We start from the raw sequence: 130,451 nt of genomic DNA on the forward strand, positions 1-130,451 counted from the left end.
GGGGAGCTGCACCGGTTGCATTGCTGCCTGTCGCAGCGGAACGAGCAAATGGCTGAGAAGGAGTGGGGCGGAAACGAAGGACCCAGTGGCATCCCTTGGGGAATTGTTTGCAACGGGATTTGGGGGGGGGGGTTCCACGCGCTCCCCCGGGGCTACGCCGGTCGCATTTCTGCCTGTGAGGCAGTGGTAAAAAGGAATGAGATTTGTCAAGAAAGGGGTGGGGGGGTGAAAGTCAAAGTGGCATCCAGTGGGGAATTATTTGCAGGAGAGGGAGGGAGGGAGGTTGCATGCCGGCGGGAGCTACCCCGGCTGTATTTCTGCCTGCCAATGCAGCTGTTAAAGGAACGGAAGCTCGGCCTCGGAGGACAAAAGTGGCGTCCGGCAGAAATGCGTTTGTAGCGACGGGGGAGGGGAAATTGGACGTCCGGTGGAGCTGCACCAGTTGCATTTCTGCCTGTTAACGCAGATGTTAAGGTATTGAGAAATCTGGGCGGGGAGGGGAAATGATTGCAACCCAAGTCCTGTTGGAAAATCCATAAGGGGAGTGGGTGAAGAGGGCTGGATGCCAGGAGAGGTGCACCAGTTGCTTTTCTGCCTGTGAGCACAGCTGATAAAAGGAAAAGAGACTCACTGGGGGAGAGGCAAAGTAAAGAAATGCCGGGATGAACAGTGGGAAACAGGGAAGTGGGTGGCACTGGCACGGGGGGGGGGGCGGGGTTACGTGCAGGGTGAGCTTTGCCAGTTGCATTTCTGCCTGCTGGTGCAATTGCTAAAGGAACAAACGATAGGGAAGCAGGGCGAGTGGCATCTGTTGGAAGATTCTTGGTGGAGATGGGTTTTGTAAGCCTAGGAGCTGCACCTGTTGTACTACTGCCCATCAATGCAAGTATTAAAGGATCTGGAATCCTACCAGTCTCCCTGCAGGAAGGAGCTCGGGCAGTGGGGTCCCCAAAGCATGGATTCGAAAGTACTTGGGGGAGGGGGTTGCATGGTCAGAGATACACCAGTTGTTATTCTGCCTGTTAGGCCGTTTTTAAAATCACACCCTGCCAGGAGGATTGATTAATCGATAAAAAGGCAGCAACTCTAGTAACTAGTTAGAAAACCGGGGGGGGGGGGGTGATGCTGGAGAAACCCCACCAGTTGACTTTGTCTGTCATGCAATCATTAAATGAAAGAGAAATGGGACAGTGGCAACTTTGGGGAGGGTCCCTGCATATTTTTTTTTCAACAAAATGCTTCTAATCCAAGACTTTGCCACCCACCCACCCAAAAGAGTATCAGTTGCAAAACAAAACAAAAATTTAAATGCATAAATAGAGTTGCTCTCTTAAAACAAGATGTGACGTCAACATACCTAATGAAAAGTCCTGACCGCATTGTGCAAGTGTGAAAGACACAGAAGCAGGCCTGGCTGGGGGTTTTCCTAATCAGTTGGCAGTCTTTATTGGTTGCATGGGAAAAAAGAGGAAATTAAGATCAGGCTTTTTGCTATGACTCCAGGTGCAAAAGATGACCACCCCTTCTTTACTCCTCCCTGTCATCATCATCATTATTATTATTATTATTATTATTATCATCATCAGGCCTTTCAAGCAGGCATTTGACATGTAAGGGGGCCTGTTGGATGGGTGCAGTGTTTATTCTGTTATTGTTATGTTTTTAATTGTGTTTTAATATATTTGTTTTATTGTTTTAAACAAGTTTTATTTATCTATCGTTGTAAGCAGCCTGGAGTGCCATTTTCTTGATAGGCAGTCAGCATACAAATAAATCATTACATTTCCAAAAAAAAAATGACATTTCTTGGACTTCTTAAATAAGCCCCAAGGTGACTCACAACAAAATTGAAACGTACGAAATGTAAAACAGCTCAGAACGATTACCCACCGAAATACCACCACCCTATAAAATAACCACGACTAAAATTTGACACTATATCCCATCCTTCGGTGTGCCTGTTTGCTCAGACAGCCTTTTCATACTTGTACAGTGGGCGTCAGAGCAAAGGCTTCTGTCTAGTCCAGCACTCTGTTCCCACAGTAGCCAACCAGATGCCCCGATGGGAAACTCACGAGTAGGACATGAGTGCAACAGCACCCTCCTGCCCATGTTCCCCAGCAACTGCTACACAGAGGCATACTATCTCTGATACTGGAGGTAATACAGAGCCATGGATAGCCTTCTCCTCCATGAATCTGTCTGATCCCCTTTATAAGCCACCCAAATTGAAGGCCCTCACGACATCTTGTGGCAGTGAGTTCCATAGTTCAACTCTGTGCAGTGTGAAGTCCTTCCTTTGATCTGTCCTGAATCTCCCACCATTCAGCTTCATGGGATGATCCCTTTGGGTTCTAGTATTATGAGAGAGGGAGGAAAATGCCTCCCTTTCCACTTTCTCCCCACCAGGCATAATTTTGTACACCTCCCTTCCTCACCATTTTTCTAAGCTAACCAGCCCCAGCAGTATCCTTCCCCCATAGTTGCTCCAACCCCTTGATCATTTCAGTTGCCCTTTTCTGCCGTTTTTCCAGCTCTACAATAACCTTTTTGAGATGGGGTGACCAGAAGGCTGGTCACACCATAGATTTGTATCAGGGCAGTATGATATTGGCAGAAATCTGCCCGGTGAAGCTTTTCCCCGTCTCTCCACTTGCATGGTGTTCTAAAGCTTCACCTGTTGAATTTCTGCTCTGGCTGTAGCTGCTATAGATACAGGGAAGCAATAATTAGCCAGCCTGTTTTCACAGGAGCAGGGACAGGGGTGGCTTAGATACCTGCACAGCTTTTTTCTACAGGGGCATGCACTGGAGCAAAGCTTCACCTGTTTAATTACTGTCTGTGGAGCTATTGCGAGGCATAGGAAACGTTCTAGAAGAGTTTAAAAGGTTAAGGGACAGGCAGAGCCACCAGGAGGGGCAGGCCACGTGTGTGCCTGAAAGTCGGTATCCAACTGGCAATGTTTTTCCAGGCGGGGAGCATGGAAACACTTCACCTGTTTAAGTAATACCTGTGCGCAGCTCTTAAAGGACATCAAGGCCTCTTCTGGGCTGGGGTTAAAATGGTCTTCTGCAGAACGGAGGAGCACAGGCAAGGCAAGTGCTGCATGACAGGCGGAAATACAACCGGTCATGTTTCCCCCCAGTCAAGGTGATGCACTGATTGCAGGAAAGCTTCACCTGTTTAATTACTGCCTGCTGTGCTGTTCTTCGTCATAGAAGCCTTTCGGGGGATCAGCGCTCTGACATGATGTAGCTGGGAGGGGGGCGAGGCAGGGCAAATGCTTGCATGCCAGGCAGAAATACGACTGGTGATGTTTTCCAAGCAGGGTGACGCCCTGATGTGTGAAAGCTTCACCTGTTTAATTGCGGCCCGGCAAGCACCGTGTCACAGGTAGACATGTAGCAGGCCAGGTGATGCTTTTTCCGACCTAGGGAGGATGGTTTGGGGAAAAGTCCCAGCTGTTTGAAGGCAACCCGTTTCGGAGCTGTCACGCATAGGATCCGCAGCGCTCAGGGCAGGGGCACAGGTTGGGCGACAGGCCGAAACCCCAAGGGTGATGCGCATTTTCCAGCCAGGGAGCTGCATGTCCTGGGGAGCTTTGCCCGTTTAATTACAGCCTGTTGTACACTTGTTAAATGCGCGGAAGCGGGGGGGGGGTTCTTTGGAGGCCACGAAGCAGCGTCACGTAACAGACAGGAATGCGGCTGGTAAGCCCCGCCGCAAGAAGGGGACGCGGTGGCTGGAGAGGGGGAAGCTCCGCCGGTGTGACGGCGCGGGGGTCGGCAGGCATCACGAGCCTCCTGCTTGGGCGTGGGCGGGCGTGCCAGGCCGCAACCCAACAGGTGACGCGTATTTTCCAGCCGGGGCGGGGGCCGCTCCCCCGGTGTCACTCCTGCCTGTTGCGCGGGCAGGCAGGGCGCGGAGGAGGGAGGGAGGGGCCGGGGCAGGGCCGCGTCGGGGCGCCCCTGCCGGCCGCGCGGGGCCTGCGCGAGCGCCGCCGCCTCGGAGCGCCACTGCTCTCCCCTGCTCCGCCGGAGCCGCGTCCTCAGCCAGCCGCCGGCCCAGCGGGTGCTGCCGGAGCGCCGCCGGCTGCCCGGAGTTCCCCCGGAGCCCGCTGCAGCGGCGGAGGGTGGCGCGATCCCCCCCCATGGAGCCCGGCGCCAGCCCCGGAGCGGCCAAGCGCGGCAGGGACGGCGCGGCCGCCGGCGCCCGAGGTAAGCGAGCGCAGCGGGGCAACTCCGCGGTTGGCCTCCCCGCGACGCGCGCGCGCCGGGCCGGCCGCCCGCGGGAGACGGGGCCCGGGAAGGGCGGCGGGGGGCTTGCGGGGTAGCTTCCGAGGTAAGGAGGCTGGCTGGCTGGCTGGCTGGCTGCTCGCTCCCCGGCGCGGAGAAAGGGCGAGCTTCGGGCAGCCGGGGTGGCCGCATCGGCGCGCGCCCGGGGAGGCGTGGTGGGTGCGGGGTGTGTTGAAGGGCGATCGAGGTTAGAAAAGGGGGGGTAAGGAGAGCAAAGGGGGTAAGGAGAGCAAAGGGGGGTAAGGAGAGCAAAGGGGGGTGGCGCGGGGCACGTGAGGGAAGAGGGCAGCTTGGGAACGGAGTTGGGGGTGGGCGGATAGAGAGGGGCAAGTCGGGGAGCGGGGTGCTGGCACGGGAAGGGCTGGGGGCAGAAGGAGAGGGGGTGGCATTAGAAAGGGGGGCAGGTGAGCCCTGGGGTGGATTTGGGGGCGAGGCGGAGGGAAGTTGCAAGCGGGGGGGACAGGAGGGCAGTGGCGCAGGCTCTCGCTGGGCAGAAGCGTTGGCGCAGTATCAGGCGTGATGCCCCGAGCTGCCCCGAGCTGTCCCGAGCGGGTAGCACGACCCCCTGAAGACACAAGGCGGGGGGGGGGGGCTGTGTGTGGGTCTCAAGCCAGGTGTGTTTCTCCGCAGCCCCCTAAGTGCCCACTGTAAGCCATCCTTCGCTTTCGAGCAAATCCACCGTCCGGTTTTCGGCTCCCTGCCCAGCCTTTACAATGTATACCTCTGTGGTCGTTATATCCATCCTGCCTTGCGCAGTAACTTTGCTCCTGTCTGTTTTTCCGCTGCAGCGTATTGTTGTTGTTATATGGGGGGTGGTGGTTAGGAGCGCAATAGTGACAGCCCGTGTTGCCCTTGCCCTGGTTATACGTGTTCTGTGTGACTCGCTCTTGCCCTCCCCTGGAGAGGCCCAGAAGTGCGTGCCCAAGGGGGCAATTCCTAGACCGGTTGGGTTGAGGAGGGAGAGGTTAAACCCCCTCTTCTCACCCCGCTGGGTAATTCTTCGTTGCATCGCTGAAAGAAAAGAAACGCGCCTTGCTTCCCCTTCTGTGCCCCCCAACTCCCGCCTGTCTTCTGTGGGATTACCAAATGATCTCCCCTCCAAAGAAAAAAACGGCGGGTGGGGGAGAATCCTATTCCAACTGAGAATTTCTGTCTCAGTTGGCTTTGTAGCAAGCGCGGGGGGCATGCTGCCCTCCAGATGGTGTTGGACTACAGCTCCCATCAGCCTTGCTAGTTATTCTGCAGTAAAGAGAAGCAAGATGAACCTGCTGTGGCTGGTTATGGCTTCCATCCAGTGGCTGTGGGGACTGTGGGTTAAGCGCATGGTCCCAAGGTTAAGCAGAGCTTATATACTGCGGTGGTGACCTCCTGGTTGCTTCTATGTGGGACTTGCCTGGATGACATTCCTGGTGGACGGTACACTGGGATCCAACTCCATCTGCCACCTTTTAATTTAATTTAATTTATTACATTTATATCCTGCCTTTTTTCTTCTTGCAAGGAGCTCAAGGAGCTTTACACCGTCTTCCTCCTCCCCATTTTATCCTCGCGACAACCCTGTGAGGGCGGTGAGGCTGAGAGTCCCAGAGTCAGGGCCAAGTGGGCCTGTTGGAGTCCCAGTCCAACACTCTAACCATTACACCACCCTGGCTGTCCTTGAATGACACCCTGAGGCTCCCCCCCACCCGAAGCGGCCGTCTCGTCTTGCCACAGGCCCATCTCTGCATGGGCCCCTGGCCGCAATACACCCTCCCTGCCGCATCTTTCCCTGTGGCCTTTTCCCCAGGTGTTTGCTGCCTCCTGGGATGTCCACAGTGGGAGGCATGAGTGAGCAAGGTACCAATGAGCCCAGCCTGAAGGAACCCTTAAGTCCCCTGTTAGAGAGGGAGGCCGTCGCTCAGGGGAAGAGCACCCTCTTTGCGTGTAGAACTCAAAACCCAGCATCTTACTGATGGACCAATCGTCTCATCAGAGATGTGAAGCCTTGGAGAGGAGGGACTGGGAAGCAGGGGAGTGGGGAGAGAGAAAATGAGGGGGGGGGAGAGAGAGAGAGAGAGAGAGAGGATACAAACAAATTCGCACGGGACCATTTTTTTTCCAAAAACCCTTGGAGGAAAAAAGTGGGGGGTTCCTTATTTATTGGGGGAGGTTCCAGGCCTTCGCCTCTCTCGGATTTGGTAAAAAGGCTTCCCATGGTCGTATAGTGTTGAGATTGCCTTTGCAAGCTCCTTGGGGCAGAGACCTGGCTGCTGATGCTGTTCCTTTGTCAAGTGTCCCTGTACAATTTTGATGGTGATCGTGGTGGCAAAACTGCGGGGCGGGGCGGGAGGCTTCTCTTGTACTCCCTATTACAAGAAAGGGATCTATGTCGCCCCAGCTGATCGCTTGTGGGGCAGGCACTAGAAAGAGTGGCCTAATCTTCCCATCTCCCCTTACTGGTGGGCCCAGATGAAACGACTTTCTATGGGTCTCCCCACACAACAGTGGCATCGCAACCCCTCCTTTGCTTTTGCCCCCCCCCCTCTTGCTGCTATATTTTAAAAAAAAAAAAATTGCCCCCTTTGGGGTTGTTGACAAAACCATCTCCATCTGCCGAAAGCCCCAATTAAGTCATTTGCATGGTGGTTACAGCAGAGCGGCAATTTCGAGTCCTTTGCTCTCTGTGGAGAGAGAGAGATTGTATCTCTCTCTCTCTCTCTCAGTCTCTCCCTCTCTCAGGCGAAGAGGCAGTGAACGCTGCCCGGCCAGTTTCTGACTGCGGGTTTCGCTGCTGGCGTCTCTGCTTCATTCTTCTAATGAGCACCTTTGCCCGTGTCAGGATCGCGAGCCACAGAAGAATAGCCATCCCTCTCGGAGTGGCTTGACGGATGCTTAGCGCCTCTGAAATCCCAAGCAAAGTGGGGGCACATTACCGCTTTCCCCCTCTCCACCTTCCTCCGCGAAACATCACCCATTTTCTTGAGATCCTTTTAACCTTCCTCAGAATACCTGCACAGCTCTCACCCGAACGCAGAGCCTCGTAAACCTGCTTCCGTTTTCACTTTAGGCTGACAGAAGTTTGCCTTCTGGCATCATGATTGGCCCTGACTTTTTATATATTATTATTTATTTTTCTCTGGCTGCCTCCTCTCGAATAGTCGCCTCCTTTCTTCCCCCGTGGCCACCAGCTCCTTAACCAAAGTGTTCTCTGGCAAAATATGCTCCGTCCCTTGGCTCTGCGTATAGTAAATCCCAAATATTTCCCATCACATCTTTAGTCTCTTGAGCCCTGCAGTTTTCTGTCTCCCCGCAGTTTTCTGTCAAATGTTTCTTTCCCAGGTAACTTCGGCAAGGTGTTTATCTCCTGCGCTCTTGAATCGTGGCTTCTCTGCCCCAGTTTCTCAGTAATCCCTGGTTTCTTATCCCAGGTAACTTCTGCCAGATGGTTATTTTTTGATAGCCTGTTTTCTTGAAGAGTAGCCCCCACAATGTATGTATTTATATTTCTATACCGCCCGATAGCCGAAACCCTCTGGGCGGTTCACAAAATTTCTCAGCAGTCACTGATTTCTTGTCCTGAGTCACTTCTAATAGTTCAGTGCCACTGCCCCCCCCCCCCCGGTTGAATTTTAGGCTCCATGTAGAGCGAGAAGATGCAGGGAGGACAGGCTTTGGTTAGCTGTTGGTTTTGTGGCCTGTAGCAGATGCTACCGCTGTTTTCAGTCCCCAATTTACACCCACAAGGCCTAGGAACACAGAGAGAGTTTTGTATGCCCATGCAAAGGAGCTGAGCTTTTTCTCTCTGGTTTTTTTCCCCCTAGTCAGAGATGTGATGGCTAAGAGTTAGAGCAGAGGCAGCACTTCTAGGAAGTCTATTTTCTACTGGTTTCAAAGGAGTAGATCCCTTGGTGTGCTGGGGGCGGCCCAGGGGGAGAACCCAATGATATTATCACCCATCCCTAGTCAGGACATCCCAGTGTCTGAAAGAAGCATGTTCTGAAAAATGATCTCTTCATGTGGGGTTGTTGTTTTTTTTAACCCTTTGGGGTGGTGGGTTTGCTTCGTGGGTTTTCCCTTAAAAATTCTATTTGTTAGGATTGTTAATACAAGTATCGGCAAATCATCATCACCAACTTACTGTGTTGTCACACCATGAGCTCATCCTTTAAACTGGAATCCTCCTCCCTCTCTTGCCCTGGATGAAAAGGCAAGCTTCACTCTGCATGTGCTCAGAGGCACTGTTTCCATTATTATTAGTTTAGATGTTCAAGATGCGGAGTGTTTGGACTCAAAGCAAATTCTGTGGGCCCTAGTTCTAATTTAGCATTACATTGGAGCCCCCCGCTCCCCAATTCCCCTCCTGTATGTTTGTTAAAAAAAATCTGGCCCTACTGGAGTTGGCTCCAGAGTATGTGCAAAGTGCCTCTGACCATGCATGGAACACCCACCTTTCACCACTGAATCGCTCCTGCAAACCTTTTACCCTTGCCTTTTCCAACCGGAGATGACCTCCGGATGTGTTTGATTACATGACCAGTGGGCATGCTGGCTGAAAGTGGTGGGAGTTGTAGTCCAAGGGTACCAGCCTAGGGAAGACTGTTCTACCCATTCTGTCCATATTCAGTTAACAAGACCGAGGTACTTTTGGCGGGAGACAAGAGGAGGCTGGGGGATGTTGACCTGGTGTTGAATGGGGTACGGCTACCCTTGAAAGACCAGGTCCGCAGCCTGGGGGTCATCTTAGACTCCCAGCTGTCCATGGAGGCTCAGGTGTCAGCTGTGAGCCGGTCAGCGCTGTATCAACTCCATCTGATACGGCGGCTGCACCCCTTCCTTCCCGACCATCTGCTCCCATCGGTAGTACATGCCCTGGTCTCCTCTCGTTTAGACTACTGTAATGCGCTCTACGTGGGGTTACCCTTGAAGACGGTTCGGAAGCTGCAGCTGGTACAGAACGCGGCGGCTCGCCTGATTAAAGGCAGCGAGATCACATCACTCCAGTGCTGAAGGAGTTGCACTGGTTACCAGTGGTTTTCCGGGCCAAATTCAAGGTGTTGGTTTTGACCTTTAAAACCCTATATGGTTCCGGCCCAGCCTATCTTGAGGAGCGCCTCCAGCAGCACCAGACAGGCCGCTTAACAAGATCAGCCTCGGATGGCCTTCTGTCTGTCCCATCAGCCAGGACAGCTAGACTGGTGGGGACGAGGGAGAGGGCCTTTTCTGTGGTGGCCCCCACTCTGTGGAACTCCCTCCCTAGGGAACTCCGTCATGCCCCCTCTTTAATGAGCTTCCGTCGTGCATTAAAAACGTGGTTGTTCAGGCGGGCATTTGGGGTGGGTTCGGGTATTTTAGAAAATGTTTTTATTGTAGAATTTTATTGTTTTAAACTGTTTTATTGTATGTTGTACATCGCCCAGAGCGGCTGGGTGACCAGCCAGATGGGCGATTAATAAATTTAATAATCATCATCATCATCATCATCATCATCATCATCTATCCATCCATCTGAGGTTCCAGACTGCAAGAACAGATTAGAGAAGTGTGTTCCACCCTTCTAAAATTCCCTAACATCGTTCCAGTGTCCTGGGTCAGATTCCCAATGTTACTCCACCATTTCCGCCGCCCCCTCTGTCCTCTCCTCCTCCTCTTACTTACCTACAGTAAGCCAGGCGGCTGCCCCAGAAATCCCAAATGTTCACTTCTGAGGTAAACTGCTCTTCTTTGGCGCTGTTGTGCAAACGAACAAAAACTTTTGGCTTCTCTGCACAATGTTGCATACCTCTGATCTCACCACCACCACGAGTGATATTCAGTGGCTAAATGTACTGAACTCTGTTAAGGGGCAGGGCTGATACGTCCTGGCAGCGCCCTGCCTGGTGAGCTGCCCTTTGTAAGCCTCGGAGCAGGCTGTCTCTGTCGCCGACGAACTTGAAAACAAACCTGAATGGTTCCGTGCTGGAAAGAAACCATTACCTCCTTCGACATCTGGGATTCCTTGAGGCCAGTTTTGCTCCAGATATTACCCAGGACAGTTATCCGCTTTCACCTATCGTCCCATCCTAGTTGTGCTCTTCATCCCTTTCCGCAGACCGAATCAACTGTCTGGGGCGGGGGGGCCCTTCCCCGGGCGACAAATGCTGTATTTTGAACCGCTTAGGATTGGAGCTAATGTATTAATGACGCGGCCTGGACTCTGCACAGCCAGTTGATCTCACTCATGCATACGACGCCGTGCTGCTGCTTAAGCGTCCAGTAATCTCTCCCCACCCACCCCACCCCGCAACCTCTTTCTCCTATGTTGGCAGTGCCCCCTTAGCAAAAGCCAGTGGGTGGGTTTGTGGCACCCAGGGCTGGCAGGAAGCCACTAGACAAGAGCTATGGGGCTTTGCAGGAAAATTACAGTAGAGTTCCTGCTTTTTGTGCAGAAGGTCCCAGATTCGATCCCCGGCATCTCCAGGTAGGGCAGGAAAAGTTCCTGCTGAAACCCTGGAGAGCCGCTGCTGCCAGCCAGTGTCGACAATACTGGGGTAGCTGTGATTCCGCGTGGGACAGCTTCCAATGTTCCTGTTTAAATTGACTCTTTATTCAGAGCCATGAGGACTAGAACCTTTATTTTGAAGGATAAAAACTCAGTGCTGGAGCATCGGGTTACGTGTAGAAGGACCCAGTTTCAATCCCCAGGTAGGGATCACCAGGTAGGACTGGGAAAGAATCTTTCCTGAAACTCTGGAGAACCGCTGCTGCCAGTCAGTGTCGACAATACTGGGTTAGATGGACCGAGGGCCTGACCCAGTGTAAGGCGCTGCCTATGTTCCTAAACCCTTGAGTGTAAAGGAGCCTTGTGTTTTCGCCAGGAACAGCAGGTGGTCAGAGATTTTGGGCCTCGGTGCTAGGGAAGAGTGGGTCTTTCCAAACATTTCTTCTCCCCCGGCCCCTTTCCCCATCTTCTTGATGCATTTTCACTTTATTTAAAATAGTTCTTGGCCGCCTTTCAGGGCAGGAGCGCTTTTGGACACGCTGCTGTATTGCAAACACGCTAGTCCGAAAAGGTGCCCGTACGACACTGCGGTGTCCTTTTTCCACTTGTTCTTTTTAAATTATTCCCTGATTGAAATGCTCTCCCATCTCTCCTCTTCTGAAGAGTTCGAGGTGGACTACACAGGTATCTTTGCCCCTCTCCCTGCTCGCTTTATCCTCACAGCAGCCCTGCGAAGTAGGATAGGTGGAGAGATGGCCTGGGGTCACACAGTCAGCTTGGTGGCCTATTAGGGATTTAAACCTGGGTTTCCCTTGTCCTCGTCCGGTGCTGTAACCACTGTGCTTTATTGTGTCTCTGCTGTCCCATTTATTGGAGGAACCTCTTCCATCAGTCAATAGGCTTTTGTCCAGTTAACCCGAACCCTGTCAATGGACCGAATATTGCAGCCCCACATAGCCCAGGTGAACAGTCCAAACACTTCCCCAACCTGATGCCCTACTGGGACACCTGGCTCCCTTTTTTAAAACGTTACTCATTTATTTATTTACTACATTTCTATACCGCCCAATAGCCGAAGGCCTCTGGATGGTCCGCAACCATTTAAACCATAAGATGCAGCACAGTAAGAGAGCCAGTGTGCTGCATGTATGTATTTATTTCATTTCTATACCGCCCAATAGCCGAAGGCCTCTGGATGGTCCGCAACCATTTAAACCATAAGATGCAGCACAGTAAGAGAGCCAGTGTGCTGTATGTATGTATTTATTTCATTTCTATACCGCCCAATAGCCGAAGGCCTCTGGATGGTCCGCAACCATTTAAACCATAAGATGCAGCACAGTAAGAGAGCCAGTGTGCTGTATGTATGTATGTATTTATTTCATTTCTATACCGCCCAATAGCCGAAGGCCTCTGGATGGTCCGCAACCATTTAAACCATAAGATGCAGCACAGTAAGAGAGCCAGTGTGCTGTATGTATGTATGTATGTATTTATTTCATTTCTATACCGCCCAATAGCCGAAGCTGTCTGGGCGGTTCACAAAAATTAAATCCAAGCAACACACAATAAAACAATTTAAAATATACAGAACATTAAAACCACTCTCTGTAGTGGCGAGAGTGTTGGACTGGGAGCCTGGAGATCTGGGTTCTGGTCCCCACTCGGCCACGGAAGCTCACTGGGTGACTTTGGGCCACTCACAGACTCTCAGCCCAACCCACCTCGCAGGGTTGTTGTTGTGAAGATAAAATGGAGAGGAGGAAGATAATGTAAGCAGCCTTGGGTTCCTTGCAAGAGGAAAAAAAAGGCAGGATATAAATTCAATAAATAAATAAAACATAATATGACACTTCAAAAAGTGTAAAACAACAGTAGAAAACCACAGTAAAAAAAAATGCAGCACTGTAAAGATTTTAAAAAATACAGTTGCAGGTTTGAAAACAACAGAAACTGAAAAACTAAAATGCCTGGGAAAATAAGAGGGTCTTGGTCTGGTGCCAAAAAGATCACAATGTAGGCACCAGGTGAGCCCCTCTGGGGGACTCATTCCCTAACCGGGGTGCCACAGCAGAAAAGGCCCTCTGCTTAGTAGCCACCCCCCTCACCGCATTTGGGGCGGGGGCCCTCTGGAGAAGAGCCTCTGAAGATGATCTTGGGGGCTGGGCAGGTAAATATAGGAGGAGCTGATCCTTCAGGTCACCTAGCCCCAAACCATTTAGCGTTTTGAAAGTTAATATCAGCACTTCGAATTGGGTCTGGAAGTGAAATGGCAGATCAGAAAACACTGGTGTAATAATATCATACTGGCCAGTCCCCGTTAACAAACTTGCAGCCCTATTTTGGACCAGCTGACGTTTCCAGACCGTTTTCAAAGACAGCCCCACATATAATGCATTGCAGTAATCCAGACGAGAGGTTGTCAGAGCATGGATAACTTTAGCTAGGCAACATCTCCAGGCAGCTTTTCTTCTGGTGCTTCTTAAATCTTTGCCATATCGAGGACTGTTGTTCCAGTTTGCAGTTGTTTGCTGACCACGCTTCTCATCTTAAGCTTCGTAAAGGCTTCCTGCTCCAACAGCTGGATTTTATTTATTGGTTCATTTGTGAAATGTCTATAAGCGTCCCCCACACACACTTAAAGGATACAGAAGCAGGCTGATTAAAAAAAATCAAATAATCACTACTAAAATAACAGTTGTTAAGAAACACCCACAAAATAATCAAGAGTAGCAGAATGCTAGAAGAATGCCATCAACTGTTTGTCAGTTATATTCCCCCCCCCCCACTGTTCCTCCAAAGAGCCAAGGTAGTGGTATACGTCATACGTCCCCACTTCATCTTCACACTAACCCTTTGAGGTAGGCTAGGCTGAGCCATAGGTATTGTCTCGAAGTCACCTAGTTGAGCTTTGTGCCTGATTGGGGGGTTGAACCCAGGTCTCCAGGAGCTAAGGGTGAGAGCTTAATGAAAAGATGTTCTGAAGTCCTGGGATAGCAAGCCACCAAAAATGCCGCCCCCCCCCCCCCCCGAGAAAATTGGCTTTTTGAATAAGTTAGGATTTGCCACAGGGCCTCAATATAGCTGATCTTAAACTCTGAGGAGGTATATGTTTGGGGGTCTATAATTTTAAGGAGGTGCGCCTTAAAATCTGACAAAGCTATATTCTGACAGAGAAACAACTCCGTGTGCTGAAGAGGGAAAGCACTTTTTAGTTTAAAATTGTAAGGCTTCTGATGAGGCAAGCCACTTTTTCATGAACAGTTTTAAGGCTTGACCTGAAAGCTACGCTTGGCTTTTCTGCATGGAGTTCAAACACCGAGGGGGAAACCTCGGGCTCTTTTTATTTTCTTGGGGGACTGCCTTCAAGGCCTGGTTCACACAACACAGCAAGCCAAAGTCCGGATTGAGTGTGGGTTGTCACTGAACCATGGGTTGTTGTTGCATCGCCATGGGTGGTTGTGTTGTGTGAACCCAGCCGCCCTAACAAACCATAGTTCATTTATCATGAACAAGGCACAGTTCTCAAACCAGCAACAGCCCATGACCTGGTTCCCACAACACCCCATCATGGGTTAATTCACCCTCGAGGAGCCCCAGTGCCTGCTGGCCCCCGTTATGAATAAGCAGCCCCCAGCCAGGGGTTGCTGTGGCTTCTCGTGTCTTGCAAACCTGACCAGCGGGGGTTATTTAAGGGTTAAACAGCCCTCGCATAACCCATGGTTCAACAACAACCTACACTCAGTCCATACTCAGCCTGTACACTGACTTGTCGTGTTGTGTGACCCCAGCTCCGTTACTTTTGGATTGGAAATTGTCCCGCAAAAGTGTGGGATTTTGTCGAACTAATTTTCCCTGTGAGGCAGAAATAGTTTCCAGTGGTCCCTGCTTAATAGGGACCATCCTGATTTTCTGGTCCCCTTTCTCTAGTATATGCCCGTCTCTCCCCACCCCACCACCACCACCACCTCTTTACCTTGCTGTTTCTCCCCACTCTTAGCCTGCCTCACTAGGACATTTGTACCAAATGCGGAAGAGGCAAGTCTGGCTTTTATTTCACAAACTCAAAGTGGCTTGCCTCTTCAGCTGAGCTGCAGTGGAAACTTCAAAGGAAAGGGGAGCTCCTGGGCTCCAATAAGCCTTCAGATGGATTTAATTGTTGCAAGGACGTGTGAGAAATGTAGCATTCTGAAGGGGTTGGGTGTTACGAAAGAAGGGAGGACTATAGTCGCGGAGCTGGGAAACTGGAGGGCTGAATTCCAGAAAAGGGAATGATTTCCAGAAATCAAAACTGATGGGAGTAGAACAGGGACAGGTTGCACCAGCGATGGATCTGGAGGGCTGTGGGTCAGATCCTGGTTAGATCTGGAATAGACCCAATGGGATAACAACCTCCAGCATACACCTCAGGGCAGCAGCCTGGTTCAGGGGGCGCAGGTCAAATTTGTGGTGTACACAACTGCCCTTCAACAGAGGGGGGTGGCTAAGAGCTCAGGAGGAACTGTCAGGATCTCCTGCCACTGCCTTCCCCTACAACTGCGGCATGAGGTGGGTGCCTCACTCTGCCTTATGGTAGGGCCGGCCCTGGCTGTATGCTTCCTCGAGGATTAATGGCAGTGTGGCTCTAGACATCATCCACTGGGGGAAAACAGCAGCAGAGGGCTGTTTTCCTGATGTCTTGGGTATAGGTAAGGACAGCCAGTGTGGTGTAGTGGTTAGAGTGTTGGACTGGGACTCAGGAGATCTGGGTTCTAGTCCCCACTCGGCCATGAAGCTCACTGAGCGACTTCGGGCCAGTTACTGACCTTCAGCCTCACCTACCTTACAGGGTTGTTCTGAGGACTTTACAAAATGGAAAGTAGGAGGACCACGTACGCCGCCTTGGGTTCCTTGCAAGAGGGGAAGCGGCGAGATGTAAATGTAATCGTTTTGAAAGGGAAAGAGAGAACGTTGCCTTGTGGGAAAGGAACACCAGGACAAAAAATGAAGGGCTGCATCAGGAGCTGAAGCTGGGAGAGGACAAGGGCACAGCAGTCACCCCGTGGTTCCAGCTTGGGGATAGCTGAAAGTTTCACACCAATTAAGCAGGGTGTGAAAGGCTGGAGAGAGAGAGAGAGAGAGAGAGAGAGAGAGAGAGAGAGAGAGAGAACAGGCTGCGAATGAGGTCAGCAGCCAAGAGGAGACCAAGGAGATCAAACGGTCCTCACGGAAGCATGCAGAGGTTAGCGATTCTCACCTGGTTAGGGGCGACACCTAGCCGACATGGACCTCCGCCCCAACCTCTTTGTGCAGCCCAACTGTTGTGTGTAGGAACTATGTGATCTGACAGAAAGAACACCGGATTAGGGGCTGGTTCGATACCTGGCCGGCCGGCCCCGGATAGGTGCATGCTCTCCGCCTCCGTTTCTGCATCTGTGAAATGGGAAGTTTAGTTGGCTTTCTGGAGCCAGCGGGGCTTTGTGTGGGAAGTGATTGATGACGTTAAGGGCCTTGGAATCCCACTTGGTGTAGGGGCAGTAAGTCACAGTGTCTTAGAAATGAAAGTTTCCTTCTCCTGCCCAATCGCTTTTCCTCTCCTGCCGTGTCTTTTAGATTATAAGCCTGAAGGCCGGGACTGTCTTATTATCAGTCCTCCTAAGCCATTCTGGGAGCCCATTTTTGGCTGAAGAGCAGAGTAAAAATACTACAGTTAAATAAATAAAACAGGGGCACCGGTGTACTTCTGACACCCCTCTTGTTTCTTGCTGCTGGTGTCCCCGTTATGGGGCGCAGGAGGTCTCCCCCTACTCCCGTTCCTGTATTTTCTCCTGCCCTGCTTTAACAGCAAGGAGGATGTTTATTCTTGTGGTTAAAGATATATTAGAGATAACCCCCCTATCCTATAAACTATTATCCACAGTTATCCACAGCTAGGAGGGGGGAGAAACAGCAAGGTAAAGAAGTGAGGGGAGAGAAATAGCGTGGCTTGGAGGGGAGAGAAACAGCAAGGTAAAGAGGTGAGGGGAGAGAAATAGCGTGGCTTGGAGGGGAGAGAAACAGCAAGGTAAAGAGGTGAGGGGAGAGAAATAGCACAGTTAGGAGGAGAGAGAAACAGCAAGGTAAAGAACTGAGGGGAGAGAAATAGTGTGGCTAGGAGGGGGGAGAAACAGCAAGGTAAAGAGGTGAGGGGAGAGAAATAGCGTGGCTTGGAGGGGAGAGAAACAGCAAGGTAAAGAGGTGAGGGGAGAGAAATAGCGTGGCTTGGAGGGGAGAGAAACAGCAAGGTAAAGAGGTGAGGGGAGAGAAATAGCGTGGCTTGGAGGGGAGAGAAACAGCAAGGTAAAGAGGTGAGGGGAGAGAAATAGCGTGGCTTGGAGGGGAGAGAAACAGCAAGGTAAAGAGGTGAGGGGAGGGAAATAGCACAGTTAGGAGGAGAGAGAAACAGCAAGGTAAAGAACTGAGGGGAGAGAAATAGTGTGGCTAGGAGGGGGGAGAAACAGCAAGGTAAAGAGGTGGGGGAAAGAAAGAGCATGGCAAGGGGTGGAGAGAAATAGCAAGATGAAGTGGTGAGTGGAAGAGAAGGAGCAAGGGAGAGAAAGAAGGCTAGGGAGAAGGAAAGGAGAGAAATAGCAAGGCTAGAGGCTGGGAGTCGGGACCTTTGTGGGCACCATTGGAGGTCCCCACAGATGCCGTGTTGGGGACCCCAGATTTCATCTTTCATGCCTACATATTTTTATATACATGCCCAATAGGGATAAGCCAAGTGAAGCTGGCAACAAGATGTTGCAGCATGGAGTGCTCCCTGTCCAGAATTCCAGCCACTCCATTCCCCCATCTGTTTTCTCTCCCCTCCCCACAACAGTCGCTCCATGGCCCTTGAACATACTGTCCTCAATGTTTTGGGGTTGTCTCCCCCCTCATCCTACCCCATACGGTTTTTTCCCCCAAAAGCTTGTGCAGGGGTAGTTCTGCAAACCTTGGGGTTCCGCCCAGCCTGGTGATACCTCCCTCGTGTGTGTGGGTGGTGCCATCTTGGCTACAAAATGATCAGCACTGATGGCATGAACATCAGAAATAGAGGGAATGATACATAAGAGGGTGTTCCCCAGGCCACAGTTCAAGTGTGTTAGGTGGAGGGCACATTTCCAGCGGATTAGAAGCCCTCAGTAATGTACTCGGTAATGAAGCCCTGTTTAATTGGGGGTAATCCTGACTCTTTTGGTCCATGCATCCTGGCCAGTCACTCTCCCAAAGACCTTCTGTCTTTTGCAGGAGGTTCTAGGGAATTTAAAAAAAAAACATTGTTTGTGTTGAGTTGCTAAAGGTTTGCCACTCTTCAAATATGAGCCACTTTCCCCCGGGGCTCTGTGGTGGCTATCTGTCTTTCATGCTGTGAACCTTTAGTTCATTAAACAGATTGGTCAATTACAAATATTTCGATGGATTAGAAAAACAAACGTTCCTGAGTACATCTATTAAAAAATAGATTTTTTTAAAAACATTAACACAAATACTTCCAAAAACCTGAGCGGCAGGCATCGTCTTAGAAAAGGTGTTCTCTTCTTTTCTCTCACAGATGGAAGGGAATGCCTCTTCTAATTACGACTGTGAAGAGGTGTTCCCTCCCCTTTTCTATCACAGATGGGAAGGAATGCCTCTTCTGATTCCGGCTGTGGATAGGTGTTCCCCCTTTTCTGTCATGGACGGGTGGGAATGCCTCTTCTGATTGCAGCTGTGGAGAGGCCTTCCCCATTTTCCGTCATGGACAGGAGGGATGCCTCTTCTGATTCCAGCTGTGGAGAGGTGTTCCCTCTTTTCTCACGTGGATGGGAGGGAATGCTTCCTCCAGTGCCACCTGGGGAGATCCATTCCCCCTTTTCCCTCATGGAAGAGGAAGGCACGCATCTGTTAATGCCCTCTCTCTGTCTCGCAAGATCGAATGCCTCCTCTGTGACAACACCTGGCACATATTTTCATCACCTAAAAATGACGACAAAATGCTGCGTATTTCAGAGTCTTTGCTTTTAACTTATACGTGTAGTTAAAAGACTAAAATTCAGACAGTCATCCAAGATCTCTTTTACCGGGTGACTCCCCCATTCCTGGGTGTAATGGCTTCCCATCAGACCTGGGGGGGGGGGTTCACACCCCTGACATTTGGTCCTGGTCCATACTGGTCCATACTGTGGACATTTGGTCCTGGTCCATACTGTGGACATTTGGTCCTGGTCCATTTGGTCCATACTGTGTGTTTTCTCGAACAGGAGGGGTGGAACCTCCTGGAGGGTGGGCATGAGGTACCAGCCAAAGGGAGCATACTTTTGGCATGTCTGTATCAGTAACGGGCTTATAAACAGCCAGGATCTGGGGGTAGCCTGAAACGTGCATGCATGCACACCCTCCGTGCCTGCCGCAAAATCAGTTTGCCAAATCTCGTTTGTAAGAATTCATTGTGTGCCAAGTGCCTCAAAGCGGATGTTGCGTTCCTTTCTCTCAAGGGGAAGGATTCCCCACCCACACACCCCGAAAAGCAACAAGGGTTTCAAGGGATATCTCTGATTTTCAGGAGCGACAACTATTTCAGGAGCGACAACTACGTCTCAAGAGTAGCAGTTCGGTCTCCCAAATACGGCAGCCATATTCCAGGCTGCTACTGCAGATCTGCAGGAAATAGAAGAGAAAGGGAAGCAATAACCGGCTGGAGGCAGTGCACGGTCTGGCCAATGTGATGGAATGGTGCATTGTAAGCCTGGCACTTTGTGCAATTTTGTGGGACAGAGATGCGCAATAGCCTTGCACTGAGTGCAATAGAAAGTCGGTCACAGAATCATAGAATCCTAGAATAGTAGGGTTGGAAGGGGCCTACAATGCTATCCAGTCCAATCCCCTGCTCAATGCAGGAATCCAAGTCAGAGCATCCCCGACAGGTGGCTGTCCAGCCTCGCCTTGAACGCCTCCAGCGTGGGAGAGCCCCCCCACCTCCCTAGGTCTCCCATACGTTTTCTAAGAACTGTTATGGGATGTGCAGGGTGTCAGGGGGCAGAGGGATACACTCACACCCCTCAGTTTTCTTCAGACCTTGTGTGATTATTGTTCAAGATCTCTGGTTACTACAAAATATTTGAAGCAACAATGGCAAATATGACAAGGGCTTTTAACGTTCATTTAAAATCACCATCATCTTCTTGATTATATCCAAAAGCAGGACTTGAAGCTTGCCTTCCCCATGAAATCTTGGCTTCTCCCCTACCAAAACCTAAAATGACACCATGAGGGGCAAACCAAGTCGGCTGTTTGACAGGCCTGGTTCGCATGTAACGACAACCTAGAGTTGAATATGGGTTGTCATTGGATCATGGGTTGTTGTTGAACTGTGCATTGCCATTACTTGCGAACCCTGCACTGTGGTTTAACTATGGGTTGCTAACCACAAACAATCCAGGAAGAGAACCCATGGTTTGTTGTTGGGTTGTGACCTCTGGGTTGTTCATGATCAACAACCCATAGTTAAACCATAGTGCAGGATTTGCACATAACAACAACCCACGATCCAACAACAACCCATGCTCAACTCATACGCTGGGTTGTTGTTACATGCAAGCCAGGTTGAACTCTCTCAAACAATGGCAAGCCTCTTGCATATTTACTCAGTACTCCACCCCACAAAGCTACACCCCTATTTTGGCTACTTCACCTATGTTAATGTGTTTAATACTTAATAGATTGAACAACCCGCCCTGCAGGGTGGGAGCTAGAAACGCTCAGTGCTCTCAGATTCCAGCAGCAAATCTTACTCCTCCTCCACACCCCCTTGGCCAATGTTTTCCTCCTTCCCTAAGCTCTGCTGGGTATTGCATCCTGGAAAGCAGAGAGAGGTTCCCAGCAATCAGGGGAACATCTCTGTGTTGTTATCTCTCATTGGCGAAATATCAGCTGATTTAGTTTCTGGCTGGTATCCCAAACAATGATACATTGGCTATAGGGTTTTTTTTTTGGGGGGGGGGATCCTGCCTCCCCACTGACAGAAGCCCAGTGTGAACAAAGGATAGATGATAGAAATGTATGTTTTGTATGTAAGGTGGTGGAGGTTACATTCCCCTCTTGGTCATTCTTTCTCCCTGCCTGGGGCAAAATAAATATCTTCAGTTGTTCAGGGCTGTGGCTGGTCATGGCCAAATCCAGACGTGGAGTAGGTGCTGAAGCACTGAACCTCTTCTTCTTGCATGGAAAGCTGTCTTTAGTTACAATTTGCAAGCATGGGTCCGTTATCTAGCTCCTCTTCTTCTTTTCCTGTGACTGTGGGCAACTCAGAGCCAGTGTGGTGTAGTGGCAAGAGTGTTGGACTAGGAGCTGGGAGATCCGGGTTCTAGTCCCCACTCGGCCATGGAAGCTCACTGGGTGACTTTGGGCCAGTCACACACTCTCAGCCCAACCCACCTCACAGGGTTGTTGTTGTGAGGATAAAATGGAGAGGAGGAGGATAATGTAAGCCGCCTTGGGTTCCTTGCAAGAGGAAAAAAGGCGGGGTATAAATAAATGCAATAAATAATTCAATTCCAGCTCTTTCCATCACTGTCCCCCCTGGTCTCTGGAGAAACAAACGAAGTCAGAGAGCATGTCCATTTCTCTGGCATTTCCCCCACCCATCTTTAGAAGGGCATGTATGCCCTGGTGTATATAGTAATTAATTCAGTTTGTTTGTTGGTTGGTTGGTTGAAGCCCAAACAAGCTGAGTCACTGGTGAAACTGATCAGGGTTTCACCTGACCTGGTCGGTTTCACCGGTGTCCTGAGAGCTCAGGGAAACAACACTTGGTGAAATTAACAAAGACTTCCTTTCGTCTTGTCGGTTTCTCTGGGGAGAAGGATTCATGTAGAAAAAATTGCCAAGCCTTTCCATAGGCCAGGGTAGATGCATTGCTAGGCCTGGACACGTGGGGCACTGATCTATTTCTAAGAGTCTCCACTGATGCCAATGGAAGGGGATTTTCCCCCTAAGTTTAATTTGCAGGAGTGTGGGAGGAAAGCAGTTTTCAAGGGGGATCATAGGTGAGGAGGAATGTGTTGGCAAAAATCCCGTATCAACCCCACCCCACCCGAACATGGCAATGAAGCTTAAACATTTCAATTGGGGGTATTGGAAGGTTTTCTTCTAAGCTTAATTGCCATCCATGTCAGGGATCTCCAGGTTAACCCTGGAATGAGAGCTGGTGTGGTGTGATGGACTCGGGACTAGAGAAACCCAGGTTCTAGTCTCCACTTGGTCATGAAGTTCTCTGGATGGCTTTGGGCCAGCCACTGACTTTCAGCCTAACCTTCCTCACAGGGTTGTTGTGAGACAAAAACACAGGGGGATCGTGTAAGCCGCTTGGGTTCCTTGTAAGAGAGAAAAAAGGTGGGATATAAATGTAATAAATAAAAATCCTCCCCTCCCTGTCCACTATGAAGCCCCCACCCACCCTCATGTGGCAAATAAACATAGGAAAAACTTCCATTGGTGCCGAAGAAAGCTTTTATTGGGGGTGATCTGGTTGGGGAATAAATTGGCCAGCTTTGCCTTCTGTGTACCTTAAATAAATCCTAGTTATTTCTAAATGTACATTGTTGTTGTTCAGTCGTTCAGTCGTGTCCGACTCTTCGTGACCCCATGGACCATAGCACGCCAGGCCTTCCTGTCCTGCGTTCTCTCCCGGAGCGTGCTCAAGTTCATATTCATTGCATCCATGATGCTATCTAGCCATCTCATCCTCTGCCGTCCCCTTCTCCTTTTGCCTTCAGTCTTTCCCAGCATCAGGGTCTTTTCCAGGGAGTTTTCTCTTCGCATTAGGTGGCCAAAATATTGGAGCTTCAGCTTCATTATCTGTCCTTCCAATGAGCACTCAGGGTTGATTTCCTTTAGGATGGACTGATTTGACCTCCTTGCAGTCCAGGGGACTCGTAAGAGTCTTCTCCAGCACCACAGTTCGAAAGCATCAATTCTTCGGCGCTCAGCCTTCCTTATAGTCCAGCTCTCACAGCCATACATTACTACTGGGAAAACCATAGCTTTGATTAGACGGACCTTTGTCGGCAAGGTGATGTCTCTGCTTCTTACTATGCTGTCTAGGTTGGCCATAGCTTTCCTCCCAAGGAGCAAGCGTCTTTTAATTTCATGGCTACAGTCACCGTCTGCGGTGATCTTGGAGCCCAAGAAAGTAAAATCTGTCACTGCTTCCATTTCTTCCCCTTCTATATGCCAGGAAGTGATGGGGCCAGATGCCATGATCTTCATTGTTTTAATGTTGAGTTTCAAACCAGCTTTTGCACTCTCCTCTTTCACCCTCAACAAGAGGCTCTTGAGATCCTCTTCGCTTTCTGCCGTTAGGGTGGTATCGTCTGCATATCGGAGGTTGTTGATAATTCTCCCGGCAATCTTAATTCCGACCTCTGATTCATCCAACCCGGCATTTCTCATGGTGTACTCTGCATATAAGTTAAATAAGCAGGGTGACAATATGCAGCCTTGTCGTACTCCTTTCCCAATTTTGAACCAATCGGTTGTTCCATCTCTGGTTCTTACTGTTGCTTCTTGGCCCTCGTACAGGTTTCTCAGGAGACAGGTAAGGTGGTCTGGTACTCCCATCACTTTAAGAATTTGCCACAGTTTGTTGTGATCCACACAATCAAAGGCTTTAGCATAGTCAATGAAGCAGAAATAGATGTTTTTCTGGAATTCTCTTGCTTTCTCCATGATGCAGCGAATGTTGGCGATTTGATCTCTAGTTCCTCTGCCTCTTCTAAACCCAGCTTGTACTTCCGGTAGTTCTCGGTTCGCATACTGCTGAAGCCTAGCTTGTAGGATTTTGAGCATCACCTTGCTGGCATGTGAAATGAGCCCAATTGTGCGGTAGTTTGAACACTCTTTGGCGTTGCCCTTCTTTGGAATTGGAATGTAAACTGACCTTTTCCAGTCTTGTGGCCACTGTTGAGTGTTCCAGATTTGTTGGCATATTGAATGCAGCACTTTAACAGCATCATCTTTTAGGATTTTAAATAGCTCGGCTGGAATACTGTCATCTCCGCTAGCTTTGTTGTTACTAATGCTTCCTAAGGCCCACTTGACTTCACTCTCTAGGATGTCCGGCTCAAGTTCAGTGACCGCACTATCATGGCTATCAGGGACATTCAGATCTTTCCTGTATAGTTCTTCTGTGTATTCTTGCCACCTCTTCTTAATCTCATCTGCTTCTGTTAGGTCCCTGCCTTCTTTGTCCTTTATCATGCCCGTCTTTGCACAAAACGTTCCCTTGAGATCTCCCATTTTCTTGAAGAGATCTCTAGTCTTTCCCATTCTGTTGTTTTCCTCGATTTCTTTGCATTGTTCATTTAAGAAGGCCTTCTTGTCTCTCCTTGCTATTCTCTGGAACTCTGCATTCAGTTGGATATATCTTCCCCTTTCTCCCTTGCTTTTCGCTTCCCTTCTTTCGTGAGCTACTTGTAAAGCCTCATCAGACAGCCACTTGGCTTTCTTGCATTTCTTTTTCTTTGGGACGGATTTCGTTGCTGCCTCCTGAACAATGTTATGGACCTCCGTCCATAGTTCCTCAGGCACTCTGTCTATCAGGTCTAATCCCTGAAATCTATTCCTCACCTCCACTGTATATTCATCAGGGATATGATTTAGGTCATACCTGAACGGTTTAGTGGTTTTCCCGACGTTCTTCAATTTAAGACGAAATTTTGCAAGAAGCAGCTCATGATCTGAGCCACAGTCAGCTCCAGGTCTTGTTTTTACTGACTGTATGGAGCTTCTCCATCTTTGGCTGCAAAGGACATAATCAATCTGATTTCGATATTGACCATCTGGTGATGTCCATGTGTAGAGTCGCCTCTTGTGCTGTTGGAAAAGAGTGTTTGCTATGATCAGCATGTTCTCTTGGCAAAACTCTATTAGCTTTTGTCCTGCTTCATTTTGTACACCAAGGCCATGCCTGCCTGTTATCCCGGTGATTTCTTGACTTCCTACTTTAGCATTCCAATCCCCTATGATAAAGAGGACATCTTTTTTTGGTGTTAGTTGTAGAAGGTGTTGTAGGTCTTCATAGAACCGATCAACCTCAGCTTCTTCGGCCTCAGTGGTTGGGGCATAGACTTGAATTACTGTGATGTTGAATGGTTTGCCTTGGATTCGTACTGAGATCATTCTATCGTTTTTGAGATTGTACCCCAGTACTGCTTTTCCCACCCTTTTGTTGACTATGAGTGCTACTCCATTTCTTCTAAGGGATTCTTGCCCACAATAGTAGATATGATGGTCACCTGAATTAAATTCGCCCATGCCTGTCCATTTTAGTTCGCTGATTCCCAAGATGTCGATGTTCAATCTTGCCATCTCATGTTTGACCACCTCCAGCTTACCTTGATTCATTGATCTGACATTCCAGGTTCCTAAACAATATTGTTCTTTACAGCATCGGATTTTCTTTTCACCGCCAGACACATCCACAGCTGTGTCCTTTCGGGTTTGGCCCAGCCGCTTCACTCTTTCTGGCGCTACTTGGAAATACCCTCTGCTCTTCCCCAGTAGCATATTGGACACCTTCCGACCTGAGGGGCTCATCTTCCGGCGTCATATCTTTTAGCCTTGTGATACGTTCCATGGGGTTTTCTTGGCAAGAATACTGGAGTGGGTTGCCATTTCCTTCTCCAGTGGACCACATTTTGTCAGAACTCTCTGCCATGACCTGTCCGTCTTGGGTGGCCCTGCACGGCATAGCTTATGGCTTCACTGAGTTACGCAAGCCCCTTCGCCACAACAAGGCAGTGATCCATGAAGGGGAAATGTACATACCTAGATATAAATTAGCACGGGCAAGTTTTATACAGATTCGTGTCCTATGGGGCCTGAATGTTTTGAGTGCCTGGGCCAGAGTGGAGTGGGACTTCTGGGGAAGGAAATTGTATTTCTGGCAGGTGGAAAGCAGGTAATGCACAAAGCGGGGAGTGCGAATCCCACACTGTTAGCCAGTTGAACAGTATGGCACCTTTTGCCCCGCTTCTGGTGGTACAGAGACAGAACTCCAGGGAATTAGGGGGTTGGACTCGATGGTCTTATAGGCCCCTTCCAACCCTACTATTCTATGATTCTAGGGTCAGTACCTAAGGTCAGTAGGAAGTCCAAAGTCCAAAGAAAGGGAGTTCCAGAGAAGAGCCGTATTATCAGGGAAATGCAAGGCTGGAGTCTGGGGGCCCAAATGATGTTCCAGTGCTGTGCCTAGAATAGAAAGTCTGAGTCTTCAGAGCCCCCTGGTTGCCTCTCTACTCACGAGAACAGCCTTTATCCCGGGTATACCCTTACTCACGAGAAGCCCTTCTCTGAGCCTGAACCTTTAGACGTCTGTGCTCCTTGGAGACTAGGTGGCCGCTCAGCATCTGAGTCTGAGAGGGGGCTATTGATGTCAGGAGGGGCCCCTCAACACCAGCAGCTCCCCCACGATTCTTGGCTATGGGGGCTCCAAATTATCCTCCAAGGAGGAGTCTTCCAGAGGGTGCGTGATGCTTCTGAATTGGTTAGGGGGTGGCTTTCCGTCAGTGCCAGGTGGTGGAGACCCTGGGTGTCATGCCCTCCGGGGTCACCGCCTCCAGGGAAGCTCCTCTTCCTCTTTGCTGTTGCTGCCCCCCACTCCCTTGCCCTGTCTCTCTGGGCCCGATCTGCACCACCGCCCTGAGGGAGAAGGCAAGGCAAGTCGGGCACGGTTGCTCCTTTGCCATCTGCCTGTCCCGAACCACTCTCTTCGAGATTGCAGGTGGACCGGCAGCGACAGCCAAGGATTTTGTACCTGGATTATTTTCATCTTGCTCTTCTCTGTCTTGCAGACACAAAATCTGCAGAACTGTGAATTAAGCACCATTTTTTTAAAAAAGAAAATCAAAATGGTTAGGGAAGTCTGTTCTACTCCCAACTAGCAACTGCTCAACAGGGTCTTGGCAGAGAGAGATCTATCACCAGTACCTGGTCCCTTTTTACCTGGAGCTGCCATGAGATGAACCTGGGACCTTTTGCAGGCAGAACCTGGGACCTTTTGCTCTACCATAGCTTCTCCCCCTCCCCAGAAAATGTTGGGGGATCAGGGTTAAGGAGGGGCTAAGCTGGGGGGTTTTGAGGGGGATCAGAAGGGAAATGGGGGCATCATGTCACTATTTGGGCAGCGAGTTCCTAGCCGTGGGGGAAGAAGCAACAGTCAGTTGCCCTCAAACATCCTGATATCTCCACCCACAGAATGCAGCTACTTCTGCATCGCTTTGTACTTGATCAGGATGGGTGGACGTGTTTTTTACAGAGGACCATCCTCTCTTTTGAAGATGTCCTCTGTTTGACGGGCTGTCTCCTCCGAGTCTGGTACAAAGACACAGAACCATCTGAGGAAAGAGCCAAAGGGCTTCGAAGTTGCCCATCAACCGACTGATCAAGGCACGTAGCTCACCTGGTTGCAGTCTTGCCCGCCGTGGTGAGATGTACTGTATTTCTCTTTAAATTAGAGAAATGATTTCCAAATTTGCATCGATGCATATAAATTAGCTCATGCAAGCTGTATGCCTTTCGGTGTCGTCTCTTCTGTGGGGGTGATGCAAGCCTCTTTTTTGGCCATTCACAAGTAACCACCTTAAGGGAGAAGAAGCTGGGGTGGTGGTGGGGGTGTCCTTTGGGCTACGGCTTTGGGAGGGAAGTGGCAAAAACAGGCCGTGTGTGCATGAGAGAGAGTGAGAGAGCTGAGAGCTCAGCTCAGCACTGTGGAATTCCGGGGAAGATTGCCATGGAAATCTTGGCTGTTGAATGCTCCTCATTTCAAGAGGCCTGGGCGAAAAGCTGTGGCAATATTTTATTTTATTTTTTATGCTTTTGTTGAAAGCTCAGATCCCAGAATTGCAGCAGCTGGAAAGGCCGGTTGGGGCGGGGGGGGGGGAGATTTAGGAACATAGGAAGCTGCCTTCTACCGAGACAGATGCTTGGTCCATCTAGCCCAGTTTTGTCAACACTGAGTGGCAGCAGTGGCTCTCCAGGGTTTCAGGCAGGATTCCTTCCCTGCCCTACCAGGAGATGCTGGGAATCGAACCTGGGACCTTCTGCCTGCAAAACAATTGGCTTTACCACTGAGCTATGGTCCCCGGGACTTCTAATGCGAGAGGAGCTGGGCTTTGACCCTGCCTTGTCCCTGTGCTCCTCTCAACCTCAGACACCTTTTTCCCCTGACACCAGCTCAGGGAGAGGCAAAATGTGCTTTGCAGACTCTCAGAGGTACCCTTGTCATTACACTCGGTGGGGGGGGAGGGGATCAGGAGTTGTAACCCAGCCCTGAAAATAGGCCCCAAGACTAAACTGGGATAAGTCGGTCTTGGCACAAAGGGAAACCAGAGACGGTGCGTGCATGAGGGGGGGCTCAGATTTCAGGCTTAAGTGCAGTGGTGTCCGATTTCCCTTTTTGAACCTCATGGCCACAGCTGCGTGCTCCCTCCGCAGGTGGGGAATGGAGGTTCAGCCACAGAGGGGTGCATTCCCAGGGCTGGCGTCACAGGGCGGCATGGTCAGGCACCTGCCAAGGCCCCCCCCCAGCAGGGGCCACTGACCAGAGGCCCCTGGAATTGCTCCTCCTCTCCCCCATTGCAACCCGCTTGTTCCCCTGCCTCTCGCTCCGGCCCAGGCAACGGAGCAGGCGAGAAAGGGGAGCAGGAGATGCCCTGGCCTGCGCACTCCCTGGCTCTCTGCCTGCCAAGCAAGCAAGAGTTGGCACTGCTGAGAAAGAGGGGCAAGCTGGCGACCATGGCGGTGAGCAGGCAGATTCGCTGAAGGACGGGGCCAGTGAGGATGGCTTACCCAAGGGCCCTCCAAAACCTGGGGCCCTGGACTGCACATACCCCCCGCATTTCTCCCAACCCAACTCACCCACCGGCTCAAAATGGCAAGTGAAAAAGTGGGTCCCTGGCTCCCAATGTCCTCACGGGCTCTAATATGAAGTTCCAACCTTGCAGAATTGAAAACAAGCCCAGGAAGCCAGGATCCCTCGTCTCTCATGAGCACGGACTACTGGGGCCATTTTCCATATTTATCTTTTCCACTTCAGTAGTCTTACTTTATTCATTTCTTTTTTTCTCATCTAAGGGCTGTGACTTATTTAGGTGTCAAGCTTTTGGATCAATTAAAGAAGGGTTGCAGGGCCTCCAGCCTGGGGACCAAATCCAAGGTTCTCCAGATGGCCACACCCCTTTCCTCTGGCCACACCCCTTTCCTCTGGCCACACCCCCTCCCCTCTGGCCACTTACCTTTTCCGGGTTTCCCAGCTTTCCTGCAGTTTCTTCCCCATTCCAAATGGCTAAAATGCCTCTCCTGAGGCTTCGTTCCTGGCAGGAAGAGCTTTAAGCTAAAATAGGCTGTTTTGGCCCGCCCCTTTTTCCTTTGGCCCCGCCCACCACGGGAAGGTGGCCCCCGAGAGCTTCTCTGACATGGAATTTGGCCCTCTGGCTGAAAGAGGTTCAACACCCCTGGATAAAAGAATCTAAACAAAGGGAAATGAACATATGAAACCTGACCGAGAGGCTGATTGAATGTGCCTCTTGGCATGTGCAGAGTGCACACCCTCCCCACGGCGTAATCCAACCAGATCAAGTCTAGGCAGATTTACCAATGAATGTGGAAGTACGATATTCATGTGGAAGCGAAGGATCTGGTATCTCTGGCAGAATTCTTGAGAATCTCAGCTTTCCTTGTGAAAAGCCAAGGTGGTAGTCCTTATGGATGCAAAGAAAACAGAGCGCCTTCCCTTGGCAGTAACTTCTGTTGCCTCTACTGCACTCATCTAGGAGGAGCTGTGGGCAAACTTTGCTAAGATCTCAGAAAGCAGAGGATATGCTGAATAAAAGGTTTCCGGTAGTTTGCATAATTTTTATACCAGTTGCAGAACCGAGTTTTTCTTGATGCATTAAAAAAAAAAGGTGCATAATTCAAACAGATAAAGTGTCCTGCCCAAGGCCAAAATGCAAAGTCGGTGGCACAGCGCCAGGGGGGTTAGAAATTATAAGGGCTACTCCCTCCCCTTCCTCCACGTCCACTCCCCTTATCTGGCCTTATGGAGGCCGTGGAGAAAGCATGGCTATTTATAAAGGGGGGATTATGAGCCCAGAGCCGATTTGCTGCATCTTACAAAGACCCTCTTCCTGTTTTTGGCCCTCTCGCTTTTGCGGGGAGAAATTAGCCCAGGGAAAGGAGTTTACTCGGATTTGAGGGAGGGGGGTGAGAAAAGAGATAAACATACTCCCCAGAAATGTTCCCTCAGGTGAGAGGTTTAGATTTCTGTTGACGTAATTCAGGCCAGGAGTTTTAATGCAGGCTAAGCCACCTTACTAGCTTTGCTCCTGGTGGTTTCCTCAACTCGGGTTTACGCGCCGGCTAAGGATCTGCCGCAGGAGTCCTCCTCGAGGGCCCACCATGAAGATCAGTGGGGATGGCTTGCACAAGAGAAAGGGCCTTCTTTGTGGTTGGTCCCTAATCTAAGAGTTAACATTTACATGCTAGTTTACACATTAATCGTCCCTCTTTGGGGCAGCTAGAAGGAAAGCTGTTTTGCATTAATTAAACCCAAACTCTTTGCTCTGCCCATGTCCCCGAGAAGACCCTCACCCACAGAAACTGAAGCCACGCCCCCTTTTAGCAAAAGTCCTGCCTCTCAGAAGAGGGAGGGGCTTGTCTACAAGCTCCTTGAAGGGAAAAGCCTGGGCAAAAGTTCCCAACACCCTGCCACTCTCTAGCGTGGCCAATAAATGGAACGCAGGGCGGAGCTATGCAGATAAAGGGATGGAGCTATGCTGATGGGAACAGGACAGGGTCTTAGTGGTTGGAGGTCACCATAGAGCAGGTTCTTTTAGCCCCTGGTCATGCTAAGTGGCAATAGGAATGTAGGTAGAGCTTTAGGCTGGATGGCACCGAAGGCCTGTTGAACCCAGCATCCTGTTTCCAACGTGAGGCAGCTTTTCAAAAGTCCGCCAGCCTTGTAGGAAGGCATCCTTGCTGGTTTCTCCGGAGCGTCTGTCCTGAAGAGGTATACTGCTCCTCCGTGTGGAGGTTGAATTTCACGATCATGGCCATTAGCTGGAAATAGAGGGATTTTTGGAAACCTCTGTTGGACGCCAAGCGTGGTCATGTACTCCTCCAAATGAAGACCTTGTACTGAAGCATTTTAGGTGTGTGTGCGGGGGGGGGGAACCTGCCCCCATCCCCAACCCTGGGCAACAAGGGTCCTGTCGGCACGGGTGAGGTGCCCCTTTCGACGTTGAGACACCTCGCACTGGCAGCCACGGGGCCAGCGAAGCACGTTTGGCTAGCAAATACATCGCAGGGGGCTGTCCGTGCGAGACAGTGGCCACCCCTGCGAGCGACCCCGGCCCCCCCCGGCATGAAACACTGCTGCATTTGGAGCACTTGCCACTAGCTGGCACCTCTTGCACCAGCTACCCCTCTTGCACAAGAGCAGACTTTACGCTGCGTCTTTGGCAGCCGGAATCCCGCAAGGGCCGCGTGCCTCTGGCCAGCGGAGGGCTGGAAATCCAGGGCTGCTTGTCTAATTACCGCCCTGCCGCGCGGAAGAGGCCCCCTCCCTTGGCACGCGGGCAAAACCTCTGCCGATGAAGCAACCTGCTCTGACAGGGCGTGGGGGGGTGTACATGAGTGGTTATATAATCTTCTTGCACAGGTGAGGGCGTGTCGGTTGCCGTCAGCCAACCTGGGTGTGTCTTTGCGTAAGCCCAAAGCATCTCTGCTGAAGGGGGGGGTGCCTGTGTTATACACACCTCTGAGCATGGAAGGAAGCAAATTCAAGACCTTTCCCGCATCAGTGCATATCTGCTTTTGCCTGTCACCACCACGCATGCACGCGCGCACGCGCACCCATCTAGGATTCTGTGAAATGGTTTCCAGGTCAAAGGGGATAGGGAACTCCCGTTGAAACATAGGCCATTATTAATGTTTTGTTGTATTTTCAACTGGCCCTTCCTTCAAAGGGTGGATCTGGCCCACCTCGGGTCCCGATCTGGCTCTCACGGGTGCCCCAGTTTTCCGTATACCTTCCCCCAACCGCCAATGGGCGGTTTCTTGGCTTTTGTGCCATTTTTCCCATTCCAAAAAGCTCGAAATGCCTCTCCTAAGGCTGAGTTCCTGGCAGAATAAGAGCTTTAAACTAAAAGAAAGAAAGAAAGAAAGAAAGAAAGAAAGAAAGAAATGCTGGCACTTTTTTTGGTGTGTTCTTGGCCTTTGCAAGCAGCCTGCAGTCATTGGCTTGGCTGCTATGATGTCACAGGAGCTTTGGGTTCTGAGCTGTCTTGAACGCCGCCTCTGCCTCTTGCACAATCCGCTTGGGACCAAGTGCTCTGAAGGAACGGCTTCACCCGTGCAATCCTGCCCGTACGCTAAGACTGCGATGGGACTGCAATGGGGGAGCCTTTGCCCCAATGGACCTCCCCCCCCCCGACAAGGAGAGCAGATGGGGGGCAGCTCTGGAGTGAAGAATGGCGGGCGCTCAAGAAGGACCCCGAGGTAGATCTCAGCAGCTAAGAATCAGCTTCAGGGTTCCTCCTCGAAGGCCCAGTGAGCTTGGCGTGCACAAGAGAAAAGATCGGCGAGGCTGCCGTGCACAAGAGAAAGAGCTTCTTTGTGGCTGGTCCCCTAATCGCTGAATTCTAGCAATTATTTCCACTGGTTCGTCTGTGCATATCAATTAGCAGGTGCAAACGTTACGCAGGTCTGCGTCCTGTTTGGTCCACGTTGGGGGTGCTGCGTAAATGGTCACCCCAGTAATGGGAGGGGTTGTTGTTGCTGCTGCTATTATTATTTACGTTTTTATACCGTCCCATAGCTGGAGTTCTCTGGGCGGGTTACAAATATTAAAAACCATTAAAGATGCAGCCTACAAAGTTTAAAAACCATTTACATAAAAACCCACAAACAGACAGTACACGCGGTGACAACATATATCTAAAAACCACTTCAAGCACTCTGCCAGAGACATAAGACGAATCTGGGAGCTGATTAAAACTCATCATATGCTGCCAAATGCCTGTGAAAAGACGGTCTTAACCTGGCGCCGAAAAGATGACAATGTTGGCACCAGGCAGGCCTCAGTGGGGAGATCATTCCAGAACTGGGGGGCCACCACCAAGAAGGCCCTCGTGTCCGGCTTGTGGGCTTCCCGTTGGGGCACCTGGGTGGCCGCTGTGGGGAAACAGACTGTTGGACTAGAAGGACCTTCAATCTGATCCAGCAGAACTCTGCTGATGGTTCTTATTTAGACAAGCGTGCCGGTCAGGGCTGCCACATGGGAGAGGGGTCTCCTGTGCATACTGCCGTGGGCTCTCTGCAGCCATGTTGCTTACCAGAACCCCCAAACACATGGGTCCTTGTATGGGGCCATGGCAGGTGCCCCCACCACGCACAGTGCCCCAGGTACCTCAAACCAGGCATGCTGAACGTCTTTCACCTATTGGCTGAATTCAGAGAAGCTCTCAGGGGCCACATTTGAGTGGTGTGGGCAAGAAACAAAGGGGACGGGGGCTAAAGACCAGCATGTTTCCCCTTAAAGCTCATACTGCCTGTACCAGCCTTAGGAGAGGCATTCCAGACTTTTACAATGAGTAAAAAAAACACACCAAAGCTGGGAAACCAGACAATTGGAGGTCAGGGGAAAGGGGGTGTGGTCATCTGGAGAACCTTAGAGGGCCCAATTTGGCCCGCAGGCCTAAGGTTCACCACCCCTGCCATAAACCCTCTGGGTGGGCCTGGTGCCAGTTTGGCCCTGATAGTCTGTCTGTCTGTCTGTCTATTACATTTATATCCCACCTTTTTCCTCCTTAAGGAACCCAAGGCGGCATACGTAATCCTCTCCATTTTAGCCTCACAACAACCCTGTGAGGTAGGTTGGGCTAAGAGTCTGTGACCGGCCCAAAGTCACCCAGTGAGCTTCCATGGCTGAGTGGGGACTAGAACCCGGATCTCCCGGCTCCCAGTCCAAAACTCTCACCACTATACCACACTGGCTCTCATTAATATCGGCAGTGTTTTCTATTTCCCATACACACCCACCCACCCCAAATGTTTTGAGGTCTGTTCCTACCCAACAAGCCAGGTGCGTTTTAGGTCTTTCGTATTGTCAGGTATTCTGTGTTGTTGCACACGTCACCCAATGAAAACAGGGGCCAGGCGGGGGTGTAAAAATGGAATCGGTCGCCATTCGTGGAGCCCCCAAAATGGAGCCAGCAGGGTCCCTCCTAACTGTCCAGGGTGGAGAGTTGCAAAGCTGTTTGGAGTATTAGGGAGTGTGGCATGTAAACCTTATGGGGCAGATGATGCATCGTGTGGACATCGTGTATAACTGACCCTCCCCTCTCCCCTCCCCGGGCTACTTGCAAGAAAAAGCCCTCTTTGGGGAGGTGGGCAGTTATTTGCAGTGGCGAAGCAGCAAGAAAAGGTCTGCTTAACCCTCTCCCCATCTCCCGCTTTTCTGCCACAACTCTCCCCTGGGCTGCTTTCTCTCTCCGCTCCAACCCTTGTTCAAACCCCATCAGGAAGAAAAGGGCATAAGGAATTCCAGCTGAAGATCATCTGGAATGCGTAAGGAGCCCAGTGGCTTTTCCACTGGAACTCCCCAAACCTCTTCCCTTCTTGAAAGGTTCCAGACAAGAGCGGAGGTGGTGGGTGAAGCAAGAGAAGAAAAAAAGAGAAAAGAGAAAAGCAACCAGCAGGAGAATAGCTTAAGCATCCTTCCTTTCTCCCTTCCCTCCTGCTGCTCTGGCCCTACAAATCTCCCCCCTCCCCGAAACCGCCCCCCGCTTCCCTTTAGAAGGGGGCCGCCCAGGTTTTGGGCGTGGTGTTCAGCTGCCACGACGACTTCCCCCAGTTTGTGCTGTTGCGGGGAGATTCGGCAAAGTCAACACGATGGCGTACCGCACCCCCGGCCGTGCTGCGTTCCGCTTGGGGCGGGGAGGCGCCCTGCACGTGGCTCAGGCCACCCGGTCTGGGGCGCCGGGATTTTTTGCGAGCCCCAAGATTTGAGCCCCAGGCAACGCTTTTATGGCTGTCTTTCTCCCCCTCTCCCCTTTCCCCTGCTTGGTATATAAACGGAAACCAGCTGGGATCCTCCACCCCAACACCAGCCTCATCCTTGTGCCAAGCCATCGATTCCAGTTTGGAACAGCAGCCCTACCCTCCTGAAGGGAGGCCGCTGCCGCTGAGTCAGTGGCGTCTATCGCTCCCCGAGCGCAGAGGGAGAACTGGCGTTTCAGGGCCCTTCAAGAGGGGAGGGGGGGAAGCAAGGAGAGACGGAGAACTGGCAGGGAGGGGATTACCATTTCCCCCCTAGCCGTCTCGTACCCCTTCCCTCCAGCCTCCCCCTTCCTCTTCTCCCGTTTGGATCGGGAGAAGGGAAAACCACTCCCCAGCTGGTGTTGGCTCAGTTCAGCTTGCTTGAGCGCCTTCCTCCCGCTGAGGACTGGAATGCTGCCAAGGCCTGGTAGCTGAGTTATGTAACCATGGAGTTCAGGCGAGGACAGGCGTTGTTGGATCTGGCCGTGACTCCCCTAGCGACAGCACACTTCCTTATTTAAACCTCTTCCACACACAGGGGGAGAGAGAGAGAGGCGAGTAGAAGGGGGGATTTGAAGGGGAGAGAGGGCTTGTTTAGAGGAAGTGGGGCCGGTTTCAGCCCTAAATCAGCACTGTCTTTTCACTCACCCCCTCTCTGGTTTGTTCTAAGCTTTTTTTTTTTTTTTGCTGATAGGTTTCTCGTAAGAAATGGATTTCTCATCAGAAATTCGGCCAGCAAGAACGAAGTGGAAAGAGAGGATTTGTTTCTCCCTCTTTCTCTCTCTCTTTCTCTTTCTGGGTGACTTTGGGCTAGTCGCTGAGTCTCAGCCTAACCTTCTTCACAGGGTTGCTGTGAGGATAAAATGGAGGAGGAGGAGTTCAAAGGAAGCTGCTTCAGGTTCCTTGCAAAAGGGAAAAAGGCAGGCGGTAAATAATAATTTTTCAAAATGTTGGAATGCAGCATCCCGTGAAAATGAGGGGCAACCAATTTAGGATGCAAATGATCGGAAATGGACGGACATCGACCGCAGTTTGCGTTTGAGTCCGTGTTCGGTCTGGAAGGTGCAAACTAGGTGAATCCTGATCAGAAACGAACTGAAACGAATTTCTCATACATCCGTACTTCCAATGTTCCTGCTGTTGGGGAGAGGGGGAGAAAGACAGCCATATAAGTGTTGCCTGGGATGCTAGACTAGGCAGACGCAAAAAGAGATTCAGTGCTTATAACTGAACTAACCTTCTGCTCTTTCCCGGTTTTCTCCCTGCCTCCATTTCCCTCCCTCTGTAGTCTCCCTTGGGTCAGTTTCTAGATTGTGATGCCTTTGGGGCTGAGATCTGTCCCCTCGTGCTTTCTAAAGTGACACACATGTGGATGGTGCTATATAAAAAATATAATGAGAGGGAACACATCCTTTATTTAAGAATCCCTTTAGGACAAAGCCATTAGCGATGAACCCATTCACAGTCATCAGAGAGCAAATCCATAACACTGCTGTGTGACTTAATTTCCGGACCGTCTTCCTGTACCAAAATGGAATTAATGTGCGTGTACCTGTGTTTGCTCAGAAATGTTTTCTCTTGGCCATCTCTTTCTCTCTCTCCTCCTCCTCCTCCTTTTTCTCTTTCTGTTGACATCTAGATTGGAAGTTCCTAGAGGGCAGAGACCTCTCTCTTTTTTCTCTCTCTCCCGCTTTTGAATCTCTGCACTCTGACGAAGCTGTAGAAATAACCACTACGATGATGATTCGGAGGCCAAATTAGCCCCTAAACATACAGTCATCCTACAAGGAGCTGGTAATAGAAAAACACATAGGAGTGGGACAGTTTGGTTGCCATGTTTAGAACTCTCTTAATAAGTATGTACAAATCTGAATTTAGGTGGAAGCAGCAGCAAGATGATCAGCCTCTATTCCCCCCACCCTCCCAAAAAAAACATGGTGTGATTCAAACGTGCCTGGGATGACCATCTCTTTCCTTCAGAGTAGAACCTGAATTACAGGGCCGGGGGGGAGGAGTTACTGTCTTTAGAAGGTTATAAGGGAGGGTGGCATGATTTGGGTAAAATTGGGGTGTTGGGATGGAACTTGCAGAATTCATTCACTACTTGTGTTCAAGGTCTGAGCATCAGATTCTTTGGCTCAGCTCCAGTTTCAATGAAGCCCTCTGTACCCTTCCAGCTAAAGCCCCTTTTCTTGCTAAAGGACCCTTCTCTGATACTGAAGGGGATATATTGCCAGCATGACTAGTTGTCATGGGTCTCCTGAAACTCCATGAATTTATCTAATCTCAATTTAACGCCGTCCAGGTTGGCGGCCCTCACTCCATCTTGTGGTGGTGAGTTCCACAGTTTAACTGTGGCCCGTGCGTCTTCCTTTTGTCTGTCCTGAATCTCCCACCATTCAGCTTCACTGGATGTGACCCCACTGGGTGCTAGTTAGAAAAGGAAGAAGAAAGGAAGAAAAGTGTCTCCTTATCCCCGGCCCTCATCGAACACCCTGAGCACTGCAAAACACGAACCCTTGCTTATGTTGCTTGCAAGCACACTGCAACAAAATGTTGCAGTACACAGAAGGCCATGCTCTTCTCCACAATACTCCATTATGTCCCTGCTCCCACCATGTTTTCTCTCCTCCCCCACCCCCACCCCACCCCCAGTGGCCACTGAACATGCTCAGCTCTCATAGGGACTGTTCAGGGGGATGGCAGTTCCCCCAGCCCTTCAAGGTTTCTTCCTAAAACTTTTGTTTTTGTTACTTCTGCTAACATGGGGTTCACCTCCCTCTCCTGTGTGACTGGTGGTGTTGGCTACATAAGGAATGACACTCACTGCCTGATCATTGGAAATAGAGGGAGTCATGGTGGTGCTACAGCACCGAGAGGAAAAGTAGCTTCTCTTTAAATATCCAGATGCTGGGTGGAAAACAATTTTTTCAGCAAGCCTTTGGGTCTGCGTGGGGGTGTTTTTTTGGCATTTGCTGTGCTTGGCTTTCATCCTACAGTTTTGGATTTGGTTTTAAGTGCTGCTGTCTTAAAATGATTTGGGTATTAGGATGAGTGTGTATTATTCATATTTTTAGTTTTGTAAGCTGCTGTATGTTTTGCTGGACAGAAAAGCAAGATAAATAAATACATGAAATGGTCACTCTGAAGAACTCATACAACGCATTCCTCCCCATCTCTACTGGGGGGGGGGGGAGAGAGAGAGAGAGAGAGATCTTTTATTATTTAAACCAATGGTTACAACAAGCATACAAAAAATATAAATACACAAAACAGACAAAACTTATATTACATTTTGATTCATTCTGCAAAGTCAACAAATTTACTCTATAACTATAGTTTACTCTGCTGACAGCCCTGCCTGCATCGTCCTCCCCCTTCCCAAACCTCTGAGCTTTCAGTAGATACTCTTTTGCAAAGTCCCTGTGACCATGAGGACCAGAAGCTTGTGTGTGTTTCAGATTTGTTGTTTTTATAAAAGGCAACAATTGCGGTTCTCGGGAGGCCAAGTTCCGCGTTGGATCACGGATGTGCAATTTTGACAGCTCATTTGCGAAGTCTGTCCATGTCCTTCAGGACTAGCAGCTTCATTTTTTAAAAAAATGGGAACAACTGGGGTTCTTGGGCTACTGTGCTCTGTGCCATGTGTTTGCGGATGTGCGGAGAGCATCCAGCCGTGGTTATAAATAGCCCTGGAGATAAAGGGGTGAAGACAAAGAGCAGAAATAGTTAATCGGCTTTGTCCCGACTTAGCCACCATGGTGGATCTTTCGATTAGCTCACAAAGGCAAAATCCTCGCTCGGGTACGGCCTACAAGGTTTTTCTCTCTCGTTGCGTCTCAGTGGCTTTCTACGCTGTTTATCTGTGACGGTTGGATCCAGGGAAGTGATTAGTTCAGCCTTCTCCAACCTGGTGCGCTCCCGACATTTTGGGCCGCAACTCCCAAGATTCCATGTTGTCTGAGGCTGATGGGATTTGGAGTCCACGACACCTGGAGAGCACCCAGCTGGGGAGGCTAGAAGGAGCTGGATTTAACCAGCCTTGCCCTTTGTTCATTTAAATGTAAGTTAATAGTTTGCACATAGAATGTTGCGAACTTCTCGAATTAAAAATATAAATGCAAACGCAGAAAGGGACTCTGCTGAGGGAAAACTGGGACTAGGCAGATGGCCTCTTTTAAAACTTAGTTTTAATGTTTCGCTCTGTTCTTATTTATGATTTTTCTTTTCTGAATGCTTGTAAACTGCTTTGGTTGGTTCCAGAAGGGCGGTGTAGAAACACAATAAATATATATTTTTTTATTTTTTTTACTGCAGATGAGAGGATGTGTTGCAACTGAACTCTTTCGCTTTTTAGCAAAGGATGATTGATGGGTTAGAGCCTCTTGATCAGAAATGTAAGGCTGGCTATTTTGTCCCGTTTCTCTCCCTCCACCATGAAACTAAAACAAGACAAAACTCAGATTTCTGGGGGATTTTTGGCTCCCTCTTGTGGCCAAAAGATTAGGCTGCAACACTTCAACTTCCTGTGCTCTTTGCCCTGTAAAACAATTGTCTCATCTTCCCCCCGCCGCCACTCCCCCAAGTAATTTTGCCTAGGGATGTATGGATTCTGTTAAATCCGTTCCGTCTGTCTTTTGTAGATTCTCAGGCATCTTTCTTTCTGTCATCCGCTCATCGACAGAGTCGGATTTTTAAAACCAGAATTTTGTTGTGCTTCTGCTAATTCACATTAGCGCAAGTGCATATTAGCGCTACTGCGCACTTGCGCTAATGCGCTAATGCAGATTAGCGCAAATTCCACACACGCACACACACACACCCCCCAAAGTGACAGATTGGTGGGCAGAATCCGGGTGACTCGGAAAAAGTGGTTGGATACGCAGGTTGGATTTGTAGAAATGTGAACTCCTTTCTCTGACATGGGGTTTGCCATGTCAAACCCCAACTCTTGACTCCATTCTGCCACAGCAGACCTCTGCTTCTTCACTGAGTTGTTCTCACCTTTCTTTTTTCTCTGTCCCTCGGCCATCTAGCCTCACACCTCCCATCCCTTAGCCTCTTCTACCTCTTGAATCTCGCTGACCACACAGCACCTTCCTTTCCATTTAACCACCATCCTGTCTCACGTCCTTGTAACCCTGTGCAAATTTCTTTCCAACCAAACTGTCCTTTCCCCATCCCTTGGAGGAGCTGGGCCACTCACTCATATTCCATGACTGAGCCTTACCTTTCACCGTTTGCCGGCGTTCATTCTGTGACATCACAGCAGCTTGGCCAATAAAAGGCCAGGGATGTGGTCTGAGAGTTTCACAGTAGCATCTATGAAAAATAGTGTGTGGGGGGATATCCATCCAATGGTTAATGTTTGCTTTTGCTCATTTATTCCACAAAGAAAAGAATTTATTTTAACTCTCCATCTCCCTTGATTTCAGGCTCTGCAGCAATGAAGAAGACGCATACGTGTGAGTACAATGTCTTGATTTTTTTGGTTTCGTTTGGAGGAGGATGGCTTTTATTTTCAGTGGAATGAGTCCATGAAGTTACGAGATCTCTCTCCCACCCCTCACTTACACCCCCATCTCTGAGGGGGTGCAGGCAACTGTTTTACCCAATAGCAACTTAGCCTGGTGGTGTGTGTAACCGCTTGGCAAGCTGGTCTTCTGTGGCCCCAGAGTTCAGATCAGGTGCAGGAGATTGGGGGCTTTTGCTCAGGGGTAAGGCTTGCATCTTGCATGGAGAAGTCCGGTTGTCTTCTGTCTCCAGTTGCAGAGGTTTGGGATAGCGTAGCTGGCAAAGGATATCTGGCTCGGGGTCTGGAAAGCTCTTGGCAACCTGGAGCGAGTGGTGCCCAGCCTGGCGGCCCCCTGTGCTAAGTGCAGCTTATTTGGCTTGTGTGACTCCCGCCACTTTGCAACGCTGGCTCTCACCTCCTTTGCAGTCAGCGGCTTTCAAGCATGAACAGGTGGCACAGATGCACAGGAGAGCTGCAGTCATCCAGGCACACCTGGGCACACGCCAGCAAGCGGGGCACGAAATCGCCTTCCCAGTGAGGCTAGAGCTATGGACTGGGACTGGGGGAAACCCAGGCTCCAGGCCTCACTCGGCCATGCAGCTCACTGGGTGGCTTTGGGCCACCCACTGACTCTCAGCCTGGCCTACCTCACAGGGTTGTTGTGAGGATAAAATAGAAAGAGGGAGGAAGATCATGTATGCCACCTCGGGCTCCTGGGAGGAAGGGTTGGGTATCAATGTAAGGAATAAATAAATGTTTGACAACAGCATATCTGGTATTTGGAGGTGCGCTCCTTCCGACCATACAGAACCCGTCTTGGCCAATCGACCCTCCATGTATTTTCCCAATGTGTGAGTGGCCACCATGGCCTCTTGTCTTTGCAAGTTCTGCCGTCACGCACTGAATCAAGTTACTTCCTTTCATCAGTCATGCACCTACTTTTTTTCCACATTCAGTGCCTCTGTGGGTGAGGAAGGGGGCACGCCTGAGGCCGGGGTGGGGGGAGAGGTAATTTCCCCTCTATTTGGTGCCTGGAACACTTCTGTGTGTGGTACAACCCCATCCTGCTGCGTGCAGCACACCGATGAGCAGAACGTTTTTCTCTACCCGTCGCTTGACGTGCCGCGGTTGGAATTGCCGGCCCCTCAGCGAGGGGCCATACGTGGAAACGCAGCGTCTTCTCCATGCGTCATGGCTTGCGGTGGCGGAACGACCCCGATAAAGCAGGCAGGGAGAGTTGAGTCTTGCCCATGTATAGCCAAGATCTTTCGGAAAGGAAGGGAAAAACCACCATGGCCCCAGATGGACATCTCCCAAATTCTCCCGAATGCTGTTTGTGGATTATAGAATTGGATGAATCCATCATCGGCCTTAGAACCGATAAGCTGACTTTTTTTAAAATTACATTTAAATGAGCGTATTTAACGGAGGACAACGGATGTCTTGAGTTACTGAAAGCAATGTAGGAGAACATGCCATTTAGTCACGTAGAAGTACTGGCCGTTGTTACCACCATCGTTAAACACACCAGGGCTGAAAAAGAAAACGTCTCTTGGCGGAAGTGGTTTCAAAGGATAGACACGCATTCCCTGAAGCAGCGGTGGGCTACGCGCAGGATACAAAATTCACAGCGGGGAAAATATCAGCAATAGGGATGTCCATCACTTGGAAATCTGGCCTTTTGGGGGCTTGACAGAGTTCCACAGGGTACCCACCTCAACTTGGATTTGCGAGCTGAGCCACAGGGTTTCCTCAACTCCGGGGACTTCTTGCAGATTTTTTTGGTATCGGACGCAATTTGCACAAATAGAGATTTGCGCAAATTGCAGCTGTTGTTGGTGTAAATTATAGACGTACTTCATGCGCTCTGCGCAAATTTGCGCAAAATTCGGCCATAATTTGCGCAAATAAAGAAACACGGAAAATCCACTAACTGGCCCGACTCGGTCTGCAGTGAGCCGGACCAGTTAGCAGAAAATGGACCAAAGTCCGGGGGGGGGGGGTGTCGAACTGACGAAAACATGTCAAGCTCCACCCCCGCAAATGGATTCCTCCAACATCCCTAATTGGCTGTCTGCCAACCGCTACAGAAAGGTAAAATGGACAAATTTAGCTTGAAAACAAGCAAAATGTGTTCATTTTACCCCTCCATAATGGTTTGTTACTGAAATTTGGTGGCAAACTCAAAAAGAAATTGCCACTGGTGCCGAATTCGGGGATGCAGCAGCAGGAGTGCAGCCTGCTGGGGCGATCCAAGGGTCAAAAGTCTCTTGCTGCAACCGTTCGAAATACCCCTCACCAATTAAAAATGTGTTCTTTTATTATTGAATTGTTTGTTCACTATTTAATTGCCATTCATTCTGAGCAGCTTAGGTTGCATAGAATTTTTTTTAAAAACAACAACAACACTGAGCGGTAGTGTAATTCCATTGACTAGTCAGCTGCAGTTTCAGTTGATTAATCTAGGCAGTTTCAGTTGATTAAATCTATCTTTAAAAAAAAGCTCACAGCTCCGCTTCTCTGGGTCTTGGTAGTGACTGTGTCTGGGTATGCACCGGGAATTGGTGGGAATCATCAGACCAAGCTGATGATTGGTCCAACCCTACTATTCTATGATTCTATGATAAGCAAGACCAAAAGTCAACTAGTCTATGCACTCCATGAGACATGGTCCCCAGCTATTCACTCCCAAGCCCCAACACAGCTCAATTCGTGCAGTTGGTGCCTAGAAGCAGAACGTCTTCAGATTGCTCAAAGCAGCGAGCCAGTCTGCATTCTACAGCTGAAAGCTGTTCTTGCTGGAATCTCCCAAACTCCGTGGGAAGCGGGGAGCTCAAGCTGGCTGGAGCCAGGATTCCCGGCTTCCGTTCCCACTACATGTTTAGGGGTGTGCCTTTTGGGAGCGTTTGGGTTTGGGAGTCTTCTCTTGGTGGCTGCCTCCAGAGTGGGACCTGAGTGGGACTTCTCCTTGAACTTGAGCATTTCCAGCCTGCAACACCAATATTGCTTGTGAGCTCTTTGTCAGATTTAGACCCTCTCACCCCTTCCCCATTATGCAAGTGGAAACTTTTATTTTCTCTCTCTCTTTCATTCTTTCTTGTGGCCGCTTTGTTCTTTTTCTCTTTTTCGTTTTTTGTGGGTTTGGAACTTTCCACCTCACTGTTGTCAGTTTCTCTCGTCTTCTCTCCCCCCCACACACACACACACTCCACCTTCCCCCACCCCAAAAAACAACCACTGGAGTTTCTGATTGGCCGACGGCAGTGCCATTCTTCGGATGCCCTGTGTCAGCTGGATGTGCCCTTACTGACGCTGGGTATTTTAAAAAAGGAAATTGGACCCCTCCGCCCCACCCCAAAGCCACTTCAGCTTGTTCATTGCAGCTGGTACCCAGAGCAGAGCAGGTGTTGCTGGATCAAACCACTGGGAGCCCCCTCCCCGCAGGCCGGTGCCATCATGCGAGGTACGTGGGGGGGGAGATGTGGGGGATATGGAGGGCGCTCCTTGGGACCACCAGTGCACGGGCCCAGTCCAGCGTTCAACAGGGCCCCAAGAAATGCAGAGGAACCCTGTTCCTGCTTTCCACAGAATGCCCAAGAAGAACGAGGTTGGATGTTCCGGGTTAAGGGGTGCGTCGCACAAGGCCCCCCGCCCAAAAAACCCTGGAGCTGATACTGTGCGCGTAGCTGAGCTTCTTGCCTTGGAGAACCTAGTGGGGAAACGGCGCATTTCGATACATTAGTAATGTTTTAGTTCCAGGCTTGCCGAGGCCGGCCTTAACGTGAGCCAGGGTGAGGCGACCACCTTGGGTGGCAGATGCTAGGGGTGGCAACAGCCATCTTCTGGGGCTGTTCCTCCCTGTTCCTCCCGTTCCGTTGGAGGACAGACTTTTGTTTGCCACGCCACCTGTCCGAAGCCCCTGAAACTACCCCGCTGCCTCAGGTGTGGTGGCAAATACAATCCCCTTGTCCGTGTTGAAGCCAGCCCAGGCAGCTTCTGTTCATGGGAGGAAGAGGGGGCACCATTTTGTTCTGAGCCTCAGGCAGCAAAATGCCTTGGTGGTGTCCTAGGCACTGTTCACATTTCCAAAGCGGCATGGCCCCAAGTGGTTGTTGTTGTTGTTAAAAAAGACCAGGAGTAACAGGAATGGATAGAGGAGGGTAGAGCGATGGGACATGGAGTAGGAGGGAGTCATAATTGGTAGCCGTGAAAAGCAGCGCAATGTTGTCGGAAGGGGGTGTTTGCACACGCGATTCTTTCTTAGAAGCCCCACATCTTTCGTGCTGCTGTTTCTCGTAAGTCAACGCAGCCGTTGTTAAACCGATGGGCACAAGATTCGAGACAGACAGAAGAAAGTATACGATGATGCCCAGCATGGAGAGAGTGGAAAGAGAGAGTTATCTCTTCCCCCGCCCCCTTGCCCTCTCTTGTCATATCAGAAGTCAGGGGTTGCCCAGTGAAACCGATGGACTCGGGTTCCATACAGACAAAAGGAAGCCATTCTTCATGCGGTGCGCTGTTAACTTATGGAACTCAGGGCCACAGGATGTGGTGTTGGCCGCTAACTTTTAAATGGCTTTCAAAGGGGATAAGACAAATTAACGGAGGAGAGGAGTGGTCTGTGAAAAGGCCATGGTAGCTAAATGGAATCACCAGTTCCAGAGACAGTGTACGTCAAAAGAGTTGTTATTGTCTCCATTTCTTCTCTTTTCTTTGCAAATTAAGCTTCAATATATTCAAGCGTTATATGTATTTTACTGTTACTGCGGATTTTCCCTCACACACTGCGAAATCTGTCTGTGCCTTTCCCTCGGATTGAAACCCCAAAGGTCACCTCTCGAGAAAAGATGAAGCTATGCCTGCTCTCAAGTCGCTCATGACCTCTACACATTTGAATCTGTTTAATTAATAGCTTAACCACCGTAAGCTTTCAAGGCCTCATTTTATATATATATTTATTTGTTATTTTATTCATTAATAATACTTCTGTACCACTTAATATAATAAAACCTCTAACCAGTACATGTATCAATATTAAAACTCACATTTAAAGGACACTATTAAAAACAAGTACAGTAGAAATACAAGGAACGGTTTATGATTGATTGCGAAGCCAGAGAAAGCCTGGGTGAACAAGTGCGTGTTCAGGAGGCATTGAAAACATACCACATTTTCTGCCTCCCAAACTGCACAGCGGAGGGTTTTCCAGAGGTTAGGTGCCACCACGGAGAAGGCCCACCTTCGAGATCTTACATGGTGGCATTCTGTTGTTTGCGGAACAAACAGCAAGGGAGAGATGCATGGATTTTAATTGGAAGGTTGAGATTCTTCTTCGATGTATCTTTTTCTAAAACCATTTTGAATACCCAAAGGACCATCACCTGGAAGATGGCAGAGATTTCTTCTTTGCTGCTCCAGAGGGAAGGATTTAATTAGCTTGAGTTACAGGAAGGTAGATTTTGGTTGAACATTAGGAGAAAGTTTTTGCTGGTGCGAGCTGTTTGACAGTGGAACCAGTTACCTAGAGGGATGGTTATAGGTTTATAGGTAGACTTGGCCGAATCTCTGTTTCAGTTTCCCCCTACATTCAGGTTTGGGGTTTTTTTTAAGCCTCATGTTCTTTCCTACCCATTAATGAAGGGATTTGTGAATTCTGGTATATTTTTATCCAGAACTGAACCAAACAACATTCTCATCCATCTCTTTCAGACAAATTAAATAGGCACAGCTATTCACAGCATGGGGAGAACCATGCTGTACTCCCTGCCTGATAGCTTTTAAAGGCGAGAGCTCATCAGAAAAGCAAGAGAGAGAGAAACGGGAACCCTGATGCAGCACCGCAAATGTGGTTGAGTACACAGGGATTCAAACCCAGACTTTTTAGAGCTCAGCATCCAAACCCCTTTGCCTGGATGGATGAATCTGTCCATTTTGGTTTCTCCCACGTTCAAACTTCTTGAATCTCGAGTTCGTTCATCCCCACTCCTGAAGAAATGTGTGAATTTTGGCACATTCTTATTTTAAAGAACAAAATTCTCGGCCATTCCTGGTTACGGCCTCTTCCTCTGTGTAGGTCTTCAAGCAAAGAGTGGACAGCTATCTGTTTAAACAGCTATTTGTTTAATATTGTGAACCGCCAAGAGAGGTTTTTGTTATATTCAGCGGTATATAAATGCCACAAATAAATAAATCTCTTTGGGATGCACTAGATTTGCATTTCCCTCATCGAGCAGGGCTTTGGACCAGTTTGGAAGAGGTCTTGTAGGATGTGTCTGTGCTTTGCTGGTATTCCCGTACAAGCAGAACTGTGGGGGAAGGAAACTATTAATAATGCTTAGCTAGCACTTTTTGAGTCTTTAAAAAAAAAAAAGTATCTCATCACTTTAAGAAGGATGCGGACAAGCTGGAGAGGGTTCAGAGGAGGGCAACGAGGATGACCAGGGGACTGGAAACAAAGCCCTGTGAGGAGAGATGGGAAGAACTGGGCATGTTGAGCCTTGAGAAGAGGAGACTGAGGGGAGATAAGATAGCACTCTTCAAGTCCTTGAAAGGTTGTCCCAGAGAGGAAGGCCAGCATCTCTTCTCCTCCATCATCCCAGAGTGCAGGACGTGGAATAATGGGCTCAAGTGACAGGAAGCCAGATTCTGTCTGAACATCAGGAAAAACTTCCTGACTGTTAGAGCAATACGACAGTGGAACCAATGACCTAGGGAGGTGGGGGGCTCTCCCACACTGGAGGCCTTCAAGACGAGGCTGGACAGCCACCTGTCAGGGATGCTCTGACTTGGATTCCTGCATTGAGCAGGGGGTTGGACTCGATGGCCTTGTGGGCCCCTTCCAACCCTGTGATTGTGTTCTGTGATTCCAACTTCATAAGGTGGTTTGATGATCTACACCATGGTAGACAGCTGGTGTCCCTCCAGATGTTCTAGGCCAGCAACTCCCATCAGCATTCCCAGTTGTGAGGCAGGCATGATGAGAGTTGTAATCCAAGAACATCTGGAGGATCACCCCTGATTAGGGATGGGCAAATGAGCAGTGTTCAAGATGGTTAGGATTCTCCGAACATCTCCGCGCAGCTTGTCTCATGCCCGATCCGTGTTCGGGTTTGCGAACAGTGCTTTCTCCACGCAAACAGGAAAATCGCACAAATTGAGCAGCACTCAAATGTGAAATTTGCACACATTTCCCCAAATTGGCCCAGATTCCCTAATTTGCGAACTTTCCTCCACTGACTCAAGCAGGGCTTTCCATTTGCTGGGGATAATTTGCTGAAATTAGGAAATTTGTGTAAAACCAAACCGGATTGGGCAAATTGAACGCGAGCATATGTAAGGCAATTTGTGGACATTTTCAGTGGACGCATGAAAATGAGAGGAAAAATTAAAATGATTTTCTTCCAGCAATGGATAATGGAAATGTTTTCTGTTATTCAGTTAGAATCATAGAACCATAGACGACTAGGGTTGGAAGGGGCCTATAAGGCCATAGAGTCCAACCCCCTGCTCAGTGCAGGAATCCAAGTCAGAGCATCCCCGACAGATGGTTGGCTGTCCAGCATCGTCTTGAATGCCTCCAGCGTGAGAGAGCCCACCACCTCCCTTGGTAATGGGCTCCATTGTCGTATTGCTCTAACAGTCAGGAAGTTTTTCCTGATGTTCAGCCAGAATCTGGCTTCCTGCAACTTGAGCCCATTATTCCATGTCCTGCACTCTGGGATGATGGAGAAGAGATCCTGGCCTTCCTCTGTGACAACCTTTCAAGGACTTGAAGAGCGCTATCCCATCTCCCCTCAGTGTTCCCTTCTGCACACTAAACATGCCCAGTTCTTTCTTATAGGGCTTTGTTTCCAGTCCCCTGATCATCTCTGTTGCCCTCCTGTGAACCCTCTCCAGCTTGTCTGCATCCTTCTTAAAGTGTGGTGCCCAGAACTGGACACAGTACTCCAGATGAGGCCTAACCAGTGCTGAGTAGAGGCGAACTAGGACTTCCCGGGATTTGGAAGCTATGCTTCTCTTCATGCAGCCCAAAAGAGCATTTGCCTTTTTTGCAGCCACATCACATTGTTGGCTCATCTTCAGCTTGTGATCAACAACAATTCCAAGATCCTTCTCGCTCGTAGTGTTGTTGAGCCAAGTGTCCCTTAGAGTTCTTTTTCTCTTTTCCCCCACACCCCCATCCATGAACTTTTGCTGGGGTTGTTCTTGGCAAATCCTGCCCCAGGATAATTAGAGGGGTGTGGGCACCTGACCCCCCGCCTGGGTACCAAGATGCCCATCGGGTCTGAATACCTGAGTTTGGAGGGTTATATGGAGGTATAGACGGCTGGGTAAGACACTCTCATTGGTAGCGCCATGTCTTTACGATCTCTGAACCACCATCAACATGGGCGGGTCCTGACACATTTGTGAGATGACATATCCCTGACACGAGGAGCTCACAGTCTAAAAATTTGGTGCAGGGGAAGCAACAGATAGGATCTCAAGGGAAGCAGAAGCAGAAAGTGAGTTCAGCACAGTTACTTGTATCTAGGCTTAGAGTCCTTAGGAGAATGACAATATTTTATGTTTTAACAGAGCGTCTCTGATAACATTGGCCTGCCTTACAAGGCTGTTGTAAGGACAGCGGAGCAAATGGATATGCAGTGCTTGGAACACTCTAAAAATATAAACGCTAATTCCCCCCCGCCCCATTCCCAGATTGCTGGGGACGAGACCAGCAAGGTGGGAGCACAATCCTATGTGCGTTTAGCTGGGAGCAAACCGAGACAATGGGCCTTACTTCTGAGCAAACATGTGTCGACGTGGAGCTCAAACTCTGAGGAAGATCTTAGCCAAAGTGTGTGGGGCTCTGACTGTCTCTGATCCTGCGAGTATAAAATTTCAAACATCTATGCAAAGAATTCCTCTGCCCTTGCAAGCTTAATTCCTCTGCCCTTGCAAGCTTAATTCCTCTGCCCTTGCAAGCTTAAAGCACCTGGGGCTTCCCCTTTTTCTCCCCCACCCCACCGTGCAGGCTTTTGATCTCGCAGCAGAGGCGAGATTTGACGAGCGAGCCACTTCCCGGCTTTGGGCCTCGGCCGTGAGTGACACTGCGTAAACCAGCAATGTGAAATGATTAAAAGAACAGCACCTCCAGTGATTGGCCAGAGGCTCTGGAGTGAACGTAAGAGTCCAGCATCCTGTTCCCCCAGCGCTCAACCAGATTCCCCGACAGGAAGCCCACAAGCAGGTCACAAGCACAATAGGGCCCTCCTGCTTATGTTCCCCAGCACGCTGCCTCTGACACTGGAGGCAGCACATAGCCATCAGGACTAGCAGCCATTGATAGCTTTCTCCTCCAGGCATTTGTCCAACCCCCTTTGAAAGCCATCCAAAGCGGTGGCCATCACTAGATCTTGTGGAAGCGTGTCCCATAGTTCAGCTATGCGCTGCGTGAAGAGGTCCTTTGTTCCCGCTGATGCTTGAGACGAGGCGTTTGCAGAATACCTTGGATCCTTTTCCTGGTCATTAGGTAGTTAGTTACTGGTTATAGTGTTGGACTGGGGGCCCAGGAGATCCGGGTTCTAGTCCCCGCTTGGCCACGGAAGCTCACTGGGTGGCTTTGGGCCAGTCACTGACTCTCAGCCTAGCCTACCTCGCAGGGTTGTTGTTGTGAGGGTAAAATGGAGAGGAGGAGGATCGTGTAAGCCACCTTGAGTTCCCTGCCAGAGGAAAACAGGCAGGATACAAATGTAATTATTAAATAAAGAGCTAAAAATTAAGTCCTATCTGCTAATAGAAGAATTCATTCTCTTGAGTTTGGATGCTTTATGTAGCAAAAACTGTGTGCCTTCCATGTACAAGAGGGGAGGTGTCAGCAGGCTGTTGGGGGGGAGTGGGGGCGAGAACCTCAAGATGTGCAGAAATGCACAAAAAATGTACAGAGAGGAGCCCCAAAACAGCCCAGTGTGGACTGAGCATGCTCAGTTTCCACGGAAAGCTGAGTGCTTGGGGGGATGATGGAAAACCATGAAGGAAGGGGGACGGAATGGAGTATCTTGGAAGAGGGTGCGTCTGCCTGACTGGAACCTTGAAACTGTTTGTTTATCGTTTCTTCGAGTCACGTATTTTTGTATTGTTGCTCTTGTATTTGGGCCACACAAAGTTGGCTTTCTCTGGCACATGGGCGTTGTTAGGAATGGGCCCATAGGGGCCTGGCTCCGAAACTATTCCCCAGAGCCCTGAATGTCCATGAATGCCACTGGAAGATTTCTTTCTTAGCTTAATTGTGGGGCAATTTTCAAGAAGAATTGCAGCTGGGAAGGGTTAACCCTTCCTCACATGCTGGGACAGCCCCCCTCCCCAAAATCCCCCCCCCCCCGCCTGCCCAGCAGTTAAACTTAGGGGTGGGGAATTTCCATTGATGTTAATGGAAGTTTTTCTTCAATGCTCAATTGCATGGGGTGGGGGCAGTTTTCCCCCAGGAGGGAAAGCGGGGGACGAGAAGTGGTGGAAAAGACGGTGAAAGATTACAAATCAATTGTAATTGAAGATGATCTGGGTGGGATGCAGATTAACTGAAGAATTTATTCGAGGTGAATTGCACAGAAAATTAATTGGCTGTCTGTGAAATTTGAGTAAATCCTAGTAATTATTTCTAAATTTGCATATATACGTATATATACATATAAATTAGCATATGCAAAATTTATGCATGTTTGTCTGTTATGGGCCTGGGCCTCGAACCTTTTCAGTGCCTAGTTTATGACATTCTTCAACTCATTCTACATATTTCTCTGGCCTCTGCAGGTAATTTTTTAATTATTTTATTACTGCTGACTTCTTCAAAAGTTTTGTTCTTAGGAGTTCTTTTTTATCTTCAAACTATCCGGTGCTAGGCTTCAGAGTGGGCGGTGCAGTAGGATGGGGGGATTGACTCAAATTCCAAGGAAAGTTGTGTTTAGAAAATGCAACCCAGGCAGTTTTACACCTACAGGAGGTGAAAGCTGAATCTTTAACCTGTGTGCTTGTAACACATCACATCATGGTGATGTGGAAGCGGGGGAGGGCTGAAACACAAAACTGAAGCATTTTGTGTCGCGTTATGTTTGTGCTCAGTAAATGTATATTTAGTAAGTGCTTCCGAACTTTCATTCCCAGTAGGCAAAACGGGAAGCAACTGTGGAACAGGAGGAGGGAAGTCGCAATCCAAATCAAAGGAAGAAAATGGTGTGTGGGGGGTTGAGGTTCTTTGTGATGTTTTTGGTTCTGTTTGGGGAACTGAAAATGTGAAGTGGGGGGTCACCGCGACCACAAGAATTCACCCTGGCAAACGACCACTCTTTATTTCCATATGTGCCATCGCTTCAAAGGGCTTTTGTTTTAAAAATTCTTGTTTGGCCATAAGCGCACGTGTGTTTCTTAGCCCACCCGTCCAGCGCATGGCAACCTTGGACCCCAAGTTGTGTGAATACCGCAATCACAATGGTAAACTCGGTTTGGAGAGAGAGCTGGATTTCTGCATTACATCACATGGTTATGTCTGGTAGCCCCTTGTGCATCCTGAGGGGACAAAAAAAGGACCCACTTTTGTGCAAAGTTGGCATCTACTAATTTATCAGCATATGTGCAAATTTGGAAATGATGACTATAATTTAAATAGAAACCTAGTTCATCTTACCAGGGTAGGGGAGAGACTATGTCCAGGTACATAACTGCTGATGGGCATCTACCTGCTCTGTATTCCCTTCTCTGAGTCATTTATTTTTAAACCATTCTTGGACTGGGCAGTCCTTCAGATCGAGGACCGCTTCCAAATAGAGGACAGCCCTCTGGAAAATAGGAAACATACTCAGTTAAAGAAACCTTTGTTGATCAATGGTCTGATTTTTGTGGTGCAGTCCCAGACATGTGTACTCAAAACTGGGCGCCACTGAGCTCAGCAGGGTTTATGCCCAGGTAGGTGTGTGTATAGGATCACAGCCTTAATCTCTCTAATCAAGTCTGCACGCACGTTGCAGGTGAATAAAGCAATCCTCCTGGCGCAAGCCACATTGCTTCTCCGTTCTCGGATGCGGCACGCGTTTGGCGAAGCAACGGCATCTTGGAAGAGGTGCTCGGCCGCGCGCATGCGTGCGGGAAACGGGATGCCTCTTCTAAGATGAACTTGGGCAGGGGTGTTTCCCCCTGTGCATGATGGGAGGGAGGTGAAACACCACCTCGGAGATGGCACAAATACTGGTAAAAACGTGCATTGAAATTGCTTCCTTTTTTATCCGCCCAGTTTTAATTGGTGGGATCTCTTGAATCAAGCAAAAGGCTTTGAACTGATTAATCAAACTAGGTAAGGCTTGTAGCCCTAAAACCTAAGTCCTCCTGCCAAACAGACATTAGGGCATTGTGTCCTTATTTATTTATTTATTTATTTATTTATTATACCACGGGATAGAAGTATTACATATTGAGCATATATAAGTTTATAATACTTATAAACACTATTAAACAATTTCAATCACTGTAACGTTACAAATGCATTTAAAATACACTATTAAAACACTATTACACAATTTCAATCACTGTAACATTACAAATACATTTAAAATACACTATTAAAACACTATTAAACAATTTCAATGGCTGTAACGTTACAAATACGTTTAAAATACACTATTAAAACACTATTAAACAATTTCAATGGCTGTAACATTACAAATACGTTTAAAATACACTATTAAAACACTATTAAACAATTTCAATGGCTGTAACGTTACAAATACATTTAAAATACACTATTAAAAACACTATTAAACCATTTCAATTGCTGTAACTTTACAAATACATTTAAAATACACTATTAAAAACACTATTAAACCATTTCAATGGCTGTAACGTTACAAATACATTTAAAATACACTATTAAAAACACTATTAAACAATTTCAATTGCTGTAACATTACAAATGCATTTAAAATACACTATTAAAAATTGTTGTTGTTCAGTCGTTCAGTCGTGTCCGACTCTTCGTGACCCCAAAAATACTATTAAACAATTTCAATAGCTGTAACGTTACAAATACATTTAAAATACACTATTAAAAACCATTTCAAACTACAATAAAAATACAAAACAACACGAGGAACAGTAAAGTGGAACAGCATATAATTAATTACTATTATTTACATGGATTCAGTGAAGACTCCAGGCAGATCTTTCTGGGAAGGGCATTCCACAGATGAGGGGGCCACTACAGAGAAGTCCTTTAACCAGTTAGCCACCCATCACACAACTGCAGGTAGCAGCACCCAGAGAAAAGCATCTGAAGGTGTTTTTAGGAGCCAGGCGGGAACTGTATCGCAAAATTCCAAGAAGTGCAAAAACAGAAAGAGAAATGCATTCTGATCCGTATATTAGCCGAGGAAGCTTGAATCAGGTCAGGCTCCTGGCCAAGTTCCCCACACACAGACAGGCCCTGCCTGTGTCTGTAGCTGCCTGTGTCTGTTATCTTTGGAAAGCACCAGGTACGCTCATGAGTCTGTAGATAAGATAATCTACCCATCGATCTATCAGTCTATCTATTTGAAGTATTTTTTCTCGCTCCTCAGCCAAAAAAAAGCAGCTTACAGTCAGTAGGAAAAAAAAAAAAGACAGTCCCTGCCCCCATAGGCTTACAATCTTAAAAATAGACACACACAACACACAAGGAAACACACAAGGAAAAACACACAAGAAAAAACACACAAGGAAAAAGGCATGGGAAGAGAAGAGGAAAAAATGAAGCGAACTGTCAGCAGGGCTGGTGGAAGGGCTGTGTCTCATCTCCTGGGGCAGGGATGTATGATGATGAACATTTTATAATGGGCGTGATCTCAGGAAAGTCAAACGTTTTTAAACCCATTGCGGTCCGCACAAAAGCTAAACCCCATGTTTGCCTTTCTGCCAGTTGAATCCAGTTGGGACTTCAAAATGCTTCATTTTGATTAAACCATACTCTGTCCAAAATCTAGCCCTGTAATGCCAGTGCCTTTTACCCAGTAACATAACCAAAGGAGAAAGGTAGATCCCTGCCCTGTGGCATTCACAGAATTCTCATCCAAACTCTTCTCAGGATGAGTGTTCAGGGAAATATTTATCCACTCAGTGTACCCAGGTGGTTAATTCTTCCTTCCTTCCTTCCTTCCTTCCTTCCTTCCTTCCTTCCTTCCTTCCTTCCCACAGTTTAAGTTCTAAGCAAAGACATCCCTGAACTAGTAAATAATTATCTGGTAATCCGTTTTGACTGCTCCTATAGATAGTAGTCACTGCAAGGTTGTTCTATTTGCAAGTTTCTCTCTGGGGTTTAGAAAGGATGTTACCTTAAAATTAGTTAGAGCACCCTTCTCTTTCGTGAAATGGGGGGGGGGGATTGAAGATCTTCCCCATTATTCTCTTCCTCTGCCTCTTTCTCAGCTCTGAGAAATATATTGCTTTTGTTTGTGTTAGATAGAATCTCCTAATCTGTTGTAATCTGCTCAGACAAGGTGACGATCCCAAGTCTGCAAAGGTCGTGGCAAATCTCACGTCGGTGGCTTTAAATTTATACTGATGGCTGGTTTTTGTTTTTCTTTTCCTTGTAGCTTTGGCTGTACTCTGTTATATTCCTGTGGCTGGCACAACTGAGAATAAATTGAACACACAGTACACACCACATCTGTGGAGTCATCTGTCAGTATAAACTCACGCATCTGCAATTTCTAATGATGCATTTAAAAAAAAAAAAGCTGGCTTCCCTATTTCTAAGTGGCTCTAAGCCAGAGATTTTCTGTGGTGGATGTACAGCTCCCCCTTGGATTCAACATCTTGGGGAAGGTATAACTTCAGGGTTCTGCTTCCTGTGTGGAGAATCACCCATGACATTCAGCTCATGGTAGGTGAAGAAAAAAGCATGGGGAGACCGACAGAGCGATTTGCTGCTCCTTTTCACATGCCCAGGACGAGGCGCATGCAGAAACGGGCACAATAGTGGCACAGTTTGCATGGATGGACTGTCTTCCTGTACTGTCTAGTGACACATTAATCCAGGGGCAATGCATTCCTCTTAAAATTTTCCAAACCAACTTAAAGAACTGAGGTCTTAACGGTCCTGATAAGTCTCTTACTGTGTTTTACCTTCTTTTTTTTTTAATGCATCATTAGAAATCACAGATGCGTGAGTTTATACTGACAGATGACTCCACAGATGTGGTGTGTATGTGTTAAAGAACTGAGCTCTTAACGGTCCTGATAAGTCTCTTACTGTGTTTTACCTCTAATGCTAATGCTTAAAATATCGGGGCGAGGGGGGGGGAGGAGGATGTAGGGCACGTTTGGTGGATTTTCTTGTTTTCACAGTCGCCAAATACTGGTGTGTGCTGTTTTTTAATTGTGAGCTTTAAATCGGGAGATCTTTTTTAATCCTCAATGGCAGAGTGATTGATTGAAATTAACCCACTCATTGAAAAGGTTGAGTTGACAGCAGTAATGAACAAAGTTTGGGGTCTGCACCGTCTGTCTCTCCAGGACTGACTGAGTTCGTCCAGCAGCCTGCAGCTTTTGGGGAATGCTTTTCCATCGCTTGCCCCTTTCTCTGCAGTTAGTTTCTGCTGTTGAAAGGAAGGGAGGGGGCACAGTGAACGGGTTGATGAAACGAGGACTTTGCGGGGCTGGGGTCCAGAAGGATGTGGCCTCGTGTGCGATGCGTTAGCGGATGGAGAAGTTGAAGCGACAGGAGGAAATTGCTGATTTTAGGTTCGTTTTTATTGGTTAAGACGCTGAATTGCAGACCGGAAGGTCAGCAGGACATCAGTTCGAGACCCGAGTGCCGCGTGACGGAGTGAGCTCCCGTCTTCAGTCCCAGCTCCTGCCAACCTAGCAGTTCGAAAGCAAGAAATTGCAAGTAGATAAATAGGTACCGCCTCAGCGGGAAAGGTAACAGTGTTCCGTGCACCTCGGTGTTCGGTCATGCCGGCCATATGACCACGGAAGCGTCTTCGGACAGCGCTGGCTCTTCGGCTTAGAAATGGAGATGAGCACCACACCCTAGAGTCGGACACGACTGGTTGGGGACACCTTTACCTTTTTACCTTTTCTCTTGGTGGCCTGAGGAGAACCTACATACACCTCCTTGGAGGGTCATTGCTGTGGCTTTTCTTTCACATGCAACCCTGATTCATTTCTCACTGCTGTCATTTTTTCCCATATGCACCTCCCCTCCGTAACTCAGCCAAGAGTGCCTATCAAAACACCTTTTGTACACACACACACACACACACACACACACACACAGACCTGATTCCCACATAACAATAACCCATAGCCAGGAATTGCGCTGGCTGCCGATACGCTTCCGGTCGGAATTCGAGATTTTGGTGATGACATTTAAAGCCCTAAGCAGCTTGGGACCTCGATATTTGAGGGAGCACCTCTCCCTCTATATGCCTGCCCGAGGACTGAGATCTGTTGGAGGGGCCCTCGGCTGCATCCCACCAGTGCAAAACATACACTATGGTGGGACATGGGAGAGGGCCTTCTCTGCTGTGGCACCCCGGTTGTGGAATGCCCTCCCCCCGAAGGCCCAATTGGCGCAGACACTGGCCTCGTTTCAGCGCCAAGTAAAAACGTGGCTTTTTATCAAAGCCGTTGAAGGCGAAATGCATTCCCCAAAGTAGGACATTGTTTTAACCTTTTTATTGTTTTAGATTTTAAATTGGTATTAACTTGCTTAATGGTCTGACATATTTTTAGCTGTTTAAATTATTTATTGTTTTATACTGTCTAAATTGATTTCATCTGTACACCACCCTGAGACCCTAATAATATAGGGTGAGATAGAAATGTTTTAAAATAAATAAATAAATAAATAAATATAGGTTGTTGCCTTACCCAGAGTTTACCTGTGATTTGTCTGCCAGACTATTGCATAAAGTGCAGGTTGCTTTTTGCTGGGTTGTTTGATTCCCTTCTCTTCCGCCCGTCCCTCCCTGTATCCCAGATGCCTTTGTGGCATTGTAGTGCTGGAATTTTTTTTTTACTGCTCTTGCCTGCCCCCTCGGTAGCCTGGCTAAACAACCCATGAGAACAACCCATGGTTCTGGGTTCACCCACCACAACAACCCGTGGTTTAAACAACCCAGAGTTCACAACCCAGCAACAATCCATGGGCTCTCTTCCTGGTTTGTTCATGGTCAGCAACCCATAGTTCACCCATAGTTCCGAGTTCGCACATAACGACAACCCAGGATTCAACAACCCATACTCTGGGTTGTTGGTGGTTTCTTGTTGTAAACTGACAGATTTATGTTGGCAGAGAAAGTTGTGTTTTGATGCCACTTCATCAGGTGGAAGAAGTTAGTAGATAGGAGTGGGGAGGGAGGATTATAAACAATGACACCTGGACACCATGGAATGCAAGGCCAATGTATGACTTTTCTATGCAAATATATACAAAATTAGCACAATGGCCATTCACAACAGCAGCAACTGGTGATGATAATAGAATCTTCCTTCATTCTGCTATGCTAACTTAACACCTGTAGCGGGTGGAGGAGAGAACTCTGGTTTTGATTGAGTCCTGAACAGATAGAATCAAATGTGCTGATAAATTCTAGTTTAGCAGTTTCATGTTGGAATCTCACTTTCTAAAGTTCTTTTGTTGCTAAATAAAGATATCTCAGTGCTAACCTAAAAACTAAATGAGGTGCCAGTCACACAATTAGCAATTTGATTTATCGTTCATTTGTTTGTTTGTTATTTATTTATATGCCACTTCTCCGCACAAAACCCTGCCAAGGCAGCTTAGATAAGATTTAAAACCATAAAATGTTTTTTTGTAATACAAATAAAACAATCTACATTACAAAAAAAGAAACCCACCACCCTAAAAGCAGCAGCAGTTTAAAACCCAACTCTCCGCACTTTTAATAAAATGCATTTTGAAACATAGGTTTTAAAGATCCACTTAGAAACTATCAAAGATGGCTCCATACATACTAACCTTTGGGAGAGTTATGCGTGAAAGATATGCGTGGGTGGACTTTTTGGTAGATGCAGGGGGCAGTCTAGATTGGGACCCCAGTGTGTGTGTTGGGGGTGGGCATTAGGGGTCTTTAACCCTTTGTACCTCATTGAGGCCCCGATCCAGATTTCCTCCCCTGGGCCTGCTAAATGTGCATTGGTGCCGATGGAAACTTTTCATGCAGTGCAAGCGGCTGAGCTCAGACTTCTCCATCCAGGTGCCCTCCCAGATGTTTTGAACTACAATTCCCAACATCCACAGCTGGCCCAGATGGCACCTGGAGGGTGCTAGATTAGGGAAAGGAAAGCATGGAGACTTGGATTTCTCCAGCAGCTTCCATATCATCGATGTAGGTTTCTCCTTCCACCCCCTTCCCAGCATGATTTTGGCTTTCTGCATCAGCGTTTCAAAACCTTGGAGGTCTCCCTTCCCTTTCGGAGGTCAGGTTGCCCACTTATCCAGCAGCAGCAGCAGCAGCAGAAGTTGGACTGCTAGACGCTATCCCCGGGTGGGGAGAAGGCAGGTGAAACTGATCTCCTCACTCCGCAAAGTTTCGCTGTCCAGTTTTCTGCCCGTCGAGCTGTTGTTCGTGGGTTGATTTTGAAACAACAACATCCCCCCCCTCTCCAAACCATGAAAGCGTCAACAGCCGTGCCCCACAGGCGAAGCAACAATAGCGAAACCAAAGCAGCATCCCCCTTGCAGGTGGATGGCGGTTTCCGCAGATCGCTATCTGGCTTCACTGGCTGACACGACAGCGGTGTTGAAATTGACACCCGACAATTACCCCTCGGAGTCAGGGAGTCATTTGGCGAGCTGGGTTTTTTTCCCCCCGGTTTTGGAGAGTTGGCCGGGGGAGAGCGAGGGAGGAGTGCCTGTGTGTGAGTGTGGAACCTCATGGCTGAGCAGCTTGTCCTAAAGAATAAAGACCTGCGGGGTAGTTGTTCTCTTCGATGAACTTGTCCACAGACCGCGCAGCTTCGACATGGCGAAGCTCAGCCAGAGAGGGCTTCCCCCAGCTTTCCTGGGGTCTACTACAAGGCTGCCCGCAGACAGAATTTGCTCCCCTCGGGCTCCCAATCCAGCCCGCTCTCCCGCCCATGGGTGGCTTCCTGTCCTTTACGTGTATTTTTTTCTCCATTCTAAAAGGTTGAAATGCCTCTCAAAGGCAGCAAGGGCTTGGTCCTAAAATGTTTTGGTATTTGGGGCTCGGCCCCACTCGGCCCTGGAATGCAGCCCCCGACAGCATCTCTGAAAACTGAGTTCGACACCCCTGCTCTGCTATTTCTGTGTTTTGTTTGGTTTTACTCCATTTTCAAACGGCCTCCCTTCAGAAAACCGTCTCTCCGCAGCTGTGCCCACCACAGAATCCCTGCCCGTTGCAAAGGATTCTGGGATATCTTTTCCTGCACATGCTCTAAGTCAAGCCTTGCACAAGTCAAGTCGCCTTGTGTCAACGCACCCAACACTCCCCGGTGGAGAGAGGTAGCAGAGGACAAAAGTATCTTCCAGGGAAATTCACCTGCCGTTATTGAGTTTGGGGACCCTTCTGCAAAGTGCCCTTTGCCGTCCTGCCCAGCAGAGGGCAGTGGCATTCCCATCAGCACTGGGTGGTTGCTCTTTTGATTTCCCACAATGCCTTGATGCAGCACTGCTCCGTGGCATTGTGGGGGCATTAGAATTGCAACTAGGGATGGCACAGGCGCCCAATTCAGTCCGGGAATCCAGCGGACCTGCTCCTGCCCGCACCCCCGAGCCCCACTCGCCTAGCCCTTGCCCCAGCTCACCCCCTGCCCACGGTCAGCGAATGGCCTGCACTCACCTGGGCAGCCTTGTCGAGCTTCGTGGTCGCCATTTTTTGAGAAAGAAAATGGCGATCACAAAAATGTGCAAATTTGCGCACCCACAAAATTGCGCATTTTGCAAGTGCACATATTCGCATATGCGCGAAAATGCGTTTTTATGGGAAATGCACATTTTTGTACACGCGCTGTGTGCCTTCTCAAAAATGCACATTTCATACATGAGAATATGCGCCTTTGCAGAATGCACATTTTCGTGCATACAAAAACATGCGCATTTTTTGCGATCGCCATTTTATTTTATTTTTTAGAAATGCTAAACATGGAGCTCGACGAGGCTGCTGGGGGAGGTGAGTGCAGGCTTCTCACCGAGCATGGGAGGGGCTCAAGCGCGGTCCAGGGACTGGCAAGCGGGGGCAGGGGCTGGGCAGGAGCCCAGAGAACCTGGACGGGTGTGAGTTCGCACATCCCTAATTGCAGCCACCCAGCACAGGTCTAGGAGCAGAACAGCACAGGCACCGGCAATGGCCCTCGCCACAGGGCTCTGCCTGAGTGTGCCATGTGCTGGCTCTGGGCTTGTTGTATTCCTCTTCTCCTTGGGTGATTCTCTGAAACTCTCATGCGTCCTTTGGAAGCTTCCCCACGAGACAGTTTGGGGGTGAGGGGGGCCTGTCCAAGCCGACCTTTCCCAAGTGAGAATGAGGCGGCAGCGTGGGGAGTGACGTGCCTTCACTGTAGGCTTCGTGCCCATCATGTCGTTCTGTCAATCTGGGCTGTGCCCCATCCACCCCACTTGGGAAACAGTCCTGGCCACCCCATTTTCGCAATGACACGCCTGCACAGGGCGCATGTTAATTAAAACGATCGAGGTGTCGGAAGGGTAATTTTTACGTGCTTCGTTTTCATTAGGACGACGGCAGCAGTTGCATTGGGATGGGAGTCTCGATGATCCCAGCCTGCTTTACAAGGTCATTGTGCAGGGGGCTGAGAGAATGGATGGGCAAGGTCTTGGAGGCACTGCAAACAGTGTATCAGGAGCACTGTGGCTGTTCCGGCCCAAGCACCGAATTCCATGTTGGAGAGGCTTTTGGGGACCGCATCCTGGTGAGGGGCGGGGCCAGAGGCAAAGGGGGTGTGGCCAAGGGAAGAGGTGTGACCTTCTGAGGAACCTCAGGGGGCCAGATTTGGCCCACAGGCCTGAAGTCATCCGCCCCTGCAGTATATAAATGCTTATTCATTCATTGCATCCCCACACTGCTGATGGGAGGAGCCAAGGAGCCAGAGAGTGTGCGCATGTATGCCTGCAGTCCTAGGCACACTTCCCAGGGAAAACCAGGGATGTCCAAGCTTGCCAAAATCGCCGCCTCTGCCTGGAGGTGCCTCTGACGGTCTCGTCCAAACGGGCCCCCCGGCGAAATTCTCTATTGTTTTGATGTTGTTGCTCATTCCTGAGCATCATGCAACTGCCGGGTATGTGCCGATCGTCGCAGATTTCACTGTTTTTTTTATTTTATGTATTTATTTACAGCATCTCTCGCGCTCTCTCGCACACACACGCCTCTTCTGTCTAGAGAGCTCCCAGAGTGGCTTGCAGATCAATACAAACAACAGCCCCTACCTCCCAAGCTCATGATCTGAAAGACACAACACAAAAGGAAAGAGGGAAGAGGAGGGAAGAGGAAAATAAGCCAGGGCTGTGAACTTGTTGCTGGGTTGCGAACTCTCTACGTTTGCCAGCTCCAGCATACAATTTCTGATCTGCTGACAAGACCATTTTCGAGAAAGTTTCTGACAGAAGGGAGAAATGTTTTGAAAAGCTTGTGTTTTTTTAATTTCTTATGTTTCCCACACACACACACACACACAACCTCGCTGTGACCCCCAGACTGCCTTCCCACCAGTGCATGATTCAGCTTCCCTGCCCCACTCCCCTCCCCTCCCCGCCATGACCAATTCAACTTGAGCAACAGTTCCTTTTTCTGATCCAAAATATTATGGGAGGATCAACGCCTACCAAAGACCCCTATGTCTTCCCCCACTTTTCAGAACCATACATCTGTGGGGCATGGTCAGGTTTTCTGGGTGTCAGCTGTGCATTTGTGGGGCGGGGGGGTTGCTCCTGGTTCGGTTTTGCCAGCAACCAGACAAAGCTCAGTAGCAAAGTCATGGGTGGGAGTTGAGCATCCCAGACGCTTGTGCTGTTTTTCGGTTTGATTCATGTGGGGAAAGTGTTAACGATTCACCCCCTCCCTCCCGCTGTGGGCGCCCTTGCGCTGTGAGAGTGGAAACGGCGGGGAGGGGAGCATAGGAAGGGGGCATGAATTAGCACCAATAAACCCACATTCATCTCGGGTGCTATTTTTTGATCCCGCCATGTGGTTTTGCATTTGTGTGTTTTTCTTTGTGAACAGGTGCAATTTTGTAGAGAGAGAAGAAGGTGGATGCTCTGTCAGAGACATGCATTTGGCGGTCCATGCAGAAAACCCGAGGTCTTAGACCGGGCTTTGAATACCTCAGAATGGGAGGTACACGGGTTCAAGCTCTTCCTGGAATGTCGTGACCTTGGACTTTCCAGATATAGGTGGCGGGGAGGGAAGCAGGCTGTGGTTACTCAGTGGTGAACAGGAGGCACACAATACTCCTGGGGGGTTCAGGAAGTGGTGGAGGAAGTGGGATCCCCCTCCAGCGAGGAGCGGGTCTTCATGGCTGCCAGAGAGAAGGGACACACCAGGCAGGAGTGAGCAACTGAGCAGGGCCACAAAGTCGCAACAGTAAGTTGTAACGGCTGCAGGAGTTGAGTGCTAGGACCATAGCTAGTGATGTCCTCCAGTAAGAGCCAGAACAGGACGCAGCTCAGTGGCAGAGCCCCTGCTTTGGAGGCAGAAGGTCCCAGGTTCTATCCCCAGCATCTCCAGGTAGGGCCAGGAAAGAACCCTGAAAGAAACCCTGGAGAGCAACTGCTGCCAGTCCGTGTTGACAATACTGGGCTAGATGGACCCAGGGACTGACTCCATATAAAGCAGTTTCCTATGTTCCTAAGGCTGCCTGGGAGTATTTCTAGGTAGCGAGGATCAGCAGATAGAGCAGAGTGTAGCTAAAGGCATATTCTCACACGTGGTTCAGTCCCTTAGCAATTGCAACCTCCGGGGACAATTTGCACGTCTGAATGGCCCGTCACAGGTCCAAGTGCCACAGACAGGATGCTGAGCGCAAGACTTTTCCGAGAGAGCTAGTTCACACTTTTAAGGGAATGAGTGACCTAAGAGGACATGTGAACCAGTTACTCGGTGAGGGAGGGATGCGTTCAACTCCTGGGAGGTACGACAGGGAAATGGTGGCAGTAGTGGGATGAGGCTTTACAGGGGCCCCTTGGCACAGTGGCTGCTTAGATGCCGCCACTGACTAAACTGCCCCCCTCCAGTGGGATCACCTCATGGCCACTAAGTTCCTGCAGGAAGAACGCCACCATGTTCCATTTCCCAGAATGCAATGCGAAGCAGTTGCTCATCTCCCATGAGCTACATGAAACTGATTACCTTTGATCAAACCATGGTTTTTCATCTCTCAGTTAAAGGTCCACTTTAGGGGCAAGAAATTAGTTGCCCTGCAACACATTACCAGCTTTTCAGAATTGATCTCGGGAGCCTCAGAGTGCAAAACAGCAAGCCGCACACAGAGTGATGCCTTTGCATCCATGCGTTAGAGACTAGGCACATCCACAATAGAGCCAGCTCGGGCAGGGGGGCTGAGTAAATTGGGTTTAGTTGGTCCTGGTGGTGGCAGGCAGCAACTTTTCCCCCAATGCATCAGAGCGGTGCTATGTTGAGGGCAATCAAAACGACGTCTCCAAGCTGCCCTGCTACAGAGGGCAGCTGGGTTGGCTGCAGGGTTGAGGGGGCAGATATCAGGCAGTGTTGGGCTCTGCTGGGGCTTGTAGGCCGTGGCAGTGGTTTAAGGATGTTGCGTGCATATGCCAGCCTGTTTCATTCCAGCAAAACTTAAGGACAGCACTTAAGATTAGGCAGGGATGGCTGAATCTGTCCATTTTAGTTTATCGCAGTTCCTCATTTTCCCAACTTTAAATCTGGTTCATCACAAACTGTGCAAGTTTTCCCAATCCTACATTCAGTTTGTCCAGAACTTGGGGAGGCGGATTAAAGGTTGTATGAAAATTTGTACACATTTTTGTCCGTATTCCTCCACATACATGCATTTTTGTACACAATTTTGGCTAACTTGCAGATTTTCTGCAAGCCCTTTTTCTAATACAATGCATTTTTAATGTTATTTTCCCATCATATCCACATTTGGGGATGCATGTTTCCCCAACACTTTTGTCTACATTTTTAAAAAAAGTTCATTTCATTAATTATATTTCTATACCACCGAAGTGCTCTGGGCAATTCACAAAAATGAAAAACCATTAAAAATACATTATACAAATTTTGGCATTTTAGCTTTCTAGACTTTCAGCTTTGCTGTTTTAAATCTGTATTTTAAATTCGTGCACTGCTGCTAGGTTTTATTGTGGTTGTATTGTTATATTGTGGTTTTAATGTTCTATATATTTTAAATTGTTTTATTATGTGCCATTTGGTTTTAATTTTTGTGAACCGCCCAGAGAGCTTCGGCTATTGGGCGGTATAGAAATGAAATAAATACATAAATACATAAAAACACATAAACAGTTCGTGCGCGCACAGACAACGTATTGGAGAACTCCGTTCTGAAATTCGGAGAAGTGTGAGTTGTGACAGCTGCTCTTTGATTCATGGATTGGTCCGGAAGTGTGAAATTAGGTAATTTCGCTTGGAGATCTGAACTGAACAGATTTCTCCCCTATCCATACTTAAGACCATTGGGACAGTGATTTTCCAGGCACCCCAGAATCAGGACCATTCCAAGTCACCAGGGGCTGTTGGTTGTAAGCAGCTGGGATCTGTCAGTGGTCCTCTGCGCAGTTCTTTAGAGTGCCTAATAATTAATTCAGCCCTAGATGTAGGGACTGAGGACTGAGTCCTATACAAGGACTGAGTGGGTTTTATCTCAAGCCCACCATCTCTCACAGCAGGAACGTGTGCTTTTGCGACCCAGAATACCAGAGCTATGCCCTTCTGCCCAGCCACCATCTCTATTTTCTCACACGCACACGCACCCCATCCCACCTTGCGGTCCACCATGGCAGGTTCTGATAACTTGAAAGGTTTTAAACAGTTGGTTTGGGAAACACTGCTGCCTTAATTACCCCTAGTCTGGCAACTCTAACCACTATACCACCCTGTCCCTCTCTCACTGGGTTGGTCTGTCTCATAGCCCAGTATTGTCGATTCTGACTGGTAGCAGCTTTGCTGGGTCTCTGGTGGAGAAGGATCTCTTTCCAGTCACCTGCAACTTGATCCTTCTAACCAGAGATGCCATGAATTGAATCCATAGAATCATGGAATAGTAGGGTTGGAAGGAGCCTAAAAGGCCATCGAGTCCAACCCCCTGCTCAGTGCAGGAATCCAAGTAATAGAATCATAGAATCCATAGAATAGTAGGGTTGGAAGGGGCCTATAAGACCATTGACTCCAACCCCCTGCTCAGTGCAGGAATCTAAATCATAGAATAGTAGGGTTGGAAGGGGCCTATAAGACCATTGAGTCCAACCCCCTGCTCAATGCAGGAATCCAAGTCATAGAATCATAGAATCATGGAATAGTAGGGTTGGAAGGGGCCTACAAGGCCATCGAGTTCAACCCCCTGCTCAATGCAGGAATCCAAGTCATAGAATCACAGAATAGTAGGGTTGGAAGGGGCCTACAGGGCCATCAAGTCCAACCCCCTGCTCAATGCAGGAATCCAAGTCATAGAATCATAGAATCATGGAATAGTAGGATTGGAAGGGGCCTACAAGGCCATCGAGTTCAACCCCCTGCTCAATGCAGGAATCCAAGTCATAGAATCACAGAATAGTAGGGTTGGAAGGGGCCTACAGGGCCATCAAGTCCAACCCCCTGCTCAATGCAGGAATCCAAGTCATAGAATCATGGAATAGTAGGGTTGGAAGGGGCCTACAAGGCCATCGAGTTCAACCCCCTGCTCAATGCAGGAATCCAAGTCATAGAATCACAGAATAGTAGGGTTGGAAGGGGCCTACAGGGCCATCAAGTCCAACCCCCTGCTCAATGCAGGAATCCAAGGCATAGAACCATGGAATAGTAGGGTTGGAAGGGGCCTACAAGGCCATCAAGTTCAACCCCCTGCTCAATGCAGGAATCCAAGTCATAGAATCACAGAATAGTAGGGTTGGAAGGGGCCTACAGGGCCATCAAGTCCAACCCCCTGCTCAATGCAGGAATCCAAGTCATAGAATCATGGAATAGTAGGGTTGGAAGGGGCCTACAAGGCCATCGAGTTCAACCCCCTGCTCAATGCAGGAATCCAAGTCATAGAATCACAGAATAGTAGGGTTGGAAGGGGCCTACAGGGCCATCAAGTCCAACCCCCTGCTCAATGCAGGAATCCAAGTCATAGAATCATGGAATAGTAGGGTTGGAAGGGGCCTACAAGGCCATCGAGTTCAACCCCCTGCTCAATGCAGGAATCCAAGTCATAGAATCACAGAATAGTAGGGTTGGAAGGGGCCTACAGGGCCATCAAGTCCAACCCCCTGCTCAATGCAGGAATCCAAGGCATAGAACCATGGAATAGTAGGGTTGGAAGGGGCCTACAAGGCCATCAAGTTCAACCCCCTGCTCAATGCAGGAATCCAAGTCATAGAATCACAGAATAGTAGGGTTGGAAGGGGCCTACAGGGCCATCAAGTCCAACCCCCTGCTCAATGCAGGAATCCAAGTCATAGAATCATGGAATAGTAGGGTTGGAAGGGGCCTACAAGGCCATCGAGTTCAACCCCCTGCTCAATGCAGGAATCCAAGTCATAGAATCACAGAATAGTAGGGTTGGAAGGGGCCTACAGGGCCATCAAGTCCAACCCCCTGCTCAATGCAGGAATCCAAGTCATAGAATCATGGAATAGTAGGGTTGGAAGGGGCCTACAAGGCCATCGAGTTCAACCCCCTGCTCAATGCAGGAATCCAAGTCATAGAATCACAGAATAGTAGGGTTGGAAGGGGCCTACAGGGCCATCAAGTCCAACCCCCTGCTCAATGCAGGAATCCAAGTCATAGAATCATAGAATCATGGAATAGTAGGGTTGGAAGGGGCCTACAAGGCCATCGAGTTCAACCCCCTGCTCAATGCAGGAATCCAAGTCATAGAATCACAGAATAGTAGGGTTGGAAGGGGCCTACAAGGCCATTGAGTCCAACTCCCTGCTCAGTGCAGGAAGTCAAAGCATCCCTGACAGATGGCTGTCCAGCCTCATCTTATCCAGATTCTTCTTCTTCTTCTTCTTCTTCTTCTTCTTCTTCTTCTTCTTCATCATATTATTATTTACATTTCTATACCTCCCCATAGCCAAAGCTCTCTGGACAGTTTACAGAATTAAATATATTAAATACAATATAAAGAGTTCAAAAGCTATTTACATGAAAGCACACAGACAATATACACAAACAACCTATGACTAAAGATGTTAGGGATGGATGGATTTGTCAGTTTCTCTCTCTCCCACATTCAGTTTTTTTTAAAAAAAACAACCTCACATTCTTTCTCTCCCAAATCTGAACTATATGAACTCTGGAATTTTCTTATCAAAAGCGAAATGAAACGCACGTCTGCAGCGGCCAAATTCAATAGATATGGCTTTCCCCAGCATGGAAAGGACCATGATATAACTGTCTGCCATAGGGCTGTTAAACAGGCAGCCCCCTTGAGTGCAATTTTTTAGTAGGAAGTCGGATTGTAAATCAAATAAATAATAAAGATGAGGAGTCTGTCCCCCAAAAAGAGGCGGCAGCCGTAATTCAGCACCGCAAATAGGATTGAATACACAAAGAAAACAAACCCAGACTTTTAAGAGCAAAGCACTCAAAGCCCCAGGCCTGAATGGGCAAATCTGTCAGTTTTGGTCTTTCCTATATTTGTGAGGGGACTTAAAACTCAAGTTCTTTTAGGGCGCAGTCCTTTCGATTCCGTCCTTGCTGATCAGAAGCCCCCGCACTCAAAGGCTCCCAAAATTCCCGTCCCCTGTCGGGCTGAAGCTGGCAGGGCAGGAAGAGCAGCAAAGGTGATCTTCGCTTCCCCCTCCTCCATTTTGGGAGATAATTCACGCATTTAGCGAGGGCGCTTCGGAGGGGAAGGGGGCTGGAGGACACTCAGGATATCTCGTATCCTGGCCTCCCTGGTCTCCTTCCCTCCCCACCCATGGGAACACCCCCTTTCCTCCTCCTCCTCCAGGGCTGCTTTTCCGACCTCAAGAGGCAGCCTTCATGGTTCTTTCTGCAGCGGCTGCAAGGGAGAGGGGTCTAGGTCGGATCTCCGACTCCCTCCCCGAGGTCGGAGCACTGACACTCACTCGCCCAGGGACCATAGGCTTGCTCTCTTAGTACCAGATTTGGAGAACTTTGCAGATTTGGGTCAATTGTTTCCAAGACCGAACAGAAGCAACATTTTCACCCATCCCTATTTCCAATTTCCGATGGCAGGACATTTCATTTCCTCGAGTTACTAGGCCTGGATCCATTGCAGCGATATTTATTTATTGCATTTATATCCCGCCTTTTTTCCTCTTGCAAAGAACCCAAGGCAATGTACATAATCCTACTCAAACAGGGATGCAGCTGAGAAGAGAATAAAGGGCTGGATGCGCCCGATGTCGTCTGATCTCGGAAGCGAAGCAGGGTCCGCCCTGGTCAGTACTTGGATGGGAGACCGCCTGGGAATCAGGCTTCCTGCTCTGAGCAGGGGGGTGGACTCGATGGTCTTGTAGGCCCCTTCCCGCCCTGTGATTCTATGATTCTATGAAATCTATGAAATCTCCATTTCATCCTCACTACAACAACCCTGTGAGGTTGGTTGGGCTGAGAGACTGTGACTGGCCCAAAGCCACCCAGTGAGCTTCCGTGGCCAAGCGGGGACCAGAACCCGGATCGCCCGGCTCCCGGTCCCAACACTCTCACCACTACACCACGCTGGCGATACTGATCATTTAATTATTTCGCGGGTGCTTTGGCATCCCTTCCCTGCAACGCTCGTGGCGGGGAAAGGAGCCGCCTTCGAGATGGCGGCGTGCTCCCGGTGGCTACAGAGACGGAGCCAAGCCAGGGGCTCTGCTTCCCTCGCCCTGAGGAAGCGACATCGGTGGCGCCCGACCGCACGCTGCGCAAAACCCAGCGAGCAGAGCGGCCGGGCCGTCGTCGTCTTTTTCCGCTGACGCACACGGTGCTTCCTGCAATGCAATGGAAGCTGTGACGGTGACACGTTGGGAATTGTAGGTTTAACACTCCCCGTTTCCAGACCGCATCACTTTGAACAAACATACATACATACATACATATATAAATTCTCTATTTCTGTTTGCTTTTTTCTGGTTTGTCTCCTTGCAAACGGCCCAATCACAGGTGCCTGAGCCCCTGTTGACCTTACCCTGGGACGGCGAATTTACTGGCATCACCCTTTTTGCTTAAAAGTGAGAGTGCTGATTACCGGCAGCCTCTTCAAGGTGGACCTCAATGACTAATTTAAAGGCTGACTCAACTCTCCTGCCCAGCCGTTCTCTTCTCACTACGCTGCTTTGAGGTTAGGGCAAGAAATCTTTGGTCTCTGTGGTTATTTTTCTTTCTTCTTCTTCTTCTTCTTCTTCTTCTTCTTCTTCTTCTTCTTCTTCTCTTTTTCTTTCCATTTATTAATTTGACATTCTGCGTAGATGGGGAAAGGGAATCGATGCAGGTGGCATGAATCAGAAACAAGATGTGATTTATTTGTTCAGCTGCCTGTAAATATACAGGCGAGCGCATCAGAGGTGTGTAGGGCTGAGCCAGTGTGGCGTAGTGATGGCTGCGGATGATGGGAGTTGTAGTCTGGCCCGCCTGGAGGCTGCTGGGTTGGGCAAGGCAAGGCTGGAGTGTTGGACACAGAGAAGGAAGACTTGGGTTCAAATCCCTGCTCAGCCATGGGCGGGGATTTGAACCCAATCTGTCAGCCTACCCTTCCTCGCAGGGTTGTTGTGAGGATAAAAAAGCAGAGGGGAGAACCCATGTACGGTGCCGCCTTGAACTCCTCCTTGGAGGAAAAGGAAGATATCAATTTCATAAGTAAAATAAATGCCTTGACCTTGTCTTGTCCTCCCAACAACTCTGTAGGGTGGGCTAAGAGACAGTGACGGACTGGCTCAGGAATGTGAAATGGACACTTACTTCTTCCTCTGCAAGCTGAGTGAGGGGGTGGGGGGAAGGTTGATCTGGTTTGGAGAAGATGGAGTGAGGATTCCCAACTCCCATAATGCTACCATTTGGGGTCCTTCAGTGGACTCGCTTGGCCCCACATCAGCTTTCCGCAACCTGGTGTTCTCCAGATGTGTTGGACTTCAGTTCCCATCAGCCTCAGCCAGCCTGGTCAATGGTCAGGACTATCAGGGAGTTGTGGTCCAAGAACACCTGGAAGGCACCTGTTTGGGGAAGACTGCGGGAGGTTCAGGAGAGGCGAGGGGGAAGTCATCTTTCGGAAAGGGTGGAGCCACTCCTCTGGGACCCTCCGCCAGAAAATTGAGAAGTGGATCCAGGAGACCAACTGTGAGCGAGTGGATCATGAAAATGATGGAACTGGCAGAGATGGCACAACCTACTATTATCATTAAAGAAGGGTCAACAACTAAATTTATGTTAGATTGGAAACCTTTTATTGGATTTGTACAAGAAATAGAGAAAAATGATATCTACATACGTGGATTTTGAACCTTGAGATGGTTGATTCTCTGATTGATTGATTGATTGATTGATTCCATTTATACCCGGCCTTTTTTCCTCTTGCAAGGAACCCAAGGTGGCTTACATTCTCCTCCTCCTCTCCGTTTTATCCTCACAACAACAACCCTGTGAGGTGGGTTGGGCTGAGAGTCTGTGACTGGCCCAAAGTCACCCAGTGAGCTTCCATGGCCAAGTGGGGACTAGAACCCGGATCTCCCAGCTCCTAGTCCAACACTCCCGCCACTACGCCACGCTGGCTCTCTTTTTTCTGTTGTTGTTACAATTAGGAGAAAGGAGATAATGTCTGTGAACTCCATGTATGATATACAACTAAGATAAGAACTAGAGAAGAATAATAAGCATTTGTTGTGTAAGGGGAGCCGAAGGTAGATAACTTACAATCTTAAGAGATATTTTAGTGTATGTGTATTGTGTGTTGATGTTGTTGTTGTGTTTTGTTCTTTTAAAAAAAAATTGAAAAAAATGAAGGAGAAGAAAAAGAGAGCAAGAAAAGGGATCGAGGAGGAAGGATCTGTCCATAGCTCCCAGCCGCGCTCGCTGAATCGGACCTTCGAGCGCAGAGGAAGTCTGCTCTGGCGAAGGGGGCTGCTGCGTTCTGGGCCTCGTGGGAAGCGGGATGTTGGGACTAGACGGGGCCTTCGCTCTGAGCGGGCGGGACACTTTTTCCACCACGGGAAGGCCGGGGACCTGGGTTTTCTTTCTCTTCCGCTGCGTCTCTCGGGGGCTGCCGCGTCTCTCCTTTTCATGGCCACCTGCACAGCGATGACACAGCCCCTTTCCCGCCCTCCTTTCTTGTGGCTTGCTTCGCTCGAGAGGCGGCCCTGGCCCGATGGGTTCTCTCCGAGTCCTGGAGAGTGATGAAATGTTTCTAGCGAGACAAGCGGGCAGCAGGGAGGCAATGGCTATTCAGCAGGGTTGGGAGGGGAGTGCTTTCTGCGCACGCCTAGAGGCACTGTTGTTTGCAGGGTTTGCAGCCCATGTCCCAAGCGGCTGAGTTGCATTTTTTTTTTTTTTTTTAAACGAGGGTGCGCAGTTCAGATGGAAGGCCTGGCTGTAACCATTAGTCTCAGGAGCCCTGCTGAAACCATTAGTCTCAGCTGCTGCCAAGCTTGCTAACAAAAGTGGAGCCTTTCAGTTAGGGCTGTTGAACGTCAGGGCTGCAGGCCAAATCTTGACATGCAACACTCACGCCCCAGAGTGGTGTGGGAGCAGGCTATGGCTACTCAGCGGGGTCAGGTGGGAAATGCTTTCTGCGCACGCCTAGAGGGACTGTTGTTTGCCGGGTTTACAGCTCATGTTCCAAGAGGCCGAGTAGCAGCATTTTTTTAAAAAAAACAGCAACAAGTTCGCACAGTTCAGATGGAAGGCCTGGCCAAGGACCCAGGAGTCCTGCTGTAACCATTTGTCTCAGCTGTTGCCAGGCTTGCTAACAAAAGTAGATCAAAAGCAGCGCATTTAAATCGGGGGTGTTGAACGTCGGGCCTGCGGGCCAAGTTCCCCAGAAGCCCGCACCCTCTTACCTTGGCCCCGATCCTTCCTCCAGCTAAACCAGGCTGAGATTTGGGGCCCACTCCTTTGGCTCCGCCCCTTGGAATGTGGCACCCCAAATCTTCTCCAAAGCTGAAATTGAAAGAAGGTCAGCGTCCCCGGTTTAGATGCTCTGCCCAGCCTTTCTCCAGTGTGGCACCCTTGTGTGTGTTAGACTGTGATTCCCATTCTCCCCAGCCATGGCAGCATGGGCTGGGCAGATGGTGGGGGTAGTCCATCACACCTCAGGCCAGGGAAAGGCTGCTGCAATATGTAAACACCATCAATCTGAATGTCTCCAAAACTTCCTCCCTCGGGATGTCACATCTTGCCAATCCTTATTGGTGTTTTCCAGTGGCTGCGAAAAACTTTATCCTGGATGTTTTATTTGCATCTGAGCTTTCTCTGTGGTGGTGTTTGGTTTTTTTACATTTGTCTGTTCCTGATGATAGTTCTTTCCCACCTACCGTTTTTCTTTTCTTTTCTTTTTTGGAGGCAGCAGGGAGAACTGTTTTTTTTTTTAACTTGGCTGTATTTTATTTTGTCATTGTGTTTTTCACTTCTGTACGCTGCCCTGCGTACCTAAAGGCAGAAACGTAGCATAACACTAGAATTATGATCCCTATTACTACTAATAATAACAATTCTGGCAACTTGCCTCTTTGTAACGCTGTCTCTTCCTTTGCTTAAGAGCCAAAGACTATTGTTCAGGGAAAACCATAGATGGAACCAGTTTGCCGTGGAGCACAGTTCTTTCCAAGAGTTCTGCTGCAGTTTCAGCAGCTCCCCTGTGGCGAAGTTGGCTGTGGCCTCTCTTAACAGCTTCATCCATGGTTTCCCCTAAGCAATGCTGCATACTTCCTGTTGAGAAGAGCAGAAGCTGAGCAGTGAAGACCCAAAGCAGAGCTCTTTGCAAGAACTCAGCTCCTCCGCAGGTTCGCTTCATCCACGGTTTCCTCTTAAACTTCGCTGAACAGCAGGGGAGCCGAATCCAGGCAAGGCGCTCTGTTTCAATCTTAGCAGCTCAGCTCTTGCAAAGCTGCCTTTGGGGTTGTGGTCATTGTTTTCTCTGTGGACCTGTTTAAGGAATCCTCAGTCCAGGAGTTAAACATTCCTAGCGCTGGAACAGAACCCCTGGGAAGCGGACACAGACTCAGAGGGTACAAGCCACTATAAAAAGCTTCAGACTTTGAAGCTTTGGGAAGGAAACTCAAGAACTTTGGGGCCCAGATAGTTTTCTCATCCATCCTTCCAGTAGTTAGAAGAGGGATAGAAAGGGAACGAAAAATACTCCGGGTGAATGACTGGCTACGAAGGTGGTGCCGACGAGAGAGATTTGGATTCTGGGACCACGGGCTATACTTCCTGGAAGATGGGCTGTTGGCTAGGGATGGGTTGCACCTCACAAAGGCTGGGAAGAATGTGTTTGGACACAGCATGAAGAACTTCATCAGGAGGGCTTTAAACTGAATCCTACGGGGAAGGGAGATGTAATGTTGGGGGTAACAATGGACGTAGGCGCATGCACTGCAATGGAGAGAACAGCTCTGATAGCGCCCAATAATAGTCTTCAGACACAGGTAGGAAGAAAGCCAGACTATGAAGCACATGGTCTTCGATGTCTATATACTAATGCCCAGAGTATGGGAAACAAACAGAACGAACTTGAACTCTTAATACAGGAGGGAAATTATGACTTGATAGGTATAACTGAGACTTGGTGGGATGACTCTCATGACTGGAATACAGCAGTTGAAGGATATAACTTGTTCAAAAAGAACAGGAGGAACAGAAAGGGAGGCGGGGTTGCACTGTATGTGAAAAATACATATCTCTGCACAGAAATACAGGAGGAGGAGCTTGGTAGCCCCATCGAGAGCATCTGGGTTGAAATAAATGGAGCAAAGAATAAAAGGAACCTGGTGGTCGGAGTCTACTACCGGCCACCCAATCAAGGAGAAGCCAAGGATGAAACTTTTGAAAAGCAAATAGCCAATGTTTTAAGGAAGCATGATGTAGTAGTAATGGGGGACTTCAATTTCCCCGATATTTGTTGGGAGACAAATTCTGCAAAACATGGCCCCTCCAGGAAATTCCTGACTTGTGTGGCGGATAACTTCCTCCTACAGAAAGTAGAGGAAGGAACTAGAGGATCGGCTATCCTTGACTTGATCCTAACCAACAGAGATGACTTAGTGGATAAAGTAGCAGTTACAGGAACTCTGGGGGAAAGCGACCATGTTGTACTTGAGTTCTTGGTTCTAAGGGAAGCAAAAGCCGAGTGTACTCAAACGCGTACCCTGGATTTTAGGAAAGCTGATTTTAATAAACTCAGAACAATGATCAGTAAGGTCCCATGGCAAACAATGCTAGCGAGAAAAGGAGTCCAAGATGGGTGGGAACTTTTAAAAAAGGAAATTCTCAAGGCACAATCACAAACAATTCCAACAAGAAGAAAAGGTGGAAGACAACAGAAGAAGCCAATGTGGCTTCACAAAAAGCTTAGGGATGACCTGAAAACAAAAAAGGACACATATAAGAAGTGGAAAGAAGGCCAAGTAACAAAGGAAGAGTACAGGCAGGTAGCACAGAATTGCAGGGATGGCGTCAGGAAGGCTAAAGCGGAGAACGAGGTGAGGTTAGCGAGGGATGCTAAAAACAACAAAAAGGCTTTCTTCAGCTACGTGCATAGTAAAAGGCAGAGGAAAGAAATGGTTGTTCAGCTATTAAATAAGGATGGCAAAATGATAACAGATGACAAAGAAAAGGCAGAGGTGCTCAATTCCTACTTTGGCTCAGTCTTCTCCCAAAAGAGGGTCTATGACCCCCCTGGCAAAGGCGAAGTACAGGCTGAAGGGGCAGGATTGCAGCTTGAGATCGACAGGCATATGGTCAAGGAACACCTCATTACTTTGAATGAGTTCAAATCTCCAGGGCCAGATGAACTGCATCCTAGAGTAATAAAGGAACTGGCAGAAGAACTCTCAGAACCGCTGTCTATTCTCTTTGAGAAATCATGGAGGACCGGGGAAGTGCCAGATGACTGGAGGAGGGCTAACGTTGTCCCTATCTTCAAAAAGGGTAAAAAGGAGGAACCTGGGAACTACAGACCAGTCAGTCTGACATCAATCCCTGGGAAAATTCTGGAGCAGATCATAAAGCAATCCATCTGGAAGCACCTTGACAACAATGCCGTGATTACTCGAAGCCAACATGGATTTGTCAAAAACAAGTCCTGCCAGACAAATCTGATCTCATTTTTTGATCAAGTCACCTCCCTTGTAGACCGTGGGAATGCTGTAGACATCATATACCTCGACTTCAGCAAAGCTTTCGACAAAGTGCCCCATGATATCCTGATGAGCAAACTTGCTCGAAGTGGGCTAGATGAAACAACGATCATGTGGATCCACAGTTGGCTACAGAATCGGACTCAAAGAGTGCTTATCAATGGGACCTTCTCAAGCTGGGGAGAGGTAACGAGCGGGGTACCGCAGGGCTCAGTCCTGGGCCCAGTGCTCTTCAACATTTTTATTAATGACTTGGAGGAGGAGGTGCAGGGAATGCTGATCAAATTTGCAGATGACACAAAATTGGGAGGGATAGCTAATACTTTGGAAGACAGAAACAAAATTCAAAGTGATCTGGATAGACTGGAGTGCTGGGCAGAAAACAACAGAATGGCATTTAATAGGGACAAATGCCAAGTTCTGCACCTAGGAAAAAGAAACCAAATGCACAGTTACAAGATGGGGGATACGTGGCTCAACCACACTACGAGCGAGAAGGATCTTGGAATTGTCGTCGATCACAAGCTGAATATGAGCCAACAATGTGATGTGGCTGCAAAAAAGGCAAATGCTATTTTGGGCTGCATTAATAGAAGCATCGCTTCCAAATCCCGGGAAGTACTAGTTCCCCTCTACTCAGCACTGGTTAGGCCTCATCTGGAGTACTGTGTCCAGTTCTGGGCACCACACTTTAAGAAGGATGCAGACAAGCTGGAGAGGGTTCAAAGGAGGGCAACAAAGATGATCAGGGGACTGGAAACAAAGCCCTATGAAGAGAGACTGAAAGAACTGGGCATGTTTAGCCTTGAGAAGAGAAGACTGAGGGGAGATATGATAGCACTCTTCAAGTACTTGAAAGGTTGTCCCAGAGAAGAAGGCCAGGATCTCTTCTTGATCATCCCAGAGTGCAGGACACGGAATAATGGGCTCAAGTTACAGGAAGCCAGATTCCGGCTGAACATCAGGAAAAACTTCCTGAGTGTCAGAGCAATACGGCAATGGAACCAATTACCTGGGGAGGTGGTGGGCTCTCCCACACTGGAGGCCTTTAAGACGAGGCTGGACAGCCATTTGTCAGGGATGCTCTGACTTGGATTCCTGCATTGAGCAGGGGGTTGGACTCGATGGCCTTGTAGGCCCCTTCCAACCCTACTATTCTATGATTCTATGATTCTATAATCCTAATGGCAGAGGATCATCTCCCATTAAGGTGGTGTCAGTCAGGAAAGAGCTGGGTTCAGATCCTTGCTCAGCCACAAAGCTCATTGGGTGACCTTGGGCCATTCTCCATCTCTCAGTCTGACCTACCTCAAAGGGTTGTTGTGAGGTAGGGTGGGCTGAGCTGCTTCGGCTCCCCTGCTGTTCAGCGAAGTTTAAGAGGAAACCGTGGATGAAGCAAACCTGCAGAGGAGCTGAGTTCTTGCAAAGAGCTCTGCTTTGGGTCTTCACTGCTCAGCTTCTGCTTCTCTCAACAGGAAGTAAGCAACATTGCTTAGGGGAAACCATGGATGAAGCTGAAAGGTGGAAAATAATACTACTACTATGGGAGCCGTGCTCCTGAAACAAGCTGTCTCTCTTTATTCTTTTCTTTTTTTGCATTGCTTAGGACAACCTGAGCCAAAGCTTCCCCAAGTAAGTTTTCCTAAGAGAATTTCTGAGATTTTCTTTTTCTCGCCCCTGAGGAAACACACAAAAGTACCACAGTACCCCCCCGACACACACACACACACCCATTGACTAAAGGCTGAAAATGCATCTTCTTAAAAAATGCACATTTCAATGTGCACATTAAAAAAAAAATGCACATTTTCCAGCCGCAATCACAAGTTCGGGAAGGTGCGAATATTTTGGGGGGGAAAGTGCAATCCCATTCAGGGCATGTTCGGAGGATATCGATCGATTTAGTTCAGTTGAAATTGATTCGGTTCCATTTGTGAATGGAAACGAAATTGTGTTCTGAGAGCTGGTGATGGAGACCGTGGCGCAAGGGTGCCCCCTGGCGGACTGAAGTCTGTATTGCACCTCGTGCTCTTCCCCAAGAGGGGTCTACACCTCTGGTCGGCAACTGGTATTCCCAAAGGGCCGGAGAAAGGACAGCAGGGAAATGGACTGATAATAAATGAATAAAAGAAACTCAACCCCTGCTGGTAATGTGACTTGTCCACAGCTTTGCTCCCACTGTGTGTGCCCTGTTCTCTGCACCTCTTCTGCCTATTGTTTGGCAATAGTGGCAGCCAGACAGCATCCCGTGGCAAGAGCCAAATTTGGCCCAGAGCCTCCCAATTGAGGAGGGTGAGTCATGGCAACAGCCAACTGCTGATACTCTCCAAAATGGAGTCAGGGTTCGAAATGGAACCTAGGAGACGGGCCTTGCCTGTGCCTCGTCAGCCACAGGGTCTCGGATATCCCCACACACAGGCCAACAAAATAGCCTCTCTCTTTTTTGCCTGTAAGTCTTCTTGCATATAAGTGTGGAGCATGTCTCCGGTTGTAATTGAGAGCAGCTAGGCCCCAGGTATCAAAACGCACCTGGCCTGCATAGGCGTCACGTTCACATCGGTCACGCAAAAATGAATTTCAAAGCACCGTGTATGAAACCCTGATGGTACCCCATCGTGCCCGGGGGGGGGGCGGGGGAGGATGTCCGGTTCAATTTGCATTTGCTTGGAAAGGAACGCACTGAGGAAAAACTGGATATGGTTTTTCATACTCCCACTTCTACAGCTTGCCAAGGGAGTGGGCATACCTCTTTCTGGCACCAGCAGCAGAAGGCCTGATTGTGGCCACCAATTTTTCCCAGAATGCCCCAGACATTGCCTCGCTTTGGGGGATGTGGTGCGAAGAGAGGAAGTGGTGGCTGTTGATTTCATTTCTCCTAAATTTTCCATAACAACCCAGTTGTCAGTATGTTCTGTGTTTTCAAAAATGACAGCCACCGAGACTTCCCAAAATCAATCCTTCTGCCTCCGCAGGTGGCAGCAAAAAAAAAAAACAACAACCCAAAAAGCTGGTTAAAAAGAAATGCAAGTAACAAATGTAAGTTACAAATAATGAAGGGATGTGATTTTAATGAATGCACCACAAAACAAGAGGAGGTTTAAGTAACAAAGCTGAACGCGGTAACGAAGGAAACCATCGTTCCTTATTTATTTATTTATTATTAAATTTATTAATCGCCCATCTGGCTGGTCACCCAGCCACTCTGGGCGATGTACAACATACAATAAAAACAGTTTAAAACAATAAAATTCTACAGTAAAAACATTTTCTAAAATACCCTAACCCACCCCAAATGCCTGCCTGAACAACAACGTTTTTAATGCACGACGGAAGCTCATTAAAGAGGGGGCATGACGGAGTTCCCTAGGGAGGGAGTTCCACAGAGTGGGGGCCACCACAGAAAAGGCCCTCTCCCTCTTCCCCACCAGTCTAGCTGTCCTGGCTGATGGGACAGAGAGAAGGCCATCCGAGGCTGATCTTGTTAAGCGGCCTGTCTGGTGCTGCTGGAGGCGCTCCTCAAGATAGGCTGGGCCGGAACCATATAGGGTTTTAAAGGTCAAAACCAACACCTTGAATTTGGCCCGGAAAACAACTGGTAACCAGTGCAACTCCTTCAGCACTGGAGTGATGTGATCTCACCGGCGGCTGCCTTTAATCAGGCGAGCCGCCGCGTTCTGTACCAGCTGCAGCTTCCGAACCGTCTTCAAGGGTAACCCCACGTAGAGCGCATTACAGTAGTCTAAATGAGAGGAGACCAGGGCATGTACTACCAATGGGAGCAGATGGTCGGGAAGGAAGGGGCGCAGCCGCCATATCAGATGGAGTTGATACAGCGCTGTCTGGCTCACAGCTGACACCTGAGCCTCCATGGACAGCTGGGAGTCCAAAATGACCCCCAGGCTGCAGACCTGGTCTTTCAAGGGTAGCCGTACCCCATTCAACACCAGGTCAACATCCCCCAGCCTCCTCTTGTCTCCCCCCAAAAGTACCTCGGTCTTGTCAGGGTTCAGCTTCAGCCTATTCCTCCCCATCCAGCCACTCACCGTCTCCAGACATTTGGACAGGGATTCTACGGCCAACCTTGGTGAAGATTTAAACGAGAGGTAGAGCTGCGTGTCATCCGCATATTGATGACACCGCACCCCAAACCTCCTGATGACAGCCCCCAGCGGCTTCACATAGATGTTAAATAGCATCGGGGAGAGGATGGAACCCTGTGGCACCCCACAAGTGAGCGGCCATGGGTCCGAAGCCTCCTCTCCCAGTGCTACCCTCTGGTACCTGCCGGAGAGGAAGGACCGGAACCACTGCAATACGGTGTCTCCAATGCCCAACCCCTCCAGGCGGTCCAGGAGGATACCGTGGTCAACGGTATCGAAAGCCGCTGAGAGGTCGAGGAGAACAAGGAAGGAGCATTCACCCCTATCCAGAGCCCTCCTCATATCATCTACCAAGGCGACCAAGGCCGTTTCTGTCCCATGCCCAGGCCTGAAGCCCGACTGAAATGGGTCTAGATAATCAGTTTCTTCCAAGTTCCTGCACACCCCGAATGAAGACAAGGCATTTGAAAATGAGGGTGCTTGTTTTTTGTGTTTTTTTACCTGATCCTGTCTCCTCTTTTTCTCCCTCACCATAGCCCAGATCGAGGTGATCCCTTGCAAAATCTGTGGAGACAAGTCCTCGGGGATCCACTACGGAGTCATCACTTGTGAAGGGTGCAAGGTGAGTAAAGGTCGACTCCTCAAATTGCTTCCCTCTCGCCACCAGTTCCCCTCTAAGGGTGAGCGTACGCCCGTACCTGCACGTTGCCGCCGCAGACTCATCCATCATTCCTTCTCCCCTCCTGAAGACCAGAGGGCGGAATGTCTTTCCACTCAAGGGCTGAATGCCATTTCAGAGAAATCTCGGGGGGCGCATTCCAGGGGTCCACGGGGCTGCAGGCAAAAAGCGTGAGGCCAAACTACCGAAAAGACCTGCATATTTTAGCTTACCACTCTTACTTCCAGTAGCTAAGGCTTCGGAGTGTCATTTCAGTCTTTCGGAATGGGGAAAAGCAGGACAAAAGCTGAGAAACCCCCAAACAATTTGCGTTCAGGGGAAAGGGGGTGGGGTTGTGGCCTCCGGGGAGGCCTGAAAGGCTGGATTTGGCCTGCCCTGAGGCTCCACCTCCATACCATCCTGGAGGTTGTGAAGGGAGGCAGTGTCGCGTTCCTTCGTCCTCTCCCTTCACGATCAACACGCTCCAGGAAACAAAGCTTCAGGCCAACGTTACTTTATTAGTCAAAGACTTGCTTCTTTACAAATGCAGATTCTACGAAACTCTCAGACTGCATAGAACCAGCTAATCCGCATGTCTGTGAATAGCAATAGTGGAAGTTAGAGAAGTTGCCAGCAGTCTGGGCACGAACTTCTCAGCCAGACTTGCTTCGCAGGGATGCCCTTCCCTTAGGGTGGCTCCCTCCTACGTTGGCTTCCACAAGTAACCAACCGGGTGGAGCGGCTGAGCCCTGCCCCTGACTGTTCCCGCTTCGCTCTGCGACGGACCCTCGAGTCACGCCCCTCACCCTCCTCCTCCTCCGAAACTTGAGTTCTCTTGGGGGAGGAATGCGGGGACCATTCAGGCTGTGTGCCAAGGTCTTGGGAAGAACGTCTCGGCCTATCTGGGCTCACCGGGGAAGGTGCCTCCCTCTGTTCTGGCTGTTCCCGCTCTGATTCCGAATCTGAGCTGCTAGGCATCTCCACACGCTCAGATTCATTCCTGACAGGTATACAGTTCTTCCAACTTGGACTAAAGAGCGCCGTTGTCACTTGGAACCCCACCAGGCCCAATGCAGCCTGCCTGCCATGTGCCCCACACCCTAACAGGGGCATGGCTTGGCATCCCCAGGCCATTCAACGTGCCCCCCAACCGCTATGGGCTACTGTGCAAGACAGTTGGGCACCCTTTGGTCTGGTATTTGGCAGATGGTTTTAGGCCTGGACGAAAGAGAAGTTTCCTGCGTGTCTGTGTCTCTCCTTGCTTTGATCTTCCTGATCTCCCGCTCCAGGGGTTCTTTCGCCGCAGCCAGCAAGGGAACGTGACATACTCCTGCACCCGCCAGCAGAACTGCCAGATTGACCGCACCAGCCGCAACCGATGCCAGCACTGCCGCCTGCAGAAATGCCTCAGCCTCGGCATGTCCCGGGACGGTAAGGCCCGCACGGGGCAGCTGTGTGCTTTGTTGCTAGCGTTGTAGGAGCGGGACACGCTCACATGTTCATTGTCTAGCCGGACAATGGATCACACTAGACACGGGTAAGATTCTGGATCTGGAAGCGCTTTAATGCACGGCCAGCAAGGCGCTCTGTCAGCAAAGGGGCAGAGAGCCCCGTGCATTCCATGGGACGGGCTTTTATACAGCAAAATACGTCACATATAGGGAAGAGCTCTAGCCGTGCTCTAGTAGCCGCGTTACTTGGAGGCAGTCACACAGTCTGTTATCTGGAAAGGGGCTGAATGTTCTTCCCCCGAACAGGGGTAGACGCTTGCGAGCTACTGACACTCAGTTACTGCACGAAGTACAATGTTATCAGCCCGCAGCCTGGGGAGGAACCCCTCCTCCCTTACAATTCCCAGAGAAACTGCTGACAGGCTGTACTTTGCTTCTTACAGACTACGGTGCCAACAACATGAAATAACTCTGGTTAACACTTTAAGCTGAAGCATCTGTTGAACGCCTTAAACAGGTGCCAACGGCACTCTTATAACTGCGTTGCCATTCCGGGGTACACGCGACACGTTAGGGGTGAGGTTAAAGGATTCTTTCCACACTAGGCAACAAAGGATTTCTCCATTTTCTGAAGAAGCCCTTGTTTTCAAGCCCTCGTTTTCTCAGCCTTAATTCCTCTGCCAGCCCACCCAGAAAAAATTTAGGACTGGCCCAAAATGATTTTCCAGGTGGGGGAATAAGCTCACCATGGGAGGGGTCGCAAACCTTATGGGACCCCTGGGCACATTGGGGCATTTGAGACCATGCTGTGGGCACCACCGTCAAATGCCTAAAATCAGTGGATCTCCGCTTTGGCATCTACCTGTCATGTCTGTGGTTCTCAGACTGCATCTTATTCAGCAAAAACTTTTGTTTCGTGTCTACTGGACACTGCAATGTCTCTTTACTAAGGGATTGTTTAATTTGGCTAATTGCTGGTGGTGCAACACAGCAAATGCTTCTTTTAAATGTATGTTCTGGCAACATCCAGTAGTTGCTTCTTTGGGGGAGGAGGTTATTATACAGATAAATTTTGTACTGGAACAGTCTTTAATATTCACTGAAGTACACGCTCTTTAAAATTATTTTCCTGCTTCATGGAAATTAACAAATGGTCAGCGGAAATGGATTCTCTGCACCCTTTTGACAGCTAAAAGACTGATATTGCAACATTGGAAGGATAAACCCTCACCTCCCATGATGCAATGGACCGAGGACCTTACGATGCTTTCAGTATTTGAACAGGCGTCACATAGACGCCACCTCCAAATGGATACTTATTTGAATATTTGGTCCGGGTTTGTTGAAACCCATGTATAACCTAGAGGGCTGTATGCATTTCATATAAACCCATGTATACATATTTTTTAAAAAATGGAAAACAATACTAACAAAAAATTAGAAGTTCTTTAAAAAATCCGGCTGCCCATGTTGGGAACCCATTTGCGGGCACCATCACAGGTGCCCACGGGGGCGTTGAGGACCCCTGCACTAGGTGAAGAACCTGTGAATGGAGCAAAAGTCCCTCCTCGTACCTCCCAAGGGGGTGACTAGCATTGTTTGCTTGGCCCCGTGTACTCAGCGCAGGCCTTGAGTCTTTTTTTTTTTTGCCCCATCTCCGGAGAATCGTTGGTTGAATGTATTTCTCTTTGCAGCGGTCAAATTTGGCCGAATGTCCAAGAAGCAGCGGGACAGTCTCCACGCCGAAGTTCAGAAGCAACTGCAGCAGCAACAGCAGGGTGGTGAGGCCTCAGCCTATTCCCTGGGGGTAGCCAATGGGCAGTTGAAGTTGGCACCCCCGCCGGACCTCCTGGAGGCCTCGGCCTGTTCCACCGCCCTCCTGAACAGGCAGGCCCGCCTCAGCCAGTCCCCGGATGAGACCGCCGCCTTGGCATACTCCAACGGATTTGCCAAGTCCCAGAGCCTTCTGGGAGAGGATCTCCGGGCCCCCTTCACCAAGGGCTACAGCCCTGAGCGCATCAAGATGGAGGGCAGGAGCAGCATCTATTATTCCCTGGAGACACAGGTGTCACCAGAACTCTTGCACCTGGATGTCAACGGGGCGAAGCGGCCATCGGGAGGCCAGGTCAGCAGTGAGAGCCTCGACTTCTACACCACCCCTAGCTTCACCAGCCTCTTGGAGTCACCAAACTCTTCTCTGACGGAGATCGGTGAGTGACACCTGTGAGGCAGGGACTGACTTCTTCCCTAGGCTGACTCCACCGAGGACAATGAATGTGTTAAGTCCCCTGACTGCCCCCACTGAATGAGGTGAGGCAGGTGGCTATTAAAGAGAGGACCTTCTCACTGGTGGCACCCTGGTTGTGGAAAAGCCCCACCCCTCAGCCTAGAGGCTCACCCGGCCACCTATGTTATGGTCTCTGGGGGATGGGGGAAGACCTTTTTCTTCCACCACACTTTTTAGTGCTTTGGGTTTTTTTAAGGCCTGTGTTTGTGCCTTTTAGATCGTAGCGCTGCTCTTGGTTTTATTCTGTAGCTGTTTCATTTTTATTTTATTTAGTTTTGTATGCAAAGTTTTATGTTTTCATCAGTTGTGGTTGTACCTCTGTTCTGTGAACCTCCCAGAGAGCTTCAGCTGTTGGGTGGTATAGAATTGTAATAAATAAGTATGTCTCCACACTTCCCAAAGCTGTAGGAGGTAGTGTTGAATCAACCCCCTGCCCACCTTCCCTCCTAATATGGCTGCAGCAAAAATATGGCTGTTGCAGGCAGCAAAATGGGGGAAATTGCTATTATTTGGGGACCATATCAGAATGGCAAACTTACTGCCGGTAACACAGTTGTCTCCATTGGCAGCGACCATTTTTTCCCAATCCATTTTCTCCCAGTCTGTTGGCAGCGACCATTTTTTCCCAATCCATTTTTTCCCAGACTGTTGGCAGCGACCATTTTTTCCCAATCCACTTTTTCCCAGACCGTTGGCAGCGACCATTTTTTCCCAATCCATTTTTTCCCAGACCGTTGGCAGTGACCATTTTTCCCCAGACCGTTGGCAGTGACCATTTTTTTCCTCTGTGTGACACTGCATCATCATGTTGCGCCATTTTTAGGGGCATCTGGGGAAATGTTCCCTCCGCTCTGGCAGCTGCCATGTTCAGCTGCCAGTAGAGAGGGTCCTTCTGCACAGCGCTAGTGGGGAAAGGGCTACAGAGGATGCGCTTTGCATGCCAAAGGTCCCTGGATCTGAGCTGGTGCAAGGCCGCTTCCCAATCTTAAAATAACGAATAATAAAATAACGAATAATAAAAATAATAAAAGAATGGTGAATTCTGCGCTTGACAGTTCTGCATTCTGTGCTTTCTGTTGCGCAATCATGAAAGTGCAAGGAATGCAGAGGGATGGCAATTGGGATGTCTGCTTCTGGTGCTGCTTGCTGTGTCTCCTCCTCTTCTGGTGCGAGCAGGAAGCCAGGCCCTCGCACTCATGACCCGTTTGCTCGTTGCCTTCCGTAGAACACCTCACCCAGAATGTCCTCAAGTCCTATCGGGAGACCTGTCAGCTGCGTTTGGAGGACCTCCAGCTCCTAAGATGGCAAACATTCACCAGGGAGGAAGTTGGGAGCTACCAGAAAAAGGTGAGGTGAGGGGTCCCTTGATATCTGTAGAGGGGGTTCTGCATATGCTGTGGTGGTCCGCCTACTCACACACAAAAGGACCCATTGAAAACCCTACAGAGGCCCCGGTCCTGGATGCTTTACATCTTCGGGGGCAAGAGGGATGGTTTACCAGAGACAAGACCTTGTCAGTGCTGGCACCCTCATTGTAGAATCTGCTGCCCAGCACGGTCCAGTCAGCACCACTGCTGCTAGGGTTTCGCTGCCCGGTTTAAACGTTTCCTTTTTCTCCCAGGAATCTAGTAGTATTGAGAGTCATTCACACTGTTGTATTTACACGCCGACGCTCACTCAGCAGTTACGTTCTGTTGTGGCCCAGAGCTATAATTGGGGAGAATGACTCATGGCAGCAGCCATCTGCTTAGGCTTTCAAAGATGGAGTTGGGTTCAAAATGGGTCCTAAGAAGAGCCCTGCTGGATCAGACCGAGGGTCCATCTAGTCCAGGATTCTGTTCACGCAGTGGCCAACCACCTGCCCTCGGGAAGCCCACAAGCAGGACAGGAGTGCAGCAGCACCCTCCTACCCATGTTCCCCAGCCATGTACCTAGGCCTACTGCCTCTGATACTGGAGGTAGCACAGAGGCCTCAGGACTAGTAGCCATCGGTAGCCTTCTCCTCCAGGAATGTGTCCAACCCCCTTTTAAAGCCATCCAAAGTGGTGGCCACCACTACATCCTGTGGCAGTGAATTCCGTAGTTTTACTCTGCGCTGTGTGAAGACGTCCTTCCTTTTATCCATCCTGAATCTCCCACCAGTCAGCTTCATGGGAGGACCCCGCTGGGTTCTAGCACTATGAGAGAGGGAGAAAAAATTATCCCTATGCACTTTATCCACACCTGTGAGCCAGTGTGCAGTGGCGAGAGTGTTGGACTGCAAGCTGGGAGATCCAGATTCTAGTCCCCACTCGGCCACGGAAGCTCACTGGGTGACTTTGGGCCAGTCACAGATTCCCAGCCCAGCCTACCTCACAGGGTTGTTGTTGTTGTGAGGATAAAGTGGAGAGAAGGAGGATAACGTAAGCCACCTTGGGTTCCTTGCAAGAGGGAAAAAAGGCGGGATAGGAATGCAATCAATCAATCAATCTTTACTTTATCTTTAAACCGCAGCTCACGCCCCCCTCTCCCCAAAAGCCAACCTAAACAGAAAAGCTGTGTCTCTTTCACTTCATATATATATATATATATATATATATATATATATATACACACACACACACACACACACACACACACACTCCCCAGTTTGGGTATGTTTCCAAAGCAGGAGGAGTTCTGTAGCTAATCAGACTATTAGCACGAGGTTGGCATTTTTTCCCCGCCAACGTTCCGCCGACGTAGGTTTAATTTATGGCACACGTAAACATATCTATTTTCTTTTTTTAAAAAAAATGAAATTGAATTGGACGGTGGTGCAGGGAGGAGGGGAAGAGGAGAGAGGGGAAATTCAGTTTCACTCGTCAGAACCCATTTAGTAATGACAAATCCCTCGGTGTGCGTGTGGACTCCTCTAAGTGGTGACTCAGTCTGGCAGACGCAGGGTCCAAGCCGTTTCGAACCATCAGCCACGGGAACATCAGGATGAATTGTTCTGAGGGAAGATGTTCCCAACCTCGTTGGGGGCAGGGGGGGTACCCTGTAGATCTCTGTTACGAGAAAAAGCCTTTGTGGTGTCGTGGTTAGAGCGCTGGGCTGGGACTTGGGAGACCCGGGTTCTAGTCTCCACCCGGCCATGGAGCACGCTGGGTAGAGTTTGGGCCAATCCCCGACGCTTGGCCTGACCTACCTCACAGGGTTGTTCTGAGGATGAAACGGAGAGCGGGGGGATCTTGTACGCTTCCTTGGGCGGGTGGGGAAAGTGGATATGAATGTAAATTAAAAAAAAAAGATTCCTTCCAGATCAGGGCGTCAGAGGTGAGATTTATCATAGAATAGTAGGGTTGGAAGGGGCCTACAAGGCCATCGAGTCCAACCCCCATTTAGGGGTGGGAAGATAGCCCATGTGGCTGTCGTCCCCGCCAACACCATAAGAAGAGCTGTGCTGGATTGGACCAAGGCCTGTATAGTCTAGCATCCTATTTCCACACACTGGCCAGCCAGATCCCGCCAGTGAGTACCCCCCCCACAACCCTCCTCCTATATCCCCACACCGTAGTACACGGAGATAGACTTCCCCTAGACATGGGGGCTCCGTTTCTCACCATCATAGCTAATAAGAACAGATATGTCATGTTCCCCAGCCTTGACCCGTCCTCTGGCTCTGAAGAGGACTCAGAGGCAGCCCCCTCCATTAATCCAACCCCCGCTAGGCCAGGGCCTTTCAGACCGGAGGATGTGCCTCTACCTGATGCCACAGATGCAGAGGACGCTCCCCCATCGCGGCCTTCACCACCTCCACCCCATAGGAGTCAGCGGCTACAAATCAGCCCTTTAAGAAACAAACCGCATCTCTGAGGGGGTGTTGCTAACAGCAGGTCTGGAGCTGCTGGCCTTTATCAGGCTTCAGAAAGCCTTTGGCTGTCGCTGAATCAACAGCTTGCTTTGTCTCCATCTCGGCTAACTTGGAGCTGGCCAAGGTCCTGGAACACCCTGCCTAGTCTAACATGCCTAGGTATTCAGCACCCCGAAACTGGGCTTGCCTTGACTGGACTTGATCGGACCTGACCTGCCAAGTCCTTGCCTTGCACGTGCCTTGCTGGTTTTAGCACCTCTGGGTGCCTCGAACCAAATCAGACAAGACAAGAGAAACAGCCATGCTGGATGAAACCAAAGGCCCATTGAGCCCAGTATCCTGTTCCCAACAGTGGCCGGTGCTCTCACGCAACTGCTCATTTGGAGGCATTTTCCCCACGAACCTTGAGGCAGCATAGAGTCACTGTGACCAGCAGCCATGGATGAGCCCTGTCCTCCGTGAATTTGCCTGGCAGAGCACATCTTTGGCATGCAGACTATTCCAAGGTTGACTGTACGTACCAGGTATGGGGAAAGACTTTTCTGTACCTTTGGGGGTGTCAGGGTTGGATCGGAGCCCATGGAGCCCCAAAGCAGTTCTGATTCTGAGGAAGAGATAGAAATTGTGGGAGAGGAATCCGCATGCTGTTCAGAGGCGCCTCCGGAGGGAGAGCCCCTCCCTGCTCACATTCCTGAGAGTGGCAGCGACCCTGGCAGGCAGGGGGAGGGACAACTGGAGCTTGGGGACGCGAGGCGCCGGCGCAGGGACAAGCGGGAGAAGGAGGGCACCGAGAGGAGGCGCTCAGCCCGCCTGGCGCAACATCAACTGCTGCGCCCCGATGCCCCACGGGAAAGGGGTGGTCTCTCTCCTCCTAGCCCTTAAGTTCAGAGGCTTCCCGCCCTTTCCCTCCAAACGGAGACCAACTGATTCCCTAAGGCTAGAACCCCTGGTAGGCAGCTCCCTTAAGTTTCCCTCATTAGGCTCCGGCAATTAGCATCTGTAAGCGTAATTCAGTTGAATGGAAATCAAGCCTTGGAAAGGAGCCCTATCATCTGTGTGTTGATTCTGGCTACTTGGGGATTTCAGAAGGCAGCAAGGGTGCTCCTGACAGGGCGGGGAGGGTGACTGTAGAGTAGGCAGCCAGAGTAGGCAATACTGAGCAAGCTGGGCCAAGGGTTCAACTCTGTCGAATGGAGGTTGAAGGTCAGGATGTGTCAGGATTGGGCCCGGGCTCCCTGTCGTGTCTGAAGCTTCAGAGGTGGGGCTAGGAGAAGAACAGTTGGGACAGAGGGTGGGGGAGGAAATTCCCCAAGACTTCCCAAGAGTCAGGGGAGGAGAATCTTCCCAAGGGCTTAACAGTCAGAGGGGTCAGCTACAGATACCGTCTTCCTCTCCCCGCTCCAACCTATGGGAAGAGTCTGCCGTTGATTCAAGAGGGCAGACCTTATGAGAGTAGTCAGATGTTCAGCCAGGTTGGCCACTCACCAGAGACAAGGGAGGGAGGACCCACCCCGGGCAAGGGGCTTAGGACGCTGCACGGGTTCTGTGCCTACGGTTAGTTAAGCGGCAACGTTCCTTCCCTACTAAAGTCTTCCCTGTTAGAACGCTCCCATATTAGCTCATTAGGCCCTGGGGCAGTCTTTGGGCTTCTATTTTTAAAATTTATTTTATTTATTTATTTCATTTCTATACCGCCCAATAGCCGAAGCTCTCTGGGCGGTTCACAAAAATTAAAACCAAACAGCACACCATAAAACAATTTAAAATATATAGAGCATTAAAACCACCATGTAACAATACAACCACAATAAAACCTAGCAGCAGTGCAGGAGTTTAAAATACAGATTTAAAACAGCAAAGCTGAAAGTCCAGAAAGCTAAAATGCTAAAATGCCTGGGAAAATAAAAAGGTCTTCAGCTGGCGCCGAAAGCAATACCATGTAGGTGCCAGGCGAACCTCACTAGGGAGCTCATTCCACAGCCGGGTGCCACAGCAGAAAAGGCCCTGCTCCTAGTAGCCACCCGCCTCACTTCCTTTGGCAGGGGCTCACGGAGGAGGGCCGCTCAGGATGATCTTAAGGTCTGGGCAGGCACATATGGGAGGAGGCGATCCTTCAGATAACCTGGCCCCAAGCCATTAAGGGCTTTGATTGTTAATACCAGCACTTTGAATCAGGCCTGGAAATGGACTGGCAGCCAGTGCAGCTGGAAAAGTACTTGTGTAATATGAGCTGGCGTAATATGAGCTTCTCCTGAGTCTAATGACTGAACAGCTCGCCGTTCGCATAATAAAGAAGTATTGACTGGAAAGTCACGTCTTTGCTTGTTGATTGAACGATGGGAGGGCTCGCAGTTCTGGCAGGACAGGTGAACGGCCAATGTTCCAGATGGCCAGGACTCCCCGAATGTCGTGTTGTGCCTGATCCCTGTTCACGTTTGCAGCCACTGCTTGTTCTGCACGAAGGGGGGAAGTTGCGCGATCAAAGAGTGCTAAAATGTGGAGTTTGCGCAAATTTCCCCAAATTTGCGCACATTTCCCCAAATTTGCGCACATTTCCCCAAATGTGCACACATTTCCCCAGATTCGCGCAAGCTTCCTAACCCGTGCAACTTTCCTCCATAGACTAAACTGGGGCTGATTCTGTCAACAGGAGAAACGTATGCAGATGAGGAAATTTGTGCAAATCGAACTGGGAAAGTTGCACAAATCCAACACGAGCACGCATCCGGCAATTTATGAACATTCTGAATGGGTGCGAACTCGCGTACGGGGCGTCAGACATGTTTTGCAAGGTTCCAAGTTCACCCCTGGGCAACTCCAACCAAAGCATCTCTGACCAAAAGTGCTGTGCTTTCAGTGACCCCTGCCCTGGATACCTCCTGGTTAGATTACTGCAATGTGTTGTATATGGGGCTGCCCTTGAAGACCCTCCAGAAACCTCAGTTGGCAGCTAGGATACTGACTGGAACTGGCTGTACAACCATATTATGCCAATATTGTACCATCTTCACTACCTCCCGGTTCATTCCTGGGCCCAAGCCAAGGTGCTGTTGCTAACCTAGAAAACCCTTCACAGGTTGGGCCACAGTGTCTGAAGGATCACCCCATGTCTTCCTGGCCATATCTTGAGATCATCATCTGAGGCCCTGGTCCAAGAACCCACACACACTGAGATTCAGCGGGTGGCTACTTGCAAGTGGGCTTTTTCAGTGGTGGCCCCCAAATAGTGAAATGCCCTCCTAGAGAGGTCTGCCTGGCACCTAATTTGTTGAGCTTTTGGCATCAAGCAAAACCTGTTTTAGTCTCCCAGGACTTAAAAAAATGTAACTGCTTCTTGTTTTATTTTTAATAATAAGTTTAACGCTACATTTTAAAATAATCCGTTTCCATGTTTTAGGTGCTTTGATCTTTACCTCTCTTTTTTAAAAAAAAATTAAGTGTTTTATGCTATTGTTGCTGCTTTTATGTTCTTTTAGTGTGTTTTTCCATTAGTTTTATTGTTGCCCTGAGAGCTTCGGCTGTGGGGCAACTCATAAATTGAATGAATTAATTAATAACATTTTGGGTACCAGACCTGCCTAAATCCTGCCTCTTCCAGGGACTGTGAAACACTGATGAGGAGAGGCCATAGCTCAGTGATGGAGTCCCTGCTTTGCATGCAGGAGGTCGCAGGTTCATTCCCCAGCATTTCCAGGTAGGGCTGGAAAAACTCTGGCCCAAAACCCTGGAAAGCCGCTGCTGCCAGTCAGTGTCGACAATTCTGGGCTGGATGGACCCAGGGTCTGACTCAGCATAAGGCAGCTTCCTAGGTTCCTGTTTAAATCAACCCTGCATTCAGAAGCATAAGGACTAGAATCTTTATTTTTAGGGAAAGCACCATTGCTGCCAGCCAGTGTCGACGATTCTGGGCTGGATGGACCAAGGGTCTGGCTCAGTATAAAGCAGCTTCCTAGGTTCCTATGACCCATACGGGGCAAGATGAACCAATGTTCTGATTGAGCATAAAACAGCTACTTCTATTAACTATCCTTCCCTCTTTCTCCATCTCTTTCTCTCTCTGTCAACCAGTCCGTGGAAGAGATGTGGGAACGTTGTGCCTGCCGCATCACCGAAGCCATCCAGTACGTGGTGGAGTTTGCCAAGCGGATGGGCAGCTTCATGGACCTGTGCCAAAACGATCAGATCGTCCTTCTCAAAGCTGGTAAAAGCAGCATTTGTTTCCAGAATATGTCTGTTGGCTTTCTGTGGTGGTGTCGTGGAATCAGGGCAACAGGCTTTTGCATTTTCAAGGGTGCTGACATCATCTGCCAACCCGCTCAGACGTCTTTGTTCCCTCTGGGCTTGGCTGCAGTCCTCACAGTTGCTGGGAGAGAGGGATGAATTTTCTCAGCAACGATATAGAGTTGCAACCTTTTCCTGGCATAACACCGAGCAATTTTTTGTGTCGCTTGGTCACTAGTGGGCAATTGAGACCTGTTAGCTTTATGAACACCCTAGTCCTGATGGAGCTGAAAACTGCTAGAATTGGTTTGTTGATATGACTCAACACAGCTGCCTGCCTTTGGGGGGCTCTCCGTGGGGATGTGACTACAGGGACTGCCATGGGAAGCGCCCCCACTTCCAAATTGACCACTATACCACTGGACGTCATCTGCGTAGATGGTGTTTTACGGTGGAAGATCAGCTCAAATGGAGAGGGGGGGGCTAGAGTTCCCTGCCCGCAAAGAGCTTCCAGTCTAAATGTTGGCTGTGCCTGGAGACAAGCCCAAGGGAGAGGGAAGAAAGAGCAAGACAGAAGCAAATTGCAGGGGGGCGGCGGTATGCACAAAGCCTCGTTTCAGCTTGCGGGGAGGAACCAAACAAGTTAGGCTGGGGCTGCCCTCCAGAGGTTTTGGCCTACAGTTCCCATAAGTCCCAGCCAGCATGGCCAATGGTCGGGGAGTGTGGCGCTTGTAGTCCAAAACATCTGGAGGGCATCAGGTTACCCATTCCTGAGTTAGGCAAATGGCCAAGCTAAAAGTTTTCCTGCAAGAACTTCCTGCTGGAATTTTGGGTATTGGGAGGAAGCGGAAAGTTTCTTCAAAACCGTGCCCCACCCCCGACTCACCTTTTTTCCACCGCTGCTACATCTTTCACAGTGGCAACACTCCTCCCACTCTAGAACCCTGCAAAGAACTCTCTGCCACGGCACAATGCCATTTCCCAGGGATGCCTGGGGGAAATTTGAGTGGCTGCCAAAAGGACAACCATCATCATCTTTTATCTCTGCCCCCCAGGAAATAACCACACAACTTGGCCACCTGTAACTGGGTCCCCCATTTTGGCTCAGCACCCTGTTTTTAAAAGATTTTGAAGGAATCTCTCTGTTCTCTTCCTGTTTAGGATCAGTTTTTGTAACCTTTGGGGTTTCCTTTTTTCCTTTCTTTCTTCCTCCTCCCTTTTAGGTGCCATGGAAGTGGTGTTGGTGAGGATGTGTCGTGCCTTCAATTCTGAGAACCGGACGGTCTTCTTTGAGGGCAAATACGCTGGCCCAGAGCTCTACAAATCCCTCGGTACGAGAATGCAGATCATCTCAGGACCATAGATAGACATTCGTCTGCCGAGTGGACCCGGGGCTGGTGGTCGGGTTGAAAAGAGGGTGGAGAAAGAGAAAGGACCATATTGCGGTTAGCCGCTAGCTTTGAGTAGGCTGCTGTTTCAGTAGGCCAGGAGAGCAGCGTGGAAGGAAAGTCCAAGGTGTATGCCTGTAAGCACCCAGGAGCCATCTTGCCCATGACTAGGAATGGGGGAGAAATTTGTCCAGTTTGCATTTTTATGCGAACTTACCAAATTCACACTACCCAAACCCGCACACTGGGGGCAGCTTGTTGCCCTCCCTATGTTGTAGACTGCAACTCCCATCATTCCCTACAATTGGATATGCTGGCTAGGGCTGATGGAAGATGCAGTCCAGCAAAATCAGGACAGCCGCAAGTTGCTGTACATGAACCAGAACGCGGTTAACCGCCGATATCCACGTTTTCCCGAAGTTCGCACTCAAAGTTCGCACATATTTAAAAAGCGCATTCAAAACTGAGCATAGAACAGAAAAATGCATGCCAAAAAAAGCGTATTATCACCTGGAAGAAAAATACATATAATTTGAAATCTGCGTACAAGGTGTGTACAACATGTAGACGTTTTGAGAAATGCGGACAAATATGTGCATGAGTTTTCGTGCGGACATTCAAAAGGCAATTTGCTAACTGATCTGATGTGGAAATGAGACGGAACAAACTTTACTTGAGGGGAAATGAGCAAAATCAAACCTGACCAGTAGTGCAGTGGTAAATATGGAGAGGCAGGCACACATCGTGTCCGGCCCCATAGCTACGCCCCCTGAGTCCAAAATTGCAGGCAGCAATTCAATCCAAACCAACAAACCAGTTCTAGATGTTTTCATCACCGCTAGGATTCAGTCATTTGGCAACCAAATGGGTCTTAATTGCCCATTCAAGGCCAATCCACCCAAAATACTTTGCATTACAACAGGGAACAATATTTTGTTGCTGGGAAAATTGATTTCTCCGCCTACCCACCCCCGGCTACGGGGGGGATTGTAGCTAAGCTCGGAGGGAACAGGGAAGTCTGAGTGGGGGTGGGAGATGACGTCGGCATCCCTGCTGATCAAAAAGTGCAGGCGCTGTATCTCTGTGAGCCTGAGCTCCGCTGAACAGGACAGAATAATCATGTTTGCAGACTCACAGTAGCTGTGAGTCTGCAAAGTTCAGTTAGCCTCAGTGGGATCAGGGACAGGATATCTGGCTACTGTTGTGTTTTTGGAGCGACATGCCTTGACAAAGGATGCATTGGCTGCAAAGGGACACATTGTAAGAGGCTGAGGAGGCCCCTGGGGAGGGAGGCTGCAGGGGGCTGGGCTGTGGTGAAGCACAGTTATGTATGATGTGAACGTTTGCCGCACGCCCACCCACCCCCACCCATAAGAACCTAAGAACATCAGAAGAGCCCTACTGGATCAGACCGAGGGTCCGTCCAGTCCAACATCCTGTTCACACAGTGACCAACCAGCTATCGACCAGGAAGCCACAAACAGGGCATGAGCGCAACAGCACCCTCCCACCCATGTTCCCCAGCAACTGGTGTACATGGGCTAACTGCCTCTGGTACTGGTGGTAGCGCATAGCCATCACCCAGTTTCTCAAGCCTGATATTGGTGATCTGTTTCATTGTTGATTTGGAGGGGGTTTCTTGTTTATTTCCCAGGATGCAACGAACTGATCACCTCCATCTTCGACTTTGCACACAGCTTGTGTTCGCTGCACTTCTCCGAGAACGAAATTGCCCTGTTCACAGCACTGGTGCTCATTAACTCAAGTAAGAACAGCGTCGAATTGAGTGTTAAAACTGAGCAATGCTGAAAAGGGATGGGGGGCGGTCTGCCTTGGATTGCCATCTTGCAATGGGACATGTCGATGCTGCACATCTAGATTTCCCATACCAACCTGTATGGGAAATCTGCGTTAAGACCATGAGAGAAGGACCTTCTCTGTAGGGATGTCGTAGAAATCTGCAATGGAATCAAATGAGTTTAGATTTCTATTAATCTGACCCACAGATTCCACGGACGACCAGCTTTTCCCAAGATCCACAGCTTCCGCAGACTTAAGGACCAGATGTTTTTTTCTTACTCTCCAGAATTTTACACACATTTAGTCATAGAAAAACACATAAAATAAAAAACACCAGCCGAAAATGCGCCTTTCCCCCATAGGCTAAAGCATGAAATGCGCATTTGGGGGGATTTGCACATTTTCACAAGGGGGGATTTGCACACATGCAAATTTGCACAAATTTGGAAAATTGGAAAAATCCCGTTCTGCCAATGAGCAGACAAGGGAACAAAAGGCACCCGACAGTCCATGAAACGTAGCTGGAACGGATTTTGCACAGTCCATACATCCCTACTTCTCTGTTCTCCTTCCATAACAGAAGTACATTTAATATCTACAAAAGACCAGTCCTTCTCCGTGGTGGAACCTCAACATTGGAACCCATTTTTAGATTTAAGTTTGTTTCTTTTTAGCTGGTTGAAATAGCTTTACTTATTAATTTCATGTATTGATTTCATTTATTCATTTATTTATTTAAAAAATAATAATCCTACTCCTCAACCAAAAAAGGCTCCCGGACCAGCTAATATTCAGTGACCAAAACAGACAGGGCCTCTCGATATAGATAGATAGATAGATAGATAGATAGATAGATAGATAGATAGATAGATAGATTAGGGGACCAGGGGAAGAAGGCATGGCCACCTGGCCAAATTCCAGAGGGCCAGAGACCCCTGCTTAAGCCACCAGTAGATCTGTAAGTCCAGAAGGGGCGTAGGGGAGGTTGCTAGGTTACTTGAAGGCGATTTTTATGGCCCCAGGCGAGTAGCTAATTCTAAGGCTTCCAGGCTTCATTGTACAGCTTTCCTACTAGCAGGGGCGAAACCTTCATGGATCACAACAAGCTCTTTTCAGCTCCTTGTTCTCTCTTGCAGATCGACCCTGGTTGCAGGAGAAAAGCAAGGTGGAGCAGTTGCAGAACAGCCTGGAACTGGCCTTCAAGCACATGTTACGGAAAACCCACCGGGAAGGCATCTTGGCTAAGGTGGGCCTCTGTCGAGGACTGTGGGCGGGGAGAGGGGGACAAACAGGGACAGGTTAGTGAGCTACCTGGGATTGTGTGCATTTGAGCATTAGAACACTCCAGAGCAGGAGTGCACAACCATTTTGTCTGCAAGTGCTGCATGTGATCCTGGCTGGGTGGTCGGGTTGGGGGCTGCATAAGCATGAATGTTCATGCACGCACGTGCGCGCGCACCACACACTTGCACACAGGTGCATGCACAAGTGCACACACAAATGTGTGCTTTTGAAAAAGCATGCACGCAAAATGCATATCCTTGGAACAGTGCATACCAAAACGTGTATATTTTGGGGAAATGCACACAAAAATACACACGAATGTTCATACGGACTAAAAAACCAGAAGAAATCTGCAGTCCCAATGCAGGAATGGGAAGGGATGAACTTAACGGTGGAAAGAAATGAGAACCTGAGCAAAATCAAGTGCGACCGATTCACCCATTCCTCTGTTTCGGCACACCTCGTAAGGAATTTCCTTTCAAGGTCTGGCACATTGCTTTGGACAAAAGAATGCAAGATGTCTAGTGCTGTAGAAATCTGATTTCTCTTTTTCTTTTCATGTCTGGCAGCTTCCCCCCAAAGGGAAACTTCGGAACCTGTGCTACCAGCACATAGAGAAACTCCGTTCTTTCCGTCAGATGTACCCCATTATTGTCCACGCTGTCTTTCCACCACTCTACAAAGAGCTCTTCAGTTCAGACTGCGACCCACTCCAGGGAGCAACAGGGGAGTAATGCCCACCCCCCAGCAAGGCGAGGACAGCATCCAGAGGTCTCTTCCCACGCTCTCTGCCTTTCTCCAACTTCCCCTCTGGGAACTGACACCAGAGCCGGAAGAGCGGGAGAATATCGAGACCAAAATGAAAGATCCCACCCTTGTGCGTTCCCACTCCAAGGGTGCATTTTGCAATGGGGTGGAGCGTGGATGACTGGCTTTTGTGATTATCCCACTGCTGACACCAGTTTTGGTACACAGCCTCAAATGCGTTGCTTCTTCCCTAAAGGCAAGCAGAGCGGGCCTGCACTGCCCCGCCCTGCCCCAGGTTGGGATGAGGGGGATCAGCAATGGTTTACGAAGTGCTTCAGAAAACCCTCAGAGGTTTGCTGCCGTTGAAGCATCAAGTATTAATTAAGGGGAGCATCTTGAGGACAAACAGTGCTCCTGCCAGGAGGAAGCTTTTGCCATGACATGGTCTCATTGGAGGAGTGAAGTCCAATTAGCTGCCCACGTTATAACACCGCAGCCGATACGGCCGAATTGGGTAGCCCAGAAATACCTCATTTTGCTGTCTGATGGCATGAGACTCAACCAAGCTGTTTTATTTTTTTTCTTGAAACCAAGTTTTTAAGAAATAATATATAGTGGACAAATGTGGTTCTATAAGATAGATCTCTATTTTTCAGTGTCTGTCTGCTTCTGTATTTGATGACGAAGGAGTTGCTGTCTTACTTTCTCTGTCTTTTACATTCTCTCTCTCTCTCTCTGCCCTGTGTCTCAAACAACTGCAGGAGAACTTCTCAGACTCGATTCTAACAACCAGCAACTAACCAAAAAGCAAACCCTGCTACTTTTTGCTGTTTTTTTATTTTTAAGTATTTAAATTTAAAACAAAAGTATTTCAACATGCACGCACCAATGCCATACGATAATATTTATCCAGCTGTCTTTAGCGGTTTCTCATGTGCCGATGGAGGGTCCTGGCATGAAACATACTCACATGAAACTCCTTACCCACATGAAACTGCTTACACCAGAGGTGGGCCGAATATTAGCCAGTAGGTCTCTGGGTGATTTTCAGTAGATCAGCAAGAGTTCCTGACTCCAAAAAGCAGTAACTGGCCTTCCCCTCTTAAATCAGGTTGCTAAAAAAGAAAGCTTGGGATTAAACCAGGCGTGGATGTTTGCATGGAAGTTTTAGTGCCGATGCGTGTCTGAGACACTCTGGTCCTGATTCTTAGTGTACAGCTGCCCGCCTGAGCCATGATTTTGCTCCTGGTTGTGGTTGGTGGATCTCGGGGTTCTAATAATAAAAAAAAAAAAAACAAGGCGGATCCCCCAAGCCTGAATTCTGCCCACCCCTGGTTTACACCCATCTCATGAAGTCGTGAGATGGCTGGCTGTTTTCATGGTGGCCAAGGGGGAAACTGCCTCCGGTAGAACACTGAGGAACCACACAGCTTCTGCGATGGAAAATGAACGGTTGACGTGGATGGGGAGAAGCGTCCATTGGGGATTAGGCGCAGAAGGGGCTGCGTGCTGCTTGCAGGATGGGAGTGGGGAAAAAACCAGGCTGGAAGGGGGCAGGATTGAGGGCCAGTTAGAAGGAGGGGATAGCCCCAGATGGCTCAAGATTTTTCTCTTCCTCTTTTGCTCGCAGAACTTTCGAGAACTCTTAAGCAACTGTCCCCTCTTCATCTCCAGAAGCCATGAACTTGTATTGATCTTAGACTAGTTAAACTGCCATGGCTTCTCCCTGCGCGCACAAAACATCTTGGGAACGGCCGTTTGCAGAGGGGCGGAGCGAGGATTATCCATGACGTGGGTGAGGAGCTGCTATTCCCACCACCAGAGGGAGATGCGAACACACTTTTGATTGCAGCCTTGCCCAACCTGGTCACCCTCCAGATATTTTGGACGACAGTTCCCAGAATTCCTTAGCCATACTGGTTGGGGCGGATGGGAATCAAAGTCCAAAACATCTGGAGGGCAACCAGGTTGGGCAAGGCTGCTTTCTTGTGTCTTTCCTTAGAGGTGTTGTTCCTCCATTTAAAGAAATCGGACTCAGTAAATCCCATACTCTGAATCAATGGATGAAATCTTTCATTCATTCTTTGCATTTCTATACAACCCAATAGCCGAAGCTCTCTGGGCAGTTTACAAGGATTAAAAACCATTAAAAACATACATTAGGCATAGTATAAAAAGCCATATTCATAGAAATGTATAAACAGATAGCGCACACACATAGACACACATCTATCTGAACAATTTGAAACGATTAAGTTCATCAATGTGCATATGAATTACACATTAGGTCTGAGCGTATGTGCATTTTAAATCCTTTTTGTGTTTAGGTGATGATCTGCAGCTGCCATCTCATCTTAGATTAGGCCTCCCGTCCTTCACAAGAGGATGGGATGTCCGGGGGGGGGGGGGGAATGTGTTTAGAGAGAACAGCTGAAAAAAAGTGAAGGAAGGGGTCAAACGGGTGTAAAAATCTAGAGGCAAAGAAAGTGATGAGCAAAGGGCTGGATGCGCCCGATCTCGTCTGATCTCAGAAGCTAAGCAGGGTCAGCCCTGGTTAGTACTTGTTGATTCTATAAATCTCCCCATGCCATTCCCCCAAATGTACTAGGGACCTACTGATACCAAAATCAGCAGTACTGGGTTGTCATAGTGGAATGAGAATTCAATCATTTCATATTAATATCACTTTAGCTTCTTTATGTTTTGGGTAGTAGCCGATGTTAGCCCTACTTAGAGTAGACCCATTGAAATGAATGGGAGTTAAGTTAGTCATGACTAGTATCATGGATTAAGTAGGACTAGCATCGGCTACTGCCCTTTGTTTTTCTAATTCCATTGCGACAACACATTATGAATGGTTTTGCTATTATAATGATTAATTTCCTAGTGATAATTTTTGAAGGGTAGATTTCTTGTGTTCCCAATTTCATTCTAAGAAGGCACTTGATAGTTGGCATTTTTTTAAAAAAAATCTGCATGATTTAATCAGGTGTAATTCTTGTTTTTAATGGATCAAAATATTGTACTCCATTTAATCTCATCGATTCATCAACTTACTCTTGCAGGCTGTTTATTGTGATGTAGTATTTTGGGGGTGGGGTGAACATATTAAAAAAAAGAGAGAAATTTTATAAATTAGTGGGAATGGGATTCAATATCAGTTTTTCATGAATTAAGTTAACTCATTGGTTAAAAGTGGGTATAAATGGGGCATGGAGATGTTTAGGTATAATATTTTCTGTATGAGTTCCACCAACGTGGTAGATTTTACCAAAGGGGCATTCTCAGTTCCATTTATTGTCTTGGTATTTGTTCCAGACTTTTCAGAATTTCATTTTTAAAACTCTGTTACAACCGACGTCATGGTAACGTCAAGGCTATTTCTGAAAAAGAGAAAAAATCTATACTTGGCATGTATTCAGGTGTGAGAGAGAGAGATGGACATCATGGCACAACGGTGGGAAAGCTGTTTTATTGAATGTAACTCAGTGTTCTTTGGAAGCGAAAAGTTCTGCCCCTGTAGCGACCCACTTTCAAGGGCTCATTAGCTTTCTCTACCCTTACAGCAAGCTGGCCCTTAATGGATAGGCTTCTTCCCATAATGCTTTGCACACACCTTTTCACCCCACAAATGCAAAAATGGTTCTTTGTTCACTTCGTTGGGGAGGGAATGACGTGTGTGAATCCTAGTGTGTCTGAGACGCTGTCCTCTCCCTTGAAATGTGAACAGGGAAGGCTGTCTGATGGGATGGCACGACTGTGTACATGCATCTGAGCCTCTGATACACACGTGACAGAAATGGGCAAACTGGCTACAGAACCAGCACCCCCGCCAAACCCAGGCTATTCCCTTCCCCCCATTAACAATTACCCAAAGAAAGCCCTTAACCGTTCCTTCATAACCTTGTTTTTCATTATTATTTTTAACGAGTACAAAGCTCAGGCTACTCTTCCGAAAGCGTTTCTGCGCTGTGTTGGATAAGTGAGGAATTCAGTTTGTTCAGCCTTATCCGGACTGCATGATTTAGGAGAATGGTTTGGAACCTGTGCTTCAGAACTGCTTAGCGACATTTTAAGCATTGTGTGACACGAGGTAGCCACCTCCCGCCGAAGTGGTCCACTACGTTGCAGCTTCCGTTGTAGCCCCATTTTGCTGGGGAAGGGAGAAGCATGGCTTCAGTTGCTAGGCAACAGCAGTTTGCATTCGGCCTAATAGCAAGTAACAGAAAGGAGACTCTGTGTACAAGTAGAAAAGATAGGGAGGGTAGGCCATGCAGAAGGTCATAAGTCTACTCTCTACTCCCCTTGCCCAGCCTAAGCTGAGAGACCATCATCATGGGTCCAAACTCCATCTGCGCCCAAGGACGCCATCTTTTTCTGCACCCAGGGACACCATCTTGGGTGCAGAAAAAGCAGCGCTCAACTGTGTTTCGGACAGGCCAACAGCCTGCAGAATCTCTCGGTCCCTTTCAAAGCAACGCTGGGGCCATCCCGCACATGAAGTAGCAACGAAACTCGGGTTTATTCCCAAGTGTATGCTCAGCTGGAAACGGTCGCCGGTCTTGACTGTCTCTGATGAATGTACCTGTAAACAATGCGTGCCAATGCATCTCTTTGGTGTGGAATGCGTGCCAATGTGTGCCAATGCATCTCTTTGGTGTGGAATATTTTTGGATGTAAGCTTGGCGATGTGGGGTGGGGGGGGAACCGTCAGTGTACACCTCAACAATGAATGTGTAAAGAAGCCCAGAGGTTGCATTCAGACGGCAGCTTCCCACACGTGCAACAACTTAGTGTAGCAGCATCAAATGGGATGTGTTTGGAGAAACATACAGGAAAAAAGAGGTACCTACTAATGCATGTCATTCATACGTGTAACTGACCCTCTTAGAGAGTGCGGCATCTTCCTAATTGTGCTCAAACCTCTGTATGTTATTTGGTTACCGGCAATCCATTCGAAGATTGTCACAATCCCCAAGTAACTTTAGGCGGAGGTAAGGGCAGGGGCAAGGAAGGGCACCTCTTGCAGGTCCGATCCAGCCCACTGTCCCAAGGTTCTCCATCCCTGCTTCAGGGTATGGGGCTCAGTGTGCTGAGTTGGCAGTCCTGACATCCCCCAAAAGCCCGCCTGGTGAAGCAGCCTTAAAACTTTCACGCAGAATCTGAGACAATCGGCATTTTACTAATATTCAGGGGAAAGCCATGCCCACACATGCCTCTCCATGTCTCCTCATGCCTCTCCATGTCTCTCCTCATGCCTCTCCATGTCTCTCTCATGCCTCTCCATGTCTCTCTCATGCCTCTCCATGTCTCTCCTCATGCCTCTCCATGTCTCTCTCATGCCTCTCCATGTCTCTCACAGTGCATGCTTTGGTTCTTGAACCCCCAAATCTTTTGGCCAGGGCACATTTGTGACCAAATGTGGTTTGCCAGGTTGGGGTGGGAGGGAAGAGCTAGGCTTGCAAAATTTGGTTTCAGAGAGATGCAATTCCTGGACAGAGCTGGGGAATGGGTGGGGCCAGGTCAGAATGTTCTGGATCAGAGGGAAGAGCTTGAATCTGGCTAGGAGGGGCAGAGCCAGAAGGGAACCTGTCGGATTATTGGTGGAAACAGACAGAAATCTGGAGATTATTGGTTTTTAGACCCTGCTACTGTTTACATGTTGGAACTCCAAAGTACCAGCTAGTATTGGGTCACTCCACCAGTATCTCTCCAGCGGTTTGATAAACCGCCTGCTTTTGCTACTGCCTGAGACTGCAAAAAGAAAAGTTGTCGAGCGCATAGCAGCCCTGTTCACCCTGCTTTCCTTAGATTGTCTCTCATCTCGCTTTCTCTATTTTATATCCTTCATCTTTCAAGGGAAGAAACCCTGGTTTTGTTGTTCTGTGTTATTGTTTGTTGTTGTTGAAAAAAAATCTGTTTGAAATATTTAAATAGGTTTTTTTGTCATGTACAGTTCTGTTTGAAAATGTTTAATTTTAAAAAAAACACCAGCAAGTTTAGGGCAATCCTTCTTTTAAATGTGTACAACAGGAACATTTTAGGTTACTTTTTAATTTAATTAAATGATGGTGCATATTAATAGGACTTGCTTTATTTTCTCCCTCTGTGTGTTAATCAGAGTTCATGCTGACAGACACTGCCTCCATCAGTGTTGTGAATTTTCAAGGATATAAACAAGGGATGTTGAACTTCTTTCAGCCCTAAGGATGAAATTCCATTTCCGAGAAGCTGCCAGGGGTCACATTCCAGTGGTGGGCGGTGCCAAAAGCAAACAGGGCAGGACCAAACCACCAAAAATGGTGGCATCTTTTTGTTTCAAGTGTCTACTATGCCTTAGACAAGGCATTTGAGCCTTTTAGAATGGGGGGGGGGAAGAACTGCACAGAACCAAGGAAATCAAGCAAGCCATCACTGGGGGAAGGGGGCGTGGCCAACTTGGAAACCCCGGAGGGCCAAATTCGGCCCCAATGCCTGAAGTTCCCCATCCCTACTTTGCATGCAAAGAGTCCCAGTTTCCATCCAAGGCATCTCCATCTAAAAGGATCAAGGAGCGAGTGATGGGAAGAACCTGGTGTGCTGGGTAATGGGGGCTATAAAGCCGGCATTTCTGAAGGTTCCCGAGTTGGAGAAGTTGGCTGGTGGAGACGAGACTGAGCTAGGGAGAGCTAACCAACTGACTGGCTATAAGGCAGCCTCCTATGTCTTGTAGGGGGCCTGGCTCACAGGTAATGAGCACCTGAGTTGCACACCAAAGGTCCCAGGTCCAATCCCAGGCGTCTCCATTTACGGCTGCAGAAAACTCCTGTCTGAAATCCCGGAGAGCTGCTGCCGGTCAATGTCACGGTGAGCCAGATGAGCCAAGGGGCTGACGCAGTAGAAAGCCAGCTTCCTACATCCGCTGTGTGGGGAAGGATCTGTGAGCAATTGGGTAACTTCAGACTCTGGACTTGGGGCCGGCCCTACCATGAGGCAGAGTGAGGCAGTTACCACAGGCAGCAGATGCTGTGAGGCAATGGCCGGGGGTTGGAGAAGAGAGCCTGCCCCCCGATCACGAAGTTAGCCTGCTTCCTTCAGGTGCGATGCAGGATGCTGCCCCAGCACCAGCAGGGAAGGAAGATAAAACTTCCAGTCCAGGAACGTTATGCACACAGGGTGGGAGCGGGTGCCATCTTGTTCTTCCCCCTCGGGCAACAAAATGTCTCGGGCCAGCCCCGTCTGGACTTCACGGTCTTAGCACGGTAGGGCAGGTTGGGGGGAGCTCTTTGGATTGGCGATACTGCGTATTCTCTGACCTCATAATGTCCTAAGTCAACCCTACTGCGTTTGGGAGACCTCCTCCAGGTTTTGTGGAGCGGGGCCCTGGGCAGTTCCCCTGCAGTCCTGCCACTGAAGAGGATGTCGCACCAGGTGGTCGTCTTTGATCCAGCAGGGCTCTGCTTCATGCAGGGGTAGGCAACCAGGCACCATGAAGATGCTTGGGACTACAGGCCCCATCAGCCCCAGCCAGCAGGGCCAGGGATGATGGGAGCTGTAGTCCCCAAAACATTTGGAGGGCGTCAAGTTGACTGCCCCTGGCTTAACTTCGCTCTCCACAGTGCTGGAAGCGGCTTTGTATAGGCCAACGTTCATGATTTGGGGGCACCACAGCCCCCTATATTATGTGCTCAACCTGGACACCGTGCATGGAAGTCACTTGAGAGATGAATTCCCACGAGCCATGGTGCCAGTGCCTGAGCCAGCTTGGTCCGAGGGCAATGGCGTCATGGACCCCGGGTCAAAATGCCAGGATGTTCTGATTAGCAGAGTGGGGCCATTATCAGCCCCCAGCCACCCCCCTTGGGCTTCTTTGCAACCTCTGAGCTTAGCTGCAATCCTCCCACCAGCTGGGGGGACCTGGACTTTCCCAGAAATCGTATCCTGTGTTGTGCACGATCCCTTTTGTCGTACAAAGTATTTGGGGCTCTGGCCTCGTATTGGAAGGGCACCGAAGGCTCATAAACTTTATCAAAAGACCTGCTACTCGTGGAGGTAGGAACGCTGGAGGAATCCATCCAGGGGGTGGAGTTCTCCGAGTTTCCATCAGCTTGGTGCCCGGACTTCAGCTTGTTTCCCCACAGGCTGGCCTGACTTGATCTCAGAAAAAAGGAGGGTGAGGGGAGACATGATAGAGGTGTGCAGAATTATGCCTGGTGTGGAGAATGTGGACAGGGAGACATTTTTCTCCCTCTCTCAAAATACGAGAACCCGGGGTCATCCCATGAAGCTGACTGGTGGGAGAGTCAGGACAGATCAAAAGACTTCTTCATACAGCACATAGTTAAGCTATGGAATTTGCCACCACAGCCTGTAGTGATGGCCCCCAATTTGGATGGCTTTAAAAGGGGGGTGGACCGATTCCTGGAGGAAAAGGCTATCAATGGCTACTAGTCCTGATGGCTATGTGCTACCTCCAGTACCAGAGGCAGTGAGCCTATGTGCACCAGTTGCTGGGGAACATGGGCGGGAGGGTGCTGTTGCACTCGTGTCCAGCTTGTGGGTTCCTGGTCAACAGCTGGTTGGCCACTGTGGGAACAATGCTGGACTAGATGGACCCTTGATCTGATCCAGCATGGCTCTTCTTATGTTCTTAGGAGTTTCTGGAGAACATGACCAGGAGTGAGTTACTGCAGTTTTGTCCTTCTTGTGGGCTTCCCACTGGGGCATTTGGTCGGCCACTGTGGGAACAGAATGCTGGACTAGATGGACACTTGGTCTGCTCCAGCATAGCTCTTTTTATGTTCTTAGGTTCTGCATTAAGTTGGGCCAGCTCACAGATTTTCCGGCTTAAATTTTCACAAATAGAAATTATGCAAATTACAGCCACAATTTGTGCAAATTTCCATTTACGGTTTTTTAAAAATCTGGATTTTGAGAAAAACTGACGGCTTGGCTCACAAATGCAAGCAAAGCCTGGGTCACCACAGAAATCCGGCCAGCCCCCAAAGGGCCAGTTTTCCCAGCCACAGACATCACTAGGTGGAGAAGATAGCTGCTAGAACTGGGTTGTAGATACAGATCAACACAAGAGGCCTCCATTTTTAGACTCTCCTCAGAGCCACGCTAAATGCCTGTGCTTCAAAATTTACCACTACACCACTAGCCGGAAAGTTTACACAAGTTTCTGGGGGAATAAAGCTTCTATTGATGGCTCTGAGCCATAATAGATAAATGGAACCTCCATAAGCTGAGGCAATCTAGCATTGTGTACCAGATGCCAGAGACAGGACACGGGAGGTGTACAAAATTATGCCTGGTGTGGAGAAAGTGGAAAGGGAGACGTTTTTCTCCCTCTCTCATAATACTAGAACTCAACGGGGTCATCCCATGAAGCTGATGGATGGGAGATTCAGGATGGATAAAAGGACGGACTTCTTCATACAGCGCAGAAGCTGTGGAAGTCGCCACCACACGATGTAGCGATGGCCACCAATCTGGATGGCTTTAAAAGGGGGGTGGACAAATTCCTGGAGGAGAAGGCTATCCGTGGCTACTAGTCCTGATGGCTATGTGCTCCCTCCAGTCTTCGAGGCAGTATGCCTATGTGCACCAGTTGCTGGGGAACATGGGTGGGAGGGTGCCGCTGCACTCTTGTCCTGCTTGTGGGTTTTCCACAGGGAGCTGGTTGGCCATTGTGGGAACAGAATGCTGGACTAGATGGACCATGGCCTGCTCCAGCATGGCTCTTCTGTTGTTGCTCTGGGCGTGCTTGCAGGCTTCTCTCTTTGGCCCCTGTCAGAAAACAACTGCCCTAGACCGTGCCCCCTTGGTCTGATCCCACAGAGCGATCCTGTCATCCTTAAAGAACTCTCTTTAGTTCATCCTCTACAGCAGAGGCAGCTGCCTCATCTTGCAATAATCATCAGTTTGCTGCTTCCACACTGTGTGTACAGAGCGGCTTTAAAGAAAAATGCAAAAACTCCGGCATGGAACGTTCCCTTGGCAAAATGACATCCACGTGGCTGGCAGAGAAAGAGAGAGACAGGGAGAGAGAGAGAAGCACAAATTAGACATCATTCCAAGGAGCTCTGTCACCAGAGTCGCTCAGAAGCCTCTGTCCGCCTCCCACACGCCCCAGGTAAGCTGCTTGGTCCTTTCTCTGAAATACTTGTTAGACACATGCACCTTTTAAGAGGTATGTATTTGCGGGGGGGGGGGTGGCGTTTCCCTGATCCTTCACAATGACACCTATTCCAGGAGGAACGGGTCATGCATTTGAACCGTGTCTTTATATTTTTATTTTTAGAAAATTAAAGGGGGAAGGGGGATGATGGAGGCTTGCAAAATTGTTCACTGTGTATGGGGAGAGGGCCTGCCATAGTTCAGTGGTAGACAATTCCTTGGCATCTCCAGATTGGGGGCGGGGGAGAGAGGAGGGGGATCTCTGGAAAGGCTGAGAAATTCCTGGGAAAGCCCCCACCTGAGCTGGATGGACCGATAGTCTTTTCAAATATAAGGTGGCTTTTTACATGCTCCATCTGCAAAGGAAAGATTGGAGGGGCAGATCTGTAGCTCAGTGGAAGCACCCCTGGTTTGCAGTCAAAAGGTCCAAAGTTCTGTTCTTGGCATCTCCAGGTAAGGCAAGATAAAGCCCTCTTTGAAACGCCAGACAGCGGCTCTGTGTCACTGAAGATGATACTGAGACAGCTGACCTAAGACAAGTTCCCATGTTTCCATTTAAACTGGCCCTTTCTTCAGAGTCCTGAGGACTAGAATCTTACGTTACCTTTGGAGGAAGGGCCGCAGCTCAGTGGGAGAGCACCTGCTTTATGTGCAAAAGGGTCCCTGCTTCCCAGGAAGGACTGGAGAAGCCTCAGAAAGAGCTGCTGCCGGTGTCAGTGGGGACAATGCTGAGCTACATGTAAGGCAGCTACAGTAAGGCAGCTTCATAAGAGACTGGAGGGAAGGAAATCTCTCTCCACAATGCTAGAATGAATCTTCTTGGCAGTAGGTTCTGGCCCCGGGAAGTACGAGGACTTCGCCCAATGGGTCACGGACTGATGGACTGAGGCTGCCCACCTTAAAATCTCCAGGGAAAGGGGGCTTCTTGCATTTCGGGGCAGCTAATATTTGTTGGAATGGGTTTCTCCTCTTCCCCAGCTTGGATTGGCCAGCCCCCCCTACCCCATCGCCAGCGTCTGTGTTGCGGCAAGAGTTTGGGCTCAGTTGCAGGAGTTATCAGGAGCAAATGGGCTGGAAGGGGTCAGCCAGGACAGCTTGCATACTGTCGTGGAGTATACCATGTGGATGGTTTGATTTGAGGGAGGAGGGGTTGGGCTTGATTGCCTTTGGGTGCCCCTATAGGCAGATTGAGAGAGAGAAAGAGAGAGAATCATGGATGTTGAGTTCTCCTGGGCAAATCCCTCTGATTTATAAGAACTCTAAAAACATTAATCCAGAAGTTCTAAGAGCAAATGGGCCAGGCATTCAATGGCTGTGGGTACAAGTTGTGATGGCGATACATTACCTCCAGCATCAGAGGCAGTATACAGGGGACAACAAGCAGGAGGGTGCTATTGCACTCGTGTCCTAGTTGTGGGCTTCCTGGTTGGCCACTATGGAAACAGAATGCTGGACCAGATGGGCCTTTCTCATCTGATCCAGCGGGGCTCTTCTTACGTTCCCAGGGTGGCAGATGGGAACCCTGCCCCTGAAACAAATTAATTTTAAGCCTCCAAAGTGCCCAGGCTGATTGCAGTCCCTCTTCATGATCTGCTGCACTGGCCTTCGCGCCATCAAATTGGTCTCCGTTGAGTTGTGCCTGCCCCGTTCAATTGCTCGTGCCCCAGAGATGCTGCTGAATTTACCGACTCCCGGAGGAGGCTGTGCCCTGCTCCTTCTAGTCGATTTCCGTCCCACCCACCCCAGTCTCTGTTGGGTGTGATTGGAGCCATAGCTCCCGACAGAGCAGCACCACAGAATTACCCACATACACACACAGCGGAGAAGAGTCTTCCTGTCGCATCTCTGCATGTCCTTGCTCTCGGGCTGCCTCTTGAGTTTATCCTAAGCTGCAGGGGGACTCATTGCGTGCAGCGGAGGGCAGAGAGGGGGAGAAAATACACATGCGATAGAAACTAAGTTTTTCTGCAGTTGGGTCTATGGAGTTTAAAGAGGGGCTAAGTGGTTTCTTTTTAAAAGAAACAGATGGTGACCGGGGGGGGGGGGGATATAAAAAGGAATAGAAAATATGAATACTGTTTCAATCTTTAAAACCTTAAATTAGAGAATTCCCTTACTCCCTATTTTTGTATAAGGCGTCTCCATTTTACTCCCTTCCTCCCTCTCTCTCTCTGTCATTTTCTCTTCCCTCTTTCCTGTTCTCTCCCTCTTTCAGTTAGAAAAGTCCTTTGGGGGAGGTGTGAAAAGTGGAGGATATTATTTGTGGGAGAGAGCTTAGAATAAACCATGGGCCACCGCCTCCCTATGATGCTGCAAATCAGGAACAGTGATTTTCACAGAAGTGTGGAGCGCCTTACGTTTATACTTATATATCCTAATAGTTACACCTGAAGGCAGGGGATATAGGGGAATTAGAGGGAACCTCTACAATTATATGTTTAATTTGGATTTGCGGTTTTGTTTTTTAAAGGAGGACAAAACTTATTTCTCTCTCTCACACACACACACACACAGAGAGAGAGAGAGAGAGAGATGCTTTATTATTTTAAAGGGAATAAGTGTAATCCCCAACGCCCATCACAAACGGGGTTCAACCCCACACACCAATCCGCTCAGTGCATTCCACGTCCATCTCCGAACGGACATAATTCCATCTTAAGGGCATCACAAACGTGTGATATCTCTCCCTCATTCATCCGCTGCTTCTGGCAAGCTTCAGGTTGTTTCCAATCTTCGTGGGAAGGTTTTCGCGACATATGGGAGGCAGATGAGTTCAAGCATCATCCTCTTCCACAAATGCTTGTGTGCATTCTTTCTTTTTTAAGAAACCCACCAGATTCCATCCTCCTCCCCATTTTTTAAAAAATGTTTTCTCCCAGACTGGAGGACATGTTTCTCCCTCTCTCTTAAGGCAAAAACCTGGGATGGATGAAGCTGAATGGTGGGAGAGTCGGAACAGAAAAAAGAAAGGACTTCTTCACCCAGCGCAGAGTTAAAATATGGAATTCTGTACCAGAAGATGGAACTATAATAGCCCGTAACTTGGATGACTTTAAAAGGGGATTAGACCGATTCATGGAAGCTATCAGTGGCTCGAGGCCATGATGGCTATATGCTACCTTCAGTATCAGAGGCCGCATATTGGGGAACATGGGCACAAGGGCGCGATTGCACTCATGTTCTGCTTGTGGGCTTCACAAGAGGCATCTTGCTGGCCACTGTGGGAACAGAATACTGGACTAAATGGGCCTTTCGGTTGGATCCAGCGTGGTGGTGCTTCTTTCATTTTGTTTAATATTGGACCTCCTTGAGCTGTCCTCACCCCACCTTAAAAGAATTCTAGGGTCCCTACCCATAGGCTGCTGTATCTCTCCTGAGGACAATCTGTCTAGTCTGTCTTTTGTTGTCCAGGCTTATAGGAGGCTTGGGATATGCCTGAGCCAAAGGTTTCTCAAGGGAGGCCATTCAGCTTGAAATAGGGAGGCACATCTCTCTCTCTTTCTCTCACACACGGACACGCGTGCGCGCGCACGCACGCGCACACACACACACAGATTTAAAGAACAAAACTCTGCAAAAAGAGTCAAAGGATAGAAAGGATTACCAATCAGGGTTGACAACAGTGGGCCTTTAAAACAAAACAAAAAAAACTCAACTTGAGCTTTTTTAAAGTGCTGTGGTTGCGGCAGTCAACATTTCCCCTCAAAACCCCCTGGAGCAATGCTGTGTCTGGAGCATTCTGGGAGGAGGAAAGGGTGGTTCTCACAGCAGCCACCATTTTTCTCCCAGAATGCCCTGGAACAATGCTATGTCTGGGGCGTTCTGGGAGGAGGAAAGGGTGGTTCTCACGGCGGCCACCATTTTTCTCCCAGAATGCCCTGGAGCAATGCTATGTCTGGGGCGTTCTGGGAGGAGGAAAGGGTGGTTCTCACGGCGGCCACCATTTTTCTCCCAGAATGCCCTGGAACAATGCTATGTCTGGGGCGTTCTGGGAGGAGGAAAGGGTGGTTCTCACGGCGGCCACCATTTTTCTCCCAGAATGTCCTGGAGCAATGCTATGTCTGGGGCGTTCTGGGAGGAGGAAAGGGTGGTTCTCACGGCGGCCACCATTTTTCTCCCAGAATGCCCTGGAGCAATGCTATGTCTGGGGCGTTCTGGGAGGAGGAAAGGGTGGTTCTCACGGCGGCCACCATTTTTCTCCCAGAATGCCCTGGAGCAATGCTATGTCTGGGGCATTCTGGGAGGAGGAAAGGGTGGTTCTCACGGCGGCCACCATTTTTCTCCCAGAATGCCCTGGAACAATGCTATGTCTGGGGCATTCTGGGAGGAGGAAAGGGTGGTTGTCATGGTCATCACCACCGATGTCTGGGGCATTCTGGGATGCGAAAATGGCAGCTGAGAACTGGCTGTATCTGTGTGAAACCCTGCCAGCAACCACAGCACTGGAGCTTTAAAAGAATCTGTGTGTGTGTGTGTGTGTGTGTGTGTGTGTGTGTGTGTGTTTTAAAAAGGCCACCCATAATAAGCCCTCCCAGAACCCTGTCGCAGGTTTTTGCCTCACCCCACCCCACACACAAGAATATCCCTCCTTCCACTGAACGGGGGAGCAAATTGAGCGAGGCCAGTTTTGCTCAACACTGAGGGGACTCGCGGTCTTGGGCAGAGACACCAGTGGGCCCAGCAGGGTGCAACCGCCAGGATGGATGAGACCCACAGGCCAACTTCTAAGGAGCTTCCTCCACTGTCCTCTCCAGCAACCGGCAGCCTGCTGGCCTGTTCCTGCCACCCCCAAGATGTGTCTCGGATCCTTGCCTTCAGAGGAGCTGTCCAGCAGATTCCGGATAACAGGGGCGCTGTGCAACGATGGAGCACAGCATGATACAGAAGCCAAAGAGATTCAGGATCGAGGAGAGTCTGTGTGCACCCCTGTATCTATATATTGGGGAGAAGGTGTCCATATCTAGGTCTGCACCCCTGGATCAAGGCCAGTTTTGGACACCAGACAAGCCATATTTGGCCAACGTGTCCCAGGTTCAACACGCTGACATATAGATATAGGTGTCCAGTGTGGTGTAGTGGCGAGAGTGCTGGACTGGGAGCTGGGAGAACCGAGTTCTAGTCCCCACTCGGCCATGGAAGCTCACTGGGTGACTTTGGGCCAGTCAGAGACTCGCAGCCCAACCCACCTCACAGGGTTGTTGTTGTGAGGATAAAATGGAGAGGAGGAGGAGAATGTAAGCCGCCTTGGGTTCCTTGCAAGAGGAAAAAAAGGTGGGATAGAAATGTAATCAATCAATCACTAATAAAGGGTGTTGAACCTCAGGCACACCTGGGGTCCCAATCCAGCTTTCGGGGGGGTATATGCATGCTCGCTCTCTCGCACTCTCGCTCTCCAAAGAGCAGCAATACAAGGCATAAGACCCAGCTTATTAGGATCAGCATGACTGCATTCCTGTGCATAGTTATCAGGGAGCAAGCTGCACTGAACTTGGCGATCCTTACTTCTGACCATCTGGGTGCAACTTGTAAAACACACTGAGCTTTAATGAGAGTCCTTCAGCCAGCTGATGTGCAACATTTAGCTTTCCAGTACAAATGTAAACCATCTTGCAAAGAAGCGTTACCACTGAAAGTCAAAGAAAGGGAAGGAAATATCCAAACTCTGCTCAATTATGTTCCTCATTCTTTGACTTCCTCTATGCAAATCTGTCACAGACAATAGCCAAACTTGAAAGCCTCTTGATCACCTCATTTGCTGGGTCTATCCATGGTGTCACCGCTCCTATTCTATCAAAAGCCCCAGAGTTGCGCAGTCCCCTCTCCACTACACCTCTGTTGAGAAGAGCTGTTTGACGTCTTGTCAAACTGTTTGTCCAACTGTGCCTGATTCCAAGAACTGAAATCCTGTTTCCTCAATGAGATCTAGAACCCCGTTGAGTTCTTGCCCCAACTTCCTCCACAGAGTTCACTGGTTCCACTTCAGGAACAAATCCAGGTAATTTGGACCTCCAAAAGTCCAGAGAGAAATTTGGATGTGGAGAGTTTCAGATGCATTATTCATTACATTTTGGGGATGGGGGGGGATGAAGTTGCACATCTCTCTGCAGCCCCATTCAAGTCTTTTGCTTTGCACACTAACAACTGTGCTAACAACTGGAACAGCAGCCCAGGAAAACAGGGAGCATTGGGACATTGGTTTGGCAGAAATTTTCCATTCTGAGCTTCCTGGCATCTCCTAGTAGTGCAGTCACCTCGTGTTTTCTTGCCTCGGGACAATGTGATTGCATTAAGCTAATTAAATCTCCCTGTTAAGATGAGAACGGCAGTGCCAGAGCAGCAAAGCTCATGGCTCTCCTGCAAGAGGTGTCGCACGGTTCAAGAACCTAGGCCCTTTTTTCAAATTGTCTGTCTCCAATGTTTTTGAGGCTGTTTAGGTGACTGCATTCTAGTGGGGGGGATATCCCCCATATCCCCCCCTAAACCCAAAAATATTGCTACCGATTTACAGTGGGAAGGAGTTGTGCAACCTACTCAGAAGTAAGCCACAACAAACCACCAAATGATTGGCAGACATGGGGTAAAGCAGAAACCACCTGGTGATGTGGGAAAGAGACATTACTATCTGGGGAACCGGGCATCCCCGAGACAAAGCCTGATGATAAATATATCCATATCAGCCTGCCCACACCTTAAGATCAGAAAGAGAGCCCCTTCTCATTTGCCCACCCATGAGAGCAGTCAGGTGGGTAACCACATGTGAGAAGGCCTTCTCTGCAGTGGCCCCACACCTCTGGAACAAGTTGTCATCATATCACTTTACCGTGGCCTGCTCTGGATATGACTGCTGTTGTTGCTGTTCCTGCCGTTATCATTGGTGCTGGTTTTATTGTTGGCTTTTATTGTGTTTATGTTTTTATCGCTCTTTAATATTTTAACGTTTTTTATGTATTTTATTGCTGTAAGCTGCCTTGGGAGGGCTTCTGCCCTGAAAGCGGCCAAGAAACTTTTGGACCTACAATGAGACATGACAGAGTGGAGCGCTCCTGTTCAAGAGGTTCAGTTCTGTTCTCCTTCCCTCCCAGTTTTTCTGTTCCCCACTCCCAAATTGTCACTCAACCTTCCATGGCTACTGAGCACATTCTGCCCTCACTGAGCTTTTTTGAAATCTGCCTCCAATTAAGGTTTTACCCCCCTAATTCAGAGGTGGACAGGCCAAATTTAGTTTGTTTTGAAGCTATATGTGACACATATTGCACTCCATACAAGGTAAACTTGGCCTATTTAGTGCTCCATAGCATTGATGTGGCCATTTTTTTGTTTTAAAAAAAGTCAGGCAGCCCACAGAGTTGATGGGTGGGGGCAAAAATAGCCCCCAAAATTGCCCACAGCTGCCCTAAATACTTTTTCTACTTCTGCAAAACCCATGCCTGCTGATAGCTCCCTCCTGTGCATGGACGGTGTTGTTTTGGAGACATTGAGGGTTCAGCACTCACCCCTGAACATCTGAAATAGAAGGTGTTGCCCTCAGTGCAGGGATGAGTGAAAATGTCGTTTCAGTTTGTTTTTGATGAGAATGTATCAACATTCTCCACGTTCTTCATATTCGGTAGAAAAAGAAGTTGCGATTCTAAAAACCAGAATGCAGGAGAAAGCAAACCTGACGAATTCGCCCATCCCTGCAGCCAAGTCTTGGGGGACCTTTAAAGACTAAGGGCACAAACCTATGCATGTTTAGACAGAGAAAAGGCCTACAACTCCCAGCATTCCCCAGCTTTACTGGCTGGGGAATGCTGGGAGTTGTAGGCCTTTTCTCTGTCTAAACATGCATAGGATTGTGCCCTTAGAGATTTATCATCGCCTCAGCTTTTGTGGACTAGAAGCCTTCTGGTTCATGGAAGCTTATGCTCTGATAATTCAGCCCTTAAGGGCGCAATCTTAGGCATGTTTGGACAAACAAGGACCTACAGCTCCCAGCATTCCCCAGCCAGCCATGCTGGGAATTGTAGGACTGTTTACTGTCTAAACATGCATAGGATTGCACCCTACATCTCTTACGCTGTTTATATCATCTTGGCAACCCTTCATTCTGGAGGGAGGGGCAGTATTGCGAACCACTTAAGCATCCTGGGCCTTTTCCTGCAGCATTGACATCTGGACCTAGACTCTCTCTCCCATTCCAAATCGCTGTGTCCTGTTCCAACCTCACCTCCACCTCCCTGAGCATCTCTGCTCCTTGCCGTTTGCTTCTAAATCACTCTTTCCCTTTCATGCCTCTATTTTTTTAATGTATCTTCTGGAGCTGCGCCAAGGGGACACTTAGAAGAAATTATGCCTGGTTGAGGGAGCCACATCGGGGCTAGACGGGGACGTGATGATCACAAAGAAGTCAATGGACCGATCTGCATAACAGACTTCCTCTGGTTTAACTGCATGACGGGGGATTCTGGGAGCTGTGATTCTTTCCCGGAGGACAGAGAATTCTCAGCTAGGGGATAATTTGTTTGTTTGCTATATATCATGCCTTTCCTTCAAGGATCCCAAGATGGCATAGTTGATCCTCCTCCTCTCCATTTTATCCTCACAACAACCCTGTGAGATAGGTTGGGCTGAGTCAGTGACTGGCCCAAAGTCACCCAGTCAGCTTCATGGCCTAGTGGGGACTAGAACCCGGGTCTCCCGAGTCCCAATCCAACACTCAAACCACTACACCACACTGGCTCTCGGATACTTCTGAAATTCTCCTAATCTTAATTTCTTCCCAGATTTTAGTGTTCTGAATTACCTGGCTTTGCTTCCAAAGTAGAATAGATATCTCAAGAATTCTCTGTTAGGCTTTTTCTGGGTCATATACATATACATACATACATACATACTGCACACTCATAGTTTGACATTGCTTCCAGTTCTTTCCTCCGTTCTTTTCCTCATGCATATCCCACCCCTGGTTCTACATAACCATGAAGCACACTGATAAAACATGCCCTCCTCCCAAAAAAGACCAATCTAGAAACACAGTCCTACAAGGAATAGTTGAAAGAGCTAGGTATATTTAGCCTGGAGAAGTTTAAGGGAAGACATGACTGTACTGCCCCTGCAGTAGGCTTCGAACTCTTGATTTAGAGGTGCCAAGATAGTGATAAATCAGATCCAGGTTTACTTACAAGGAGATAGTTTACTGAGTACAATCAGCACACAGGCGTACCCAATGGTTGGATCAGACAGCTTCTCTGAACTCAGAGCCATGGGGTACAATGGGTCTTATACCATACATGTAAGCAGTGAGGCAGCATGACACTAGCAAGTGCCAACTAGTGCTCATTCCCAGCATAAGGTAGCAGTGCTTCATTCTCAGCACAGCCACCTGCAGCTTGGCATAAATATAGCTTCACTTCCCAGGTTCATCCTGATAAGCTGGAGGCTGCCCTATCGCTCTTTGACTCATCCTAGTAAATCAAGACGCCTGTAAGGGAAAACAGCAGCCTTCTGAACCAAAGTCAGAGAGTATTATGGGGCATCTAAGCCCCTCTAAAACTACTAATAGCTTGGTTCAGGCCCAAGACCTTACAATGATAGAGGCCTCTGACCAACTGAAAGTGAAGCAGACTTGTTCTCTGTTGCTCCAAGGAGCAGGAGCAATGGGTGGAAATAGCAGATTTCAGCAAAACATTAGGGAAACTTCCTGATGGCAAGAGCTGTTTGGCTTGGAACAGTCTGCCTCAGGAGGTAGTGGGGTCTCCTTTTCTTGGAGGTATTAACCAGAGGCTGGATGACCACCTCTCAAGGATGCTGCAGTTGCAAGATGCCTGAACTGAGCAGAAGGGCTGGACTAGATGACCTTAGAGGTCCTCTACAATTGAATGATTCTGTGTTACCCTTTCTTGGCTTCTTTGACACAAACCATCAACTGACAACCCACACAGCTAACCCCATCCTTCAAGTTGCACATCAGAGTGAAAACGTTGTTCTTCCCAAGGAGTTTTAAACCATTTAAAAATATATTATTATTATTATTATTATTATTATTATTATTATTATTATTTCTCTTTCCACAGTACCTAAGCATCAGTCTTGCAGATCAGAAAACTGAAGTATCAGAGTCTCTGGGCACTTGGACCAACTCTGCACAACCCCACCCATTCCTGCTACGGTCATGATCAAAGGTCAGCATATTGCCTTTTGGAAAAAGAATGGTGAATTACCCACTCCTACCCTTGTGAAAAACATTTTGCTGCTCAGATAACTGGGTCAAAGAGAGGCTGATTCAGTCATAGTTCGTTGTTGTTTTAAATGAGGTGTATTTTTCAATTTCTCCAACTTAATTACAAATTGTCTGAAGGAATATATACACACGCACACACACTGTGATCTGTAATTATCAGTGTAATGATCATGTCATATTATGATCTGTAAAGTAGTGATCTTTCTCATGGGGGTCTTACACACCTGATACCTGGTGTGATACCTTCCCCCAGCACTTTCCTTAAGATGCTGAGACCCCACCCTAGCAATATGTGAAATGGTAGTACAGAGTGTGTCTGACCATGTGCAAAGAGCCTTTCCCTTGCTGCAGAGTTACACATCCACATTAGGAAGTAAGGCAGATTCTTATAGCTGTGGGAGGCACAGCCTCTGAGGCCATTCGTGCCCATGTACCTTTTCCTTACCAATTATTCGTATCCACAACAGCCTGAATTAGCAGAGCCTTTTCTTCCTCTGTTCCAGATCCAGAGAAGGATAATTGGGAAGCTCTCCTGCAAGTGGTAGAAGGGGAAAGAAAATGGTGACCATTGGGTATCACACTGCTTCAGGTCAGTTTGGTTCTGAAACACGCACATAGATTTCCTGTGCATCCCTTCTCTGAGCCGTTACTTAGCACTGAGCCATTTTTACAGGTGCATGTCAGTAAAACGCCACTCAGGAAAGATTCCCAGTGCGATCATATGTACGATCTCACCGCTATTGCTTTTGGGTAGCGTTTTGTCAAAGAGGAGGGAAGGCACGAAAAGTGGCCGCAAAAATGATGCGTGCTGTGCTTCCACAGTTAATTCCAGAAATTCTCTTCCGATCGCATTACTGCAATGTATCACAGGGGTGGGGGCCTTTGAAGATTGTTCGGAACCTTCTGCTGGGCGGCAACAAGAGTTCTAACTGGGAACCAATGCTGGCAACATGTTACACCAGCCCTTTCTCGCCTCCACTGGCTTCAGATTTGTTACCGAGCCCAATTCAAAGAGCAGGTTTTGAACAATCTAGGTCTGCGTGGCTTGGGAGCTCTGTACCTAAAGGTCTCTTCCCATCCCTTGAGACAGGGGCGTTGAACGTTTTTCACCCTGAATTTCAGCCTCCGGAATTCAATTTCAGAGAAGCTCTCTGGGGCCGCATTCCAATAGTGGGCGGGTCCAGAGGCAAATGGCGCAGGCCAAAAATATCCAAAAAATACAAGCACATTTGGGCTGAAAGCTCTTAGCACCAGCAACGAAGACTTTTAGAAGGGGGGGCGGGATTGTGGGAACAATCTGGGGTCAAGGGAAAGTGGGTGTGGCCAGGAGAACTCTGGAGGGGCAGATTTGCATTTTGCTTTTGGTTATTGAAAGGGTTGGAGGCTTCACGACTGTGAACCGGGTCTGGATTAGGCCTCCGGGTTCCCTCCGAAAGGGCTAAAGGAGCTAAATGCCACCTTCAATGAGTCTCTAATTACATGAATGATGATTCACCACCAGTTAGTTGCCACCTGATGTAAGGTGCGTGTTTTTTTCCCCTCCCAAGGAAAGGGTGTAAAGCAAAGTTGCATAAGCAGGAATCAGGTGACTTCAGATGGCTTGACTTGAGCAAAAGGTTGGGCTCGTCTGAGGATAGTTTTCCGGCTCTGTGTTGGGTAAGTCTCCTGGCATTTTCCCCTCCAATGTAGCTTTTTTACGAAGGGCTAGCAAAGAGCTCATTGCCATGAGGACCAGAGGAGGGTGGAAAGCCAAGCCTCTGCCCACCAGCTTACGGCAGCAATCTTGCAGCTGCGTGAACACTGGTAGAGAGTGGAGGCCATTGCTACCGCATCCCGATGGCTCCAGCGGCAATCGGGATCCAGAGCAGACGAGGGTCTCCTTTCCGAAGTGAGTGGAGCTGGGCGAGCCTCAAAACCCATCCAGTCCTTCTGGATCAGGCTTGACGGTCTCTCTAGCCCAGGATTCTGCTTCCAACTGTGGCGGGCCAGGTTGGCCAAATGGGAAGCCAGCAAGTTTGAAGAACAGCTCTCCTCTGTGGTTTGCCCCTCAGCAACTGGTCCACGGCGGTAGACTGCCATGGAACATGGAGGCTCCTTTTAGACAGATCAGGTTGTGTTGGTAAACAATGTATTGATTTGATTTGTACCTCACCTTTCTACCAAGACAAATGGCACCGAAGGCCACGTTAGCACTACGGGCCATTAAACAGGTCAAATTTAGGGGTGGGCAACTCATGGCCGGCAGACCCCATGTGGCCTCTGGCACATCCCCTGTCAGCCCTGATGCACCACTGAATTCGGGGGGGGGGGTGTTAAATAGCTATGGAGTGCGAAAAGAGTCAAATTTAGCTTGAAAACAAGTTAAATTTGACCTGTTTAATGGTCCGTAGTGCTAACGTGGCCTTCGGTGCCATTTTTCTTGGTAGAAAGGTAAGGTACAAATCAAATCAATAAACAGTTTACCAAAACAACCTGATTTGTTTCGAGTGTGCAGTGACCTCTCCGCCACCTCCACAAATCTGGTGAAACCCTTTTAACGGCTGCAGGGTTAATAATTTATTTTAATTTGTGGGGGAGGGGGTCTTGTGGAAACCACCATGCAATTCCCTGCATGTTTACTCAGCGGTAAGTCCCGCTGAGTTCGTTGGGACTTACTCCCAAGGAAAGCTGCTTCGGGTGCAATCCTATGCATGTTTAGGGAGAAAAAAATCTGGGGGGAAAAGTTCCCCACGCTGGCTGGGGAACGCTGGGAGTTGTAGGACTTTTTCCTCCCTAAACGTGCGTAGGATTGCGCTCCTAGTAGCTGCAGCCCTACCCTTACCCAGCGTCTGCGGGGAAAGACCGTCTGAGGTGCTGCTGGCTTTCCAATCCAGCCTTTCTAAACCCACCCGATCTGCTGAAGATTGAGATTTTGCTGTAAATCATATCCACACACCACCAAAATCTCTCTCTCTCTCTCTCTCTCTCTCTCTCACACACACACACACCTCAAGCGGCCTTCTAGAGGTGCCAAAAGGTCCCATTTAGCTTCAAAACAAGCTCAGTTTGACCCATTTAATGTTCTGTAGCACTAACACGCCCATTTGTGTCAAAGGTGAGTCACGGTGGCCGTTTCAGCTAAATGGAAGCTCCATCTTCATGAGCGGCCTCCCCCTATTACAAACAAGATGGTGGCAGGCCTCCCAAATCCACCAGCATTCCGCAGAGGGGAATTTCTTCCCCAGATTTTCAGATTTTCCTCATCTGCAGATGACCTAGGGCAGGGTTTGGGCAACTGGTTGCCCTCCAGATGTTTGGGCCTCCAACACCCATCAGCCCTAGCCAGGATAGGCAACAGGGAGGGATGCTGGGAGATGTAGGCCAAAACATCTGTTGGGCCACAAGTGGTCCACCCCCAGAGAGGTGTTTCTCTTTGCTCTTTTTAATTCCCTGCTTCTAACCGCAAAGCTCTCCTGTTGGTTGTTGTCATTTTCAGAACACAAGCAAGATGGCGGCCAGAAGCTTGCTGGGGTCTCCCTTCTTCTGGTCGAGTTGGTGGCCCCTCCTGCTCCTTCTCCTGGCAGCCCTCTTGATGGGTTCCGGATGGAGCTGCCCTTCAAGGTGCCGCTGCATGGCCCAGGATAAGATGGTCTTCTGCAACAGCCGCAACCTCTCGAGTGTGCCAGGCCGGATCCCGCCAGATTCCGAGTTCCTGGACCTTAGCCGGAACTCTCTCCGCACCCTACGCCAGGGCATGTTCACCCGCCTCGAGGCCTTGAAGGAGCTGGACCTGAGCCATAACCTCATCTCCAACATTGAACACGGGGCCTTCAACAGGCTGCAGAAGCTGATGACCCTCCGGCTGAAAGGCAACAGACTGAAGATGGTGCCGGACGGCATCTTCACGGAGCTGCCCAGCCTCTCCGTTCTGGACATCAGCGCGAACCAGATCCTCCTCTTCCTCGACCACTCCTTCAAGGACCTCTCCAATCTCCGGAGGCTGGAGACGGGGGACAACCACCTGGTCTTCATTTCGGGCCAAGCCTTTGGCGGCCTCCAGCGCCTCCAGCAGCTGACACTGGAGAAGTGCAACTTGACCAGCATCCCAACAGAAGCCCTCTCCCACCTCCACCAACTCGTGGAACTCCGGCTCAAGGTCCTGAACGTCAGCGTCATTCCCAACCACTCCTTCAGGAAACTCCGCCACCTGAAGGTTCTGGAGATCCACCGGTGGCCCTTCCTGATGACGCTGGAGCCGCACAGCCTCTCCGGCTTGAACCTCACTTCCTTGTCCGTCACCAAATGCAGTCTGCGCGACATTCCTTATAAAGCCATCAAGCACTTGGCTCATCTCCGTGTCCTTGACCTCTCTTACAACCCGATATCCATGATCCGGGGCAGGAAGCTGGTTGAGCTCTCGCGCCTCCGGGAGTTTCACCTCACAGGCGGCCGGCTGGCCATGATCCAGGCTGAAGCATTTCATGGCCTTGTCCACTTCCGTCTCCTCAACGTCACGGGCAATGACTTGCGGACTCTTGAGGAAGGCGCCTTCCACTCCGTGGGGAATCTTGAAGTCCTCCGGCTGGACAGAAACCCCTTGGCTTGCGACTGCCGCCTCCTGTGGATCATCCGGAGGAGGAGGAGATTGAATTTTGAGGCCCAGCAGCCAATCTGTGCTACCAACTCGACAAGAGAAGGGAAAGTTTTCCATAAATTCTCAGATGTCCCACCGGGTCACTTCACCTGCAGGAAGCCGACGATTGAGGACAAGACTCGGCAGAGCGTGAGCGTCGATGAAGGCAGCCAGGCAAATTTGACTTGCCAAAGCGACGGGGACCCTCCGCCCTCAGTTTCCTGGGTGTCGCCTCAAAACCTCACCTTGGACGCCAGACGCAAGGGTCGGGTCATCGTCCTTCCCAACGGCATGCTGAAGATCCAGTATGCCTTGCCTGAGGACAGCGGGCTGTACCGCTGTGTGGTGCGCAATGTCGCAGGCAATGACACCATGGTGGCTGAGCTCCACGTCTCCGAGGCGCTTTTCAATGACTCCTTCCTCAGGGACAGCCTGGGCTTTCTCAACGAGACGCGGCTGTCCCGCCCTTTCCTGGTGGATGTCAGCACCTTGGTGGGGGTCCTGGCCCTCGGGGTCCTGCCCTTCCTGTGCTCCGTGGCCGTTTGCTTCATCTTCATCTCCCTCTGGAGCAAAGGCCGAGGGAACATCAAGCACCACGTGATCGACTCGGTCCCCCGCGTCTCCAGCGGCTACAAAGCCATCTCTAGCCAACGCAGGACAGCAGCTGCAAAGCCCAGATGAGCTTCGAAACCAGCTTCCAATTGGGGGATGGAGCAGGCTGTTTTGTCCTCCTCAGATGCCAGCGCCTACAGGCTGCGGGAAGTCGTCCATTTCCACTGCATTTCTTAGAGGGCATGTGAGTTCTCCGAAGGAAAGCGCAGATTTTCTATCCCACCTGGAGAGTTTCAAACCAGGATGGAGGCTCCCCTCTGGAAGATGACCTTTTAACATCAAGGTGGTCCAGAGTAAACATCTCTCAGTTCTAAAAGAAATAAAGAAAAAGAATAATTATCCTTTTTTATTATTAAAAACAACAACGAGAAGAAGCTGCTCTTTTTATTGTAATGAAGTTACACAATGGATGGAGCTCCTGTCTGCGTCGTCATCAAATGTGGCAGTCACACGTGGCCTGTTTGTCCACTGGATGCCATCCCAAAGCTCACGCTCGAGGGCAACAACAGTGTCCTTGGACAACTGCCAGAGTATTCGGGCTGATCCCACTTCACCACCTGTCCTGGACGGCTGGGTCTCAGAGTGGCCAGCTTCATTTCCCATAATGCTCTGGTGGCTCTGATGTCAATGTGATGCTGAATCCACTCTCGGTTTCAGTCAGAACCAGTCAGAACTCTAAAGGAGTTATCCAAGGTGCTGAACCTATTTTAAGGATAGGGATCAGCACCTTGGATAGCTCCTTTTGAGTTCTGAGTGGTTCTGACTGAAACCCAGAGTGGATTCACCATCCCTCCGAGGGGCGCCTGGAGTTGATCGGAGCACCGCTGTTGCCATGGCCTCTGCCTGGGGGCAGGGGGCACTGATGTATGAGATGGCATACTAGAGTCACATGGGACCACTCTTACATCCCCGGGGGGGCCCCCGGCAGACCAGAAGGCACAGCCAAGGGTCTCCTCAAGCCAGGAGCCAGATCTGCAAAAGTTGAGGCTTCCTCAACCTGGTGCACTCTCTATGTGTTGGACTACAACTCCCATAATCCCCAGCCAGCATGGCCAATGGCTTACCCTTGGGTCCCAAGAGGCTCACTATCTAGGACAGCGGTACCGAACCTCTTTCAACCCAAAGGCCAAATTTCGGAGATGCTCTCAGAGATCCCATTCCAGCAGTGGGCGGGGCCAAAGCCAAATGGGCGTGACCAAAGCAAAAAGGAGTGGGGCCAAAAATACCAGCATATTTTAGCAACTTCAGCTGGAGGGGGTGATTTCTGTCAGGGACACGATACCGGAGGGCCAAGCAGCTATTTAGGTGTTGGTGTTGGTGTTTTAAGACACAAATCCCAGTGACATATTTGGCATCACATCTAGGTCGGCCCTTTCCCCGTGTCTACAAAGCAGCTTTTCAGCCAATGTCTGGAAGGCCTCAGCCAACAACACAGCTCCTTTCTGCAACAGCCCTGCCCCTCTTAAAATTCTCAGTTTTAAGTCTGAGCTATTTTATATAATGTTACACAGGTTTGTAATATTTATTCATTCATTTCAATACCGCCCAATCGCCAAAGCTCTCTGGGCAGTTCTCAGAAATTAAAACCCAAAAGGGCAGCATAAAACAATATAAAACATAAGAGCATTAAAACCACAGTATAACAATGCAACCAGAATAAAACCTAGCAGCAATGCAGAGGTTTAAAATACGGATTTCAAACACCAAAGCTAAAAGACAAGAAAGCTAAAATGCTAAAATGCCTGGGAGAATAAAAAGGTCTTCACCTGGCACCGGAAGGAATACAACGTAGGCGCCAGGCAAACCTCACTAGGGAGCTCATTCCACAGCCGGGGTGCCACAGCAGAAAAGGTCCTCCTCCTGGTAGCCACCAGCCTCACTTCCTTTGGCGGGGGCTCCCGGAGAAGGACCGCTGAGGATGATCTTAAGGCAAAGGACCTAGAGATCCAGAACTTTAAGTTGATTTGATATGATTTGGGTTTGTGCTAATGTTATGTTAAAATGTGATTTTTGAGTGGACATACTGGGTTAAATGTTTGATGGCCTGATGACTATATACAAATAAACACATCTGATCTGATCTTTGGCCAGTGGGGTTATGGGCCTGACATTTGCTGCAATGCAGCACCACCCATGAAATGGCCAGAGAAGGCTCTGTGCCTCACTGGCCCAGCATGATCAGGTGACCCAAGGACCCTTACCAATAGGGGCCAGGCTGGCACTATATAACTCGTGCCCTGGGCTTCATCCCTCACTCTGAGCAACTCTTGTCTGCCTGATCGGGAACCTGATTGCCAGCCCATGACTACGTTGCTTGTCTCTGGCCCCGTTGAAGTCTCTCGTGCCATGCCTGGCCCAGGCCAGGACGTCTGTTCCTCTGGTGAACGTTCTGAGGCCTAAGACCGCAGGAGTCCCCTCAACTCCACCATTCCCATAGATGGGCCTCATGCCCCCAACAGGGCCACACCAGGCAGGGTTCCCGGTTACCTCACCTCACCCTTGGGGTCTGAGGAGGAGGCTCAGCGACCACCCAACCCGAGGGAGCATTGGCACCAAAAGGCATTGGCAAAGCGCATGCTTGGGGGCCTGAAGAAGCCAGGCTGCTCAGGAGTAAGAGAGCTCCTGAGAAGTGAGAGGGGTCCTCAAGAGTATGGGACTCCCTCAAGAGTAGGTCTGTTGCCCTGGGTGGGGCTCTGAAGAGAGCCGGTGTGGTGTAGTGGCTGGAGTGCTGGTCCGGGAGCCGGGAGATCCGGGTTCTAGTCCCCACTCAGACACAGAAGCTCACTGGGCGACTTTGGGCCAGTCACAGCCTCTCAGCCCAACCTACCTCACAGGGTTGTTGTGGTGAGGCTAAAACGGAGAGGAGGAGGATCATGTAAGCCTTGCAAGAGGGGGGGGAAAGGCAGGATATAAATGTAATTAATAAAACGATAAAATAAATAAGAACAGGCTTCATAAGGCCTTCCGTTCCAGTCTAGCTGCTGCTGGAACGAACAATACAGGCCCAGAGCGCTGTGTACCCCAGCTTTCTCCTCTAGCCATGCGCTGCGCTCTTGGACGTTGCAAACCTACCACATGAAAAGGGAACAGATGAAGAAGGCATTCAACCCACAGCAATGTGTTGCTGCTATCTCCCCCCACACACACACACACTCACACCCCGCTGGCACCTGCAGTGGTATGGCTCAGGAATAGCCTCGCCCCCTCCTCAGCTGTTTGGGAGGAAATTAGACGGGAGGAAATTAGATGACGTACTAGCGCATGCATGCCAAAACCACACAGATCCCGTTGATTAAAAACGGCGCTGATAGCACGACTGTCTTCATGGAGACCTTTAAAAACGGACCCTAAATGCTTGCACAGAGATGCTTGTTCCATTTTGGTTGTGGTTTGGGGGGAGCAATTTAATCTTGAATAAATCCAGGGGCGGGCCCTGTTCTTAATTCCCCCACCTCCCCCCAACTGGAAGCTGAAACAGCTCTGCCGGCATCCCTTGACGATTAGGCATCACACCGCAGGAGCGGTTTTTCTGTTCTTTATTTAATGCCTCCAGATGGCCACGGTGCCTCAGGGGCGCCAGGAGAGGGCGCACCACCAGAATCGATTGTGTTTATCGGACCCAACCCGTTCCCAGAAATGATGAACAATGTGCTGCAGTCGCTAATTGGAAGAGATGCTGCAGGGTAGATGCACGAAATGAGGCGGTGGCAGCCCTGCTTGGGATGGGCAGTGGCTGAGTCGGTCCCCAATTCCCAGTCCTGCAGCCCGTTCTGTGCCCATTCCAAAGCAAAGGAGGTGTTCTGTCTTTTGGTCCAAGCGGCACTAGAAAAATGTAATTGACTTATATGTGCTCCCTGTTTCATCTGGCAGTAAGGAACTCCAGTTTTTGGATTCCTTTTGGATTCCTTTGGATTTCTCTCGGATTCTTCTCTCACCAAGAGAGTTTTTGGATTCCTTTTGGATTCCTTTGGATTCCTCTCGGATTCCTCTCTCACCAAGAGAGTTTTTGGATTCCTTTTGGATTCCTCTCTCACCAAGAGAGTTTTTGGATTCCTTTTGGATTCCTTTGGATTCCTCTCGGATTCCTCTCTCACCAAGAGTTTTTGGATTCCTTTTGGATTCCTTTGGATTTCTCTCAGATTCCTCTCTCACCAAGAGAGTTTTTGGATTCCTTTTGGATTCCTTTGGATTCCTCTCAGATTTCTCTCTCACCAAGAGAGCCCTGGTGACGTATTAGTAATACCGCTCCCTCCATTTCTGCTGTTCAGTGGTGAGTGCCGTTCCTAAAGTAGCCAAAAAGCATTAGGGTTACACAACAGATGGGGGTCTCAGCAGGCTCGGGGAAAACCCCACGGCTTGCAAAAGTACAACAAATCTTTGTTTGTTTGCTTAAAATATTTCTTGGCCGCCTTTCAGGTCAGAAGCCCTCCCAAGGCAGCTTACAACAATAAAATACATAAAAACAATAGTGTGGGGGGGAGATATATGGAGGGGGGATTTCTCCCCCCCCAAAAAAAACCCAGCTCAGTGGTCACAGGATGGTGGTGTGGGATGGAATTGTAGTCCAACATACCTCAAGGGTGCCAAGTTGGAGATGGCTGCACTACACCACACAGATCACAGTTTTCCCCGCTAGGGTGAGATGATGTACTGTATTTCTGTTGAAACAATCATAAGTATTTCTAAATCTTCTCCCTGATCAACCTGCCCAGTCACTGAGGTCACCGGAGGGCTTGCTCCTGGTGGTTCCACATGGACCTAAAGCCCGATCAGAGTCCACCAAGAGAAGAGCCTTCAGTGTGGTGGCCCCCTTTCTTTGGAATTCCCTGCCCCTGGTGGTCAGGCAGGCACCAACACTGTGTTGTTTCTGGTGCCTCTTGAAAACAGCACTCTTCCAGGAGGCATTCCTTAATTGACCAGTCAAGGTCTGTAGTCTGTTTTTAAAAATATCATAATTTTTATCTGGTGTTTTAACCTTTTTATGCTCTTTATCTTTTGTGTTTACCATTCCGAAATCTGTTCTAGATATAGAGTGGTATATAAATATCGTAACAAATTAATTAATCTGCATCCATACATGTACATAAGCATTCATTCATTCATTCATTCATTCATTTATTACATTTCTATACTGCCCAGTAGCAGAAGCAATCTAAGCAGTTCACAACAATTAAATGAGAAAATACAAATTGAGAAAATATAGATGATAAAATAAAATATAAAAATGTAAAACTACCATATAAAAATAAAATAATCAAACAGAGAAATTTAAAATACTTTACCAGGTGAAAACAAATGAAAACAACTAAAATGCCCGGGGAGAATAAAAAGGTCTTCACCTGGTGCAGAAAGAAGTACAATGTAGGTACCAGGTGAACCTGGAGATCATTCCACAACCAGGGTGCCACCACAGAAAAGGCCCTGCTCCTAGGAGCCACCCGCCTCACTTCCTTTGGTAGGGGCTCACGGATGAGGGCCACTCAGGATGATCTTAAGGTCTGGGCAAGCACGTATGGGAGGAGGCAATCCTTCAGCTAACCTGGCCTCAAGCCGTTAAGGGCTTTGAATGTTAATACCAGCACTTTGAATCGGGCCCGGAAATGGACTGGCAGCCAGTGCACCTGGAAAAGTACTGGCAGAATATGAGCTCGTTGGCCAGTCCCTGTTAACAGTCTTGCTGCCCTATTTTGGATCAGCTGAAGTTTCCAGACCGTTTTCAAAGGCAGCCCCACATACAACGCATTGCAGTAATCCAGATGAGAGGTTACCAGAGCACGGATTGCTGTAGCTAGGCTATCTCTGTCCAGATAAGGGCATAGTTGGTATACCAGCCTAAGCTGATAAAAGGGGCTCCATGCCACTGAGTTCGCCTGTGCCTCGAGTGACAGTTCTGGGTTCAAGAGCACCCCAAAACTATGAACTTGAACCTTTAGAGGGAATGCATCCCCCTCCAGAACAGGTTGAACATCACTTAGCCCAGTGGTCCCCAACCTTTTTGGCACCAGGGACCGGTTTTGTGGAAGACAATTTTTCCATGGACCGGGGGGGAAATAGAAGTGCATTACATTTATTCTGTACTTTATTTCTATTATTATTACTACCCGCCCCCCACCACCCCCTGAAATCCCCCCGGGACGGAACCTACCTGGCGGCGGCTGGTCCAGGTCCGTCCGCTGCTGTCCACCCGCTGCGCCCGGACTGCGCGGACACAAATGGCATCCGGCATAGCCGACGCCATTTGCGTCCCTGTTCTTCAAGTAATAGGCTACGTAAATCTTTACGTAGCCTATTATTGCAAAGAACAGGGACACAAAAGGCACCCGCTATGCCATTTGCGTCCCTGTTCTTTGCAGTAATAGGCTACGTAAAGATTTATGTAGCCTATTACTTGAAGAACAGGGACGCTCGCCCACCGCTCACCTCCTGCTGTACGGCCCGGTTCCTAACAGGCCACGGATCGGGACCGGTCCATAGCCCAGGGGTTGGGGACCCCTGACGTAGCCAGACAGACAAAGAAACCACCCACTAACAGCACCTCCATCTTGGGAATTTCAGTTTATTGGCCCTCATCCCGTCCATTACCACACCCACTTGCCTCACCTGGGTTTGATGAAAAAAGAGCTGGGTGTCATCTGCGTACTGGTGACACCGCAGTCCATATCTCCAGATAACCTCCCCCAGGGGTTTCCTGTAAAGGGGGGTAAAACAGAGCTCTCGTGGCATAGTCGCCAAGGCACAAGCAATAATCCCCCAGCACCGCCTTCTGGAATCAGCCATCCAAGCAGAAGCAGAACGGCGCTGCAGTGCCTCCGAGCCCAGACAACCTATCCAGAAGGATGCCAGGGTCGATGGTATCAAAAGCCACTGAGAGGTCCGGGAGAATCAACTGGGTCGCAGACTGGAAAGCACTGGCGTACTATTTCACATTGATCAGGCGTTGTTAACCATCTCGCTGCCCTGTTTGGGACCGGTTGAAGTTTCCGGACCTTTTTGAAAGGCAGCCCCCCCCCCCCCCATGTAATGCATTTGAGTAACCCAGATGCGAGGTTATGCATTTGGAGCTTCTGAGTGGCCACCCTAGAGAGCACACCAGCCCTTCCAGATGTGCTCTGTGACTACCTGTGCCGAAATGAACTTCTGGGATGTAGGAAGTTCCCTTACACTGAGTCAGGCCATGGGTCCATCTAGCCCAGTATTGTCAATGCTGACTGGCAGCGGCTCTCGAGGGTTT

The 130,451-nt window shown here is 49.2% G+C and overlaps 2 protein-coding genes across 4 annotated transcripts; both read left to right on the plus strand.

Moving 5' to 3' along the window:
• The first annotated feature begins 3,975 nt into the window (after window positions 1–3,975).
• On the plus strand, window positions 3,976–98,920 carry RORC (RAR related orphan receptor C). Of its 3 annotated transcripts, XM_084824162.1 has the most exons (11): window positions 3,976–4,217; window positions 40,266–40,295; window positions 80,482–80,567; window positions 81,893–82,034; window positions 83,749–84,264; window positions 85,567–85,688; window positions 92,245–92,377; window positions 93,621–93,728; window positions 95,440–95,550; window positions 96,722–96,831; window positions 97,439–98,920. In XM_084824162.1, the coding sequence occupies exons 1-11, from the start codon at window positions 4,151–4,153 to the stop codon at window positions 97,601–97,603; spliced, it is 1,590 nt and encodes a 529-aa protein (XP_084680288.1). In that variant the 5' UTR covers window positions 3,976–4,150; the 3' UTR covers window positions 97,604–98,920. The 3 variants fall into 3 exon arrangements, with proteins under 3 accessions (XP_084680288.1, XP_084680287.1, XP_084680286.1); XM_084824161.1 differs by lacking the exons at window positions 3,976–4,217; window positions 40,266–40,295 and adding an exon at window positions 43,336–43,808; XM_084824160.1 differs by lacking the exons at window positions 3,976–4,217; window positions 40,266–40,295; window positions 80,482–80,567 and having other exon boundaries at window positions 81,609–82,034.
• Window positions 98,921–119,589: 20,669 nt separating this feature from the next.
• Window positions 119,590–123,574, plus strand: LINGO4 (leucine rich repeat and Ig domain containing 4). Its single transcript, XM_084824733.1, has 2 exons — window positions 119,590–119,652; window positions 121,472–123,574. Exon 2 carries the CDS (start codon window positions 121,484–121,486, stop codon window positions 123,287–123,289), a length of 1,806 nt encoding a protein of 601 aa, XP_084680859.1. The 5' UTR covers window positions 119,590–119,652; window positions 121,472–121,483; the 3' UTR covers window positions 123,290–123,574.
• Window positions 123,575–130,451: the final 6,877 nt, after the last annotated feature.

The sequence above is a fragment of the Heloderma suspectum genome, chromosome 17 (assembly GCF_057233095.1).
Source record: "Heloderma suspectum isolate Gila_16-S chromosome 17, 16-S_ref, whole genome shotgun sequence".
NCBI lineage: Eukaryota > Metazoa > Chordata > Lepidosauria > Squamata > Helodermatidae > Heloderma > Heloderma suspectum.

Bases quoted from the DNA above. Each gene is read 5' to 3' on its own strand.
- RORC (XM_084824160.1), top strand. From the start codon at position 81,674: ATGCAGCCTGCCTGCCATGTGCCCCACACCCTAACAGGGGCATGGCTT. The intron at 93,729-95,439 runs GTACGAGAATGC...TTTATTTCCCAG, and splicing joins AGAGCTCTACAAATCCCTCG to GATGCAACGAACTGATCACC. The intron at 96,832-97,438 runs GTGGGCCTCTGT...CATGTCTGGCAG, and splicing joins GGGAAGGCATCTTGGCTAAG to CTTCCCCCCAAAGGGAAACT.
- LINGO4 (XM_084824733.1), top strand. From the start codon at position 121,484: ATGGCGGCCAGAAGCTTGCTGGGGTCTCCCTTCTTCTGGTCGAGTTGG.